The sequence below is a fragment of the Cupressus sempervirens genome, chromosome 10 (genome assembly GCF_028749045.1).
Source record: "Cupressus sempervirens isolate cs-2001-9-10 chromosome 10, ASM2874904v1, whole genome shotgun sequence".
In the NCBI taxonomy this organism is placed as follows: domain Eukaryota; kingdom Viridiplantae; phylum Streptophyta; class Pinopsida; order Cupressales; family Cupressaceae; genus Cupressus; species Cupressus sempervirens.
This window is the reverse complement of record NC_143127.1, coordinates 540,177,854-540,322,032: the sequence shown is the minus strand read 5'-3', so window position 1 is coordinate 540,322,032 and position 144,179 is coordinate 540,177,854. Positions and strand designations below refer to the sequence as shown.

General features: G+C 36.2%; 1 protein-coding gene across 4 annotated transcripts; it reads left to right on the top strand.

Moving 5' to 3' along the window:
• The first annotated feature begins 43,133 nt into the window (after nucleotides 1-43,133).
• On the top strand, nucleotides 43,134-89,648 carry LOC149535032 (ATP-dependent Clp protease ATP-binding subunit CLPT2, chloroplastic-like). 4 transcript variants are annotated; one of them, XM_089803616.1, is made up of 6 exons: nucleotides 43,134-43,372; nucleotides 43,473-43,508; nucleotides 60,293-60,402; nucleotides 85,408-85,590; nucleotides 89,002-89,123; nucleotides 89,271-89,648. In XM_089803616.1, the coding sequence occupies exons 1-6, from the start codon at nucleotides 43,167-43,169 to the stop codon at nucleotides 89,295-89,297; spliced, it is 684 nt and encodes a 227-aa protein (XP_089659742.1). In that variant the 5' UTR covers nucleotides 43,134-43,166; the 3' UTR covers nucleotides 89,298-89,648. The 4 variants fall into 4 exon arrangements, with proteins under 4 accessions (XP_089659742.1, XP_089659741.1, XP_089659740.1 ...); XM_089803615.1 differs by having other exon boundaries at nucleotides 89,268-89,648; XM_089803614.1 differs by having other exon boundaries at nucleotides 89,002-89,135.
• The last annotated feature ends 54,531 nt before the right edge of the window (nucleotides 89,649-144,179 follow it).

Sequence of the window (144,179 nt, the reverse complement as noted above, 5' to 3'; positions counted from 1 at the left end):
AAAACCATTTGGGTGTAGAGTAGGTTAGAGGGTTAAAACTGCTAAAGGAATTTTAAAAACTTTGTCGAAATTGGACAATGTTCTTCATCCAAAAAGAAAAAGGAAGCTAAGGTTAGAAGCCCTAATTTCTCTGACTTCCCTAATTCTACTAATTCCTCTACTTTAAGAAAAATTCATGAGGAGGAATTGGAAACTCCTATAAAGAAGGTTGAAGTTGCCCCTACAGTAGAAATAGTTTCCCCAAAGTGTAAGAAGTGAAAAATCAACCCTAGTACTAGCCAACAGGCTAAGGCATCTCCTACAGCCAAGAGCACTTCCAAAAAAAGGAAAGCCCCAGAAAAGGAAGAAACTCAATTAAAGAGAAGTGTTAGATGAAGAACAAAACCAATTGAGGAGATTCTAGATAACCCAAGATTCTGAGCCAAATGAAGAAGAAAATGAAAATATTTAGCAAGAGGCTTATTTACGGCCTAAAATTTCTTAGCAAGATGAGCAATGGACTAAAGTTATGGAACAAGGCACATTTGAGGAATTCCATGATGAAAAAAAGAAGAAGGTTCCTAATAGGCCCGAGAATGCTAAAGGCATTACAATTGGAGATGACTCCAACTCGAAGGAGCATGCTTATGTATTTCAAGGACTAGCCTTTGGAAATTTTCAGGGAGATGATTCAGGAAGTGATGATTCTGATATATCAAGGAAAAAGATGAACCAACATTTTCTCCTACAGCAAAATCTCCTATGGCAGAGAATGATCCCTATGAAGAAAATCTAGCTGTTGATATGAACCTTATTAAAAAGGTGGTTGAGTAAATTGCAAATGATGGATGAGAAACATTAGCTTCATCGGCTCAATAATGCTCTAATCCTGAGAAATCTATGATTATTTGGATAGATCCTTTAAAAAGGACAAGTGCTAACAAGAGTAAGTCATATGTTCCTCAAGCAGTAGATAATTCTCACCATAGTTCAATATTAGCTCAATCTAGTCCAACATCTTTGTTAGATGTTATTTTCTTGTTGACCAAGTAATTAGATTCTGAGAGGGAAAAGTGGAAATAGCAAAGGAAAGAACTAAATAAAATTATAGACAGTCATTATCAGGAAACACTTGTTCAGGAGGGAAAGGTAGAGCAGTTAAGTGTAAAGCTTGACAAAATTACATCCTTGACTTAATGGGTTGTAGATCCCCGTCACCTATCTATGCTCTATTTCTTAAAGAAATTTTGTTGAACTATCAAATGACCTGCATTATGCAAGATAGGATTCCCTCATTACAAGTTCCTACCCATTTTTTCCAAGCTTTCCATAACTCTCCTACAGTCATCAAAAAATAATTATGTGAACTTTATCTTCACAATCTTGTAGTTCCAGATGACCAAGTATGGAATCCCTTACTTTATGTTGGGGATATTCAACTTAGACCCTTCATGTCTTGGATATAGAATGAAATTAGTTAGAACACTCAAGTTGAAGTATATAGAAATTTTGAGTCAGACATTCCCTATTTCTAAGGCCTGAAGCCAAGGATTCTCGAACTCTCTATTATAATTGGTAAAAAATAGCCCCCTTTTAATCAGGTAGTGAGATCATCTATCCAATGAGGAAGGAAGAATTTAATGCATATGAATAGATGGTGAATACTGAACTAACTGAGGCTAGAAATGTCATACATTGGCGCTAGAACACTTTATCTAAGGAAATGAGAAAGAGAGAACCACATTCACCTCTCAATTTTGCTATGGCAACCCAACGTGCTCCTTGGTACATTTCTTTGGGAAGAGAGAGAGAGAGAGAGAGAGAGAGAGAGAGAGAGAGAGAGAAGAGAGAGAGAGAGAGAGAGAGAGAGAGAGAGAGAGAGAGAGAGAGAGAGAGAGAGAGAGAGAGAGAGAGAGAGAGAGAGAGAGAGAGAGAGAGAGAGAGAGAGCAAGAGTTTGGATTCCATTGACCTTTTAGCCTCCATTGTTACTATCTCCATTACTTGAAAATTCAGAAAGATTGGATGGTTTTACCATGTAGGAGGAAGAGGATAGGTGGAAGAAACACAAGAAAACAAAAGGGTTCTACTGGAGTTTTGCATAGGGAGGATCTGGGCAGAGCATAGTTGTTGACTATAGGATGACAACTAGGTTAAAGAATTTATTTGCTTTGGGACCAGCAAATGGCTAGGCTAGGAGGAATGATGAGTCAAGTTTTTGGGATGTTTTATTTATGATTTTCAAAGTACAGACTTGAATATCTTATAGTTTTTCATAAGCATGATATAGACATTTATGTTTATAAGTGTTAATTATATGTTTGTTTGATGCCTATGGAACTTAAAGACATTATTGTATATATATATATATATATATATATATATATATATATATATATATATATATGTATATATATATATATATATGTATATATATATATATGTATATATATATATATACATATATATATATATGTATATATATATATATACATATATATATATATGTATATATATATATATACATATATATATATATATATACATATATATATATATACATATATATATATATATATATACATATATATCTATATATGTATATGTATATGCATATATATCTATATATCTATATGTATATACATATATATCTATATATCTATATGTATATACATATATATCTATATATCTATATGTATATACATATATATATATGTATATACATATACATATCTATGTTTGATAGCAAAAATTCATCCTTGGGGCATTCTTTGTTAAGGTCTCTAAAATCAGTACAAACTCAGATAGATTTATCATGTTTAGACACAAGTACGATGTTGGAAATCCATTTTGCATAGTCAATAGCTCTGATAAAGTTTGCACTCAAAAGCTTTTCTAACTCCGCTTTGACCAATAAGACTACATGTGGATGCATCTTTCTCAGTTTTTGTTTAACAGGTTTTATAGTAGGAGAGATAGATAAGTGATGCATGTTAAGATCTGTATCAAGCCCTAGCATATCTGAGTACATCCATGTGAAATTGATCTTCTTGTCTTGAAAGAATTTGGCAAAATGCTCCTTTTCATTAGTTGACAATGATTGAGCCACATGGATAATTTTAGGAGATTCCTCTATCCCCAAATTGATAGGTTGTGTTGGTTCAATGAGAACTGAAGATCTTCTCTGAAAATAACTTGGCAGACTACCAAGTACCTCATCCGCAAGTGCCTCAGGGAGGTTTTCACCATTAGATATGTCTTTGGTTTTACTATTTTTAGATTCAAATACCGCCACAATGTGGTTTTCACCATCTAACCATTTTTTTTTCTTTTAATTTTATGACTAAGGTACTTGATATCTGGTTCTGTCATGTTAACTGCAAGTTCACTGGTGGAAGAATAGATGGGTTCAATGACATTTAGGTAACAAGCGATCTCATAGTCATTTTTAAAAGATTATATTTCAAGTCTATGATTTTGAATTGGCCAATCTATGAGATCAGGGTGAATCAATGAGAGTGAGGTGGAAGCTTCAAGGTTATTAATACAAAAAGAGTCATCTCTAGTGACATGCGAAGTTGAGCCTACAATGAATGTTGCAAAGGAGTCTAGATCAAGAATAGACCTAGAGGGACCAACATGATCCACTATATCATGTTGTGAGCCAAACTCATCTAACCCTATACTAGACTCCTCAACTACATTTAGTTGGGTTTCATAGGCATGAATAACATCCATTCCTAGCTCACAAGATGCATCTAACAGGTTTTCCCATTCATACTTGTGAGATTTTGTACTTTGATCTCTAGCAATTAGACAAGCAATATTTTGTCTAATTCGTCCTCTATTCATGTCTACATGGGCGGATTCTTCTTGTTCCGGCTCTTGAGAAGTGGAAGCTTCAGCATCATTATTGGTAATTAGTGTTTATTCTCCCCAAAGGAGAGAAGTTATAGGCGTAAAGTCCTCATCTTGTGAAGTGGTAGCAACAAAGGGAGGATCATCATCCTCTGATTCACTAGACATGGGTGCACTTTGATCAAATTTTGGTATGTCATCTTCTAACCCAAAACCTATGCCAACAATATCTTGAGTATCACGAGCTTGAGTGTGACTTAAAGGTTCAACTAGAGCTATTTTATTGCCAATTAAGGACCCGTGGCCATGATAGCCCATGTTTGCAAGCATTTTATATCCTTTTCCATAACATTTAGGAGAAATGGGAGTAATGACTGTGACTTCCTCTTTATCTTCCACTTCCCTATAGATCTAATCTTTAATTGCTCATTCTTCTTTCTCTACTTCTAGGGGAATTAAGGACTGTACAAAGGTGCCAAAAAGAGTCACTGTGGAAGCAGAAGGCATCTTTTTGGTAGAAGGTTTCCCATAAGACCGAGGGGAAATAGGTAAAGTAGCAATGGATTCTAGAGTGTATTTTCCCATGTTGAGTCTCATCATTTTCAATTTCTATTCACACTCTGTAAAGGACTTTGTCAGCTCATGAGAAGAGAAATTATCTGGAAGTAATTTTTTGGCAATAGATAATATATTGATAGACATGGAGTTGTCACCGGAGACAATTATCTCAAAACCATTAAAAGGGAACTTGATGCACTGATGGTACGTATAAGGTATTGCTTGCGTATCATGAATCCATGGGCATCCCAATAACAAATTGTATGCAAGTGGTAAGTCTAGGACTTGGAAAATGACATCCTTCACAACTAGACCAACTCTGATTGGAAGCACAATTAGACCTTTGGAAGGTCTTTCAACTTAATCATAAGCTTTTATAGTGATCTTGCACCTAGGGTCGATGGGAAATTCAAACATGCCCAACTATTGTATCACATTGAATGAAATGATGTTTAACCCTACACCATTGTCTATCAAGATTTGGTGAACATGAGTACAAAAGATTTGGACTTCGACATGAAGAGCAAGATTATGGGGATGGCTGAGAGCTTGGTCATCTTCTTTAGAAAAGGTGAGGTAGTGAGGTGAAGAGATATGGTTCACCATAGCTTGGAATCATTATGCATCAATATCTATGGGAACGTTGGCAAAATGTAAAGCTTTTTTAAAGATATCCTTATGCAAAGGAGACAATTCTAACAACTCAAAAATAGAAATTTGAGCCAGGGTACACTGCAGTTGGCTAACAAGGTCATAGTTGGAGATCTTGGAAGTAGTTGATTGTTTAGAAGATGAAGCATTCTTAGGATCATGAGTAACTTTTAGGACAACCTTAGATTTCCCCCTAGTGACAACATTAAGCAATTCAGTCTATGAAGAGGAAGATTTGACCATTTGGAGTACCACCTTAGGTCTGGTATCATTATGGTGGTGAGGAGCATTTTGTGTGTAGACGCTTAAAATCATCCCAAAACACTATATTAATTTATTTAATATTTATCTTGACATTATAATTAATTATATATTAATTAATTATATTTTCATATTCTTCTACTTATTTAATTAAATTTATTTAATTAAATAGATTCACTTGCCTAATGTATTTAAATTTAAATACTTCCATCCCTAATGTGTTAAATTTATTTAATGCATGATTCTCCATAAATCCCCTTTTTAAATAAATCTTATTTATTTAATTCCCTCCATTCCTTTAAATTCTCTAAACCTATGATTAAATTAAATCCTATTTAATTTAATCTTAAACCTAGCCTAAAACCTAATCTACAACCATCACTTTCATCCTTCTAAGCCTACCCACTTCTTAATCCCACTTATTTATCCTAAACACCCTGCTAAACCTCTTTTATTCTTAAGTGTGTGCTCACACATGTGTGAGGAACCCTCACACTTCTCACACCCCTCATGCCTTCCACACCTCTTACACCTTTGTCCCCCACTCCTTCCTTCAAGTTTGCTCACACATGTGTGAGAAAACTTTGAATGTTGACCATTTCCATGACTTGTCTACATGTCTCCCTTGTGGCACCTATGTGGATGCCACATAGATGATGTTAGAATTCTTTAGAATAACTAAGAGGGGCGGGGGGGGTGAATCAGTTATCCAAGGTCCAAATGCCCTAATAATACTTTTTCACAAATTATAGTGAATCCATAAAATTTTCATCAATCATCCTAGCAAATTACAGTAAATCAATATGCAAAGATAAAACATGCAAGATCAACACATGACACAATGATTTACGTGGAAACCCAATTTGGGAAAAACCACCAGTAACATGCTACTTGATTTTCACTCTTCTAAAGTGATGCCCTATTAAAGGCTTACAACACACTGTTAAATGTGACCTTGTTAGAGGATTTCACCATACTGTTAGGAATGGGTCTGATCAAATGACTTTAGAACATTCACTTGGAATGTCACCTTGTTAAAGGATTTACAACATGGCTATTAAACCAACCTAAGTCCATAGGATTTAAACTAACTGTTGCAATTGCTAGAAAGTAACAATAATGGCTTTTTGATCTGATACAACTTGCAACATATCTTGCAGATTTCATATCACACTTCAGCTTAATCCTTTGCTTGGCTTTAATCACTTCAACTTTGACAGTTTTTCATCTCAAGCTTCATCTCCATGAGTCTTCTTACTCATCATACCAATGCAATCATATCCGTGGTCATCTGTTGAAGCAGAGTAACTGTGCTTTCTTACTCCTAAGAACCTCCTTCAGCACTTTATGCTTTCATGCTTGACCTCCTCTCTCTTTGCTTCGTGACCTTGTTATTCCTTAAATAGAAATCTGGATTGCCTTTGCCGCTCAATTCTCCCTCTCCAACTTTAGGGTTTCAAATGGATTAGGTAGGATACAATGTATCTACCCCATATCTTGTTCTTATCTAAAAACTTCATCTAGAGTCCAGTTGTATTCTGCAAAAATGTTCTATATGGTGTTCTGTGTCACCAGCTCATCACTCTTATCTTCTATTTAATTCACAAAATTCAAGATAACAACCTTGTCGCCTCAGATCTGACGAATCTTCGATCTATGAAATAATGCAGCCACTTGGCACTATTGGTTTACTGATGCTTGGCATCTCTGTATTACTCAGCACTTGTATTTTCTCGGCACTTATTTCTGCTCGGCACTTGTTTTTGCTCGGCACTTGTTTCTACTCAACACTTGTTTCTGCTTGGCACTTGTATTTGTTTGGCACTTGTATTTGCTCGACACTTGTTTCTGCTCGACACTTGTTTTTGCTCGGCACTTGTTTCTCTAATGAACTGAGTTAGGCTTTACCAATGACTTAGCTAAAACCTTGCATCTTTGATATGTTTCAGTGTGCCCATTTTCTGTGTCTTAGAGTATGTCATCAATACATTTTTTCATCAATGGTTTAGCTAATCCTTGTACTTCATTACAACATCATAACTTCAACCTTTCTCTAGGTGTTTTGGTTACATCTTATTGATTTCCTCCTCCTTGTCAATCAACCATTTGATAGTGTTTGGATCACAAAAGCAATTGTCATTCTTGCAAGTAGCAAGTTTGACATCAATGACAAAACAATGATTGAGAACATTCTTTACCAGTTCCATTACTTCCATTACTTTTTATATATGATCATTTCCAACAATCTCCCTCATGATTTTTTCAATCATTTCCAACAGATGCCACCTCACCAAGGTCTCTCTCAAGCCTATAAATAAAGCCCTTCTCTCAAGTATTTGACATCTCCCTCATTTTGCATTGTTATCATGTTAGTATGATTCTAGGGCTTTTTAGAGATTTTATGCTTAGAACTAACCCTTGGTAGTTGTTTGCATTAATTAGATTTCTAGTTTGCATTAGCTTTCAATGTAGTATGATGTTCTAGGTTTCTTTCTTGCATTGCATCTCCATCTCATCCCTAGAATCCTTTGAGGATTGGCTCACTCATAACCATTTCTTAAAGGTTTCTCCACTCATTTAGTCTTAGATTTATTCATTTCATATTGCATTTTTTATCAAGGGATTCAATAGTTGTGTTTTGGGAGAGCACACCCACATCCCTCCAATCTAAAACACACCAACTGGGCCTCTCATGGGTGCCTTTTTTGAGCTTCTTTGAGGTTGCATGGGGATGTTTCTTTTCGGTTGCATTGAGTTGCAAAACTCAAGCATAGTGTTAGTTGTATTTGGTTTTGTTTTGAATATTTGATATATGTGTGCAACTAACATTTGTAACTAACATTTCCTTAGCATCATAATTGGGTTACTTTTCATCATTAGGGCTAGCCATGCAAAGATACTCAATGGGCTCAAGCATGCCTATAAGGTTGTTTGTGTCATCATAGACATAGTTGATCTTGGCATCATGATTCTTTTTAGCAGCTTTGGAGCTCTCACCTTTCTCATATTCTGGCAAGGGTTGTTTAAAAGCTCTATGGTTATGATTTTTGACGAGGCCATCTGTGAAAACTTTACCAACCTCAATGAGATCTTGAATTATGTCTTTGAGCTTGAAACAATTTTCAATGTTGTGACCCTTGCTTCAGTGATAACTACAAATGTGATCCTCACTCCACCAAGGAGGTCTAACAGGTGGATCATAGGGACATGAATTATCTGGTAAAGTAACCAGCTTGTTTGCAATTAAGGTTTTTAAGACCACTTCATAAGGCTCAACCATTGGTGTGTAAACACGTCATTCTTTGGTAAACTTAGAGCTCTTGTCAGATGTTTGTGGTTTCAAACCTTCTTATTGTTTTGTAGCATAGATAGCATTAGAAAGGTTAAGTGTAGGTTCCTTGGTCTTGGGAGTGTCCACTACTCCGTCATAGACAACATATATGTTTTTATTCCAAGGTTTGCCTTTGTCTTTACCATTTCCATTGTTATTTTTGTCTTTGTTTATAACAATATCACCCTTTTTGATAGCAACATCTTCAATGTGATATTCACTCTCAACCATGGTGTTCAAGGATATGAATAACTATTTTCTTCAGCCAAAGTATATTCAGGTACAAGCATGTTGACAAAAATGTCAATTTTTCAGCCTCAGGAACTTGTTGAGGGTACCGAGAGTATAAGGATCTTCATCATTGAAGGTATGTTTCAAAAAGTTCTCTTAGTTTTTGTTTGATATTGCATAAGTCCAGCATAGTTATGGGATGTTGAATATTGTAGGAGTATTGTTGGATAAAGTGTTGCGCAAGCTCGTCAAATGTTTTAAGAGGGGGACTCAATTTTGTGAACCATTCCATGGCTTGCCCCTTAAACTCCTAGGAAATAGACACACAAGAAAGGTGTCTTCATGCATAAAATCCACGCTAATAGCATAAAAATGCCTCACATGATCATGAGGGTCTCCAATTTCATTGTATTTGTCATACTTAGGAACCTCTATATCCTTAGAAAATGGTAGCATGTATAAATTCCTATCAAACAAAAGAGTGCATATTGATTCAACAAATGAAGTTTTAGGTGGCTCTTTTAAAGTTTGCAATTGTGCAAATTGTTTCCTCAATCCTTATATTTCTTCCCTTAGGATTTTAGCTTTAATGGGCTCTCAGTTTTGGATTATGCATTCAACATCAAAACCTTGAGGGATTTTTCATCCCCTTGCTACCATGTATCGGAAGTATTGGTCTTTGTTTTCCTCTAAAGCTCTAAGCATTAATTTTTGAGCAAAACCATCTTGTTGGAATTTTACAACATCTTCATTAGTTACTTCTTCATCACTTTCATGGTGTGATTGTCTAGGTGGTAAAGGGCATGCACCCACAATGACTCTAGGAGTTGTTGGCATCATTGCCATCAAAAGGATTTCAAGAATAGGTTCCTCTGTTCCCTTCATGGTGCACATGATTGTCAGTTCTAGCTTGTTGATGTTATTTTTCCATAGCGTATATTGCTTCCAGGGTCTTTTGATTTTCACATACTTGTTCTTCTAAGTGATGTTGGACTTCATCGAGGTGCACCATAGTAATCAAACTATTTTCACCCTTAGGTGTCTGAAAGCATATACCAAATGGATTTTCAAAGCTGTAAAGTGGATTATGCTAAATGTTGGTTGTTTGTATTTGAGTAGATTTGAGATCTTCCACACAAGGTTGTCCGCGAGGGTGCTTAGGTGGTGTCTCCAATTGCTTGAAAATAAAAGGGGTATGACTACTGTTACCAACTTGAAATCTAGTTGTAATTGGCATGTAAGGATTCATCTTTGTTTAATAGGACAAGAAAATTTTGTTTGATTTAAAGCTTTTACAATCAAGATTAGTCACTTGTCAAAGTATAATAGATGCCTTGTCAAATAGTAAAGAACTTACAACATTGGTGACTCAAGCGGAGCGAGCAAGCAAGAAACTCAATAGTGTAAAGAATGGTAACCAGATTTTGACAAGTGATTCATCAATGAAGTTTTGAGACTTACATCTGAAGGACTAAACTCATCTTTTCAACATAGGACAACTCTTAATATATGAATGTGCAACTAGAACCAGGAAGGACTAAAGTGACAAGACCCTAGATTAGATAAAGGGGAACACAAACTTAGTTTTGACAGCAAAAAAGCTTGGGTAGTATTCTTTCAAAATACAGACAATAGTAGGATAGCATAATATGTCATGTGACACAGTTTACAATACTTGGGCAACACTTTTCTTCTGGGTGACAATTCACACAAAGTGAGATGAATGATTTCAATATAGTAGGGTGATAGACTTTAAAGTAGTACGGCAACACAATTTTTGAAAAATACTGTCGCGCAATATTTCTCTAGAGTATGGGTGATAGAGTGCCAGTTTTGTGTGAAAAAAGGACAAGTTTTGACTCCAAAAGTTTATGTTTCAGTTCAAAAATCAAGTAATTTTTAGATTAGGTAGTGTGAGATTTTAGTTTCTGTTGATTAACAACAAGGTTTGCAAATAGTAGAGGTCTTTAACATGTCTCAAACAATTGAGCAAGGCTAAAAACAACCTTGCCAACATGCATTTGTGATATTAGAACAACTTCCTACCAATTTCACCGAGATGTTTGATTTGTAAGAATGTTAACACTGGTCAACATATTCGAAAACAATATTCAATCAATCTACCTTAGAGTCATGATTCATACAACTTGGCCCACGCTTGATGCTCCTTCACCTCACACCAAGTGGTTGCCCACAAGCTATATTGGCTTTGTCATGGAAGTTCCATAAGCACAACCAAGGGAACACATATGGTGAGTGTAAAATCTTGGGGTGATCTAGGTAGTCCACCAAGATCGATCCTTACACCAAGAAGTTGAGTGGCAAAATAGGGTAGCTACTAACTTGAAGTGTTTAGAAAGGACCTACATTCATAATGTTCCTCTTGAACCTAATTAAGGGACACCTCACCTTACAGTGGGTAACAAACCTTGCAACCACAAGATTACCTTAAGCATTCTTGCCTAGTGATCTCCTTATGGTCAAAATCCCATAAGCGATCATACTAAGCAAAGACAAACAATATGTCGACCAAGGTTTTGTGTCCTTGATAGCCTTGAGTTTATAGTGGGATGAAAGAGTTGAGTTATTAGCTTGTCCCCACTTGGGTTGTTCCTCTTAGGTTGTCCAAGAGCAGGCCCTTTAAAGGATTCTAACTACCATAGATTGAATCCACTATCAAGGGTCAAGATTTCTTATTCACCACTGTAATACCCCAAAATTGGCTCATTGCCATTATACCAATTCAAGTCTATTCTGACCAATCCTAAGACCTATTTAAATAGGCAATTCTTATTCTACTATTTGCCACTTGGCTTAGTTGTCAAATGCAGAAAACCCTAAATTTGCACTCATCATGCTCTTTATTTAATTCCCAAAGTATGGACTTGTATTAGTCACATTAAACCTACTGATTAATATTTAATTTAATTTAAAGTACTTACACTTTAATTAAATTAAATTATATCCTGAGACTAATGTACTAAGGAATTAAATTTATTTAATTTAATAAATATGCCTATTCTAATTAATTGAATGAAATTATTTAATTAAATAGAAAATGTATTTATGAGGTCATATCTCATTTTATTAAATTAAATATCTTTCTTAATTCTACTCTTCAGTTCTAAATGGAAACTCTAAGTGAACTATCTCTCGAATTGGAATCAAACTAGTTAACTTGATCTCACACACATGGCAAGTTCAGTTAACTGCTCATCACACTAAGATTAGAAACAATTCACTTCACCTACACAAGGAAGTTTCCATTTTAATTGAATCTTTCTGTCAATCCTAACCGTTGATCCGAGTTGATCTCACCTATTGATAGATTCCAGGAATTCTATTTAAGGGACTCATAATTCCTTATTACAGAGGTTGAATTGAATCACTATCGAATTGCTGCTACATTTTGCACTCACATAGCTCATTGCCATCTTTCATATATTTCTTAGCTTAATTTCATATAGTTTTAGAAATGCATACATTTAGCGTAAATTTCTTTACATGTTCTTAGATTAAAATGCATATCTCATTCTAGAATACTTTGCACATTCATTTAGATTAATTGCATTTCTTTAAATCCTTCATTCTTAGAGGGTCTGGTTGCTTACACCTCGAATCTGAGGATATCTAATAAGCAAAATCCCTTTAGATAGAAGGAAACAGATCACCTTGTCAGAATATTCTTGGGTGAACAATCTCATGTTCATTCCAGGATGAATCTGCAAATAAGGATCGTGTTGAAGTGTGTGTGTTAACAGAGGCCCACATTTTCACACATACAACCACAAGGGTGAAGAGCATACTCTCCTACCTTAATTACTTCCCCCAAACATGCCAAGAAGTTTCAATTAATCCCTTTGTTCTCAAAATCCAAAGGTGAGTCAAGATTTATGATTCACCGCAAGGGTGAAGAGCATACTTTCCTATCACCCAAGGATCTCAATTACAAGTTTTACGTGCCTAGAAAATGGAACAACTAGTAAGATGTCCCACGTAAATGAAAGAAATACAAGCAAGTGTTTGATTTTTTATGCATTGGGTAGCCCTATGAATAATCGTTAGTAGCCCTTGTGCATTTGAAGCTTTGACATGCATTCTTTTTTATAAGGCGATTAGGCAAACGTTTCAAGATAACACCCTACAATCACAACTATTAGCCCCACAAGTTAGCTTCAAAATAATATGTAATATGTAAATAAACCTCTGTAAAATAGCTACAAACCTGTAAAAACCAATAAGCAGCAAGCAACAACTGAAAAACTAACAAAATCATCTAAACAGCAAACAAATTCAAGTCAAGCGACAATTTTTGCTGGAAGTTTGTCATGCGATACTTCTTAGTATATTTGTGCAACAAAATATTCCTATGTAATATTTCTACCTAAGTCGACTGACAAAACTTACTATACCGAGGTGATAGAGTTCAATACTAGCGTGCAACACTATTTTCAAAAAAAGGTATTGCCCTACAATTATAAGAATTGTCATACGAAACTAGAAAAATGTCGCATGAATGTTGCGGCTATAAAAAAAGAAAATCTACATACATTGACTGAAAAAGGAAACAAAAACAACAAAATAGAGGACAAAACCAAGCGTTCTACCCCACGGTGGGTGCCAAAAATGTAAACTAGAAATGTATCCCACTCTAAACCATTCTATCCAAGGGATTTCATGAATTTGGAATACTTGGATGCTAGCTTAGAGCTCCCTATCCAAGGAGTGCAAGAGAGTATTATTCAAATATGAGGGCTCTCAATTAAGCCTTAGGAATGCTCTTCTTGCTAGTAAACCATACAATGGGAGGTTTTCTTAGAGATGAGATGCAAGAGTGCAAATGTCTACCAAGGATGCCTCAAAGATGCAATGCAAATGGAGACTAAGCTAGAATGAGAATGCAAAATGCACCTATGATGAGCAAGATGAAAGTGTTACAAATTCCAAGCTAATTACTAAGTGATTTAAGCTATTGCAAAGAAACTACATTAACACGCAACTATGCTAAAAATGCCATATGATCTTATGCTAGTATGTGGGGGAATGAGAGAATGAAGACAAGAAATGGAAGTTCTCCTCAAAGCTCCAAAGAAACCTATTAGAAAACCTGCAACATAACAATATTCAAAAGGTGGATGGATCCTTTGACAAGGGGAGAGCTCTCTCTTTTAAAGTCGTACAGATGGTAAAGATCAAGGTCAAGATGATGGATGATCAACGATGGAGTTAGAAAAGATGAGTGATCCAATTGCATACACAAGTCAACCAATATAATATAAGTTGACTTCCCATATAAGACAAAAGTCACAAACCCTTTTCTTTTAATTTGAAAATAGAAAAAGGATTTTATGTGTGCACTTTAAGTGGGTTAGAAGAATGGGGGCTCTTTTTTTAAAAAAGGGGACATGTTCTTTTAATCAAATAATGAACTTAGGATAGAATATTCAAACTATAGATTATTGTTAGGAATAAACCATTACCAAGCCATTACAGCTTTCAAACAAAGAACACAAAATTAAGAAAGCCCTAATTTCTTCATCAAAATTGATACCCACAGAAGATAACTAACTAGCAATAGTATTAAACTCATTTAAATGATTTGCAGTAGATCCACCTTCTGCCATTTTCATATTAAATAAATGCTTCATGAGAAATACCTTGTTTGAAGCAGAGGGCTTTTTATACAATATCACTAGGGTTTTCATCAACTCTTCTATTGTCTTTGCTTTTGTAATATTAAATGCCACCGATTGTGCCAGGCATAATCAAATGCTTCCAAGTGCCTTTCTGTCCAAAAGATCCTATTTGTCATTTGACATAGATCCCAGATTCTTTCTTTTGCCTTCCAACGACTTCCATAAATCTTTTTGATAAAGATAGTCTTCCATTTGCATCATCCATAACTAGAAGTTTTTCCCATTAAACCTATCAAAATTTAGCTTACCCTCATCTACTATCGTTCCCACTCAACCATGAGACTCTCACTCAATCATGAGACTTTCCTACAGAGGATAACTGCAAAACAACTTGGCTCTAATACCACTTGTTAGGAATAAACCATAGATAGAAATAACAATTACATGCAAATACAAACAATATCAAAAAATAATAGATCATACAAAAAAGAACACAAGACATCGAGATTTAATGTGGTTCACCCAATCCCTAGGCTACATCCACCAAATAGCAAGTTCGATATTATTATGATCCAGTGATTACAACCTGATTACAATCTATAATCCCTTACAGCTCAACACCACTGCAAGAACCAATTTCGCATCACCACTATGAAACAATCCCTAACCCTAAGCTCTTTTTATGCAAGTATTTTGACCACTTTAGGGTTATAATTAATAATTACATGTTGGCCCAAAATCTTGATAAAGTAGGGCCCAAAATTTGTTTTGGGGGTGATGCCCCAAGCCCTAAAGAATTTATGAAGTATGTACAGTACTTTCCTTATCAGTCACCACAAACTAACAATTATAATCAAATTAATTGATTAAAAGAAATTTGGTCTAGGTAAATGATTGATTAAATTAGCCAAAATGCTGAGAAGGGGGCTAATAGTCTAGATGACCATTTTTAGGTGATTATAGAAGGCACTAAAAGCAATGAATGGAAAAGCCTTGGAAGGCATGCATTTATTCAGTGGAAAGATGGATCTAAACCTCATCATGGAATGGATTGAAGGAATGGAGAACCATTTTGAATGTGATGGCATCTATGATGCTCAAAAAGTTAAGGTGAAAAAGTCAAGGCTAAGAGGTACTGCTCTAACCTAGTGGAAGTTTGTTCAAATAGAGAGGGAAAAAGAAGGGAAAAGCCCCATTGTCACTTGGAAATGAATGATGGCTAAAATTAGGAAAGCCTACATTCCTGAAGATTATGAAATATAGTTGTATAAGAAAAGACAAAATCTTAGGCAAAAAGATATGGATGTGCAGTCTTACACTGAATATTTCCAAAAATTATGCTTAAGATCCAAGGTGGTAGAAGATGAAAGCATCAGATTGGAAAGATATTTGAATGGACTCAAGTGATCCATCCAAGAAGTCATGAGTCTTTTCACTCCTAAAATAGTCCATCAGTGCTACCAAATGGCTCTAAAGGTGGAAAAGACAGGAAAAAGGAAGCAAGACAATACTTCAAAGAATAGAGGAAGAGGTAAAGATGGCAGAGGACATAGGGGAAGCTATGGAGGTAGAAGTAGAGATAGTAGGTCCCAAGGTGAGTCCAAGCTGACTGAACAAAGTGGAGAAACTAGTCAAAGAGGTGGTTCAAGCAGAGGTAAAGGCAGAGGTAGATCACTAGGAGGAAGGGGACCATCCTACTTTGCTACAATAAAATGTTACCACTGTTAGCAACTAGGGCAACCTACCTATAGGTGTCCTGAAAAGGAATTAGAGTCACAAGGAGAAAAGAAGATAGCATACATCCATGAAGATGGTTCAAGTGTGAAGTCACCAAATATCCAGTTGGATTCAGAAAGCAGTGAGAATTTAATGATAAAGAGGATCCTAATTAAAGAACCAGTCAAAGGAGAGCCCAAGCAAAGAAGATCACTCTTTAGGGTGAGATGTAAGATTATGGGGAACATTTGCAAAGTTATCATAGACTCAGGGTCTATTGATAACATAATTTTAGAGAAGGCCATATCTAAACTCAAGATTCCTAAAATACCTCATAGCACTCCCTACAAGGTGGCTAAATAGGGAGCAACATGTTTTGGTGAATGAGCAATCATGGATTGAGTTCACCATAGGAGAATATAAAGACAAGATTCTATGTGATGTTTTACCCATGGATGCATGTCACCTATTCTTAGGTAGGCAATGGTAGTTTGATAGAAAATCCATACACAATGGTGAGCTCAACTCAAACACCTTTAAGAAGGATGGGGCGAGTTATAAAATGTAGTCCTTACTTGAATTAGATAACCAAGGGAGTGGACTTAATGTGTTGGTTTTGAAGGGGAAAGAGTTTATGAAAACCCTTGACAAAGAAGAAGGAGTGGGTTATGCTATTGTGGTGAAACTCAAGGAGGAAAGAAAGACTAAGAAGGAGGACATACCTCATGAGGTGCAATAGATCTTGGATGAATTCAAGAGCATTATATTAGATGGAACACCTACAGTCCTACCACCTCAAAGAGCAATCAGCCATCAAATAGACTTGGTTCTAGGGGCATCTCTTCCAAACAAAGCACCTTACAAGCTAACTCCTAAATAGAATAGGGAAGTTACAAAGCAAGTACAAGAGTTGATGGATTAAGGGTTGATAAGGAAGAGCATCATCCCATGTGTTGTGCCTACTATTTTGGCACCTAAAAAAGGAGGAACGTGGAGGTTATGCACAGACTCTAGAGCCATAAACAAGATCACAATCCGGTATAGGTTTTCCATACCAAGGATTGAGGACTTAATGGATTGCCTAGGACCTTAAAAGTGGCTATCATCAAATAAGAATAAAAGAGGGAGATGAATGGAAAACAACTTTTAAAACCACTAAAGGACTCTATGAATGGATAGTCATGCCATTTGGCCTCTCTAATGCTCCAAGTACATTCATGAGGCTCATGAATGAAGTGTTGAAAGACTTCACAAGTAAGATTGTGGTAGTCTACTTAGATGGTATATTAATTTTCAGCATGAGTAAAGAGGAACACATTATATTATAATTGTATTGTCTAAGTTGAAAGAACGCCTAATCATCAATCTAAACAAGTGTGATTTCATGAAGCAAGAACTAGTCTATTTAGGCTTTGTTCTATCTCAAGGAGATCTTAAAATGGATAAAGAAAAAGTTGCAGCAATATTGAGTTGGACAACCCCTGAAATGCCAGTGAAGTGAGGAGTTTCCATGGCCTAGCTCAATACTATAGAAAGTTCATTAGGAACTTCAGTGGGATATGTGCTCCCATGATGGATACTATCAAGGGTGGAATAAAAACCAAGTTTATGTGGACACTAGCAACAAACAAGGGATTTGAGACCTTGAAGAAAGAGGTAGCTACTAAGCCTATCTTAAGGTTACCTACTTTCAATGAACCTTTTGTTGTAGAATGTAATGCTAGCAATATAGCAGTGGGAGGAGTCTTAAGTCAAAGCAATAGACCAATGGCTTTCTTTAGTGAAAAGATAAATGCAGCAAAACAAAAGTACTCTTCCTATGATTTGGAACTTTACGCACTTACTCAATCCCTTAGAAAATGGAGGCATTATCATTTTCCTAAGGAGTTTGTAGTGTTCACTAATAATCAAGCTTTGAGTTTCCTCAACTCCCAAGACAAACTAAGCCATAGACATATCAAGTGGATGGAGTATTAATAGTATTATTCCTTCACCATAAAGCACAAGAAGGGGCAACTTAATAAGGTAGCTGATGCTTTGAGTAGAAGGATGTTTATTGTCCAAGAAATCTAAGTAAGGAGCATAGGGTTGGAAAACTTCAAAGAAATCTACCAAATTGATGGAGATTTTGTAGCAATATACAAGGTGTGTCAAGAGCACCTAAATCATTTTCATGGTGAGTTTGCAAACTATACCTTGCAAAATGGGCTACTCTTCAAAGGAGGGAAGTTATTTGTACCAAAAGGATCCATGAGGGAGAACCTCATTCAAGAAAAAAATAATGGGAGCTTGAGTGGCCATTTTGGCTTGAATAAGACCTTGGAATTGGTTCAAAGGTACTACTATTGGCCTAAAATGCAAAGAGATTTCAGAGCTTATGTTGAGCAATGCATCATATGTCAAAGAGAAAAGGGGACTTCTATAAATGTGGGACTTTATCAACCTCTCCCAATACCAAGCAGACCATGGGAATGTGTAAGTATGGATTTTGTGGTTGGTTTACCTAGAACAAAGAGTGGTTTTGATAGCATATATGTATTAGTGGACAGATTTAGGAAAATGAGTCATTTTATTCCATGCAAGGTCACCCATGATGCAAGTCATATTGCTTACTCGTTTTTCAAAGAAGTTGTAAGGATTCATAGTTTGCCAAATAGAATTGTATATGATAGGGATAGAAAATTTATGGGACATTTTTGGAGGTCCTTATGGAAACGACTAGGTACCAATCTATCATCTAGTTCAGCCTACCATCCTCGAACTGATGGTTAGACTAAAGTGGTCAACAGGACACTTGGAAACTTGTTAAGATGCTTAACCAAAGAGTATGGTTTGACATTGGATCTAGTCCTTCACCAAGAAGAGTTTGCTTATAATGACAACATTAATAGAACTATGGACAAGGGTCCCTTTGAAATTATATACGAGATATATCCTAGGAGTGTATGTGAATTGAGAAACCTAGATTATCAAGTGCCCAATAGTGGTTATGCTAAAGATTTTAGTCAATCCATGAAGGAAGTCAATGATCAACTAAAATAATCCCTCATTGACAACACCGAGAAGATCAAGGACAAAGCTGGTCTCAAGAAGAGAGAAGTATAGTTTGGTGTAGGGGACTAGGTCATGGTTCACCTAAATAAAGCAAGAATGGAAAAGGGAAACTCAACAAAGTTGCAGATGAGAAGACTTGGACCATGTCCTATACTGGCCAAGTATGGGCAGGATGCTTACAAGGTTGGGCTGCTAGATGATCTAGCCATTTCCCCCATCTTCAATGTAGCAAACTTAGTCAGATATAAAGGACCTCTTACTGAGCTGGATCAACATGTAGAGGAATCTTAGAAGGATGCTCAAACAATAGCTTTACCCTCTAAGCCCAAGCTCCAAGTAGAGAGGATATCGAATTCTCGGGTGCATACCAAGACCAGACATGGCACATACAAGGAACACCTTGTCAAGTGGCAAGGTAAACTAGACTCAAAGGCTACATGGATCCCTGAGAATCAATTTAAGCTTCAAGGTATAGATCTCCACCTTTTGTCTCCAGAGGGGACTTAGCTTCTTTGGTGGGGAGTATGGTGCAGGGCACCTTGAAACATAGGGCCCTCACCATTTTCAATTTTCTTGTGATGTGCTCCAAGAGAGCTTTTGTAAGTAGAATAAAGGTCCGAGGACCTAGGTGTGTTTTGGCAACATTAACTAGGGGATGTGAAGTCATTAAATATCCTTAGAATCAAGGCATTCCTTACCATAAAGTAATAAGTGACCTAGAGAATAGGCCTCTAGCCTAGGGAAGGTTCCCTAGCATGGAAAAGCTAAGGGATGGCCAAATTAGAAGGTAGGAGATGTTAAAAAATTACAAACAAGGAAAATTGGAAAAGTTGCCATGCAAGAAAAGTTGCAATTTTGCAAAAGTTGTTGATCACCTTGAAAGAACCCTTTCAAACATGATGGAAGATGACGGAAGCCCTAAATGGGAAGGAGAAAGACCTAAGGGGACATATTTAAACTCCTAAAATCCTAAAGTTTCCAGTTGGTTGTGTTAGTGTACGAACTGTATACTGGAATGTTGGTTTTTTACTCTAAGAAGGAAAATTTGAGGGTAATGAAAGCTTTTGAGAGTTAATTTTTTTTGTTGTATCACTTTGGAATTGTATATATACTTGTTTAGGATATTTTTGGTTCAATAGAGTAGGTGTGTTTGTTTCATTTTTCATTGTTTGCAAATTCTTTTCTTTATGGTTAGTTTGTTGTCTTGGGGATAGTGAGTGTACTCTATGTACTTACTCTTGGTAGAAGGAAGGGCCCTCAAAATCATGGGAAGATATTTTGAGCTCTCGCCCTAGGCAAGCCAAAGCATGCTTGGCTAGAGAATATTAACATTGTAGAGCTCCAAGACAACATGGTTGTGGAGATTGCTAGAAGAGTGAACATGAAGGTTAAAGGGGAGTAAGAGAAGGTCCTTTGGGTAGAAGGAAAAGGTGCTACCAATCTAGAAAGGCACCTAGCAAACCCAAATAGCAGGTTGACCTTAAAAACCCTTAAAACCCTCAAATTTAGCAAAGATGTTGTATGACAATTTTTTGAGGTATAAAACCTTGAAAATATGAGAGTACTCATCATATGAATGGGGGTTAGTGAAGACAATTTGGATTTCTTAGTGGAGAAATTTTAATAAATCCCTAATTACTAGGACCAAGAGGGCTGATTGGGGCTCTTTCTTGTAGCCCTATTTTGAAGGGAAAGTGTGAAATCTGTAAGAAGTACGACCATAGAGATTTACTTTAGAATACAAAAGAAGCGTATTGTAAGGTCTTACATCTCCTCTATGACCCTAAAAATTAAGTGTCAAGAATGGTTAAAAAAAGACCTAGCTCAATTGGAAGACCTTGGGTACCCTCCATCTAGTGTGGGAATCTAGCAGATGGAAAGAAGTGAAGATTGATCAAGATAGTGGAGTGGGGTTAGGATTGGGGGATCTTTGCTTAATAGGTATCCTATAGGTCCATTTGGTGATCTAGTAAGACACCTTAGGTCTCAAAAGTAGACTGGAAGCATGAGCTTATGATTGGTTCATCCCTACTCTCCCTATCAAAAGACTAACCCTGAAGAGTTGATCAATCGAACATGGAAGGTATCTTCATGGCCTCCAAAAATAGGAATAAAAGAATGTCTATATGGTAAATGGTCCATCTCACTGAAATGCATAGGTATCTAGCCACTACAATCACCTAGTACATAGGATCAAGTGTTGAATACATAGCTCACTCCATTAAACCAAGAAAGCAATAGAATCAACATAACCCCCTATAATGCTGAGAGGTAAGACATGAACATTGAAACTGAATGCAATATCTCCTGCAGAAAGAAAAACTAAGAACATCGAGAGTACAAAAGAAGTACAAACACCTATAATGGCACATGTCATCGACACATCATGAGGCTAATGTCATGGAAAGAACACACACTTAAAAAAGGAAGATGGAGAATATGGCCAACATGAAACCCCCTAGGGCACTTTATAGTGTAGTGCAAGTACAATAAAATACAGAGATGTCCAAGATCCTAAAATGCAATAGAGTGGCACTTTATCTTAGTGTGTTTGCAAAAATACTACAAAAGGATGTCAAAAAGATCAAAAGAGACACAATGCTAGTACAAGAGATAATACAACCCATGAAAATCATCTGAAGAAACATAATCGATCCCCAGAACTAAAACAACCAAGATATCCACCATAATGCAAAAAAGAAAAAAACTGAATGGGATATGCTTGGAGCAAAATTTGGAAAAATAGAATGTCTCAAAATATGTCTCCTGGAGTGCAAAATAGAACCTCTAACATTGAATGCATAAATTGGAAACCAAATAACATCAAAAGTCCAAATAAACTACACCGTCACGATAGGCTCAGAACCAACTTTTTGACAATATTTTGTTTGCAAAAAATAAAGTCCAGATGAGCAAGATATAGCCAAAAAAACACGTGTAGGTCAAAAAGTGTTGGAAGGGAAAATTATTTTTACCTCGGGATCCATGCCAAAATGCCTCAAAAAGTGTGCCCACTACCACCAAAAATTACCTTAGAAAGTGTGTTAGTTTCATAATGATCTCAATTTTTGTGTACACAAATATCAATTTTCATGCCAAAAAATCTCAAATTTTGAGCCAAAAATTTTGATTTTTGAAAAAAATCTTGATTTTCGTACCAAAAATCTTGATTTTCGTACCAAAAATCACAAAATCACCACCTTAGGAAATGTGCCCAATCTGGGAGTAATAATTTTTTTGCCTCAAATTTCAACTGTGTCCAAATTAGAAATTTTTTAAATGAAATTGGGGTTTTTGGGTGCTCCGAGCTCAACAGTGAGGTTTGTTTGGGCTTAAAGTACACTGAAACTGGTGACCCCCCAAATTCAATACAAAAAAACTCTGAAAAATGGGTCCTCCCCAAATCCAATACAAAATCCTCTGAAAGCTTAGATTTGAAAACTTATGTTAAATCTCTCACAAATAGAACAGAGGCATGAAGATCTGAAGCTTTGGTACCATGTTGAAGTATGAAAGATCAACCCTACAGACCTTGAGAATCACCTGTATGCAAACACCTGTCAGAAAAAGAGAGAAGCAAAAGCTATGGAGGCTAGAATTCCTAGATCCATAGATGAGACATTCTTGATGAGCAAAAAAAGAATTTGCTATTATCAAAAGTGAATGAATAAATTACAAAGAGATCAATCCTTATAAAAGGAGATCAAAACCCTAATAGGTAAAACCTAGGTTGCATGATAATAATTAATTTTAGCTTAACTAAACTAGAAATAATAAGTGACTTAATAATTAAATCAATATGATTTAATTAATAAGAAAATACTTTATTACTCTAATAGAACCTTTGTGGTCTCTTCAATATTTTTTCTTTCTATCCATTTATGTATCAACTAGATGAGACATATTGATCTTTATTTGTAAATGGAGTCTTGTTTTAATACTTAAGTTTATCATCCAAATTGATTTCAAAAGACTTGGGACTTATGGATGAATAAGGCCGATATGACTGGTTTAGATGAAAAGGTGAATATGAAGGGTTCAAGGGTGAATATCTTTCTTGATATTGAGGTATAATAGGAGAGCTAGGTGATAAGCTAGGAGTGGAAGTAGGAGATGGAGGGTCATAAGGTCTCAATATAGAAGGAAGGTTTGAAGGCTTTAGCTTAGATGGATAAGGACCAAGAATAGACTTAGGAGATGCATATGGATAGTGGATAGGGATATCAACATTTTTAGAGTGAGAAACATGGAAAAGAACATCAATAGATTCATAAGTAGCTTTGATAGGAGCAACACATTTGATAGGAGCATTTGGATCTTAAGTATAGTTTTGAAGTGTATATGGAGAAGTAGAACAAGAGGGGATACTTTGATCTTGTCAAGTAGCTTTGGATAGCATAGGCGTAGTGATTTTCTCACAATTTTCAATAAGCTCAATGGAGCTAGTTGAAGATAAGCTCAATGGAGATAGTTGAAGTGGTATCTTCATCATACTTAGGAGGTAAGTAAGATATAGGATATGGAAGAGTGACATCTTAAGGAGATGAAAGGGTTCTTGATATTGATCTTTCTTGGCATTTATAGCTTTAGATTTTTTAGAGTCCTCTTGACATGGAGCCATTTATAAGGAAAAAGGGTCATTAAGAGGGAATGGAGGATTTCTTAGAGTAGGAATAGTTGGCATAGCATCATAAGATGACATAGTAGGCATAGCATCGCATGAAGGTTGAGAATCTTTAGTCTTAGTAGCATTGAAAAGGTATGCAACCAAGTGATGATTAGCTTGATATTCTTTTAGAGGTAGCCCTTGAGGTTATTTGATGGAGGCATGCTAGAAAGATTTGAAGTTTAAATAGGTTCATGAGTGTTGGAAGAAGTAGGGGTGTCAAGGAGACCATCACTAGACATAGGTTAATCAACATGGTCTTTCTCAAGAGAAGTATCCTCATCACATGAGTCATTAGACATATCAATAATCCCATCATCAATAAGATCTTGGTCTTTATGTTTTAGCTCAATGCAATCTAAAGTACTATACTCATTATGTTGATGATAAGCATAATAGATATCCAAGAATGGGTTTCCCTATGAGCTAGACTTAGGAAATGTGATGAGCTTAGTGCCAAGAAGTGTTTGTAAAATGTCATCATAATAATCTTCAATGGGAGTATAATTTCTCTCAAAAGTATGTATGGGATCTTCTTGTTGTTCATCAAGTACATAGGATGCATCAATATCTTCATCAAAGGTAGGTTTATCATGAAAGTTGGGCATAGGCTCAAAGGAGGTATCACTTGCTTTCTCTTAGAGTAGATCTTTAGATCCAATAAATGAAGTCAATTGATATCTTGGAGAAATAGAGTGTGTAGACTTAGTAGAAGAGGAAGAATATGATCTTGAAGAAGATGACTTGTGTGCATATTGAGAGCTTAAGGGAAGCTCATGCAATGATTCATTTATTTCTGTAACCTTTTTCTCAATTTTAGACTTCATTTCTATCACACGCCTAGTGAGATGAAGATAAGAAAGACTGTTTATTTCTTCTATTTCTTTATATCAAGCGTATAATCTTGAAACTCTTTAGTAGCATAGAAGAACTCATGATCATCTAGAATTGATTGAGGTTTGGTAGTAGAAGGTTTGAATACCATAGTGGTAGATATAAAGCTAAGCATGAAGGAGACTAGATGAAGCTAATAAGGTGACACAAGATAACTCGATGTCCAAACTAGAGAGTTAGAGTGTTCACTTATGAAAGAGAGGTAGCAATGAATGAGTGACTTGTCAAGAAAAGTGTCCAAGTAGCTTACAAAACTACTAAGTCAAGTCAAGAGCTGGGAAAGAAGCCAAATAACCAAGTAGATAAAGCAAGAGAGATGACAACTGAACAACTTTCCCAATCAAAGAGTATAGTAAAGAGATCAAGGTAACCATTCGGCAAAAAGAAGGTTCTGGTATGCTATCATAAAGCATGAAGATGGAGAAGACCAAGTGTGTTAAGACCAAGATCCATTTTAAGAAAGTTTAAACACTAGAGACATAGCAAGCAAAGTCAAATGATGGAACTCCTAATAAGCAACACAAGCAGAATGTTTAGACTTGGTTGACAAAGTTTGACAATAGTTGATAGCATAGAAAGTTTGATGTTAAAAAGAAAGTTTTTCAAGAAAGATAGTGACACATGGAGTAGTCTTCAAACAATCAAGCAATAGAAAAAGAAACCTTTCATGATACAAGCATAAGTGAGGTCTCAAAAGTAAATCCCTATAACTACTGTATGTGTATGTTCAAATGATTTCCAAAGGTCTAGCACAAACAAAGACACATCAAGCACATTCTACCTAAAGGACACAACTCATTACTCAATACCTTGGCCCACAACTTGATGTTCCCTTTCCTCACACAAAGTGTTTGCCCACAATAGATAATGGCTTTGTTGTAGATGGGTTACCTACATTTAAAGGAACACATATGGTGAGTCAAATCTTGGGGTGATATGGGTAGTCCACTAGGATCGATCCTTGCACCAAGATATTGAGTAGAAAAATAGGGTTGCCTCTAATCCTAAGGTGTCTAGTAAGGATTTCGTTTGCAACACCCCCTTTCTCTTGATATGGGACACCTTATCATATGATAAGTAACATACCTCATGACCACAAGAGTACCTCAAACATTCTCACCTAGTAATTTTTTCATGGTCATAATCCCACAAGTACTTGAACACTAGATGAAGAAAAGTGTTACGCCCCCCAACACTTTGGCATTTGTCAAGGGTTTTGTGATTATAGTGGTTCAGAGTGGCTGATTTTTGCTTGTTCCCACTTTGGGTCATTCCTATTGGTACCTTTCCACCAATAGCAGGCCCTTTAAAGGAAAAATCTCAGTAATGAGATTGACAAAATGGATCCACACCAAAGAGGTCAACATTTATGATTCACCTTACAAGGTGAAGAAAATACTCTCATATTCCTTGTTGATTCCCCCAAACATGCCAAGAATATTAATTAAACCACTAAAAAGTGGAGTATCCCACTCACTTTCGAGATCAAATGAAGGGACAAGATTTTTGATCACCTATGAGGTAAAGAGCATACTCTCCTACCAACAATGAACCCTACTCGCAAGTTTTATGTTACTATGAAATGAAATGAATAATCTAATGTCACACTTGAAAATAAAATTAAATACAAGAAATACTTGGTTTGTTTATTTTCTTTGGGCAACCTTGCAAACATGTTAATAGCCCTTTTGTCTTTGACAAATGTTCTTTTGTTTTGTTTTGGAAAGCAAGTGTGCATCCCCTCAAAAAAAATAAGGTTGGGACATCAAAACTAAGTAATACCTAAAATAGAAAAGTGGTTAGTTTCCTCAAAAATCCAAGGTGCCTTCCAATCAAGCATATGGAAAAAAAAAAGTGCAAACTAATCACAAATGCTTTCTTTTTTACTTTATGCTTTTGACCTAGTGAACAAGATCTGATTTGTTTGTTATTATTTCAGCTCCAAAAGCATAAATGTAATGAAGAGACCCTTGCTAAAAACTAGTGATATTTCCAGAAATGAAATAAAGTTAGCAATATCTCTTAATTTGTGCCATAGGGACCCATTTTGTCAAAATAGACCATTTTTTTTTCAAATGATGTTACTGAGCCCTAGTATGACTTCCAAATTCAAAACATAAAGAATCAACCCCCTATAGAATTGAAAGACCTATCTGAAAATGTAAAATTTTCCTAAAAAATTACTAATTTGTGACCAATAACATTTTTTTATGGAAAAAAAAGAAAGAAATCATAACTAATGCACATCAACTCAAAACAATCTAAAAATTAAACTGAAACATCTCGGATGCATCCCCAACCTATAAAAAATAATTTAGATTGGAACTCAAAGTGGTTGGAAATATATGAACAAATCTTTCAAAAACTAGGGTTTTAGCCTTCAAACAAATTTGCACAAGGGTTGGCCTTAAAACCAAAGTGAAAACCTTGCAAAACCACTTGATTAGATTCAATAAGCTGCTGTGAAAAACTAGAAATAAGAATGCAACTAAAATTCAAGAAAGAAAATGGAGCTAGAGACTTGGTTCTAGCCCCACGATGGGCACCAAAAATGTGTGCATAAAATGTTTCACACTTCTATAAACCATTATAATCAAGAATACCCATGAAAGAGTACATCTCAAGAGGTGACTTATAGCTCTATATCTATGGCATGCAAAGGATGTGAGATAATGGCTCTCAAATGAACCAAGCTATGCACCCCTTGCAAGATACACCATAGAATGAGAGATTCAAGGAGTAGAGGCAATGAGTGCCAATATCCAAGAATCCTCAAATGGATATGCAATGCAAGATGAAAACTAAACTAAATGAGATGCAAGATGCAAGCTAAGATAACAAGAATGAGGATTACAAGTCTTCCTATTTAAACTATGTGAGCTATTCTAAAGCATAAAAGAAAGCTAAACTATATGCAAATAAGTTATGATGCAAGTGTGAGGATGCAAAATACAAGAATGAGAATGCTCCAAGTCTTTGAAAGATCCAAACACATGAAGAAAACCTACAACATAACGTTAGCATGAGAGTCTAAGATTGGTGAATGAGGAGAGAGCTATCCTTTTTAAAGAAAAATGGACAATTGAGATTAAAAGGAAAAAGAGCCATAATCAAGGGAGGAGAATGCATCTTAAGTGATCCATGTGCACAAGCATCTCCACCAATCACAAATCAAAAGTTGACTTTTGAGAGGGAAAGAAATATGTCATGGAGAATTAAAGTTATTTTAAAAATAGGAATAATGCTTTATGTGTGCACACTTAAGATAAATGGGAAGTGGGGTTTTTTATTTAATTAAAAGGGAGCATGTTCTTTTAATTAAATAATAGGTTTAGAATAAAGTGGTCAAACCATAGGTTATAATCAGATAAATAGATTTTTGAAGATTTGATCAAAGATAACCAATGGATAAATTAAGCGAAATTGCTAGAAAGGGGCCTAATAGTCTAGATGACCATTATTTGGTGATTAGTATCAAGGAGTGTGAACATAATTTTCTGATTTAGGATATTGTGTTTCCAAAAATGGTCGAGTATGCTTCCTGCATATGTTATAGGTTTATTAGAAATGAGTGAAAGGTTGTGTTGTTTCATAAATTGAAGTAGCATTATTATTTTTATTGTTGATTTTAGCACATCAATGTTGAAGTTCCCTGCAACAATTAATTTTGAATTTGATGATAACAAGCTAGAGATATTTTATATCATATTGAATATGTCATAGATCAGTGCATTTGACTTTAGATATAGATTTATGACTTGAAGAGAAGTTTGCAAGTGCAAGATATCAACTCTCATTGATTCTAGAAGTTTTGTAGAAAAAAGCATCTATTTTTTGTATTGTGTTGTTTTTTGTGTAGCATGTGAGAAGCTTGTGGATGGAGAATGATAAATAGAAGTTGAATTTTTTATTCACTAAGGGAACATGTTCAATTTTTGTGGCTCTTATTTCTTGAAGATAAAGTACGGTTATTGTAGATAATTCATGATCATAAGCTATTTCCTTTTCACGGAGAAGAAAGCTATGTGTATGCAAAGAACATATAATTGCAGTGTTTGATGATATGGAAGCAAGGTTGTAATGCAATATCCATTAGGCTGATGTTTATAGGTGTTGCATCTTAGTTTTCACTTTTTTTGGATATTTTGAAATCCTTGTGCTACAATTTATTTATTAAGTACAATAATTGAATCTCTCTTATGCATGACAAAGTAGTGTAGACAAGGCCATGTTTGTAGAATTTGTATGAGTCAAAGGAAACTATGTCCATGGTAAGACCCTATGCTCTTTGGATAGTTCTTGTACATGAAAGTTGGAAAGGGAATTATGATTGTTTGATTACTCTAGTTAGTATTTTTACTTTTTTGGTGATTCTCATTATTGATGTCCAAGTAGGTGAAATAGAACATGTCTATAAAATTTGCATTCATTATCGGTGTGACTTTTCTAACTTCAAGTTCATTGAATTCTATCCAAACAACGTCTTGGTGATATGCTATGTGCAACAAGAAAATATCATCAACACCATTCACTAGACCATCTTGTGTGTCAAGATTTCCTGTTATGAGCTCAACTAAGATTATTGGTTTGACTAAGACGATGCTATGCAATGATGTTTTCTCTAATTGGTAATGTATGTCATTAATTATTATGTATTTTTGGTCCATGACCTGTAGTACATAGAGTCTAGTGGGAAAGTAGTCCAACATTTTCTTGTTGTGTTTGTTGACAACAATATATGTCTTTTGAACAAATATGGAAATCTTGGATCATTAAATGTTGGCTTGTAGAATATAATATTCATGTACTAGATATCTTCATCTATTTGTTGACAAATTCTAGCTCAATAATTATAATGAAATGTGCATTTGTCTATTTGACAACAATGTGTAATTCAAAGTATTTAACCATATCATTCCAAAATGTGTATGGGATATTTTTGTTGTTTATTGTTAGTTCTACACATATCCAACTATCACGCATAGGTTGTGCTTGATAGAGTTCACCACATAATATGATGTATGTATTTCCAAATGGATTTGTTGGTATGTGCTTGATTTCACACAAGCTTCTGTCTATGTTGTTTAACATTGTAAAGCCAATTAGTGATGTTTTATAAATTAGTGAAATTCGTAGTTGGTCAAGTTATTTTGCTCAAGCTATCTAGCGTCTCTCAATCCAAAGGCAACATTTTGGAAGAGTTACATGGTAGATGAAATATGGAATGAGTAGTGAGGCCATTGACATTAAATACATTTTTTCTTGATTGATGCAATGATGATACCTTTGGGCTTGAGTATGTCATTGTCTATTTTTTTGTCGTATAGTCAAATTAAAGCCTCAAAGAGCACTTTCGTTGCATACATTTTTCTAGTTCTTGCATTTCTTGTGAAGAGAATGTACAATGACTTTTGTGGAGTGACTCTCTTTGTCATTAACACATCCTTGATTATTATTTATTTGTTCTTTATTTAACCATTTTTGCAAATTGAAGTATGCATGGCTATTGAGCAAAAATGGGTGTGCAGTCTCTAAAAATAGAGAGTTTTTGACACCATGCATTGGTTATATGTTCTTTGTATGCATTAGGTCTTTTATAATGTCGTATTCCTCTAGCATGGATGTCTTTTTTTTTTGTCTTATGGTCAAATATAATTTCTAGATATTTATCAATGTCAAGTTGCATTGCAACTTTTTCGATGTTTCCCTGTTTGCGATCAATTTGTGCATTGAACATTTTTCTACTGTTTGTTATTTGTGTCTTTTTTGGCATTGAATGCTTTTCTCCATGTGTTTTGGTTACCCAACAATGTTTTGTCACTAACTCTAAAGAGTACATAGAGCATGAGCTTCTTCCTATAGTAATTCTCAAAGTCAACATGGAGATTAAATTTTACAAAGCATATTATATGCGATATTCATCTCTTTTATATGTTTGCTATATTGTTGTAATAAAATGTAGTATACTCAGTGAGTGAAATCTTGTCAAAAGCATTTGGTCATTTTATGAATTTTTCAATTCTATATGCATGCATTATGTTTTATGAGTTATCAACTTCTTTTGCCAAAAACTTAGGGATTTTAAGCATGAATACTCTACTCTTAGTTGGTGCTGCATTGATCAAAACTATTTTCCTTGAATGTTTACATAATGGCAGTGAGAGCACAATATGAACAAACAAAAGATTGGACATTTTTTTATAGTTTAGCAATGCATTTTCTAATTTACATATGAATATGCATGAGCATATTGTTTTTAGAATTCGCAAAATGCTACTGAAGTTTTTGTATCTTTGTTTGTCATGTATGGGTAGCAATAGAATGTAATAGGATATGTGTCTAGTATGAATTATTTATATGTATTTGCATACATAAATATGGGACTTTCCTTGCAAATGCATTTGTCTAAATGTCACTTGGATGTGATTTGAGCAATAATAATCTTCTTGTCAATATCATTTGTAATAGTGTAATGTATTAAAAGACATTGATATTGAATTCATAGGAAGTTGTCAATGTAAAGTCATTATTGTATTGTTTATGTTGTAGTTATTTAAAAAGATCCCTTTCTTTGTCTTTAATTGTAATGTCAGTTGTTATGTTGGCTCTAGAACCTGTGTTCTCCTCATTAGAGGTAAAGGGAAGCTAAATAGGTAGCTTGATATTCTGTACTTTTTGCAAGTTCTTGTATGATAATGTATTTGCATTTTCACAAGGTTTGTGTCAAGTAGTGTAAAATCAGTTGAAATATATTCATCTACAAAATTTTCTATCTCATCATTCTTGCATTTTCTATATATCAATGCATCTTATATCCACAACATAAAGTGTACATACTCATTTCCCTAGTTTTGAAATTTTATAACAAAAAAATAGTCTAACACTTTACCAAATAGCTATATGTTTTCATCAGCATTTTGCAAAATGCATTTAGTCTATGGTTGAAATAACATATGCAAAGAACTAGATTCTGTCTAATTTTGAAGTCAAAATTTCTATTTTGTTTAGTTTCATTTGGCTTTGGCTCTTTCTTGGCAGACATGTGGTCTACGATTTTTGACAATGGGTCTCAAAAGTGTTCAACACTTGTCAATTATACAAAAAAAGTTAGTGGCCTTAATTTTCTTATCATTGCAAATATGTTTTTCCTTGTATTTTCTAAGAAGTTTAGAGATGGTTGAACACTTTTAAATGGTATGAACCCTAATAAATATTATGTATTCTTTCAAGGTTCATAGGACTGTACATCTTTTACTACATGATATTTACCTTTTAGTTTGGATTTTCTTATGTAAATCCATGCCAATGATGACATTTGTAGCATAATTATCTTAATGGATTTAAAGAAAATGTATGTTAAATGTGTTGCAAAGTCACTATCTTTATGCATTAGCTCTCATCTTACAACTGTTTGGAAGGAAAAGTTGTTTGTGATATCACTCATATGTGGGAATCCATACACTAGAGTTGGAAAGATATTTTCCTTTGAGTAGGCATCTTAGAAAATGCCTAAAGGCTTAATTCCTTTTGAAAGTGCAATTTCTATTATAGTTATGTTGAGGTCTTTAATTGAATGCGTGTCATTAAACCAATGGATGAGTGGTTCAGATATTAGCTAATCTTCAACCTCAAACATGTAATCATTGTTTTCTGGATTTGCTTCAACAATTGTTTGCATTTAGTGTATTTTAATTTTTAGAAAAGTTTCCCAATCTTGCTTTATGCATATGTTTTGTTTCTATACAATGATCTCATTGCTTTGACATTACCTTGAGCATATGCATTTTCATATTCTAGTTTTTGTCTCGATTTGACTACAATAATTTTTGTTTTCATATTTATCTCTAGGTAGTGCAAGTTGCACTTTGTCAATGTCTATAGGCACATAAATGATTGTTTCATTTAATATGTATTGTGATCTTTTATACCCTAATTGTTTGATTTGTGCAAAAACAATGTGCAAAGAAATAACTCTTTCTTCTAGTGAAGTTAAAATATTAAAAACATCTATAAATGGGTTGCATCGTATATTCCAAGGTGCAATATAACTAGGTACTTTTGCAGATAAATCAACTTTTAGACATTGATTACAAATCAGGCCTCCTATTTTGATTCTCTTTTTGTTAGTTGCAATTAGCAATGAAAAGAAAGCATCAACAAATGTTTTACCAATGTTGCTTTTGGAAATGTAGTGTTTCAAAAATGGTGCATGGGTTAGTTGGTGTGTCAATTACATTGTGTAGTTATGTGTTGATTGATTTTTGGGGGTTGGATTCTTTCTTGGAGATTCTTGCCTATGCTTCATTTGTTGATAGCTAGTGGTTCTCATCTGAATTGCAACATGACTTGGCCCAATGCTATTTTTTTGGTGTTTTGGCTTCACACATAACTTGTCTTCAGTGGTTGTTTGATGTATCATGATGTTAAGAGATCACAATGAGCGTGGGCTTGTTATAGGAGCTCACATGCATGATGCGATGTTTGGATTTTGTTTACGACTAGTACATGCCTTAGATGCCACTACAGTTGTATCTATTTTTACAAGATGACATATTTTTATGCATGCGTCAATGCTATTCATTAGTACCATTTCATGTTCATTTACCAAGTTTTCCACATCTATTATAGTCCTTTTTTGTGCCATAGTTGACTTGTTTTGACTACTGCTCAATTACAATTTTAGAAGCAAGAGTTGTAATCTGATAGATGGAAAATATGAAGTACAAGAAAACTTAATACAAACTAGCTTTAAATTATGACTATGAGGTTTTGCTTTGTAGTAAATTCTTGGATGAGGTCATTGACTCATGCAAATGTAATTAGCAGAAACATGCAATTCTATATTTGACTTTGTGTTTAAAGTAGTGGGTATTGGACAACTGACCTTTTCTATCACATAGCTATGAGTTCAAAACTTGGTTGGTTGTACTTTGGGAATAATAGCTTACAAAGCACAAGTAATGAGACATTATCTTATTCAATATGAGGTGTACAACAACTTTATGTATCACTATTATTTTTCTTAAAAAATATTTCTACTTTATAATTAAATTTAATAATAGATGCTCAAAACATTTGGCTTCTAACATTTTATTTCTTTCGTACAATACACAATTATAAACATGCTTGTTATGATATTGCTAACATGCATGTAACTTTATATTTTTTAGATAAATTGACATTGCTATGATATTTATATAAGGGTGCAAATTCTATTTCGATGTGAAATTGACCTTGCATTAGCTTTTACTTCATTACATGATATTAACTATAGTTGTAATGTTTTTGTAACTAAAGCTTATCACTAAGCTTAGTATTCCTTACTAGTGTGATTAAGTCATAACATACCTCTATACTTTTTCTTAATGTTTGTTTGTTTGTTCTTTTAAAAATTATGCATTTTAATAAGGTCATGAGACTGCCATATTATATTTGTAAGTATAAATTATAGTCAATTTTTAAATGTAACATAACTTTGTATGTGAATATTATTTGATGTGTAAATATGATGCATTATCTTTCAAGCAATTAATAATTTGTGTTAAAAAAATTAGATGGAGCTGATGGTAAAACAAATCAATGAGGCAAATGTAATCAACAAAAATAACAAACTTTACATTGAACTAGTACATATGTTATTTCAGACCTCTTATTTCAGAGATATATGACTTGAAAAGCTGATTGATTTTACTTTGCAAATGATAGCCTGCAAAACAAAGGAAAACAACCATTTCCAAATTATTCAAAATCATAAGTATACTAGCTTTGTGCAATCACTCTTTGAGAAAATCAACACAAAAGAATATGATAAGTTATCATGTATGTCAATGTTGCCATTGCCAAACACCTACACATGCTAATCACTTCCATCTTTGCAACACTGAAACGTTGTCTTCCAAATACATATGTTGTTGCCTAGAGAATTATACTCAAATATTAGTAACAATGATTTTTTTTTTTCTTTTACAATATAAAAGTGACCCTTATTCTAGTTTGCATTAACAATGATCATTACTTTTTAAAGTTAAAAGACCTATATTTAGATTTTTTTTAAGATAGGTATTTAAATACATAAATATAGCTATAAAAATGTAATATGCAAATTACTTTAATATACGAATAAGCACATATGTAATTATGCGAATAAACATGTGAAAATAAATAAATAGAAGTACAAGTACATTGTAAATCTAGTCATAAAATTGTATATAGAGAAATAAATGAACTCATAAGGGTGCAACTTTAAAGCTATTTTTCATGGTAAGAGTGAAAAATTATTATATAGAAAGAAAGAAACAAGAAAATGGTATATTTTCTATAACATATTAGAAATGAAATATGGCTATTAAGAATTTTTTTTTCAATGGTGAGTGAAGTGCAGGCCTACATTAGGGCTTGGATTCCCTAACTGACTTGCAATGGGGGGTTTTTGTGGGTGTTTGGGAGGGTGTTGTTGTTTCGGGGGCCAGGGTTCTATTGCCATGGGTGTCCATTGGTTGGGCGGCTAGCTTGGCCAACTTCAAGCTTGTGGGTGGGTTTTTTGCTACAATCATTGCCTTGGGTGCATCTGTGGAGGGAGACCTATGGTTTTCTGCAAGTGTGGGGCTTTTGCCTCATCTTCCTTCCCTTCCTGTTGCATCCAGGTTCACTGTTCAATGGGGGACCAAGGGATAGCCTCATCTCAGATTTCTATCAGAGATATGGAGATGGGTGAGTCATCTTCCTTGTTGCATGTCGATAATAAGGCATTGAATGGTAAACCCCAATCGGGGTAAGGTGATTCCTCTCCAAAAGGGATGAGTCGATTAAGAAAATTTAACGAATGCTTGCAGAGATCAAAGGACCAACTAGTTTTGGTAAATTCAACTAGAACAGGTCTTAGAGGATATTGAATGCTAGAGCAACCATGCCCTTATTTGTAAATTTCTAGGCCTTTGCCTTTCTTTTCCTGCGCTGGAATCCTAGGCTTGCCAGGTGTGGAACCCAGAAGGAGATATGGAGATTTTTTTTAGCAGCTAATAACTATTTTATCGTTATCTTTTCAATTTTGAAGGTGGCCCCTATTTCTTTAACCAGGTGGGGCTCTTCATCAAGCCTTGGCACATGGGATTCAATTCTGTTGAGGAGATCCCTTCATGAGTTTCGATGTGGGTTTGCTTGCTGAGACTTCCTTTGGAATTCTGGAGGGAAGATATTCTCCACTCAATCTCTTTGCTTCTTGGAAAACCTGTGGGTTCGGCTACTCAGATGCAAGATTGTAAGGTAATTTCTTATACCCATATTTGTGTAGAAGTTGATTTAAATAATCCATTGCCAGATTCTATGGAGATTTTCCTAGGATCATCTTCCTGGATCCAACAATTGGATTGCAATACCCTTCCATTTAGATGCAAAATTTGCCATGAATACAGTCATCTACATCGAAGATGTCCCAAGAACAGGTCCCCCTCCTTGGCTGACTCAAGCCCCCTACAGAGGACAAGGGGAAAGCCCCTTTATCTAATGGACCTGTTGATAGTAAGGGATTTATTCAGGTTAAGGACCGTAACAAAGGCAAGGGTAAGAAGAGAACTTAGATGGACAAGCAGATTAATGACACTTGTAACAGGTTTGATGCTCTTGGGGACTTGGTCCAAGAGGAAGGTAACCCAATTGAGCTCTCTTCTAGGGCCAAAGGTTAGCATGAAATTCCAGTTGAAGATATGCAGAAAGAGTATCTAATTCTAGATGCAGGTGATCAACAGGCTGGATAGTTGGATATCGATTTATCTCCTCTTATTCAAGATGTTGGAGACCTTTGAGGGTCACAAGGTTCGAAGGGCTCAATCTTGGTGATTCCTAATCCTCTTATGCCTAAGGGGACCTCAGATTCTGTAAAGTGTAACGAGGTGCCTCCTATCTTAGGCATACAAAAAAAGCCCTTCAAAAAGGGGCCTTTAGACAAACTATCAAAGAGTGGTAGGAAGACTGATCAAGAGAAGGTGAAGATAATGGGTGAAAATTTGGTTGAGTTTGGGTCTGTGAAATCCATTGATTCTCATTTCTCCCAAGCCCATTGTTTTGTCATGGAATGTAAGGGGGTTGACCAACATCCCTAGACAAAAGGCTATTTGTAGTTTAATTGAGTCATAGTCTCTAGATGTGGTCTTTATTTAGGAAACTAAGCTTATAATGGATGGTTTGGCTAACTATGCTTTGTGGATCTGACCCCAAGGCTCTTGGCAGGGGGTGGGTGCTTTGAATAGTTCAGAGGGAGTGACTTGTTTCAGGAACCCAAAGAAAGTTTCCCCCTTATGGTGGATTTCCAACCGGTCCTCCATTTCTTTGGTTGCCTCTAGTTTTGAGATTGGAGAAAGGTGTCTTTTATCCAATATTTATGCTCCTACTAATTTCTTTGGTAAGTCCCATTTATGAGCTCATTTAGATTCATTTGATCCCTAGACCCTTATCTCCTATGGATTATGGTTGGAGATTTTAATGCTATTACTAGTTTGGATGAAAAATGAGGAGGGCTAGCTAGGCTAGACTCATCTTCAAATTTGCTCAAGCATATGATTGGCTCCTTGAATCTCATTGATGTGAAGCCAACCAATGGTGTCTTTACTTGGAATAATTAGAGATGCGATGGTGAGTCTATATCAGAAAGGCTGAACAGATTTTTGGTTTCCTGCTATTGGATGAACAATAGGTGGACCACTAGTTCTGAAATTCTTGACTTAAGGGGCTCTGACCACTACCCTATTAAGCTCTCCATCACATATTATAGAGTCACCAAAAACCCCTCTTTCAAATTTCAGTTGATGTGGTTAAGAGACTTGTCTCTACTAGACCTTATGTTGGACTGGTGGTATGAGGGGAAGGCTGCCAATAGAACAACCATGTTTACCTTCAGCAAGAGGCTTCAACATGTGAAGTACAGGCTTAAGAGATGGAATAAACAATATTTTGGGAATCTACATGCTCAGAAGATTGCTACTAAGACCAAGCTGGATAATTTTACCCATTAGATTCGTGACCTAGGATTGACCTCTGATCTAAGTAAAGCCAAGCCCTCAGCACTTAAGGGACTAGAAGAATGGGAGCTTCGAGGGAGGAGATTTTTTGGAAGCATAAATCTTGTGTTGATTGGCTTCAGGAGGGGGATAGGAAAACTACTTTATTTCATAACTCAGTTAAGGCCTAGAGGCAGGGGAATTCTCTCTCCTCTCTTGTCTCAACTGATGGAGCTCGGATCTTCTCTAGTGAAGAAATCTCTAGGGAAGCTATCAGCTACTTTTCTAATCTTTTTACTAGGGAGGATCTTTCTATTGGGTTTAAGGAGTGGGCCATCTTGGATTGTATCCCCCACCCTATCTCTACTAAGATGAATGGGGCCCTCTTAAACCCTATCTTATTACCTGAATTGAGAAAGTTGTGTTTAATATGAAGAAAGGTATGCCCCCTAGCCTAGATGGATTTTCGATTGAGTTTTTTAAAGAATTCTGAGAGATAATAAAGTTTGATCTCCTAGATGTGGTCCAGGAATCACATAGGAATAAATAGATGCTAAGGTCTTTGAATTCTACCTTCTTGGCTCTCATACCTAAGAAGGAAGGGGCTAATTCGTTGGATCAATTCAGGCCTATAACGTTATGTAATGTTGTCTACAAGATCATCACCAAATTGATTGCTGAGAGACTCAATCCTTTCCTTGGTTCTTTGATCTCTGCTGAACAAGGAGGCTTTGTTGAAGGAAGACAAATTTTGGATGGGGTCGTGATAGCAATGGAGGTAGTCCACTCTATGGCTACTTCTAAGGAGAAAGCTATGTTCATTAAATTGGACATCACTAAAGCTTATGATTAGGTGAGTTGGGAGTTCTTACAGAAAATTCTTTTGACTTTTGGGTTTGACAAGGAGTGGGTGGATTGGGTTCTTAATTGTGTGACCTCGTCCTCCTTCTTAGTTCTTATTAATGGAGAACCTTTAGATTTGTTTGGTGCCTCCCGAGGACTTTGACAAGGGGACCCTCTGTCTCCCTACTCATTCATTATCATGGTGGAGGGTCTTGGTAGATTCCTTAGATCTTAGGTGTGGAAGGGTCTTATCCAAGGTTGGAGCTGGAAAAATGATCATCCTTCCTACTCTCATCTTCAGTTTGTGGATGACATCGGGTTGATGGGCATGGCTAGAATCAGTAAGGCAATGAATATAAGGAAAGCTTTGGATACCTACTTGAAAGCCTCTGGTTAGAGAATTAATGATGATAAGTCTTCTATTTATTTCTTTAATACTCCTCGGCTTATTCAGAGTAGGATTGCTAGAATTCTTAGATTTCAAATTAGTTCCCTTCCTTTAATGTACCTTGGGGTCCTGTTATCCTCGGGTGCTCAGTGGAGGGGCTACTGGTCGGGGATTTTGGATAAATTCCAGGTAAGGTTACTCACTAGACTTACAGATGGTTATCTTCTGTTGGGAGAATGGTTTTGCTAAAGACTATGGTGCAGTCTCTCCCCATCTATAGGTGTTGTGTGTAGTTCCCCCTCTCTAATTTTGTGAGGGACTTTGACGCTTTATCTTAGCAATTCCTTTGGTCTGTTAGCTTTCTTTCCTCGAAGTGGAGCCTGGTCAAGTGGGAGTCTGTGTGTAGGCCCAAGCATATAGGTGGCCTTCGTCTTTGATCGATGGCTCTAGTTGTCATGGCTTTGGTTGCCAAGTTGTACTCGCATTGGTGCAACAATTAGGATTGAGATTGGGCCAAGATTCTTACCCATAAGTACTTTCTGGTGTTGATTGCTCAAATGTGCCAAGGCTTCCTTTGGTGGGTAAAGGCTCTTGTATTTGGGACACTCTTAAGAAGGGAGCCCAACTTGTTAAGGGGGGTCTCTTCTAGATTTGTAACAAAGGCTCAGATGCTCTATTTTGGCTGGACTCTTGGGATGGCTACCCTCCAATTCTCTCTAGCTTTCCCCAACTTCAGCCTCTTTGTCATATTTTTCCTAATGCTGGATGGTTTAAGGTGGAGCATTTTAAGACTGTTAAGCGGTTGGGTCAGGTTGAGGTGACTTGCTGGAAGGATCCTCAAGAGTGGCCGGTTGGTGGCTCTGATGAGGATTGGGCCCTTCTTTCTAAAGCTTTGGAGAATAAGTTTTATAGCTCTGTTAATGGGAGGGACATTTTGGCTTGGAGTCCTAGCCCAAAAGGTAAATTTACTATGGCTCACGACTATGCTATACTTGACAGGAACTTACATGGTTTAGCTGAAGTGCACTAGTGGAAGAAGGTTTTGAGCAACTTTTCTTGGCCCAAATGTAATTCTTTCTTATGTTTGTTGGCTCAGAAGAAATGCCTTACTTGAGAATCCTCACAAGTGAGGTTTTCAGGGACCTTCTGTTTGCTTCCTTTGTTTGCACAATGAGGAGTGTGCCTCCCACTTGTTTTTTCTTTGCCCTTTTTCGAGAGAGATATGGCATAGATGGTGGGAGGCCTGGTGTCATGGCTATATTCATGCCACCTCCCTAATTGATTTTTGGGAAACTTGAGTAAACCTCTAGCGAAGACTTCTTTCTTGCAGGTTGCTTGGACAGTTGGGCTGATTTTTATTCTTTTGAACCTTTGGCTGGAAATGAATCACATAATCTTTTGTGGCTCCAAATCAGGAAGCTTTCAATTGTAGAAGATGATTCTTAATAGGTTTCAAGAGACTATTTTTGCAAAGTGTGATATGTCTGTAACTATTGATCCTGGTAATCAAGTCATTGTGAGAAATCTAAACCTAGGGGATAATAGTCGAGGATGCACTCTTGGAAAATGACCTCATCTTGTTAAGCAACAGGTTTGTCGGGATGGGAGGTGGTCTCCTCCCCCGGCTAGGTTCTTGAAGATTAATACATATGGTTCTTCTCGGGGGAACCTTGGCCATGTTGGTATTGGGGCTATAGGTAGAGGTAAGGATGGTGATGCAGTTTTTCTCTTCTCTATTTATAAGGGCCAACATTCTAATAATCTAATGGAGGCCCTTGCTATCAAGACTGTCGTTGAGCATGGATGCTCTTTAGGGTGAAAGAAGATCATCTGTGAGTCTAATTCCCAGATTGTTGTGGATATGCTGAATAACTAGACTTTCGAGGATGTTAGTTGGCAGCTTGCCTCTTTGGCTAGACATAATTTTATGTCTTTGTAGTTCCTTGGACTTTGTCTCCTTTTGTCATATCCCTCGTGAATGGAACATAGTGGCAAATTGTTTGGCAAAGTGGGCTTCAGAGAATGTGGGTAGATGGGATATTAGAGGTAGGGATGAGTTACCTTCTGATTATTGTGAGATCATTGAGCAGTTGTTACTGGAAGACAAGAGTATGTAGTGTTGTTTTGGGCCTTTGGCCTCTACTCTATAACTTGGTTTTGATTGAATAAATATTTACCTCTCTTTTTTCAATTTTTTTTCTACAAGTAAATAAATATAATGATGACTGCAAAATATAAATTTAACTCATTTCTCTCCAATGGATAAGGTTCAGTCTCTCTCACCTATCGAATATGTTGTTATGTTCTAGATTCATAGAGAATTGGAAGATCAAACTCTTATACTATGGGAACCTTAGGACTATGCTGCCTCCCAAGTTACTCAGGAAAAAAAAATTGTCAAATATCCTTTGTTTTTGCAAACCCTAAATGGCAATATGGTTAGCAGTAATTGTAGTTATGGATTGTGGTAATCCAACAAACTATATGCCTAAATTATTAGTATACAAACACAAGTTTCAAATTTTTTTTATCGTTAGATGATATACCAAGTTGGTAGTCTTATCGACATCCAACCATGTTGTGTTATAGGGATTTATAAATTAGAGGAGAAAATATACAAATTGTATGATTTTTTTTAACAACAAAAAAGGATTGCACTCAACATTGAGTTGTGATGTTAATCTATAAGACAAGATGATGAAGCCCTTGCGTTATTAAGGAGATTGAGACTTAGCTAACTTGTACAAATAAAGGCCTGCAAACAAATACCTAATATTGTTGAGAATATACCTAGACAAAGCCAATACAACCTACAATCTTTTTGCAAAATTAGGCGCTAGTGCTCAAATGGAGTCTTCAAAAAAGATTGAAATTGATGTAAGTGATCAAAAGAAGGACACATTTGAAAATACCAAGTAAATTTTTGCGAGATAGAAATGTTATAATTTGGCTTCAAGGGGGTGATGCTATAAACAACCCACGTTTGTCCTCCAACATAAGTTCCTTAGGCTACACAAGACAAGACACAATGAAGATTTTCTATTAGTCAAAGAGCCATTCATGATGAAGGCAATTGCATCAGAAAAAAGATTCCTTACCCAACTCTAGCTGAAGAAAAAAGATAAGGGAATGCACAATTTTCTGTGCTAAGATCAATACGGTTAAATTTAAGCAGTAAGAATGTAGAACACATAGTTCTTGCTCCTCCAAATGTAGAAAAAACCCTTCACAATGGTTAGAACTAATACAAAATGCATGGATAACTAGTTCTTGAAAACAAGCTCAAGAGAGAAAACTACCCCTCCAGGTAAAATACTAGATTTCCTTGTTTACCTTGCTACGTTGGATACACTACAAATGTTTCCAAAAGCAATAAACTGCAATAATTGGTAGCGACAACTGTTGGTCACAAATTTGTTTCCTCTAAAATGCTATCTTTCATTTGCTTCCAACTTCTCTCACGACCTCACAAGAACAAAGGCCTCTGATACAAAATTAATTCATCGACATCTACTTTCTATTTTCTAATTTTTTCGTTTTTGAAACTTTGACACGTTGCTAAAGAATGTCAAAAATATAAAATTCATTCTTATCTCCTACTTTTTCTTTGTTATTTTCAATTCGGAAAAATATGATTTATGTCTAGCAATCTGTATTTGACCAATCAAAAATAATAAATTTATTTATTACAAATGAATTTAAAAATACACACTTTAGAACTTTAACTTCTTAAAAATTTATTCTTACCATAGAAACTAATATTAAAGAACTAATGTAATGAGAACATTAGTACTTTACCTTATATAAGACAAGGACTAATAATGCCCAATCCCAATGTAAGTGCTATTCACTATTAACCCTGCACCAAAATATAATATAATTTTGTTCCCTACCTTCTATGTAGGTATAAATTTTCTCGGTCCATAAAAATTTTAAGTACTCAAAATTTGTGAATAATCGAAAATTACCTAAATAGCATGGGCGCTCGAATAAAGACCATGGTCATATCATGTTTAACAGCAAAGCCGACAAGTTGCAGTACCCTGTTAACTGGGATAAGAGGGCAATTTTTATTTCGCCGGCAAAAGGAGAGTAAGGAGAGAAGAAGCCATGGCCGCTGCCCAAATGCGTTTAGTACTTTCCTCACTCTCCTTTCCCTTGCAACAACATCGTGCCTTCCCCACATTTATCAGAAGAAAACTATCATTAAAATCGAGTAGTTCAGTTGGGAACCTAACTAGCTCAACAAATAGAGCGAGAAAGGTACGATATGTTTTGCAGCGACCCCTGACCATTCTGATGAATCTTCCTACAGCGTAAGCATCAGTGCTGTTTCTGTCTTTTACCATACTACGTGAATGATGATACATATATCATGTACAAGACTAAGGATCCTGCATCATCGTGTCTCTGCAGAAACCCAGAATGGACCGCCAATGAGAAATCTCCAAAGTAAGTTATTCGATTTTTTCTACTCTTTCCCTTCTCACACTATCTCGCTACTTAAAGGCACTATTTGACCTCTTTTTAAAACAAAAGCAAACAATGCTAGTAAGCAACCTAGTGCGCTACCCGTGTCTCCAGTAAAATCATACACTGTAGTATTAACAGGCAGCTGCCAATGTATCCATCGTATTTAATTTGAAAAAAAATGACATGACAATAATTCTTCTCACATCTATGAAGTTTATGGGCTCTCTCCTTAGCCTCGCATCTATGAGAGATCCTCGTATGTTTAGTAGCACACTACATAGCATTACTCCATCTTTTCAAATATTAATTATAGTATTACTACGAGAAGGATCTCTGAGACGAGACATAGTTAGCTTAGACAAGCCACTGAAAGAGCAAGGGGGAATTTTAGGTGAGGAAAGATGGAAGAATTGCAACATTATCGGATGATGACTTGAAACTTTCTGGAATCACCTTAACCAGATTCCCATTATGCATTGAGGGGAAAAAAGGAAAAAAACCAAGGTTGCTAGGAGAAGAGGGCTGGTACCGGCAGTGGTATGGCTAATTTTCAAAATAGGAAACGTTTAATAAATTTAAGAATATCTGAAAATATCACGACATTGAACTTTCAAAACAAGAACAGTGATAAAGTATATTGTTTAACATCAACTTTGAAGTTTATGTACACAAATGACAATGTCATTTTGTCAAAGTATCAATCTAATTACATTTAGAAAAATGAGTTTGATAAATTGATAATAAGAATTGAGTTTCAAATCTTAGATTTATCATATACTCTTCTACGGCATGATCATCCATGTCAAGGTCCTTAGCTAAGATGCTCTTTAAATAGTCATCACTTATAAATTTAGGTTCCTTTATTGGTAGAATAAGAGGGAGCAAATCAATAAGGCTCTGCTTCAACCTCTTCATCCACAATGGCTGCAACTCGTCCATCGTCTGAAATTTGATCCCATTTTGCTTGCATCTAAGATCTCGAAGAGAGAAGTGAGCTATGAATGCACACTAGGTTCTTTTCTTTCTATGACTATAATAATTTTCTCTTTAGTGAATGAATGAAACCATAACTATTCCAGTTTCTCTCACAAGATGAAGTGTTGGATACTTGTGAGAGCAATTTTATTGAAAATGACTGCGATTCACGATTTTCACCTCCACGGTTTTACCACCACTCTATAGGGTTTTAGTTTGCTTTAATATTCTATAAAGCTTTCATGGAAAATCATCTTGCCCATGTGAAAACATGTTCAACTCACTCCCCAAAGTTGAAGCATCCTCACCTTGACATAAATCTTTTTGATTGCAGCCCGATATCCCTCCATTGCATCTCTAACCTGATGTAGAACCCTCTTATCGGTCTCTTGTACATCATACCATTTAGGACTAAGGGCATAGACAATACAGCGAAGAGGTGTGTAAAGTTTTTCCCATCTTCCATGTAACTTTTCCTCTATCAAAGGATATAGATAAAGGCCTCTTACATCTGTTATCTTCTTCACTCTTACACACATGGAATCTTTTGCTTTATAAACTTCTCCCAAACATGCCTTGCCTGAATCTGTAAATATGATCACCTCACATATGGGCTTGATAAGGTCCAAAACAAATTTAACATCAACAAAAATGGTCGTCAAGGACTATATCTCCAACGTGGATTGTAGTATCTGTTGTAGATTTGTCTCCAAGCTAACCACGCATCGCTAACAATTGTGTAACACATAGCGCCTTTGACTTCACAAAGATGGTCAACAGGAATAAAGTAAGAGGTAAATTGTGTATAAATAGGTTTGAGAAGTTCCATTTTGACAAAGTTATGATAAATGGCTTGTGTTGGGTGATGGTTGCAAATGATCATTTGTATGTTTCTGTCCTTTTTTTATCAGATCTGAAATCTGTTGGAACTTGCAAAATATATTTGAGTACTATTTAAGGAATGCACACGTCATGGTTTCCGGAATATATGTTTGTACCTTTTTCTCACCAACATTCCTGTTGCTTTAGCATTAGGATCAACTTGGATGTCATGTGATGCTTCCACCTCCTCAATGCCCTCACACAACTAGTTATGAAGGAACTCTGTGTTTTTTTCCCTGGAACAATATATTACGCTAAAAAAATTAGGCCCTTTACTGTATGTTACCATGATATTTAGTGGACAGTGTCTACCATTAGTCAACCCATCCATCACAATATTGTATTCTTCTATAGCCCACACTTTTTTCATTGGTGTAGTTTGTTCCTTTAGTTAAGTATTTCTTTATTAATCAATTAGAGTAGTGTGAAGCTTGTCATACCTAGGTGGTTTATACCTTGTTGCATTACTGAGCTATTTTAAATGTGTTGGGTGGAAATTTTGTAAGTCATTGTGATCACAACTCACAAAATTGTGTATGTTTTGCAACCAACAGTTTTTGGGATCAATTGCAGAATAATGGTTTCAACCATAGCAAGTGAGATACAGTCTCTCCTCCTTTTCAGGGAAGGAATCGCCAAAACACTTACTACTATTTACACTAAACTAAATTAGGGTGGGTCATTCATCCTATTCACTTATTTCAAAATAGATGTTACAATTACAATGCAATCTTAAAGCAATATTGCAGTTCATTTACAAAGTATCTGTTGGAGCAATAATCCCGATAAATAGAAGATTAGATGTAAGAATAAAATTGAGTTTACCAACATTTTATGTAACCAAGAATCTCATGAAAGGTCAAAATCTTTCCATGACTCATTATGAGATTCACACAAACAAAGAAAACAAAGCAACACAAAGTCTGAACTATTCCCTTGTGTGAATGCCTTATGCTAATCTCAGATTTGATAAGCAACTCAAAGTTTGCAAGTCCAAATATGAAAGCAAATTCTAACTCTAAACACAATATTCAGCTCAATTTTTGCAGGGTTGAGCACAAGTCCCTCTTAAACAAAGCATAAAAGCCATAATCAACTCAAGAAGATGTCATCAAATCATAGTTTGGATTGGCACAAAGTCTCAAAAGACCTGTCTCTTTTATTGAAACCAATTTATTCGATATCCAAGCTCAAAGTCTTAGAGTGCATATACAAACTGGTAGACTTTTCTTGCATTTGCCAAAAGATGCCAATTACGATGAGCACCCACCCTCCTTTATTTATAGGTGAGGGGCTGAAAGCGAAATTTGGGAGAAACCCAACTAATCAAGACTTATTCAACAACTGACTACCTGCAGTTGACTTATTCAACATTCCAAGTCTTGATGCCCTGCAATGTGATTACATATTTTAACTTTGCAAGTGATACTATCACATTCAATTACACTACATGTAATCTATCGAAATGAAATTACAAATACATAATGAAAATTATTTTAAGTGTCTGACAAGACACAACACCTATCTACATCATCCTTTTGTCATTTTTGCACTGCTACAGAATGCTTTGTGATATATGTACTTAGATTTGGTGAAAGTATGTAGAACTGGGATAAGAACTTGCATCCTTGATTATAATGCATCATAATGACCATTAGTGGGAAGGTACCTTTTCATGATCATTTCAGACTTGAAAGCATTCTATGCTCTCCATCATTTTATTATCTTGTATGGCTCTGTTATGTTATTGTTCCAGCTTTGTGTCCTTCTGCACAATAGGGCCAATGAAGAATCTCAGGCTTTTTTACGAGCTTTGCAGGTAGATGGAATATAAGCATTTGGTGTCAAAATGATGTGCGAATGCATATATATTCAAGGGAAGGTCTTTTTTAGTTGTAGTTGGGGTTTATAAAACCAATTAGCTTGCAATTGAAAGCCCGATTGCAAGTAGGGGAAGAACTTAGCTCTTCTTGACAAAATGGACTTACAACTGGAGATTTGAAATCTGATTGCAAATAGGGAATAATATGCATTTTGAAGCTCTTTTTTTGGGGAAAAACTCATATCTTTCTTGTGGTAAGAACTTGTATTGTAATGAGAACAATAATTCAATTTCTTAAAGCCAAAAATCCTCCTTTGAATTCTCCAAAAATGTAGAAAAATTACTAAAAAACGTGATAGCAAGGGTCTGGAACAAAAACAACTTTGCACAAACTTGGAAACAATCCCCAAATTTACCGCTGTAAATATTAATGAAGATCTTCAAATGATAGCTCTATATAGACAATTAGGGTAAGCAAAAATGGATCAAATCTCTACTCCCATCAATGCACTTCCGGTCCTTGATAGTCTTTTGACTAATGGCCTTGAATGCAAACTGAAATGAATGTAATGAGCAGCTTAAAGACTTGTTCAAACTTCAGAATTGGTGTTTTTGGCCATGATTACTAGTGAACTTATCTCCCTTGCAAAATTGGCAACTCTAAACAAAACCACACTTTGTTTCGAACGAAACAAGTAATGAAATGCAAAATACTTGCCCTAGGCTGGGCTCTGTATCTCTTGTCACAAGCTTGAGATGCAGTGAATGTTTGAAATGGAAACAATGCCTGAAAGTGCAATCAAATACATGTTAGAAACGTTTGCAATTAAAAATTAATGAATGCAAGAAAAATCGCCTTTTTAAATAAGCATTACAATCTTCATTTTATAAAAGATGTTTTCCGTAGCCAAGCTTTAAAAGCTCGACTATAAATAATAATCTTTTATAAAGGCTTTCTTCTTATAATCAGAATGGTGACTAAGTAGCCCATTATTGGGCTTTTACCTCAATGTAACAAGAGAAAGATGTCTATTTCATTAAAAGCGACGACTACAAAGATGAATAGTGTTTTTAATGACACATTACAGGTAACTTAATGTTTTGGAATGTTGAAACATATGTAATCGGGCTTTAGAAGCTCGACAATATATGCAACTCTTATTAAAATCGATCACTTCACCTTGGAAGGTCAACCTTGAGCTTCTGGGATGTCATTGCAAGTAGTACAATGTTTTAAAGTTGCAATGGATGTACAACATAGCATTCTCTAAAAATACCTTCAAAAACACCAACTTAGAGTATGATCGGGGTTCCAATGCACTTTTACAAGCAGTGGCTATTTTAAAGAAGACATTTAATTGAGCTTTAAAATCCCAATTACATGCATAAAATTTCATTAAAATGATAGCTTTTCTCTAAAAAATGTTAGTACAAATGCAATGGTGGATTTTAATTTCTCCATTACAAGTGAATGCTTTTCAAAACAATTTGCAATGACTTATAAACAGCCCAACTTCTTGACTAAAGAGGCTTTTTGGACTTTTGATTTCATGTCACAAGCTTTTAAACAAAGGATGATGACTTGCAGTCGGATTTCAAACCCCGCTTGCAAGTAACTTAATTCTTTATCTTCTCTTATAATATAGCATGGAATCAAGCCTACAATAGCTCAAAACGACTATAACTCAAAAAGAAAGAGACCTAGGTCAAAAAGGAAAACAAAAACCAACAGTCTAAACACCAAAAAGAAAACAAAGACCCGAAGGTTTTCAAAAATCGAGTACTTGCAGTTAGAGAACATAAACCTGATTTCACAAGAAAAACAAAGAAAAATCTGACGGAAGTCTCCGAAAATGGCATTTGTAGGATGAGAAACTTAGACCAATTCAAGGTATAATTGACTGCCTTTGAAAAACATCTTTAGGAATGCCTAACTTAGATCATTTAAATAATGAGTTTACAAAAAATTTCGTAGTGCTGCCTAAATTTTGTGGATACAAAATGATATTCCATTTGCACGATAACATTGCACAATCGCTACATCAGCCATTTCTTCACCTTGCACATCAAACAATCTTCCAGTGAGATTTAAGTTGATATGATGTGGTCTCTTCCGAACATATTTTTTCTGAATACATCTCTAGAAGACACATCCACCTCAGACTCCCTAATTTGACTTTCAGCTGCAGTTGTTGCCCCTTTTGTTGAAACATGGGAGCTTAGATTAACAACTTCCCATTAGCCCTTTCTTGATCCTCACAACATGAGATCCTTCTCTCATTTGAACAAGGATCAACACCTTTCCTAGGTATGTGAAGGAAATGAACCTTCACCCTTGTGAAAGTACCTTGCCATGCCATTGGACAAAACTTACATTTGATTGTGGTTGTTCCATTTGTACTCTTCAGCCCTAGGACACAATTGTAGTACTTCCACAATTGGGTACAAGTCTTGTTTTGCCCCACCAAACTTTCTACATAGAAAAAAATGAAAAAAAAAAACAAATATTAGATTTTGATTTGAAGTCATGCCATTTTTTTTTCAAAAACAATTGGAATACAGGTTTTTATCTGACAGTCTGTAAAATTTAATGTGAGATTATGCCAATTTTCTTTCAAAACACTTCGAATGCAGGTTTTTTATGTGACAATCTGTATTTAATTTGCCAAAATTATTTGTCATAGATATGAGTTGCCGGTTCGGGTTCGGTTCCAAGTTCGAAGTTCGAGAGCCGGTTCGCAAGTTCAACAAAATTTTGGAAAGGGGTTTGGACTTGTTTGGGTTCGTTAGTACAAAAACATGTAATATATATATATATATATATATATATATATATATATATATATATATATATATATATATATATACACACACATTTTTATGAAGCATGAGTTAAAATTAGAATGTAGCATAGTAGCATAAACACATTTAAACAACAAAAACTTTAAAACACCATAAATAGTAACATATCATTATGATCATACCATCATATAGTAACATAGTTCAATCAACTTCAACATCAAAGATTCAAAACATTTAAAATATCAAGTTCAGGTATCATTGTTTCACATTCATGGTTTAACTAATAGAATGAAAATCTATTAAAATTTGGAATTTTTAGTTGTATGTTCTTCAATCTTCATCTTCATCTTCTTCATATTCATCATCTTCTTCATCTCCTTCTCCGCCTCCAGTATTACTTGCACTAAGGCCAATGGGATCAGCAGCAGTCGCAACAATGGTATTGACATCAAAGTCATCAAAATCATCAATTGTAAGCCTAGCAGTGGAAGCATCCAAGTCCGCAATCTCTGCACCTACATCCCACTTCTTTGTCTCCCCTTCTTTGTATTCTTGACTCTTGTGCGAAAGAAGGCGCAAGTTGTTATGCACAAATACCAGGTTCTTTGCTTTTTTTGATTGCAACCTATTTCGCTTCACTGAGTGGATGAAAGAATAGGTGCTCCAATTTCTTCTGATGCAGAAGAACTAGCAACCTATAAAGACAACATAGGGTAAGCAATTAAAAAAGAATTAATTCAATCTTATAAAAAATTTAAAATCACTCTCTAGTCATGATTCTTTTGAAGATAAAGTGAGCTAATTTTAAAAAAATAAAACTTACTTGTGATATAACTTTGATTGCAAGGGGTTGCAGTGTTTGGAATTTTTGGCCATGGAGGTAGCACCAAACATGAGCATCCTTCTTGAACCGATGACGAAGAGCATCATTACTTAGACCTCTAGCATTGACAAACTCTATGAACTCATCCATGATTACATCTCTCATATCATCATCAGGAAATATTCTTCTAAATGCTGCTTGGTACCCCTCAGACACTTCCATATCTTTATATGGTGGCAACCTTCTTGGTAGATCACCATATTGTGAGCTATAGTATTTGGGGGTCAAGGCATAGGCAAGCAAATGTAATGGAGTGGTCATTTTGTTCCATCTTTCATTAATAATTTTTTGCACTTGTTTGAAAAAGGTCTCTTGTGGATCTTGCTCCTCCTCATTTATAACTTGCCCGATCTTCTCAATCATTGAGTCTATGCCATCATAGATCTCTCCAAGGCAAGGCCTATCCATGTTAGTGTACCTAAGCATGCTCATAATGAGCTCCGTGATCTTAAGGAGATATTCCACATGTTCCCACCATGACTCAACCAATAGCCTATCCTTTATTTTGTTTGCCCTTTCAGTGTTCTTTTGCTTCCATACACCCCAATTGTGGTTGATTACCATACCTTGAAGTGCATCTTTCACTTGCACAAGTCGTCTTAAGATGATTATATGTGATGCAAAATGGGTCTCAGCAACCTTTTACATAAATTAGAGCAAAAAACAACAACTATTAGATACATATTTTAGAAAACTAAGAAAAGTCTATATATTGGCAATTACACAAGTATAATATGAAAAATCATAAATTATCAAATATTAAAAATTAAATTACTAACTTGAGTTCAAGTTCATTTACCTTCAATAGCTCCAATTTTGAGTAGTTCCTGAAAAGAAATTGAGTCATGTGGTGGTTTGTGACAAACATTTGTATGTCCTCAACCTCTTCATACACTGTTTTGATCCACTCAATTTGGTTCCCAATCTTTTGTAGCATAAGATTGAGTGAATGGATTGCACAAAGTGTCCAAAAGATATGTTGATATTGTGATTCAACCAACAAACCTGCTGCTCTACAATTCTCTGTGTTGTCCATTATGACTTGGACAACGTTTCTTGCACCCACTTGTTCAATGGCCTCAATTAGGATATCAGCAATAAATGGCCCATCTTTTACTTTGCCTTCACAATCCACCGCTTTTAGAAACATTGCCCTTTTAGGGGACACCGCAAGGACATTGATCAAGGGACGGTTCCTGGAATCCTTCTAGCCATTTGAAACATTTTAGAAACAGTTTCCTCTTGTATGAGAACTTTATAAGTACAAAGCATTGTTGTAAAGAATAAGAGAGAGATGAGAAGTTATTTGCACAAGGTTGTGCTGTCGGATTTTCTCTAGAATGGAGCAAAATGTAAATTTCCATGTGAAGGCTAAAAATATATTGTAACTTGTTACTGAATAATACATTAGCTTGATGGTTTAGAGGGTGGGATTTTTACCTGGAAAGGTTTTCCCCACGTATATCTGTGTTCTCTATTCTGTCTCATTCTTCTAGTTTCATGATTGTATAATAATAATCTATATGTCGTAATGCTGCTGAAATTTATTTAGATTGGTAAATTGCAATCACTTTCCTTTCAGGTTTTAATTGTGGGAAATCAACTATGTCTGCTTCCGCTTTTATGGCATAGTAGTATGCACTTGTATTTGCTTATTAGAAGTTGTTCAAGGAATTATTGAACACAGGATGTGCATACTGATCTCAGATGACTTTTTGGACTGCTCTCATTTCCCTTCAATTGATATTAGAGCTCAATTTTGTGAATTGTATGTTGCTTGCATGTGAAGCTTCACAGTGTTTTTAGTTCTGGGTATTTCTTCTATTAAAATTTCTTAGTAGGTAGAGTTTGAAGAAATTTGTTTTGAAGGAATTGGCTAATAATTAATCCTTTGATGAGTGAAAGTCTTGTAGTAGATTTAGTGTTTTAGGAGACAACAAACATTTCTTGAAGGATGGTTAAGACAAAGAAAATAGAGTTGGACATGTTGAAATAACATTGATCTGGAGCTCTTGGTTGACAACAGAATAATTTTTGATGCATGGGTATTGGAAGGTGTCTCTTTTTTGTTACCTGTAATGTATAGAGGTTATGGAGTTGATCATTGGATGATTTTGAAGCTTCTAGATAGCCTATCTCTTTCAGATGCATGTACTAGTAATGGTTGTGGAATTGGTCTACAAGTGGATCTGGAGTTCCTTTACTATATTTTCCTCTTGGATATGCTTATACTTGCATGGCTTGGATTTTTTGTTTGTTGGATCCGAGGGGTTTATAAATTTTCCTTAAAATCTACAATGATGCTCATCTGTGAAAATCCATTATTTTGGATTCAATCGTTTGGTGTTTTTATAGACTTTTGAGTCTTTCAGATGACAAGTGGATGTAGATGTGCATGGGTGTTCTTAAACAAAATGGTTTTGCATGCTAAAACAAAAACTTGTGGTTTTTTGTGGATCTATTGAAGAGCTATTTTCTAGACTCTAGTTCCTTAAGGTGTTGTTGGATGAGATAGTTTTAGTTCTACATGCATGCATGCCTTGTGCATGGTGAGAGGAATTCTGTTTCTTTCTCTTCTTGGAGAAGTTGGTACATGATCAGTCACCTAACATTTCTATGGTGATGTTTTGTTGGATTCCTGAACTATGGTGCTCGATGTGGACATAATTGGCAAATTAGATTTATGCTTTATTTGGTGTTTGAGTCATGTTGTCTACATGATTATTCTCGTTGATCTTATTTGTACATGTCACTAATGTGATAGTGGGTTTTCATGTTGCAATGATTGGATCTACAAGTTATACAGTCAGGTGGGTAGGCCACCCATTTAATTGCAGTGGGATAACTTAGATGTGGACTATCTATATCCACCATATTTGATTCTGTGTTGGTGCAGACTTGTTAACTAGCCTTGTTTGTGGTCACTTGTGCATTTGTGTGGTTGCTTTGGGATGAGAGGATGGATGATATTTGAGTACTTGGATAGTTAGTTATGGAGTCCTATAGCACGGTGAATTTCTTTAGTGTGAAGATCTTGGTTTCACTAAGTATGATGTGTGGACCTGGATGATTTTCAGATTTGGGGGATGGTGTCTCATATGCTTACATAGCTTGGTATCACGTTTCAGTGGGAGCTTTAGTAGTGGCTGCATTTTTCCATCACATGGTGAAGGATGATCTTCTTTAGTGTTGCAGATGTTGGAGGATGCCTTATATCCTGTTGCTGCAGAAGGGTCTTTCACATTTGTTGGTTCACTAGTTGGAGATGGCATCTTTGTGTCATGGGAGATGTTGACAGCTTTAGGATTCAAGGGGTCCTTGGTAAATATGTTGTTTATGCTTTAATTTGATATGTTACCATGGTGGCTTTCATGTCATGATTTTCCCTTTATTACCGATTTAGAGTTGTGACATTATACAGTTATTTGATATGATCACATGGAGCATGTTATCTCTTTGGAGGAGATGGTTTAGATCATGATGTCATGTTTATATTCCTAATTCCATGGTTGGAGCTTTGAGATTGATCTTGGTTTAGTTTCTTGGTATTGAGTACTTTGATCATTTGCTTGATACTTCATGATAGTGCTATGTTGCAATGGAGTTTTGCATGGAGTGATTGATTACAGGTCTTGTGGATACTTGGAGACTTAGGTGAGGCTAGAGTTCTCTTGATATGAGAGACATGTTGTTGAGATGTATACTCTTGATGAGATTTCAATAGAAAGTCCGAGGAGCCTACACCTTTGTTGGATGTGAGTTCAATAGAGACCTATGAGGAGATTTTTCTTGGATAAGTCACAGGGTGACTTACATATTTTGGTGGAGCATTCTCCTTCCTCGATCTTGGTCTACTCGGCAGTTTATTACTTGAGAGGTATTGCCCAATGTTACTTTCAGGTGCTTAATGTTTTCTTTCATATTCATGGATCTTGAGCTGCAGTTAGATGGTTTCAGAGGATTCATTGTGAGAGATGGGTAACATGATTATCTCCTTAAGGTGTATTTTCATTTATGATGACAATAAGAGATAATAACGGGCTGATTTTCTGAAATGGGAAATGGGGTTGTTTGATCTTCTTTGAGAGGCTTACATCCATATAGATTCATGATATCATGTTACATTTGATATCTTGAGGTTGAACAGTTTTAGATGTTGTGGCTTTTCTCTTGGGGTTGTGAAGGAGATCATGCTTTGCACAACTGACATTTAGAAGTGTTTGTAGGAGGACATGCTACATGCTTATGTTTTGTAGGTTCTCTCTTTGGTCTTCGTTATCTTCTTGGATGTTTGGGTTCACATAACATTGTTTTTTGAGATTTATTGGAGCTAAGGTGGTCACTTTTTTGTGGTCATTTGTTATCACTCGTACTTCATTGTTTTTTGGTGATAACATGGTGGTTCCTTTATCTCTTTTCTTTGTTGGATGTAGAGAACATGGGAGAGTTGTGGAGATTGGATGAGAGAGATGTTTCTTGCAGCATTTTGGCCACAGTATTTGCATATCTTTGTGGATGGTCTTTGGTACTACATGATTACACTTTCTTTGTGTTATTATCAGTAGACCCAGTTCGCCTTTGATTTTTCAGATTAGACATTACCCATGCAATGAGAGTTCTTGTATGTGTTTGGTCTTCATCGATTGGTTTGCACATAAAGCTTGAGGTTGCAATTTATTAGTTGGTTATATTGCTGGCATGAGTTTGTTGATGTTGGATACCTTTGAGGTATGGGTGGTTGGATGGGTTAGTGTTTGTTGTGGATGCTATTATCAATCTCATGGGTTTATTAGTTGAATTTGAGCAATCAGTTGGTTGTTGTTTTGGTTGATGTTTTATCTTGTTTTCTGAAGGATGACTTCACAGTTGTGTTGGGCTAAGAATTTGATGTTTTTGATGCTTTGGTATAGCTCATGAGCACAGTGAAGTGGTGGCAGTATTTTGTAGCCTTTGTTATCACAATGATCTTATGCTTGTTGGACAGGTGTCTAGTTGGAGCACGAGAGCATGTGTTAAAATTTATGTGGTTTCATGGATGGTTGTGATGATATGGTTTCATCAGTTTGACCTCTGTAAGGTCTTCATTAAGTGGGAGATTGTTGGGATAAGGTGACTTAGCCTTACCACAATTTATTGTTTTATTTGTGCTTTCTTGGAAAGTTGCTAAATGAAGTTGGATTCTTTCACAAGGAAAAATTTGGAGTAGAAAAACATAAAGGTTATGTTTTTTGGTGATTTATTTTCATGCGCTTTGTTTTTTATGCAAGGGTTGTGCATAAGAAAGTTTCTAAAATAATTTGTAGATGCATTGAATGCAGACGCTTTAGAAACAAATTCCTCTTGTATGAAGCCTCTATAAGTACGAAGCATTGTTGTAGAGAATTAAGAGAGGGATGAGAAGTTACTTGCACAGGACGCTTTAGAAACAAATTCCTCTTGTATGAAGACTCTATAAGTACGAAGCATTGTTGTAGAGAATTAAGAGAGGGATGAGAAGTTACTTGCACAGGGTTATGCTATCGGATTTTCTCTAGAATGGAGCAAGATGTAAATCTCCATGTGAAGGTTGAAAATGTATTGTAACTTGTTGCTGAATAATACATTAGCTTGATGGTTTGAAGGGTGGGGTTTTTACCTAGAAATGTTTTCTCCACATATATCTGTGTTCTCTATTCTGTCTCATTCTTCTAGTTTCATGATTGTAGAATAATAATCTGTATGTCGTAATGTTGCTGATTCTTATTTAGATCGGTAAATCGCAATCACTTTTTTTAAATTGTGGGAAATCAACTATGTCTGTTTCCGCTTTTATGGCATAGTAGTATGCACTTGTATTTGCTTATTAGAAGTTGTTCAAGGAACTATTGGATACAAGATGTGCATACTGATCTCAGATGACTCTTTGGGGTGCTCTCTCATTTCCCTTCACTTAGTAGGGACAACTTGATTACTACAAACAATAATTGATTCCAATTGTTACTTTGACACATAAGCTTGCAAAGATTTAGATATCTGTCACGTTACCTCCTTGAGAAGCTGAATAGTCTCCCTTTGATCTTCCTCTTTTAATAAAAACTCATAAAAATATTTATCCCATGACTGCAAGCAGCGTCTCATGTTCATTTTTTTAATCCCATGGCTTCCCATCCTGCAACCAAGAGGGATTAATAATAACTCATCAGATCAAATATTGAGATAAATGCTATACACTATACCTTGTAGTATTAACAAGATTCAAAATCTATACACAAGGTTTAATCATAAAATATTTATTTCTTGTAGTGTGATCTTAGTGCACAAAAGGATTTATACACACATAGCATATGAAACTTATCTGATCAAATATTAGAACAGCTCAAGATTCCGCAAATGATGACAAGCATCCCAGCCAGTCATTTCAACACCCAATCTGACCACCATTCACTTGCTGCCACTTGAGCAGCGCTCCACCTTTTCTTTTGAATCCTTTGTAGTCTAGCTCAAATATAGATGATAAGTTCATGTAGTCCAATTTGACTTTATTCCGGGCTGCTTGAGAGAGGAAAAGTGAGCTTCTCGCAGAGTTGAGACTTTGTAACAATGTCCTTGGCAATGAGGTGCCAACTTCGACAAACCCACGTGCAAGCGATGACACGCTTTTTGTCAGGCCAGGCGCCCTCATTCTCCTTCCTTAGCAACATATCTCTTAAAGGCTTGGCCAACATATTCGTCCACGGGCTCTACAACAAAACAATAATGTTCTTATAATTGCTATCATACACGACACTTTGTGATGAGGATTTGAGACCGTGGGACAACCTCTTGTCCAAACGCCTATGCCAAAGGATTCCAATTCCAGTCCTGAGAAATACCTCTGAATGACATCTTTCTTCCAATCAATTAGCTCCTAAATTCCTCCATTCAAAACACTCGTTATTTCCTGAGTGAGATGAATACAATCATCGATTCTGATTTTAGAAAGGCTTTACTTTTCACTTACCACACGAAACTCACTGCAGAAAAAAATAAAAGATGAATATAATAGGGGAAATGAGCCAGTTGCCGCCCATGTACGCAATGCCGCCACGTTAACTTTTTCCTTCCCCCCAATTACCGCTCAAAAAACCCCGGTACCTACACACAAACGTGCCAAAATAAATCACCATGAACACCAATAGCCGTCACTTTTTTCCATTTTCTTGTTTTCTTGATTGCTGATTGGTCCATTTGTGCAAAAGTGAGGAAAAGTGATGGAAAAGTGAGCTTCCCGCTGCTTGAGAGAGGAAAAGTGAACTTCCCGCAAAGTTGAGACTTTGTAACAATGTCCTTGGCAATGAGGTGCCAACTTTGACAAACCCACGTGTAGGCGATGACATGCTTTTTGTTAGGCCAGGCACTCTCACTCTCCTTCCTCAGCAACATATCTCTTAAAGGCTTGGCCGACATATTCGTCCATGGGCTCTACAACAAAACAATAATGTTCTTATAATTGCTATCATACACGGCACTTTGTGATGAGGATTTGAGACCGTGGGACAACCTCTTGTCCAAACTCCTATGCCAAAGGATTCCAATTCCAGTCCTGCGAAATACTTCTGAATGACATCTTTCTTCCAATCAATTAGCTCCTAAATTCCTCCATTCAAAACACTCGTTATTTCTTGAGTGAGATGAATACAATCATCGATTCTGATTTTAGAAAGGCTTGACTTTTCACTTACCACACGAAACTCACTGCAGAAAAAAATAAAAGATGAATATAATAGGGGAAACGAGCTAGTTGCCGTCCATGTATGCAATGCCGCCACGTTAACCGTTGCCTTACCCCAATTACCGCTCAAAAAAGCCCGGTACCTGCACACAAACGCGCCAAAATAAATCACCATGAACACCAATAGCCATCACTTTTTTTCATTTTCTAGTTTTCTTGATTGCTGATTGGTCCATTTGTGCAAAAAATACTATAACGGCTATTGGGGGGTCTTAGTGGCAGGTATTGGGTGAACGTTTTAAAATGGAACTTTTAGACCACCTCACACTCTATGAGTTCTATAAAGGGCTTTGTAAATGTGGGAAAGCCGAAAGGTTAGCTTTAAGCTCTTCACTCACCTACAGAGGTTCACCAAAAAAATTGGCAAATTTCAATATGCAGATTAGGAATTGTAGGTGCACGAAGTTAGCTTGGGCGACTATTGGGTCGTTTCCCCTAACATCGAACACATGAGAAATCCGATGGTAAAAAAATGAGATGTCTGATGGACTCACCAATATTGAAGCTAAAATACCTAAGAGCTAAAAAACTGATGAAAGAAGGAACTAGACAGCACATAACCGAAATCATTAACCTTATTAAAGTCTCTTCAAGTGCAAGACATTCACAAAACCCCGCAAATAAAGAATAGTCAGAGATTAAAAAAAAATCAGAAATTATAGTCTCTTCAAGTGCAAGACATACAAACAAATGCAAACTTGAGCACAAGTCATCTTAAATGAGAAGTTGAACATCAGCAAGGACTTGACGGGAAAAGCAAGATGCATAGACAGATATCATAAGAAAGATTAAGCATGCCACAAAAACCAGGCAATGAAAACTCAATTGCTATTACAAAACTCAACTTTCCTTCTTATTGCTGTTATCAAACTTGGCTCTGATCATGTTAATGTTTAGCCAGTAATATAGATAAACTGCAATATGAAAAGTAGAATAAGGCACAAAAAGACACATCGACTTTATCCTGGGAAAACCCTTCCACTCAAAGGGAAAACCCCAGCCACACCAGAAAGTTTTTCTTTTATTGATAATAAAAAATGTTCGAGTACAATGTTTTCACTTGATACAATATATGTAAAGGATTGAGAGATTCTTCATCTCACAACTGAAGGTCTCTTCAATTTCCAAACAAGTCTTTTCTTATTTCCAAACATCTCTTCATATAATAAAATGGTCAAATATTGAGAATGTGACAATTAGCACACATTGAATGCCACATTGTGTTCACTTAAGATATCAGAAATATCTTCTCTAGCTGTTGACGCAATTTCAACATAAATCAAACATAAAGATCTCTATCGCAGCTTCAATCTTCAACATCTCGGTGGTTTAGCACAAAAGAGGAGTAAGCAACATTTCACTCATTTGATTCCAAAAGTACTTTTGCACTAACAATTAACAGGTTTGCTGACCATTTCATTTCTATGGGCAGCCAAAAAAGGATTATTTTTGGCGATAAGGTGGCAAGAACACTATTACAATGTTCTTGGTCATGGCTTTATTATAAAAGAACAATTCTTCAGTTGATACTTTAATTATTTCATATTTTTGGATGCACAGATTGTCTCAGATAGCTATAATATCCTTGTGTAGCAGACATACTAGCTTGCAAGGTACATTCTGAATCTTCATGGTTTAATGATGCACAGATGGTCGCAGAGCGCTATAAAATCTTTTTGTATAGCAGAGACAATACCTCGTAAGTTGCGTTGGTCAAGTTTTGGTACTGAAGCTCTTCTCATGGGCATCTTGATGGAAGGTTTGTTAGTATTTACTCAATCCAGGTTGAAATTACCCATTGCTTGAAGAATAGTAATAGGCACTTTGAGGCTTATCTCTAGTTTGTTGATTACACTTGCATCATCTAATAAACTTGTATCATACAACACTTTACATGTTGAAATATCTACGTTTTGATGAATAATTAGAACAGGATTTGAACAGTTTATCATTATGTACTTTGTCAATATGACAAATGAGAGTTGACTAACATAAATATATCCCGACAATGGTGTAACAACTTGTTTATCTATCAGAAATTATAATTCACAACTGAAAATGGTTTTTTTTTTTGGAAGAAAAAATTTCACACCATTAACCAGACTCTATGTAGGTGTCATATTTAATGTGATGGGATGCTGGTTTCAACAAACTTGATCAGTTTTATGTAATAATAACTCAAACTCTGTGCTAGTTGATGTTTTGGACTATTTTCAGAGAAAGGGATTGTTCTATATAAAATGTTTGTATAGGCACATAACCATGTAATGATTAATACAATATACTACTTATGGGCAACATATGCATTAAGTTGGCACAAAGTGAATCTCATTGTTGCACTCACTATAAGGCCGTTTAGAAATCAGTCTATCAACTGAGATATAAATTTTCTTATGGTAATCTAATTTGTCAATGTCCCATAGAATCTGAATATTCATATTGTATCTTATTCTGTTATGATTTATCAGTTAATAATTTAATAAATAAGTTAATAAAAGCAGTACAGACGATAGACTTGAGCACAACTACGGACAGATCAATGACTTGTTTAGGGAAAACAATCTTAATGGTAATATCAGATCTGAGCACAGGTAAGAATTTCTGTGCACATTCTACTTGAGCTGTAATGTCCCTTGTAAACTTTCCAATAAATTTTGCCTGTTATTAGTAAGATGTGCTATCACTTGTTGATGTAAAGGGGTTAATTGTGATTATTGTGTCAAAGCCTTGTTGGAAACAAGATAGATAATAATAATATATCTCAAATGTAGCAATTACTTTCTAATGTTTAGCAGAGTACCAACTGATATCTGCCGAAGTATATAAAGGTTTTTGAATTGCTGTATCATTGCGAGTGCTACGAACATTCTTGAAATCAATATGATTGAGTTTCTCAATTAAAAAAAAAAGTATCTGCATACAGTTTAGGAGGCTTCATATCTGCTCTTGATTACTTGTACAGATCTGAGTTCTTGATTACTTGCACAGATCTGATTGCTTTCCCTGACTACTATCTTATAATCATGTGTTTTGAGCAATCACAGACCTGATTTATCATTATTACGTCTTGAGGCTTCAGTGCCATATTTCATGAGTCTACAGCAATCTTTGAATGATATATTTGACAAATTCGGGACCAGAAATAAAGAGACCAATGGTAGATGAGTATTTATCAGACTGCAAAACTTCTGTATTCTCCCTTATTGATCTTAAACACTGATATACTTTAGAGCTTGGGCCCACCATAAACTATTGCTCAGAATACTATTTTTGCCAAATATGGATAGTTATTTTATAAATATTTCCAATGACTCACAGAGATATCAGCCTTTCCTATCAATGCCTCTTTCCAGTATTGTCGTGTATATGTCAAATGCTCTCTTTGCTAATATCAGTTTCAGGCCAATCAGAGTTGTTTTTGCAAGGTTTCCAGATACTTTCTATCCATAGTAAGTCGGCATGGTTCAGTATTTCTAATATTTCAGTTTTGGACTTGGAGTGTCTCATTGATATCTTTCCAACGCACTATTATATAGGGTTTTCTGAGACCGATTGGTTATTTATTTTAATGCCTCAAGATTGCATAATTTAATTAATAAATTGACTATTAAATTAAAGTACATATTAATTAGTCAATTTATTATTAAAAGGCCATTTCATTCTCTCAAATGGAGGTGGTCATTTTAAAAAGGGAATTAAAGATGAAGAGAGAGGCAGGGGAAAAGAAGAGTCACATGGCTATTCTTTAAAAGAACAAAGAGAAGCTCATTTGCATATGCTTGGTTTATGTATTGATTATGGATTCCTTTTGGAGAAATTTGGGAAGCTTCTAGCTTTTGTTTCAACAGATTTGGGGACAAAAACCCTCAAGCTTGAAGACAAAGGACGAAAACCCATTGTCAGTGGGAGACATCGCACAGGTGTATCACACAGCCTTTCGAGGTTATATTATTGGTATTCAATCTTGCTATCATTTTTTGGTAACTACGATTGGATTTTGTTATTGTTCTGCTGAAGAATTAAGTGCAATATTATTTTTGAAACTTCTTTTCAACTGGGTTTTTGTATTTTGCTAAATGAATTGGAAAATATTTGCATGCACAATTTTCGGTTAAATTTCTATGTTGAATTTTGGGGACAATTTCCATTGGGGATATTACATTGGTATCAGAGCTGGTTTTCTTGCCAGGCTGTGAGGTTCAAGATAATAAAGTTTGGTATAATATTGTGGAAATCTGTGTTATATGGTCGTGATTATATTTGTTAGATTTTTATGATCATTGCAAATGTGTATGTAATGACATTTCAATATTGATAAATACAGAATATTAATTTCTAATTCAGAATCTGATATTTGTATTCACTGAACTCCAAAGGACAGAACATATATTGATTCCTATGTCTTTCCTTGGGATCAGATCTGCATTATAAATGATCTGAATAGACCTATCATTGAGTGGACATGACATGCCTGTTCATGGGTATGTCTCATGAAAAGGTGCCGCTTCAGGCCCGATCTCTAATTGGGTTCCAACTCTTAACAACTACAATGATTTCCTTATTAGTGTGTTATATATATATATATATAGAGAGAGAGAGAGAGAGAGAGAGAGAGAGAGAGAGAGAGAGAGAGAGAGAGAGAGATTATCCGACTGAAGCTACAAAACATCAACAATATTGAATATTCTCAAGTTCAAGGATAAACATTTAAAAGTTTTCATGTGGGCTTGATACATATATTTCAGGAGTGCAAATAAAAAATATTTTTTGGGTAATTTGTTCTGGCTGAGAAGTGAAAAATTAATGGATTTTATATTGGGGGAACATTAGTGATTTCAACAATACTCATCAAGCTTCCTTATTAATTCTGGCAACATTAATAATATTACTGGAGCACGATATTAAAATATTAAAGGGTGATTTATTATATGTTGCGAGAATATTGGGAAGGTTGATTAAATTGTGGATGGAGTAACATGTAAGTCGAAATATTTGTTAAGTCTATAGATGGATAAGAGAAATATTTGGATGCTCTCCTATAGTTTTGTGCATAAAAGAGGTTACAAACCTGATAGCGGCAATTGGAAGTCCTTACATCCTGCAGACATTATCATATGCCTGAACATGTTGATATTGTGGCTGCCCACGCAATACAGACCCAGAAGTCAGCGAACTTGGGTATTATTTTTGCTGAAGCTGTTTTGAAGTTATTAGGAGCACTGCACATCAGATTAAATCAGGAATTTTTGATCTGTAGCTCTGTTCCAGGTCTGTAACAATATTACCTTGCCTTGTAATAAATTAAGTTTTGAAAATAAAATCTGAGTTTGTTATTACTTATTAGTAATCATCATTCTTCTTTGCCAAATGTATTCAATAACAATACCATGTATAATTCGTATTATGTAACAAATCTGTGAGCCATCACAAACAATCTTTATCATTTGCATTAAAAATCACAACACACTCGGAGATCAGAATACATGCCAACTGTTTGACCAAGTTCCTTGAGTTAAAAACCAAAAAAATTTAAGGACAAGGGAGGGGCTCTTGCAATGGCAGTTTGCAAAATAAAGACAATGGAAAATATGAAAAGTAGTCTCTTCTCAAAAGAATTCAAATGATACATTCAATGGTGATCAGTTTTGAGACTTGCAGAAAGAAAGGGAAGTGGGCAATTGTCTGTATATGATTGAGTTACAATTGGAGTCCAATAGATCCCTAGATGGCGTTCTCTCCAAGTAGAATAATTGGAATCATTTTGGTCCAAAGAAGACCAGGTGGATTGAAGGCTTCTTAATTGGGCTTTGCAGCCCTCAATGCTCGTTTTAGTCTGGCAGAAGTTTATGGAACATTCACATAAAGATGTTAGGCTTACAGTTGTTTCATGTCTTAGTGAGATCATATGGATACCGACTCGTATAGCAACCTTTAATGATGATGTTTTGAGGAAGGTTTTGCAGATGATTGTGAAAAGCTTTCAGGTGTTGCATGATAACAAGGGCCTTGCCTTTGCTAAGACAATTAAGATCTTAGAAATTATGACAAAGATGAGATCATTTGCCATTATGATGAACCTTGAATGTAATGATTTGATCCATCAAATATTTCAGTTCTTTTCAACTGAAATTAGGAAGCATCATCTAGACAATGTGAGAGCATATATATAAATGGTCATATCTTTTATCTTAGACGAGGATGATGAAATATGCAAATAAATGCCATCAGACTTGTTATCCATATGGAGGAAGGAACAAGCTGTACCAGCTATTGCTTACAAGTTCTCAAAAAGTTAGGTTGAACATAAAATTGGAAGGTTGAAGGAGTATTTGACTGAAAATGAACTAATATCAATGGTCTTATACGTTACAGGATCTTCAAAAATGAGCAACAACCAAATGAAAAGAGAGCAGATTTGTTTTAGATGTTAGCAAACTTGGACACTTAATCATGTTTTTGTGGGGATAGTAATAAAAATAAGATGGCCAAATAAACTCAATTCAGCAATGAAGATTAGAATCTCATAGATCTGCCCCTACGAAATAACACAAATATTGGTGGTGAGATGAATTTAGCTATTGTCAAAGGTATAAGATATACAAATTTCTACATTGGTGACTTGGAGGTTGTAATTGACATACATTCTGTTGAAGATAGTCTTACTCAATGCGAGAGCATGGTAGTATCTCAAGATGTTTCCAAAGAAGTGTATGAAGCTTCACATTATGAGAAATTATTTGAAAATAATGACATAGCAGTAGCCTTGACTTTGTATGCAGATCAATCAAATAGGGATGTGGAGGCCTATGATGACATTAATAACATCCATGAAGGGTATGATAAATTACATGTTCTTTATAGCAGCAACTCACTTATGCATGATTGTGATTTGGATGACCAATCAGGGAATGCATTTCAAAATGACAATGATGAGAAGCATACTTTGAAGAATCAGCTGAGTTGCTGAAGATAAGGTTGTTGCAGCTTTAGTATGTTATGATGACACTCATAGGATCATTGAGGATCTCTACAAAAATACTCAAATGGACAAGAGTTAAAAGGGAATGAAAGGTGAATATTTTGTTGCTGATTTTACAGGTGGTCAAAGCTGACCTTGAATCTATGAAATCAGATTATTTATGTTTGCTTTCAGTTAGGGATCATATTTTGAAGAATGTTCAATTATATATTGATAAATTTAAAGAAAAGGAGGGCGAGGTTAAGAAACTTATTAATGAGCTTAATGATCCACGAGAAATATTAGAGAATACACATATTGCTTTTAAAGAAGGAAAATATCAGATTATTGTCACCAATCAATACAGGGAACAAGGCAGAAAAGGATTGAGTTTTTCAGGGAAGTGATTGAGGAACTTGACAACATGCAACAAACCTATAATTTGCATAGCTGCTTGAAAAGATCAAGCAATAATTTTTTTGAGCTTTCCAAATTTTAGTTTGAGTTTTGGATTTTATTCATTTGATCGACAATTCTTTGTTTGAGGTGGATGCTGATTGGACATTTGATAATCCACTCTTTGAGTTGGATGAGAGAGTTGTTGTGAGGTTTTCACAGCATTGCCCCAAAATTTTTGGGGACCCCCTTTTTTGGGCAAGCCTTGGCAATTTTCATGGGTGTTAGGAATTTCTTGGTTGCCTTAGCAAAATTTGGAGCCAACGGTTTTTGAATTGACAATTTTACACCTTGGACGCCTTCGGGCTAGGAAGGGATTTGGTTTGTTTTCACCTAGTGCGAAACTAGATTTTTTGGAACATGTAATTTTGTCCTTAGGCCTACCAGGTTTCAACAACAACATTTTTTTTTATGGCTAAAACGATATCTGGCAAGATAAAATTGCAAATTTTGGACTTAGATTTTGAAAATTTGATTTAATTGAACAAGTTTGAACATTTTCAAAATGAATTTTAGATTTAGTCGTTTTGGAAAATCTTGAAATTTTTTGGTGAAAAGAAATTTTGATAGTGAAATTGAATTTAGAGTTTGAATTTCGATTGTTAGGAAAATGATTTATTTTGTTAAAAAAATGAAATTGTACTGCAAAATTGAAATTGGATTAAATTGCAAAATCTCATTAATTTGGTTGAAATTTTGCCTAGGGGATTTTAGAAATGTTAAAGGAAATTGGTAATTTGGAATTGAAAATTGATTTTTGGCTTGCTAGATTCGATTTTAATGATATTTTAATTGCCAAAATGTTGTTAAATGAAAATTTTGACATCTCTAGACTTACCTTATTTCTATTTTGCAATTTTGGGTCAAACTGGCAATTAAAGGGGGTCCATTTCGCTATGGGGTTTAGTTATTTTCATATTTTATTTAAAATTGGGCTGTTTTGGGGGGTTTAACTTAAGTTTTTGTTTCCCTCCAGGCAGGTCAGCCCACTCTGGAGGTCAACAGGAGGGTATAAGAAGGGGCTTTCCCCCTCTTATTTCCTCATTCCATTTCCACTCCTCTTGCTTGGTGTTGAGCGATTTCTTCTAGTTGGGCAAATTTCTCCTTTAGTAGCGATTTTGGCTTGAGGATTTCTAGTTTTGGGCAACAAATTTCTTCCTTAGGCAATTTCTTCCCTAAGGCAAATTTTTTGGTGAAGTTCTGATTTTAGGCAAGATTGGACGATTTTTGAGGTCTGATTTTCCTCCTAGGGCAGTGATTTTTTTCCTTAAGCTAGGGCCATTTTGTTTGGTGGAGAGATAGGGTGTTTTGAGGTCTGATTTTTGCAAGTGTGGGTGAATTTAGAAGGACAAAATTTGGATTTCAAGCAGACTTTTCTGCCCTAGGGCTGCGATTTTCCTTCTAGTTGGGCAATTTTGGCAATGAGGTCAAAATCTGGTGAAAGGAGTAGATTTTTGCAAGTAATCCATTTGCTAAGGCATCACATTTTGGATGACTGAAATTTCTGAGATCAGATTTGAATTTGAAGAGGACCGATTGTTGGTAGAAGGCAGATTTAAGGTAAGATTTTCGTTCATCTTTAGAGGTGAAGATTGGTTTTAAAGGCGGATTTTATTCTTTGTTTTTGCTTGGTTCGTTTCCCTTATCTTCTTCTTGCACTATTCATCCACCACTTCATCATCTCCATTGATAGGCTGAAGTTGGGAGATATAATTGTAGATTTCATGATAGGACATTTGGAGAGGCAAAAATAAGCTAGACCACCCTAGGATTGAAGTAGAGAGATATAAGTGTAGTCCATCCTAAGGTAATGAAGAGGCAGAAATAAGTGGTAGGCCCACCCCTAGGCTGGAGAGGTGATTATAAGTGTAGAGATAGGATTTGGAGAGGCAGAAATAAGTTAGATTCCATCGATAGAAAGAAGTTGGGAGATTTATATGTGTAGTCCATATCATTTAGAACGAAGAGGCAGAAATAAGTGTTTAGGATGGTGGATGTTAGTACAAGCAGGAACCCAAAGGGAATGAATACCAAAAATGATAAGGAAGACATGATGCCTAAGACCACCTTCTTCTCGAAAGTGAGGCGAATAAGTGACACAAATATCGGCACAGTGAACATGGTATAGTTGAAGGATAGATTGAAGAAAGGACAATCCCCCATGGCGAAGAAGATCTACAAGAGCGGAATTGTACACGCGGTGGCTTTCCCTCCTACCTTGCCTTGTCCGAAATAGTAATGGAGTGTGCATCTCGGTTCGATATTGTGACCAAGTCCATCGTTTTTGATGAAGGGAAGAGGGTGTTGGCTAACATTAGTGGACAAGTGGTCGAAGAAGTATTCAATATTCCCCAGCATAAAGGCATGACAGTGGTAATGATGGATCAAATAACCAAGTTCTTTCAGGATAATCAGGATCCTACCTCATTCATCTAAAGCAAAATTGGTTACGTGAAGACAAGAAGGGAGTTACAAAGTTGTCAAAGCTCACTGGGTCAGATTTCAAATCAGAGTATGGTGACCTTATTGTGCTTCTTGGCCGAATCATGGGCGTGGCTCAAGGTACGCAATTCAAGAACTGGATGTACTATTTTATTGATGAAATTGAAAATAGAAAGAGAAAATTTGATTGGGCTAGAATTATAAGTGAAAATTTAGAGTTGCAACTAAGGGCAATACAAATTCAAAAGCAATTCTACATGGGGTCCTATATTTTCTATTTGATTGCGAGACTATATGAACATCTTGGACTTAAGGCCTTAGGAGTGATTGGCAATGGGTCGGGGCAATGTTTGGTGCATGAGTGCTATCCACAGCTTCATTTGCACAACACCAAAGATTATAAGATGTTTTATGATGCCTTTGCCATGAAGACGGTAAGGATCTTACAAGGCACACCTGCTAGGAGGCTCTCATTAGAAGCGGAAGCAAAAGGTAAGAAGTATGGGAGTTGGTTCATCCAATTTACACAATTCACATATATTAGAGTGGTAGGAAGTACAGTTTGTCCCAAGAGACTTCCAAGGTACCCACCCGATAGAATAGTTTTGATGGAGTTGACCAGGGAACTTGAGCATTATGACAAGATGACGAAACTTAAAGGTGAGACAGGGATTATTTTCTCATTTGGAATAGGCAATGATACATGCCCCAATCCTATCGCCTTTGCAATTGTGGAGGAGTTAGAATGGTATCATCTAGGGTGGTATAGAGCAAGACAGGGATTTGATCCTAGTGGTCTTATCAAGGCATCTTAGGAGAACACATTCAAACATATTCCTACTATAGAAGATTTTTGGGCCAATGCACAGAATGACTTTCATGCGAGGAAGCTAGCTTTCTCAAGATTGATAGTGGGCATGATGAGGGCAATCAGATGGAGAGGCCTTGATATTCTCAATCAGCTAGAAGACAATGAAAATGTGCTAAGGGAAGATTATGATATAGTGGATGGAATAGAATTGGGTCTAGTGGATTGGGATGATCATCAGGATCCTTCCTTAGAGGTAGTTACTAGGACAGTTGATCTACACACTGAGTCATGGTACAATGAAAAGTTAAGGCAATTACAAAGTTGAAAGGTATGCCTTATGAGAAGATGAAACCAGAGAAAAAGGTCAAGTGGAGTAAGTCAGATAGAAAGGTGGGGGCAATAGCCAACAACAAAGAGCAGTTAAGAGCAAGAAGAGAAATTTGGAGGTTGAGAAAAGTAAAGAACATCGGAGCCTCTAGCAAAGAGACAAAATGCAGCACCGTTAAGGGAAAGCATAATTGAGGCTAGGAGCCAAGAGGTTAATACAAGTGGACAAAGGGTCGCAGTAGAGGTGAGCTCTGATTTGGAATCAAGTGGTTGTAGCGACAGTACCAAATAGTCTTCTCTCTCGGAGAACCAACATGGAGATGATATGCCAGTCACTAGTGAAGAAGAGGATAGGCCAATTGATATTGAGGAAGTAAGCTAGGCGCCCAAGGCTGTTGGTGATGCTTTGCTAGTCGAATCGAATCTAGATTTGGGGAGATGCATTGCACCACTATGGTTAAGGAAAATGCTTATGCTAAGAGGCGAGGTGGTGATTGTTTGAATAGTTGAGGATATTCAAGGGTTAGTGGAAAAGGAAGATAGTGAGAAACAGAAACAAATTGTAGAAACCGTGGCAAAGGTAATCAAGAGTGATGCTGAGGGTCACCGAAAAGTTTAGATTGCTATACCAATGGTTAGCAAGGCAGTGGATGAGATTGTAGCCTAGGAGTATGAGATAGTAGAGCGTGACTTGGGAAGAATCACGGATGACATGGAGTGTGAGGAGATCCAGGAAGGCATGGTTTAAATTAGAGAAAGGTTGAGGAAGGCAAACGAGAGGATTGTAAAGTTGGAGGCCAAAAATAAGTATTGGAGAGATTGCCAACCTATCCAACAGTTGCATTAGGCAACCCTTTCGCAAGACAACGAGAGCAACATAGAAGAGATATCGGCTTAGCTGCACGAAATCAAAGATTGGATCAGTGATATAATTCAAGATGGGCGAAATTTATTGCCTTCCTTTATCTTGACATTCAGGTCATTGGTGGTTATTAGAGACAAATTTAGAACATTTGAAGGGGAGTGGAAGGATTTCCTTCTAGTCAAGGACTTAGCCATTCCCAGGCTACGGGCAGTTATTGGGCTACTAGAGAGATATTTGGAGAGAACCAAGTTGGTGGATGAAGGAGGAATGAGTACAGTGGAGTCTTGGTATGTTGCTTTGACCATCAGATTGAGGATACTTGAAGAGATACGAAATGAGATTGCACGACATAGCCCAGGTGTTGACACTTCCATTTCAACTATGATAAGCGATGTTAGGGTTGCACTTGATTTTGAAGATATCAAAGAGGAGAACATCAATGAGATAGAGTTTGGATCTAGATTGGATGAGTTGGGGAAGGTTTCCATTAGGAAGAAGCATTTGGGCACCCTTGCCTCCCTCAGTGCCTTTATCAGATATGTGAAAGAATATGAGAAGGATCATGAGAAGACATTGCAAGCAGCGAGCAACATGATGAATTCAGCTGAGCTTAAGATGAAGCACACACCTTGTCCTCTCATGAAGGAAGTCAACGACAGGCTAGCCAAGTTCATTGCCTTGGCTAAGAAGATGAAAGAAAAGGGTAGAATTATATTAGAGGATCATTTGATGTAAGCTCAAGTGGAAAATTCTCCTTTCTTCTTGGATAGAAATAATGTCTGATTCTGATTGGCTACCATTTTGGTGCCTTCTCATTGATTGCCACTTTTCCTTTTTTTCATTGGTCCATTGATGAGGTGGCGTCTTCTCATTGGCCGATGGGGTGGCAACCCTAGTTAGGGTTTTTGGGATTTGATCTGGATCGTTGATTTTGCCTCATAATCTCTACCGTTGGTTGTATTTTTGGCCCCTATATAAGGCCATTTATGCTCATTTGTAAAGGGTTGCAGAAAATTGTTGCTTAGATAATACCAAAATTGCTTCTCTTATCATTGTTGTGTCTTGCATGGTGATTAAGAACACTTGGTGTTATTGCATGGTTTCTACTTCGAAGGGTTGAAGAAAATTGTTGCTTAGATAATACCAAAATTGCTTCTCTTATCATTGTTGTGTCTTGCATGGTGATTAAGAACACTTGGTGTTATTGCATGGTTTCTATTTACAATAGTTAAAGTTAAATTCCATTGAAGTTGTTAAAGTAGATTTTATTTAAAGAAAGTTGTTAAGCAAGAGTAAGAATAGATGAATAGTTGTATGGTGATATTAGTGAATGTTTGATAGGGATCCATAAACTAGGGCACTAGCATCCTAGCAGCTTGTTAGGAAGCCTTGCGTGGTAATCTAGTCTTTTTTCCCTTGAATCATTGCATCTATGGAGGTAGCGCCACTAGCAAGCTTTCATCAGATTTGATCCTCGTCCATTTGCTAATCTTTCCATTCATAGGAATAGAAGTAAAGCAACAAGTAGTTTAGTAGTTGGAGTTTTGAAGAGCAAAGTTGGAAGTGATATAAATTGGAAAAGTAAATTGAGAAAGTCAAAGTCAGTATACGTTGCAAAGCTAGATTTCATCACCACCACAACAAAAGTTCAACATCCTTGAAAGAACAACGTAAGTCCGCCTACTTGATTAACCAACAAATCACATTAATATACCTTAGTTAGTATCCACAAGTGTAAGGAACCTTGGAGTTTTCTCATGTTCTTCATGAGTATTTACTTTTCAAGAGGTTGAGTGTTTGGTATTCTATATCAAGTATTCGATTGCTATATGTTATGTAGTGGTATAAAACTGACATCAATAGGAGTCTTTTTTAATGAGAATGGGATGGATTGCAAGATGTGGGATCCAAATGTAGTTTTTAGTGACGAGTTTGGGTTACATGATGCAGAACAATCTTTGTACTTAGTACTACTGCCCACTTACTGATGAAGTAGCTGCACTAAAGTATACAAATACTCTGAAATCAAGACCCACACTAAAAAGGATCTAGGACAACGGTAAACAATCTAAAATGTCACTAAATACATAGAAATAACGGAAGGAAGTATTTGAAAAATCATTTTTTTTAATCAAAACATATCTACCATCCATCCTCAACTTGGGACCACTCATTCCAGAGAGGAAAGCGAAGTGTCATATGGCTATTCTTTAAAAGAACAAATAAAAGCTCGTTTGCATGAGCATGGTTTATGTTTTGATTATGGATTCCTCTTGGAGAAATTTGGGAATCTTCTAGCTTTTGTTTCAATAGGTTTGAGGATGAAAATTCTCGAACTTGGAGACAGTGGACGGAAACCCATTTATTAAGGCATATATAGGGTTCTTCAATGACAATGTTGTGACGTCATTTCTCATTTTTCGTATGTTGTAGTTGCTATTTACACACACACATAGACACACACACATATATAGACAAATTCCTAATTGGATGATTCCATTATTCTTGTACACTAGTTTCGCTGATGGTATATTTATGTGCTGATTGGTTTGATGATCATCGAGTGTTTTTTTTTGGTACTTGACGCCCTTCTCATTGCCATTTTCCAACCATGCTTGCATTTGTGTGGGGAGGAAAAGACAACCTTTACCAAAGATTTGGGTTCCAGGATTTCAAAGGTCGCAAATATGCCTTGATTAAAGTATTCAAGACGTTTGATATAATATTTATATTTAGTATATTTAGTATACATTATATTAAATATTTTTATTGGTGTATATTTAATATGTTGTAGTTTCTATTATATTATAAATGATATTTGATATATGGCTTTAAGATATTGTAATATTTAATATTGATAGGTATATATATATTTATATTATTTATTATTTATTTATATATTTACATTTTATTATTAAATAATTTTTTTAGTGACAAATCAATTTTGTTTATATGTCGCTTTTGTAAATTTGTCTCTTAGAGACTTTACAAATTTGGTGTGAAAAAGATGAGGATATCGCCAATAGGGTTGCAACCATGGGACATGACATGAGCTCTCTCAGCCATGCACACATTGATTGGTGTTTTGCATGCAATCATTAACAATGCACATGCGTGCAGTCATTATCAGTTTGTCTGTTAAGAAATAATGGTACATACACTTGGAAGCCAAACAGTCATTTTATGTACTTGCACATTGGGAAGGTCTGTTGCCAGTCAAGACTGTTGCAAAAGAAGATTTATTCATAAAGCTGAATTTTGATGTGTTGCTTTGTAATGTTCCCAATTGTAATTAATTTGGGGCCGAAGTTATTAATGTTTGTATTTAGGGGTTTCGATTGATTTAGTATATCTCGAACCCATTTTTATTTGTGTTCGAAGGTTGTGTCGTCGTCGGCCATCTTTGTACACCCTCGGAATGGTTTCCTGACAGGTATTTAAGCACGGCTTGTAGGAAGTCTTAGGTATGCTTTGGATTTTATTGCTTTGTACTATGGATTCCTGTTGGAGTTCGGAATTATTCAACACTTTGAAAGTGAAAGATCTTCCTTATTTGGCTTGCACGGTTTCAGTGGGATTCAACCCTCACCCTATTTCGTTAGTGTTCAACTGGTTTGTATCTGGCAAATTGGAGTGCTCTCATTATTTGCAATTCTTATCAATCTGATGAATGTTCTTTCATAATTGTTCGGGCGTTGATTTATGTTTGAAATCTTCAGTGTTGTGCCATTAATGTTCTGTGTTTTGGATGCATCATTGTGTTTCCACACTGTACGACTCATTCCCCACTATACACTGTATGACTTCCATCTCCTCATCTCCGTGTGCGGCATCCTATTCTTACATAATTGCATCGTACAACCAATATAACCATATAACTTCACCCTCCGTACTCTCTTGCCCACGCAGTACATCTTTCCTAATCCGTACGGCCTTGAAAGTGACACTGTACGGCTTCGTATCTCTCCCATACGGCATCTCAGACTCCCCATTGTTTTCATATGGCCCTTGCTGCTACTGTACAGACTATAGTATTCCCGCACGACCAGTTTGCTTACTCGTACGACCATTTGGTAACACCATCGTACGGTCATATCAGGCCCTTCTCACCGTACGGCTAGCCCATTCTGTCCATTGATTCCATATGGCCTCCACTGTTAGCTCCTAGGCACACCGCACGGTCATTTGAACTTGTTCCCAAACGCCAATTCCAGTCACCATACGTCGTCCCCCTGTTCACTGCCGTATGGCTTGCATTGTTCAGGCAATTTCTTGATCTTGGAGGGTCGTGGGAACATTACAATGGTATCAGAGCTAGTGATCTTGCTAGCCTGTTGGGATGATTGAGAAATTTTGGTATTGGGATCACACTATGGCACCAAACAGCGATGGAGAGTGGTGGTTGAAAGCACTACAAAAGATTGGCAAAGAACTCAGCGAGGGTATTACTCCTCCATTAGAGATATTGGAAGTATGTTTGTGTCAGGTGGACCAATTACCTTCAAGATTTATACAAAGAATCCTCTTGCCAATTAAGGATGCCTTAAGTCAACCTAGGCTTTTGAGACACCATGACAAGGATAAAAGATTGACAGTTGCAACATGTCTCAGCGAGGTCTTGAGAATTTCGGCTCCTAAAGCACCGTATGATGATAACACCATGATAGAGATATTGCAATTGATAGTTGACAGCTTTCAGAGTATTGATGACTTCAGTAGTGACCCTTTTGGTAGGAGATCTACAATATTGGGAATTGTGCAAATGTCAAAGTAAGTAATCTTCTCTTAGATCTCGAATTGCAAAATTTGGTCCATGATATGTTTCATCACTTCTTGGTCAGCATCAAGGAAGATCATGATACTAAGGTCTCAGTTGCTATGGAGAGCCTTATGATTTCGTGCATTGAGGAGATGGATGAAATATCCCAACCCATCACATCTATGTTATGGGCTGTTCGTAATCTTGAATGTGTCCCCTCTATAGCTGCATGTAAATTGGTCAGTCATATTTTCGAGCATTGTGAAGAAAAACTAATATCTCATTTGCACAAGTGGGAGAAAATAGATGGTAGCAATAAGGACGATGCACTACACCGGAAGGAAGACATTATTACAGGGCCGCTCCAAGAGGAATTGCTAAAACTTCCTTCACCAATCGGGGGAGAACAACAAAAAAATTGAAGAAGTTGCTTGCATGGATCTTGTGAAGACATGGACGGATCATGCTGCGCTTGAGGTTGTGCCTGTCACCAACGCACTATCCGTTGAGGAAGCTCTATCAGTTGCCGAAGTTGTGTCCATCATAGAAGTGGTGTTTGTTGCTAAGGTCCATGTCTGTGTCCGTTGCCAAGTTGATGTCTATCACCGTCATTGTGTTTGTCATCGTTGTTGCCATCACCTTCATGCCCATCACCGATGCCAAGTTCGTATCCGTTGAGTTCGTGCCCGATACCATGATGTCCATCATCGACATTGTCGAATTCATGTTCGTCAATGTCGTCATCATCGATGTGTTCGTCATCGACGTCGAGTCCATGTCCATCACCGACGTCGTCAAATTCATTTTTGTTACCATCGTCGTCATCGACGTCGAGTCCATGTCCGTCATCGAGTTTGTGCCCCACACCATCGTATCCATCACCAATGCCGAGTCCGTTGTCAAGTTGGTGTCCGTTATCGTCGTGTCCACTGATGTCGAGTCTATGCCTGTGGTCGAGTTACATTTGTCATCGTCATTGTCACCGTCGTGTCCGTCACCGATGTCGAGTCTATGTCCATCGTCGAGTTTGTGTCCGACACTATCATGTCCATCACCGACGCCGAGTTTGTGTCTATGTCTGTGTTTGTTGTCAAGTTAGTTGTGTCTGTCACCGTCGTGTCCATCACCATCATGTCCGATGCCAAGTTCGTGTTCGTCGTCGCTGACGTCGAGTCCGTCATCGAGTTCGTGATGAACATGATTGCAACAATATATGTTATGATTGGCATCCTTGGGATCCTGGTGACTTAGGATATGAAAATGTTTATATCAGAGTGGTGCATCAGAATCCTGATGGTGGTCTACTAATCTCAGTTGAATTCAATCATGCTCATGTGGTCCTGAAGAAGCATAGACTTTCCAACAGATATGGCTATCTGCATCAGCACATGGTATGAGATCCTGGAGTTGCGAATTGCTTGAGGACAAGCAATTTTTGGGCGGCGAGGATTTGTAATGTTCCCAATTGTAATTAATTTGGGGCCCAAGTTATTAATGTTTGTATTTATGGGTTTCGATTGATTTAGTATATCTTGGACCCATTTTTATTTTTGTGTTTGAAGGTTGTGTCGTCGTTGGCTATCTTTGTGCACCCTCAGAATGGTTTCTCGACGGGTATTTAAGCACGACTTGTAGGAAGTCTTAGGTATGCTTTGGATTTTATTACTCTGTATTGCGGATTCCTGTTGGAGTTCAGAATTATTCGCCACTTCGGAAGTGAAAGATCTTCCCTATTTGGCTTGCACGGTTTCGGTGGGATTCAACCCTCACCCTATTCCGTCAGTGTTCAACTGGTCTGTATCCGGCAAATTGGAGTGCTTTCATTATTTGCAATTCTTATCAATCTGATGAATGTTCTTTCATAATTGTTTGGGCGTTGATTTATGTTTGAAATCTTCAGTGTTGTGCCATTAATGTTCTGTGTTTTGGATGCATCATTGTGTTTCCACATTGTATAGCTCATTCCCCACTATACACTGTACGGCTTCCATCTCATCTCCGTGTGCGGCATCATATTCTCACATAATTGCACTGTACGGCCAATATAACCATATAACTTCACCCTCCGTACTCTCTTGCCCACTCAGTTTATCTTTCCTGAAGTGTATGGCCTTGAAAGTGACACTATACGGCTTCCTATCTCTCTCTTACGGCATCTCAGACTCCCCATTGCTTCCGTACGGCCTTGCTGCTACTGTACAGACTATAGTATTCCTGTACGACCAGTTTGCTTCCCTGTACGACCATTTGGTAACACCACTGTACGGTCATATCAGGCCCTTCTCACTGTACGGCTAGCCCATACTGTCCATTGATTCCATACAGCCTCCACTGTCAGCTCCCAGGCACACCGTACGACCATCTGAACTTGTTCCCGAATGCCAATTCTAGTCACCATACGTCGTCCCCCTGTTCACTGCCGTACGGCCTGCATTGTTCAGGCAATTTCTTGATCTTGGAGGGTTGTGGGAACATTACATGCTTCATCATAATTTATTTCTCACTGCTACATTTAACCAGTTTTCTAACATTCTTGATCAGCCATATGGGTCTTTATAAAGGTGTGAAATATATCACAATCTCACACACTTGCTGGTTGTAATTTATGTATTATTTCCATGTAAGAATGATGGAAGACCTCATTATGGTATCTTTCTATTGTTTGTACATGTATGTGCAAATATTTTTTGTTAGACAGTGTCTTCATATAAAAATACCAATATTATGCTCTAAATTCTCTTGGGTTTGAAGCTGCCCTTCATGCTGTTTGAAGCTTTGCTCAATAATAAGAGGATCGTCGAATTCAAACCTAGGAAAGAACACTGTTTATAGAGAAAGAATTTCAGCCTAGTTTTATTCTATAAGACATGTTTACTAGACTCACGATGATAGAGTCAAGTCTACCAAGGAGACACTTAGGAAGCTTTATAGAAGCCAGACAGCATGTGGAGGATGTGTTGGAGAAATATAGGATCTCCCATTTTCTTTAGCCAACTTCAGAAACTAATGAAACCCACACAAAACTATATGGAATACAATGTTTTTGTGATTTTCTTCTGATCCCACTCTTTTTGGGAACCGCTGATGTTTTACTCCCTGATTATGTCTTTCCCTTCCCTTGGGCATCATCCGTTATGCATTCTAAACATTTTTTATTTGTCGTCGTTTTTTTTTTTTTTTTTAATAACCTATGGTTCTGCTTTTCTCTTCTCCTCTCTTCTAGTCATGCTTAACAATTAGAAGGCCCTTTAGGGTTATAACAAAGAGGAAAGGTAAAAAAGAAAGCAAAAAACATAAGTGATTTTTTTATTATTTCCAACTAAACATGCATGCTGTTGCCAGCCGATTTTTGGCGATTTCTAATGGCGATTCAGGCGATTTTTTGAGTGAATCGCCGATACATGCGATTCAGGCGATTCCCCTGATGAAATCGCTGATCACGATTTCCGACTCCAAAAAAATCGAGGTGCATGAATCTGATCGCTGAATCGGCGATTCACGCGATTTCAGCGCGATTCTCGTTACTCTGATGTAAATATACTCATTAGAAAGGAAGATATTATGGTTGTAATGCTCAAGAGGTTATCTTCAATATTTTCTTGTGGGTGTTTATCAATGAATATTGTGCATTAGTATACATTCCCATGGACACATGGCAAAGTTTATGATGATTATGTGAGGATGAATTTATCCGCTCCAATAATTTTGATAGTATTTGAATCAGGGTAACGTGACTCGCGGCGAGTCACGTGAGTCACACGAGTCAGTGAGTCGTGCTGACCTTGCCGAGTCATAATGACTTGTGACCCGCGAGCGGCGAGTCACGAAGAGTGACTCGCGTGACCCGGCCTCCTTGACTCGGCCATGACAGGCTTGAAACCGGGCCTTTAAAATATAACTTTTTACATGTTTTTTTTATGTTTTTTTTTTACATTTCAGAGAAAGGGTATCAGGAAAGGAAGAGGAATTGCTGTAGTCGATTCACAAAGCAAGTCTACAGGAAAGAGGAAGTGGAAGAGCAAAAAAAAAAAAAAAAACGATGACAAATTGAAACAGTTCGGAATGAGTAATGCATGATGCCAAAGGGAAGGGTAGACATAAGCAGTTGCCAAAAAGAGTGTAGAATCGGAAGAAAATGACAGAAATAGTGTGTTCCATGCAGTTTCTTGTGAGTTTCGGAGTGCTAATTTGGTCTTGGCGGCGAGGGGCGTTGCCCCCTGGACCCCCAATTGTTGCAGATATCAGTCGTGGGAATCTGACCAGTTGAGAAGAATTAGAGCTGCTGTAGGCATGGAGTGTCTGTGTACCAGAGGCACTGAGAGTAGGTGTTGCTCATGAGGCTGTCTTGGTGGATGCGTAGAGAGCTTGGGAGGAGCTGATCATCCAGTTGGAGGCAGTGCAACGACACTTGGCTCAGGGTACTGAGGAGTTGGAAATAGAGAAAGCAGCACGGGTGGCTATCAAGGTCAGCTAAGGAGATAGTATTGTGTTAGCAGAGGCTACAGATGCAATGTGATTTGGAGACCAGTTTGGTGCAGGCATGGGATGAATGTGGAAGTGATGCGATAGAAACAGATCTATCTTGTTGTAGTTAGTCAATTAATATATTTTGTTGTTAATTTGTCTCAGATATTGTGTAATTGTCGTTCGGAGATGACCTTTCTTTTGTGGGGGGATGATGTTGTCGGTAAAATGTATAGTGTAGCCGACGGGTAGATTAGTATCCGAACGGGCACGTGACGCTTGAGTCACCCCTTCGGAAAGGTATATGTACATGTCCGAGATGGACTTTGGAATCATCAGTTAGAATCGATAGATCATTGTAGTCATTGGAATCGGATTGTAATTTGCAAGTGCATACATGAATAAAGTACCTGTTCTGAATTGAATCGTGTTATACATGTGTTAACTTCTTACCCTATGCGGTAAACAACTCATATAATCCTAAAAGGGCTCCCATAACAGTCTATAGTGATGTGTTGGATTTCATAATGCATAAATGATAATACATATACATTTTGATGGTTTGCATGGATTTATCTTAGTTTGACTTTAATTACTAGTAATATAGTATTTACTTTTAGCAATTTACCTTTGTAAGTTTGTAACTTTGTAGTATTGTACATATGTAATCGATGTTTGACTTTTAAGTTTTAAGTTTTTAACTTTAAGTATGTGGCATGTGCATTATGATCAAATTATCTTCTATTTAATGATGTTATTGTGTCTTTACGCTTTATTCAATAATGGGTGCATGGAATGTTCTTTAAATCCTAAAAAATCTCAAAATTTTGAGATTTTTTCGCTTTGCCGAGTCACCGCCGAGCCGGGTCACAAGTCAGAGCCGGGTCACGAGTCAAGTTACCCTTGTTGAGTCCGAGCCGAGTCCGAGTCTCGTTACACTGATTTGAATAGTGGATTACCATTTATTAAATCAAAGCTTTAATTTGAATATTTGTCAAAGTGTTTTGCTAGCATTTTAAATCACTTTTTCATTTTTGAGACTTGGTAGTTTAGATAACTTCATTAGCATTGTAGAGGTCTTTCAGTAAATAAGTTGAGGTAGGCTATTGGTTCTAATGACTGATCCTTTTTGTATATATTTCTTCAAATCTTGATATAAAAGGAGAGTGTCCAATCCCTCTTATCATGTATTAGGAAAAAATACAATAAAATTTAGATTAGTGAAACATGAAAAAGATAGAAAACAAGGTTTTTCGATGATAAGTGAAAATAAAATACCAGCTTATTCCCTTTTCAATTTTCATAGTTTGAAGACTCCCTAGTTCTCTGCAGGATTCTGCGAACTTGAGTCCCTTTGCTGATTGAGCTAAGTCGACCAGACTCTTGTGTCATGTCTGACTTAGTTATGGAGAATACTCAACCTGAGGTGAATCCTGTGCCAAGACATTTTTAAGTCTCAGGTTCAAACTCCCAAGTCTTGATGTCAGACTTCTATTTGGCTCTAAAACATAACAGCTGCACTTTTAAAGTGAGAATTCAATTTTTTTGGTAATTATTTGCTTTTATGTGGTCATTTCACCCAATGAAGCTTCAATATAGTAAGAAGACGGTTTGAGAAGAGATGTTTTATGTTTTTAAAGTTGATCTAATCATCAGAGAGAAGCAGTATTATTGGATGAAATGGAGAAGAATGAAGACACTTTTGAAGAACCAATCTATTATCATTGTGATACTAACTTGTAGTTCAAGATTTGAAAAATTTGGTTACACTAGGAGGGGGAAGACAAAGATGTAGATTGTATTGGGTTATTTTTTTCATTTTGAGCTATCATCATACATAAACAATTATAATGCTTTTATATATATTTTTATCTATAATTTACATTGCAGTGTATTGTTTGATTTTTAAACTATTAAATTTCAAATTTTGAGGGTTTAAGGATATATGACGTGTAATTTCTGAATTACGATAAATTGATTGTCAATTTAGACTTCTAGGTTCTCTAGTTCTCAAATTAATTGTTAATTAGGTCTGTGTTCTAGACTTCCTTGACTTTCGGGAATCCCTTGTTCTAGAATCATTTTCCAAAGTTTAGGCCAGTCTTGACGTGCATGCAAATATATTTCATTAGAGAGGAAAATAGTACATCTATAATGCTCAAGATATCACCTTCAATATTTTCTAGGGGTTGTTGATCAATGAATATTGTGCAATAGGATACAATCTAATGGACACATGGCAAAGTTTATTTGATTATGTGAGAAGAAATCTACACTTTAAAAAGTTAGGAAGAAGGATCAGTCCGTTACTGGGCTCCAATAATTGTGACGATATTTGAAAAGTGGAGTACCATTTATGAATTTAAAGCATTAATTTAAATATTTGTCATAGTTTTTTGCTAGTGTTTTAAGTCTCTTTTTCATTTTTCAGAATTGGAAGTTTTGATAACCCCATTAGTGCAGTAGAGCTTTTCAGTAAATAAGTTCTTGTAGGCTACTGGTTATACTGATTGATCCTTTTTGTATGTATTCTTCGAAAACAGGAGAGTATCTGATCCCTCATTTTTCAATTTTCATAGTTTGAAGACAAATTGAGTACTCTGTAGGACTCCATGAACTCCCTACGCTGGTCTAGCTGAGTCAACCAGACTTGGACTTTTCCAACTCTTGAGTCCCTTTGCTGATCGAGCTGAGTTGACTCTGGACTCTTTTGCCAAGTCTGGCAAGTCTTGTAGAGTACTTGGGCAGATTCTGCTCCAAGACTCTCCAAGTCTCGGGCTCTTGGACATAAGAGCTGCACTTTTTAAAGTGAAAATTCACAGTTTTTTGGTCATTTTTGTTCTGATTTGCTCATTTCACCCAATGAAGCTTCAATAAAGGAAGAAGGCAATTTGAGAAAAGTTTTTTGCATTTATAGTTGGTCAAATCATTAAAGAGAAGCACCATAGATGAAGCACCATAGTTGGATGCAATGGAGGAAAATGAAGACACTTTTGAAGAAAGAGTCCATCATCATTGTGATACTAACTTGTAGTTCAAAGTTTGAAAAATTTAGTTACTCTAGGAGGGTAAAGACAAAGATGTAGATTGTATTTGGTTGTTTTCTTCATTTGGACATATCATCATCTAGTGCTTTTATATAAATTTAATCTGTAATTTCTTTTATTACAATGCATTGTTTGACATTGACACTATGAAATTTTAAAATCTGAGAGTTTGAGGACCATAGGATGTGTAACGTATGAATTACAACAAATTGATTGCCAAATCGGACTTTTATGTTTTCTAATTCACAAATTGGTTATCAAATTACATTTGTATGTTTTCTAATTCACAATTTGATTGTCAATTGGGTCCACGTCTTTGACTTTCTTGGCTTTTAGGAATCCCTCTGTTCTAGAAGCTTCTTGCAGAGTTTATTTCAGTCATGACATGCATGTAAATATGTTCATAAGAGAGGAAAATATTATGTTTATAATGCTCAAGATGACCCCTTCAATATCTTCTTGTTGGTTTTGATCAATTAATATTGTGCAATAGCATACAATCCCACGGACACATGACAAAGTTTATGATGATTATGTGAGAAGAAATCCATCCTTTACAATGTTAGGGAGGAGGATCAGTCCATGACTAGGCTCCAATAATTGTGACAGTATCTGAAAAGCGGAGTACTATTTATTAATTCAAAGCATTAATTTGAATATTTGTCAATGTTTTTTAATGTAGTGATTCAAGTCTCTTTTTCATTTAGTTTGATGATTCCATTAGTTTCGTAGAGGTCTTTCATTAAATAAGTTGTGGTAGGCTACTGGTTCTACCAACTGATCCTTTTGTATATATTATTCAAATTCTAATAGAAAAGGAGAGTTGTGATATTGCTATCAGGATTTAACTGTGTGATTTTTGAGTCAAACTCATTGACCCATGTTTCATGAGTAGTGATTCAACATGAAGTGTTCAATCCCTCATTTTATGTATAAAAAAAACAAAAGATTTGTGAAACACAAAAAATTTAGAAAACAATTTTTTTGATGTTATGTAATATGAAGTGAAAATTTTTAGCAGCTTAATTTTTTATTAATCTAATTTTTATTCCCTGATACATAAAATGAGGGATTGGAACTCCTTTTATGTTAAAATTTGAAGAATATATACAAAAAGCATCAGTCGGTAGAACCACTAGCCTACCACAACTTATTTACTGAAAGCCCTCTACCACACTAGTGGGGCCATCAAAACTACCAGGTCTCAAAAACGAAAAAAAGACTTCCATCAAGTCACTAGCAAAAAAATCTTTGTCAAATATTCAAAGTAACAATATGAATAAATAAATGGCACTCCACTTTTCCAATACCATCACAATTATTGGAGCCCAATTATGGACTGATCCTTCTTGCTTACATCGTAGAGTAGATTTCTTCTCACATAATCATCTTAGACTTTGCCATGTGTCCATGGGATTGTATACTATTGCACAATATTCATTGATCAACACCCACTAAAAAATATTGAAGGTGACATCTTGAGCATTAAAACAGAATATTTTCCTCTCTAATGAATATATTTATATGCATGTCCAGACTGACGTAAACATTGGAAGAGTTCTAAAACAAGGGATTCCTAAAAGTCAAGGGATTTCTAAAAGTCAAGGAAGCCAAGGACATGTACCTAATTGACAATAATTTTTGTGAATTAGAGAACATAAAAGTCTAACTTAACAATCAATTTGTCATAATTCAAGCATCACATGTCATATGATCAAATCAAAATTTGAAATTTCACAGTTTCAAAGTCAAACACTGTAATACAAGAAATTATAGATAAAAAATATATAACAGCATTATAACTGTTTACATACGGTTATATGTCAAAATGAAAAAATCAACCAAACACAAACTACATCTTTGTCTTTCCCCTCCCAGTGTAAATAATTTTTTCAAGCCTTGAATGACAAGTTGAGTTTGTATCACAATGATGATAGATTGTTTCTTCAAAAGTATCTAATTTTCCTCCATTGCACCAATTATGCCACTTCTCTTTGATGACTAGATCAACTTTAAATGCATAAAACTTGTTAAATCAGCTACTTGCTCTACTGAAGCTTCATTAGGTGAGATGGCCAGATAAGAGCAAAATATGACAAATATTTTTTTGAATTTTCACTTAAAAGTGCAGCTTTTATATCCAAGAGCTATATAGAAGAGTTTGAGCACATGACTTTGGAGTTCGAGCCTTAGACTTAGAGAATCTTGGAACAGGATTCAGTGAGTACTTCCAAGACTCGGCCAAACTTGGTATCAGAGTCTGGTCGACTTGGCTCTATCAGTGTAGAGACTCGAGAGTTCAAGAGCCCTGCAGAATATTAAGAGAGTCTTCTAACTATGGTTGCCAGAAATCATCTCTGTTATGCTTGATAGCTAGTATCCTCTATAATTTGTTCTTCAATTGTGGAAATGCTAGCAAATTTGTTGTCAAGAACTATGTCCGATATTAATTTCAAGGATGATGGTCAATTGGATTATCTTTTACAAGATGTGTTGCAGTATATCTATTATTTATTGTGATTTTGTACTAGGTTTTTAAGCAGTTACTGTGATCTATGCAATTCTCATTGTGAGTTGGCTGAGATCCAGCTCTTTAAAAATTAACTTCGCTGACAGTTGTGCTGTCTTTCTGCAGGTACAAGTCCTACTGCAAGATTTCTATGGGCTAATGGAATTACCTTTTCTAAAGTTAAGGAGGAATCAATAAAATTGATTGGACTGCCTAAACGGTGGGAGTCTCATTTTTTAACGCAAGTCCCGCTATCTGAACATGCACAGAAAGCTTTAGATTCGGCTGTTGAGGAGAAGATAAAACTGGGTAATTTGATTGGCAGAGAATTCTGATTTGACAAGAACTTTATAACGACTATTATTCTTTTCTTAAATACTTATCACTAAAATCTCCAAAGCATCCATTCATTAGTCTGGCATTTCTTGTTTGATATTTGGGCAGATTCAACACTTTTAGCCTCACATGTTTCTCATTAATTTGAACTTGCCACAGAAATTAGTGTTTTAGCACTTGTAACTTCAATGAGTACTATGTTGAAATTCTATTTCTTCAGCTGGGAGATTTTTTCTTTGGGTATGTAGATGTGGCCATGGGGGTTGCTCCCAATTAATACATGATCAGAACAAAATTTCCTTTGTTATCAAGCTAGGCTACAAAGTGTGGTACAACCATAGAGATACACAATCCAGCCTCATGGAGATGCAACTGAAAGAAGTCAGGGCCAACCGCATGTCTGTGGCTACTTGAGACTTCAATGAGCTGCCAGCAGACCTATCTTCTTCACTTCCATCTTTGGCATCTTCCCATCCATGGATTGCTTCACTCTTGATTAGGAAAGAATTTGTATAGTCCCCTTCACCTTATCCTGCTGTTTCTCTTCCAAGCCACTGCCGCTGTTAAGAACTGTCTTATATTCAACTAGAGACTCCAATTTCAGCCCCTCCCTAATGGCATGGAGAATGTTATTTGCCTTCACTGAAGTGGCAATATCCTTCATTGTAAACAAATCACTCACATCTGTGTGCTGATAAATCATATACCTCTTAGGTGCCACTGACTTCAGATAAATAATTTTTTTGTATGTAGGCTTTCATTTTACCAGCATCCCTGATAATATCTGTCAAGTTAGACGAAAAGACTAGAGCAAAAATACTACAGAGACAAATAAGCAGCTGATTGCCAACTACCTTGCTTATTGGCAGTCTCCACTAGTGGATTACCGATCACAAAGTTTATTTGAGTTTTTTCAAGCCATATTTTGTGGTGTTATGTGTTTCCTCTCTTCCAAATTCGAGATAACTTATCAGATTTCTTTCAATTTCTGCTCTTACAACAACGACATGATATGGTTCCCCATGGTGATCTGGTATGGGGGTTTAAACCACAGTGATTCCTCGCTGACCAATAAGATTGCTGTGTAGTTGTACATTTCATCAAACCTGGAAATGATCAAGGTGGAAGAGAAAAATCCATAGGCCAATATCCATTACAGTTCCTAGGCAGCCAACTCTTGATTAACATGACTCCAGTGCAGTGCGTACTGAACTCAGGCCAGTCTGCTATAGCCATTGGAATGTTTTCATCCAAGAGTCCATCTCTCACCTCCTTGATTGCAAACTTTTGATTCCAAATGATGCCATGTTCATTACAAGAATTGTGGCCGTCAGAGATGGTGTTTTGTGCCATATTGTCAATGGTACAATTAGCTAAGAAGTTCACTATGTCATTTGTGGCACCATAGCAATGGCTACATTCAAATGCCTGCAAAGAATGCAGAATATCCCATTCGCCTGGTTGGTTTTCCAACTTCCAGTTGTGAATTCCTCTCTTTCCAACAGTGTGAATAATCTTCATGAAATCACCCTGAGTAGATGCTTTGATATTGATCCACCCTCACGAAAAATAGTGGAGAAAAATAGATTTTCCAAACACAAGACTCACCATTTTTCAGAAGTTTGATGTCTGTTTAGATTCTCTTGAAGATAACTGGTGGAAATGGTATTCCAGACTTCTTTGATCAAGCTACCAGAAATGGTTGATTTGAAAACAAAGTTATCTTTTTAACAATTATCAAAGTCTGCAATATTTCAAACATTGTGATTTTTTGTTTTAGAATCATTCTGTCGCAATTTTTACACCCAGGACTGCTGAATATATTTGAGTAGATATTAAACTTTTGGCTTGTCAAGCTTTGGACTTTAGGTAGAACAGGGTTTTGTGTATTGGCCGTGACTATGCAATCTAGGGTTTACAGGAAACTTCCCTACCCAAAAGATTGAGACTGATAATAATACAAAATTTGAATGTGCATGGAAAACAAGTCCAAAGTGTATTAAAAAATTTCAGTATGTGTGCACTTTTTAGAATCACCTCTTGACAGCTGTCTCTTTCTTTAATTGATCATTGACAGCATTGGTCAGCTTTTAACAAAAAAATACAGTTGTTTTCAACTAGAGAGATACAGCAAACAAACTTTAATATTCAATTTTTTCGAAATGTATTCAGCCATATACTTGTAAAACGCATCAGTACAAGTACTGCTTATCCACACATGTGCTGCTGTTCATTTGTACAACAGCGATCATCTGTACTCAATTTGTCTCCTTGGACAGCTTGTTCAGCAGCATCTCTCTCTCTTTCCTATGATCATAATTGCCACTCAAGGTGGCAATTTGATGGTGATTGGTCAGAATTCCTTTTTAAGAAATTTCCTTTCCTTTGAATCTCCTCCTCAATTGGCATGTTCCTTCCAAAGCCTTCCTCATTCTGGATCAGTGTACCCTTCCTACTTCTTCCTATTGATACTAAAATGTTGGAAGAATGAACGCATAGAATTTGGGATAATTGGAATGCACACAGTTAGTGTGACTTGTACTCATCATCGACTAGGGAAGTTTTTGATTCAGGGAAAACAGGTTTTCAATGAACCCTGAAACTAACACAAGGAAGGTTTTAAACATAGGGACTGAAACCCAGAGTGAAAGATAAACAATGAGCTCCTCAAAGAGAAACAGATGACAGACAGAACAGGACAGAGAAGGAGCCAAACAACGCCAAACCCCGACAGACACCAACTGGCAGTCAAAAAAGATAAGCAATCATACAACAGACTGCCCCAGAAAGAAAGAGGAACAACAGAATTAAGATCCTTGCTCGTGGGATCCAAGGGCTATGTCAAAAGGAGATGGATTCTTCGAATGTTTCCCTTTAACTATAATCCATCCCCCTTCAACCTTGGCCGGAACAGCATGCCAAGCTGACGGATCCATAGAACTATTAGCCTCAACTGTGATAGAACTATTGAGTAGGGAAGTTAAATGTGTAGTAGTAATAAATGATGTGTGGAAAGTAAACATTCTATTATATGATTTATCTGCGACCATAACTCTTTTTTTGATTTTTTCTTTTTCTGTGCAATGGAACTCAATGGATTTGGCTGGGAACTAACATTAAAATGTCCAGAGGCCGTTATGGCTGTATTGGGATGCATCCTGATTGGCTCTAGCTTTGTTTTTGGTTCACTTAGTTTTTAGCACTTGTTCTTTGCCTAGGAGCAATCCGTATGTTTACATCATTCTTGAATTCAATTTTCCTGCTAAAACTAATTTGCAAATTAGGTGTTGGATTTTGGCTTTTAAGCATTATATTAACGTTTTTGCAGAATGAGAACTTAATCAATTACGGTGTTGATCTTGGTAAAAATTCACCAATATACAGGGGAAAGCGATGAGGTGACAACTAGTCACATGCTGCTTGGAATATGGGCTCAAAAGGGCAGTACTGGTCAAAAAGTACTGGCTACTCTTGGCTTTGACGATGAGAAGGCTAAGGAAGTTTCTGTGAGTTTTAAGGTCATTTCCTTGTTTTTTATGGCATTCCATTTAATTTTATACCAGGTTAACCAAATATATTTTAGGAGCGGCTTATGACAATTTTGACATTTGTGGAGCACTAATACTCGTATGATCATGATTATTTTACAGCAGATAAAGGAAGCTGCGATGTCAATTTGAAAAGATTTTTTCCTCATACAGCATCCATTTTGGCTTGGAAGAAATAGGAAGATTTATGCATGCACATTTTGGTTTGTAGCCTTGATTCTGATCTGAATTGAATATTCTTTTAATATTCACAGTTGGTCGTCCAAGTTGATAGTATTGTTAAAGTGTGTTATTGTGTTCGTTTTGCATATACTTAACATTAAGGTAAATTACCACACGAAGCTAAATTGTAGTAATCATATGTTTGTGCAGTTTGTCACAATAAATATAGTTTGAACAATACGAAGTAAAAATGGCAGATAATATTATTGTTGTTGCAGTTTTCTCATAAAACTAGAATAAAAGAAGATAATATTATTGTTATTGCAGTCTTATCTTGAAAGTAGAATACAAGAACCGAGGAAATGGTTTTATATATCAAATACAGTGGGCAATGGCATTTATATGTTTTTTTGGTAGTTAATCTCAGGCTGCTAGGTATTCTTTTCAAGGGCTATCATGGAGCCCTTAAAATGCTTTTAAGGAGCATTTTGTGGAGTGGGTGGACCCCACGTTTACTAGTTTTTTTGCTTATACTTAAGCAGCTTAAAATTAATTATGATACATTTTAATCTATATATTATTAATTCTTCTCAATCATATTAATTTTTTTTCAATATTTCAATTAATTTTTATTAATTCTTTTCAATTGCATTTAAATTGTTTTTAACATTAAGTTTTAATTTTTTGTGGAATTATTCAAGTAATTTTGATGAAGAAGTATACCTATAACAACTAGAAGCTTTGATATCCATGACAAGAAATTACATGTATGTAAACTAATGAAAGCTCTTTATGGTTTGAAACAAGCTCCTAGGGCATGGTATGAGAGAATTGATAATTACCTTATTGAATTGGGGTACTCTAGAAATGAAGTTGATCCTAATAAATACTTCAAAGAATCAGAGGGTGATATGATAATACTTGTTCTCTATGATGATGATCATCTAATACAGGGGAAGATCACCTTATTGCAAAGTGTAAACAAGATCTTACACCTAAATTTGAAATGAAAGATTTAGGTCTCTTGCACTATTTTTTGGGATTAGAAGTAAGACTATATCTTCCTAAACCAAGGTAAGTATATTATTGACATATTAATTTTTTTTGGAATGATGGATTGTAAACCATTATCCACACCAATGGAGACAAATCTTCATAAGCTCAAAGTGAAGCATCTAAATATGAAGCTATAGATCTTATATACTACAAATAAATAATTAGATCTCTAATGTACTTGGTAAATACTTGTTCTAATATTTCCTATGCTACAAAAATATTGATTCAATTTATGTGTGAACATAAGAAGATCCATCTTATGGAAGCCAAACAAATTTTGTGATACTTAAGAGGCACTATTGGACTTGGTCTAAAATATGACCATGTTGGGTTACAACTTCAAGGATATTCAGATTCTGACCAGGCTTATAATTCTACTGATCATAAGAGGAACTACACAATGTTTTTTAGTCTTGGGTCTCTTACGGTATCTTGGTTTAGCAAGAAGAAATATGTAGTCTCTTAGAGTTCTACTAAGAATATATAATGACATCTATGGGAGCCTGAGAAGCATTATGGTTACGATAGTTATTGGTTGGACTATTTGGGAAACCCCTAAATCCCACAATTATACATTCTGATAATTAAAGCTACATTTAAGTCTTTATAAATCTAGTCTTCCATAATAGGTCCAAGCACATAGAAATTACCTATCACTACATTAGAGATATGGTGGACATAAATGTTATTGAGTCTGCATATATCAACACTGAAGAGAAGATTGCCAACAGTCTTACCAAACCTCTTGTGAAACTAAAAGTGAAATATTTTCGAGGTAAACTAGGCATGGCTAAAATATAACTGTAACTCTTGAGATTAAATCTCATTTTTGTTTATACACACACACACACACACATGTACATACATATACATACATATACATACATAGACATACATACATATTATACACACATATATAGATATACATATACATATATAAATACACACACACACACACACACACACACACACACACACACACACACACATGTATGTATGTATACACATACATACATACATGCATGCGCACACACACACACACACACACACACACACACACATAGATACACACATTTTTTGTTGTTATTCTAGAAATCATGATACCAAGATTGTTGCTCCTAAGTTCTTGACCCATCATCATGATAGAGTACATCAAATTTTGTCCCAAGATTTGTTAATGGTGATGATAGCTAACGTATCAAGATGTACAATAATTGATTAATGCTCTATGATATATTGAAGAACATAATACTTGTGGTACTGACAACTTTATAGTTGCTCCCAAGGTCAAGGTTGTTATCTGGTAGACTTCACTTGGATGTTGTCCTAGAGTGCCACAAATTAGGTAACTCATATCTATATGATATTCTTTTGATAAGAATTACAAAGTTAATGTAAATGCATGTAGCAAAAGAATATCTCTATGATATTGGTCTTAAACATTGTTATAGGATTCAATCCTCTTTTGTTAAGAGGGAGTGTTAAGAATATAGCTTCATTCGGATTGAAGTGGATAATATATTATAACTAATTTGATATATGTGCATATGATTGAATGAGAATTACACACACACACACACACACGTTAGAGATTCATGATACCGGATTATCATAAAAGTGTAAATATAGTCATCATTCTGACAGTAATATATTATTATTAATTTGTTCATCCAATATTATATGTATGTGATTATAATTGTGTGTGTGTGTGTGTGTGTGTGTGTGTGTGTGTGTGTAAATACAATCATCATTTGGACAACAATATATTATTATTAATGTCTTCATCCAATATTATATGTATGTGATTATAATTGTGTGTATATATATAAATACAATCATCATTTGGTCACTAATATACTATTATTTATTTTTTCATCCAATATTATATACATGTGATTATAATTGTGTGTGTGTGTGTGTGTGTAAACAATTATAATCACATACATATAACATTAGAACAAATTAATAATAATATATTATTGTTAGAATGATACTGTATTTATACTTGCCCAATAATCTGGCATCACTGCTCTCTAACATACCGAGACATGAAACTAAGTCATGCTCGATAGTCTAGTCACCCAATATTATATTCACCCAAGCACAATAAGTGCTAATATGAATTAGTGTGCTTTGGTATCGATGAAAGATAACTCTCAATTTTATATATATATATATATATATATATATATATATATAGAGTACTATTGATGCTTGCTGGGTAATATATCAATCCTAGTGGCAATATAATTACTACAACAAGCATTCAATAGTTCATATATTTATTGTTCACCAATGAACAATATTAATATATTAGTGATTAAGGAATTGCAAGAGTTTGTTCTAAACTTAGAATCTTGTTCTTATTGAACTCTCAAATCAAAATTGAGATCATTGTTCAATAATAGTAAAACTATATTCTTAAGGAAGAATAATGGAGACTGTGGTAAAGTTCTTATTTAATATACACTAAAATTAAAGGCTATTATTTTTCTCTATTAGTGATCCATATTCCTTAACAAGGACATTCAGATCCCATTTTCTTGTCCCACTGAACAATTAGATTTTTTGAAGTTTCCCATAGCAATATACCTACTTTGGGAAAACATGCCTTATCCTGACAAAGTTTCAGAGGACGATCATTTTCTTTCCATTTTTGTTTGTTCATAAGTGCAATATAACCATCTTTAACCTTATAAGAGCAATAATTGAAGCTAGTCCATCAACTCATTTATATTTATTATAATCTGTCTAAAACTAAGGATTTGTCTAAATTTGTCTTTTTCTATGCTAGATAAAGGGATGTCCTTAATGGATTTATAGTTCCATCCTAAACTAGGGTCCCTAGAGGGGATTTCAATATAATCTTTAACATAAGTCTGTTAGCATGTATATAACACTTTATTCTTGGTGACGTAGTATGGTATACCATTCCCATGAGTCTTCCAAGAAAAGGGCAAAGTTGCTTGTACCAAATCCAAGGATAACTTGTCTCTAGTTATGTTTCTACATTCTAAAATGAAGCTCCAAACTCTAGAGCCTTTAGGAGGGTTGCTAGTTTTGAAGAAGATGGTAGAATTGCTAGATTGAAGGTATTTTTTCATAATGATTCTTATCTATCTTCTGTTGGGTTCTTCATATGTGTCCCTTACTAGTTTTTTCCTAAGTGAAATATTTTGCAACTTCAAATTATTGAACCCTAGTCCTCCCTTCTAGATGGGTTTACACAATTTTTCCATATGATTAAAACCATCCATTTTTTTCAAATATACCTTGCTAGAAGAAATTTCTTAAATTATTTTCTAGTTTCCAATTTTTACCCTAGGTGAGGGGTAGACATGTCACATGGTAAGTTGGAATTGCATACAAAACTAATTTGACCATAGTATTTCTTTCACATTTAACTGCGTTGAGTCTCCTTCCCAAGGCTTAACTTCCTCTCTAGCACTTTTACCACGTAATATTGTATCATCAAGAAATTATTGGTGTGTGACATCAGAAACACCTTTTGTAATTTTAATACCAGTTATTAACCCTTGCTGATGTGCTTTTGTGATAGATCTTCTAAAATCCTTAACCATTATTATAAAGAGAAAAGGGGAGACAAGGTCTCCTTGCCTTAGTTCCTTGAGGTTAAACAAACCTCCAAGTGTTCCATTAAGGAGTAGTGGAAATTTAGGAGTTGACATATAGTTAAAAGTTAGGTTAGTTCATTATTTCCAGAAGACAAATGCTTCTATACATTTACGTAAACAATCTCATAGCAACCTTGCTATATGTTTTTTGGATGTCTAATTTTACTAGCTTGCTTGGTTCTTTATTATGTTGAATGGAATGAATGATTTCTTTTACAATAGTGATACCATAGAATATTGATCTCCTTGGAACAAAACCTGTTTGTTCCTCGAAGATGATCTCTAGTAGAAATATTTTAAGTCTATTTGCAAGAGCTATGGATAATATTTTGTTTATTGTATTACATAATGCTATTGATCCAAAGTCACATACTTCTTCCACATTTATTTTCTTATGTATTTAAATTAAGAATGTATTATTAATTTCATGGAGAATTTTTTGTAATTTTTTGATGTTCTCTATAGCCTCATAAAGCCCCTCACCTAAAATATGCACATATTTTTGAAAACAACTAGCCTTGAAGTCGTCCGATCCAAGGCCATCATTTGAATGTAGTTGCAAGAGAAAATCCTTGACTTCTTTAGAAAACAATCTATTAAGGTATTTACTATCTTCCACATAAATTAGTTTTGGGATCTTAATAATGCTTTTTTTGGGACCAAGATCATAATATTCTTTGTTGTTGAAAATATTTTCATAAAAAGTAAAAAATCTATAGTTAGGTTTTGAGCATTTTCTACGATTTTTTCTCTCTCATTCTTAATTCTTAGAATTATATTAATATCCTTCTAACCTTTGTGTTGTTGTAGAAGAATTTGGTGTTATGATTGCCTTTGGACTACCAGGTCTCCTTGGATATTAGCTTTTGATATATTTCCTCACTTTTTAACAATTATTTAAATTGTTTAAGCTTTTTTTCTTTTACGTATTTATCATTATTCATACCAACTTTAAGGATTTAATCATCAAGTTTAGATACACTATTCCCTATTTTGATTTTTTAGTGAATATATTTTGAAGTGATGTTTATTCCAATTAAAGGTTTTGGTTTTTAGTGCCTTTAATTTGGATACAAAGATTTTTTTTAGATCCATCAAACTTTTCTTCATTCTACCATACTTCAACTAAGCTGATGACTTTTTTAATCGTGAAACTACATATACTTAAATTAGATGGGTTTCCTAGTAGGCTTACATTCTTTACCTATCTTCAAACTAACATGAAAGTGGTCTAAACAAAAAATGCAAAGGATGGAGGATTATGTGGTGTTAAAAGAAATCAGATCTCCATAAACACAAATCTATCCAATCTTTCCACAATGTATTAGAAGTCCATTCTTCTATTATTCCATGTAAATTTTCCAGTATAGTGTTTAATGCCAAAAATACTATTGGAGACAATCTAATCTCTAAAGTCTTTCAACATTTGTGCCTCTATTTGGATTCCTCTATTTTTTTCATTAATATCCATGATGAAATTAAAATTACATCCAACTAAATAGTTTCTTTCTTTATCCGTATTACATAAGGTTTCAATATCCTTCCATGCCTCTGTTAGAAATGTAAATGAGTAGCTAAGAGGGGAGGGTTGAATTAGTCACGAAAAAAAAAAATCCAAGTCCCTTAAGATGTCAATATAACTTTAAAACAAATCTTTGTTGAAGCTCGGTTAACTCTGAAAATATTACTGTCACTTAGTTAACATTGAAAATATTCCTATCACTCGGTTAACACTGAAAATATTACTGTCACTCAGTTAACACAGAACATGAAGATCTTAAGATATTAAATATGATTACCCTTAATTAACTTAGTTGCAAAAATATAAAGCAAGTAACATGAACACGAGCATCAAGATTTAACATGAAAACCCAATTTGGGAAAACCACCAATTGCAACTAGTTACTGCTTTTCACTATTCTAAAGTGAGCCCTATTAGGAGCCAACCCTATTAAAGGTTACAAACACACTGTTAAGTGTTACCTTGTTAGAGAATTTAATTCACCTTGTTAGGAGTGGCGTTGTTAGAGGTTTTTAGACATTTGAATCTAGAAATGCCACCTTGTTAGAGGATTTAACAAATAACTGTTAAGATAACTCTATTAAGAGATTTGAGTCACTGTTACAATTATTAGAGAGTAACAATGACTTGACTTGATTGCTGATACAACTATCTTTGTTGATTTCAGTTATCTGTTATGGCTTGATTACTTGATCCTCTTTGATCAGAATGTTATTTGCAACTCGGTCAACTCAGATACTCTGTCTTCTTGCAAATATCCTTCTAATTCGCTTCTTTAATTCGTCTTCTTCAATCCCATGCTTCATGTCTTCAATCCTCAAATACCTTATATGGATAATCTTGTCAAGTCGGCTTGAATATACTTTTAATAAAATTTTTTCATCCCTTAAGTTGGCTAGCATTAACAAATAAATATATCATACTCAATATGTTGATAGTTAGCTAATACTGAATTGAGTACTTGACCAACACAGGAAAACCCTTTGTTAACCGACCCAACTCGGTCAATACTAACTTTGTGCTATCTTTCCTTTGGTAACTGAGTAAACTCGGTCAAGACAAGATCCATGTTAACTTTCCTTTGGTTAACCAAGTGAACTCAGTCAACACATGATTTTCCTTCAATGCTCGAGTGAGCTCAATCAATATTGTCTCTAAACTTGGTTATAACTGGAATGCTCAACATACATAGGAAACTGTCTTCAATGCCCGAGTGAGTTTGACAATCACTGACTTTCTCGATAAGGCTTGACATTTTGTGTAACATAAAAGACAATATATAATTGAAAAATTATTTTCAACAATATCCCTCTTTGGCATTGATGGCAACACAACATGTCATAGTACAATGAAATTTTAGAGCAAAATAGAAGCAGGGATAATATCCTTAGTTTGATTCTGATTCTCATCCATGAGAACTACCTATATTAGTGAGAGCTCCCTCTGACATCAATCTCTTCCTTAGAAATGATTCTCTAATTTTTGTGACTACAATTTCTCCCTATGACAACAAACTCTTATTCTGATAAATTCCTCAAAATATCTTTGTTATCATAGAAAACTCTCCCTCTTTAACATCTCATGCTAAAGACAACAATCAATGGATATCCCATGCACTTGATGTACTGATTCATATGTAATCTGTTCTAAAATATTGGAATAGCTTGACTGATTTTTAGAATTCTCGACTGATGCATCACTAAACTTCTATTTAGTGAGCTTCAGATAGGGGAATGATCCCTAGCTTACCTTTTAGATACAAAAATTCATCCTTAGGTAATGGATTGGTGAATATGTCTTCAATTTCTTCTTTTATATTCACATATTCCGATCTTACCTCTTTTTCTTGCACTAATTCTCTCAAAAAGTGATATTTTATTGCAATGTGTTTTGTCTTAGTATGCATCACAAGATTCTTGGAAATGTTAATTGCACTGGTGTTATCATAGAAGATAGTTTACTGTATCCTTGATTTCTTACTTCATACTTGACAACAATTGTTTGAATCAAACAATGTTGAACAATTGACTGCTATTGCAACATATTATGCTTCTGCTGTAGATAGAGAGATACAATTTTTCTTCTTGTTTGTCCAAGAAACTAGCCTTTTTCTAATAAAGAATGCTTCACCACTAGTGCTCTTCCTGTCATCAATAGTTTCTGCCCAATCAACGTTAGTAAAGGCTTTCAATTCAAAGTTGCCTCCTTTCTTATATCACAAACCATAATCTTTAGTACCTTTTAGATACCTCATAATTTTTTTTATTGACATCATATGATTTTCTTTTGGATTAGCAAAGAATCTTGCCACTATATCAACTGCTAGTGCAATATCAGGTCTTGTGTGCACTACATATTGATTTTTTCCAATCAGTGATCTATATGTAGTCTGATCTACCTCTTTGGAATCATCATTTTTGGAAAGTTTATGTCCAATAGACATAGGTGTTCTGACTGGTCTGGAATCCTCCATTCCAAACTTCTTCAATATCTCCTTGATATACTTTGATTGAGTAATGTAGATGCCATCCTTCTTCTGTTGAATTTGTAGGCCAACAAAGAATTTGATCTCTCCAAACATTGATATTTCAAATTCCTTCCTCGTTTCCTCAAAAAACAAGATTTGCATAAGTCATTATAACTAGTGAATAATATATCATCTACAAAGATTTCTGCCAACAATATCTTCTTTTTTGGTCCTTCCTTGATGTATAGGCTACTGTTGTCATTTTTTTCTTTGAAAACTAATTTTTACCAAATAACTATGCAATCTTTCATACCAAGCTCTGGGGACTTGTTTGAGACCATATAAAGCTTTGTTTAATCTACAAACCATATTCCTTTTGTTAGGATCTATGAAACCTTCAGATTGCTCAATGTAGACTTCTTTTTTTAGTATTCTATTCAAGAAAGATGACTTTACATCCATTTGATATACTTTGAGTCCTTTATGTGTAACATAAGCAAGTAGTGTTCTAACATCTTCAAGTCTTGCAACATGAGCAAATATTTCTCCATAGTCAATACCTTCTTTTTGAGCATAAGCTTTGCATAGTAGCCTTGCTTTGTTCCTTGATACTTCTCCATTTTCATTCGACTTATTTTTGAATACTTGTTTTGTACCAATTACATTTTTGTCGTTGGGTCTAAAACAATAGTTCAAGTTTTATTTCTTTCAATTTGTTCAACCTCTTCATTCATTTCCTTAATCCAACTTTCATTGTCTAATGCATCTTTAATAGTTCTAGGTTCAAACTTAGTAAGCAAACATGTACCTTTTAGTTTTTTCCTTATCATTTTGACTAATCTCCAATGATTTTCTCGGGTGCATGATGCCTTCTGACATATCTAGAAAGTATGGGTTCCTTCTTTTTGAATTCACTCTATTCATCATGCTCAAAATTGTCTTCTGAATCATGCTCGAGTCCCACTTTCTATGACTCACGTCCTTTAGACAGTGATTCGATTTCCACTGGCTAAAACTTGGGTCCTTTTGACAGATACTCGGGTCCCTTAGACCATGACTCGGGTTGCACTGGCTGCAACTTGGGTTGAACTGGAGATTTAGGGAACTTGGCTGGTGAAGACTGTTAATTTTTGGTTGGATTTGCTCGAACTTCAAGTAAAGTATCAGGTTCATATTAGACAAAGTTTTTATATTTTTTAGGTTCTTTGTTGCTTTGTTCTTCACTCTTTTCTGCAAACTCATCAATTTTTACATGTGCACTTTTTGTAACCTTGTGAGTAGTAAGATTCATACATTTATATGCTTTTATTGAAGTTCCTAGGAATATGCCTTCATCAATTTTCACATCAAATTTTCCTTTCCTTGTCTCTTTTAAGATATAAAATTTTCTTCCAAATACTTTGAAATAATAGACATTAGGTTTGTAGCCATACCATAATTCATAAAGAGTTTGATCTAAATCTTTCTTCAATTGAACTCGGTTCAAGGTATGAATTGTTGTGTTGATCGTTTCCTTTTAGTATTTAATTGCAACATTTTCCCCTATCACCAGTGTCCTTGCACAATCCATAATGAATCTATTTCTTCTTTCTGCTATGCCATTCTGCTAAGGTGTACCAGATGCAGATACTTGTCTTTTGATTCCTCTTTCATTATATAATTTATTGAATTCATTTGAGATGAATTCACCTCCTCTATCTGACCTTAGACATTTTAGTTTCTTTCGTATTTCTTTTTCCACTCTAGCCAGATACCACTTGAATTTTTGAAAGGCTTCAAATCTATCTTTTTAGTGTATTATTGTCATCATCCTAGAATAATCATCAAAAAATAAAATAAAGTACTTATCTCCATAGTAGCTTTCTAAAGTTATATCATTTTTGGGATTACATCTCATCTTTTGAATTGCCGAAACCCTAATTGCATAAACAGGAAGAAGAGTTCTAAGTACCTTGCTGACCACTATCACATCATCTATTTTCCCTCCCAAGGCTCTAATTTTACTTACACTTGCTTTGATTCTTTTATTGTATTGTGCAGTGTTTTTATCTTCTCTCATCTTCATTTGATCAAATTGGCTTCTTAGACTTTTTGCCTTAGCTCTCCTCACATTGTCATCTTCTCCATAGATACCTTTTAGCTTGATCCACATTTCATGAGCAGTAGAAAAATATTTGACTTCACCAAATTGAGCATAATTGAGAGTAGAGGCAATGTCAATCATCATTATGTTGTGATTCTTCTTTTTTGCAATTTGTTCCACAGTCAAAGGTCCATCAAGTGCCACATACTTGTTCTCTAGGTACTTTAGGCCTATGTCTCCAATGGTTTCCAAATGCATATTCATGAGTTCCTACCATGCTTGGAAGTTATCTCTGTTCAACTTACGAATTTCGTTTTGTAAGACATCTTGATCTTTAACTTAGTTCCTTGAAACCTTATCTGCAAGTACCAAACACTTTGATACCAATTGTTGGAAATGTAAAGGAGTAAATGAGAGGGGAGGGATGAATAAGTTACAAAAGAAAAAATCCAACTCCCTTAAGATGTCAATATAACTTTAAAACAAATCTTTATTGAAGCTTGGTTAACTTTGAAAAGATTACTATCACTCAGTTAACACTAAAAGTATTCCTGTCACTCGGTTAACACTAAAAATATTTCTGTCACTCGGTTAACACTGAACATGTAGATCTTAAGATATTAAATATGATTACCCTTAATTAACATAGTTGTAGAAAATGACCCTGGTGAGAGCTCTTGTGTGTGGGAATCTAGTAGGCATGAATCTAGCAGTATGAACCAACCCTAGCATTGCAAAGAATCTAAATGCGGGGAACTCAACTGGTGATGTAGGGAATCTGAATGCGAGGAAATCAGTAGGGATTGACGGTTCCTTGGGGTCGAGTGTTAATGGTCTGAAGAAAGAAAAAGAAAAATTGTTGCTTGGTTTCTGTTCTAGAAGATATGGGGTTGTAGATATCTATTATTCTAACCCTTTGACTAAGTGCCCTGTCCAGACTAGGAACTTGCTACAGGAGGGGAATATTTTGGTGGATGTGGGCAAGAATGCAAATCCATCACATGTTGAGGACTAGAAGAAGGATGAGTTGGAAACAAGTCAACACACATGGTCTTCAATATTTGGAAGAAAGCTAGGAGGAAAGTCATCTTTTCCTCTTGTTACTTCAAAGTCCTGCTAGGAAAAAGGTGAGTTTCAAATTTTCATCTTGGATTTGATTGTTGATTATTCTATTTCAACTATGGAGTTTACCCTAGTTGGAAAATTTCTAAGGCATCGTCGAGAAGTTGATGGTCTTAGAAACATGGTTAAAAGGAAATGACCTCTTTGTGGGAAAGTGGATATTGCGCTAATGATGAATGGGTTCTTTTCCTTTGTCTTTACGTATAAGGAAGATTTAAATATGGTTCTATGTGTTGGTCCTTGGTTGTTTGGTAATAATACTCTTATGATCAAGAAATGGGAACCCAATATGGATATGTTTGATGTCTTTTTCCTTACCATTCCAATTTTGGTTAGATTACTGGGACTCCCGTTTGAATTTTGGCATGAAGACATTTTTAAGGGAATAGTTGGTTCATTTGGTGAGCTAATAGCTATTGATAATGGGATGACTACAAGGTTAAAACTTCATTGTGCCTAGATCTATGTGAAAGTTGCTCATTTGAAAAATCTATTGAAGTTGATGAAAGATCAACCCCACAACTCCCAAGAATCACCTACATGCAAACACCTGTTACAGAAGAGAGAAGAAAATAATATGGAGCCTGGAATTTCCAGATCGATAGATGAGATATTCTTGAGCAAAAAGATAGATTGCTATTATCAAAAGTGAATGAATAAATTACAAAGAGATCAATCTTTATAAAAATAGATCCAAAACCTAATAGATAAAACCTAGGTTGCATGATAATAGTTAATAAAATAAATAATTATTATATGCCTAAAGTTTAGCTTAAGTAAACTAGATATAGTAAATGACTTAATAATTAAATCAAAATGATTTAATTAATAAGGAAATATCTTATTACTCTAACAAAATCTACCCTAGAAAGTGGAATTAAATTCAAAACTTGGAAAAAGGATGCAAGAAATAGTCTTTGAGGACCTCCCTAATGCCTGTTTTGTCTATAAAAAATAGGGCCACTAGGCTAAAGATTGTCTGATAAAAATAAAACAAACAAACCAAAGATGTTGAACGAGGAAAAAAAAGAGGGAACCAAAACAAAAAAGAATATGGAAACCTAATTCCATTCCAGGAAAGGCGACTGCTTTTAAAGTTGTTCAAGATTTTCAAAATAAGGAGAAGCTGCTAGAAGAAGAGGAGAAATCCCAGAATAATGAAGTCTCTAGGACCAAGGAAAAAGAGGAGCTTGAAGATACTATGAACCAGATGGTAATCTATCAAAACAAAGATCCCGAAATGGAAGGTTTTGTAGATTTAGAGGAGACAGAGGAAGGATAAATCCTTGAGGAAAGAAGTGGTCAACTTGACAAGTTGTAAGTTTTGGGAGAGCCTCAACAAGAAGACCCCAAGATCCTTTCAAGATCCTCAGGACACGAGGTTTTGAATCTTGAAGATGTTCAGGAGCCAAAATGCTTGGATTTGATTTCTGTCAAGATAGAATCTAAACAAAAATTGGGCCAAAGGAAGAAAATAGAGAAGAAATCTAACCCTAACCCGACATCTTGAGGAGTGGAAACTTGAAGAAGTAAACTAGAAATTGGATCTCTCAAATTGAAACCAAATGTTGGAACTCTAGATAAACCTAGTAGGAAAACTACTAGGAAGACAAGAGAAAGTGAAAGCTTCCAAAATATTGCTAATGGAAAATAGGCAACTATTATGGATTTTACTCGCAAAAAGTTACTATGAAAGTGATCACCTAGAATATTAGAGGGATGAACAATATTCACAAACTTGATATTGTTTGAAATTTTTTTAGAGAGCATAAACCTAATATTTTAGTGCTTTAGGAAACTAAAATGGAAAAATATAAAGTTGAAAAGCTTAAATCTTTTAATAATTATTGTATTATGGCAAGTAGTTTTGAAGGTGCTTTTGGAGGAACGATAATCTTGTGGAAGCAATCTTTATTCTCTGGTAATTTTATTGATGCTAATAAACATTTATTGGTGGTCAAGTTAGAGTAATGCCCAAATAACTATTGGTATATAGCTAATGTGTATGCACCCAATAACAAGAACTTTAGAATTTTTTTTTTGGAGTCTTTATCTAAGATAAAGAGTGCCGACTATAATGGTAGATGGCTTTTCTTGGGGGATTTTAATATTCCACTTTATGAGCATGAAAAAAAAGGTGGAAATGCTAGTCAACTGGAAGGAAGAATAGATCTAATGGATTTTATAAACAAGGAGGGATTAATGGACTTAGATCTTCAAGGGATTGAGTTTACTTGGAGTAACAAAGGAGTGGGAAATGAAAGCATCCAAGCTCGATTGGATAGAGTCTTAATATCTCCAGACTGGACTAAAGATTTTTTGTGTAAGCTGAAGGCTATCTAGAAGATAACTTCTGACCATTTTCCTCTTTTATTTATGGAGGCTACTCAAATTCGGAAAAATTCCCTATTCAAATTCACGAAAATGAGGATGCAACATCCACAGTTTAAGGATTGGCTTGTGGAATGACGGAACATAAACATTGAAGGAATGACCTTATACTGTGTGGCTTCAAAACTTAGACATGTTAAAAAGAAAATTAGAGAATAAAATAAAATAAATTTTGAGAATATCTTTGAGAGTAAATCTTCTATTAAGGAAGACCTCAAAATTATCTAAGATAGAATCTAGCAAGAGGGATACTTGATGGAGTTGGCGAAGGCAGAAAATGAGAAACTAGTGGAGTACCATGGCATAATTTCTAAAGAAGAGACCTATTGGAGACAATGTTCTAGATCTATTCGGCTCAAAGAAGGAGATAGGATTACAAAATTTTTCCATCTATCCACTCTTAAAAAAAAAGCCAAAAACTGTATTCCCAGTCTCACTAAGGGAAGACATCAAATTACTAATGAACAAGAAATCTATGATAAAATGGTTTCCTTTTTTTTTGACTTTGCTGTCTTCAGACCTTGATATTGGCCAATCTAAATGTTAGAGTAATATTTTGTTTTCTTACTACTAAAATCATATTGATTTAATTAGTTAAGTTATTACTCTTTGGTGCTTAAGCTTTCTCTTAGGTGCATTAATAATTAATTCTTTTATTAATTATTAATGTGCAACCTATCTTTTTTAGGCTTTAGGGTTTCATTCACCTTGAAGGTTGAACTCCTATAATTATTGTTTGTTACATCTTGGAATACTTTTTTTCTCACTCTGTTGAGATTTCCAAGCTTTTCTTTTTCCTCTTTAGTTTCCTTCTAGCAACAGGTTATTTTGCATACATGTGTTCTTGGCGAACTGTGAAGTTGGTTTTCTCAACTTCTACATGGTATCAGAGCAACCCTGCTACTGTCATGATTCAAAGATGAAAAACCTAGCTTTTCGTAGTTGTTTTTCTTCAATCTAGAAGAGGGACATTTTTTTGGTGTACTTTGAGCAAAAATGGATGCCACCATTGTGCTCAGAAGGCCTGATCTAGTCAAAATCCATATAAAACTTGCATTATTTGGCCACAGTGACCCCTGGGATAATTTTTTTCTCTACCCTAGGCCTTACGACACATAAATCCAAAAAAACCTCAAAAAAGTGCCATTTTTAGGTTTTTAGGCACTGACAATGACCAGCCAACAAGCTGCCAGCATGCTGCCACCACACAGCTAGTGCACCACCGTGGCCTGGCCCACGCTTTGCCCCCATTGGCTTGCCACCGCTCAGCCATGCCCACCACCGTTGCTATTGTAGCGCCACTGATGTAACACCCCAACCTTGCTTTCAAACCCCAAGCTCTCTCAGGGCTACCTTAGGTCATTCACTAGACCCACTAGGGCTTCTTCACACCCTATGCTTACTAGGACCTTGCTCAAGAGATCCTAATCCTTCAGTTGGGGCACACCAACAAAGTAACATCAAATTTCTTACTAACTGGCTTCAGTCCGCTACTAACCCTCAAGTCCATCTATAGCTCCAAGGGTACTAGTTCTTCATCCAGGGTTTGTTTAGACTCCTTCTAACATCCATGACCCTAAACAATGCTGATTTCATAGGTGCATTCAATCTACTAGGGAAAACACACCAAATTGCTCCAAAAAGGCTACTAGGAATTAGCCCTCCTAAATAGCCAGAAATAAGATTTCTTGAAAAAATTCTTAACAACCCTACAAAAAATTACATTTTTGGATACCCTTTTCAGAGTGCTTCAAGATTCTGTGATTGTTCAACCCCCAAACTACCCGTACAACCAAAGTACAATTTTAGGCCAAAAATGAGGATTTCAAGTGCTTTATCGCTGTTGTGATGGAAAACCACCTTGGAAAATGTTCCAAGACCTCTCCCTTGGATTGAAGCAAGGTTATACCTTCTCCTTACTCACTGTGTGGCCGGATTGAGGTGTTTGCACGCTCAATCCCCTCCATAGCTCATTTTTCGAACTGTGATTCCTAGCCAAGTTGCATTTGGCTTGCCTAGGGCATCACTTTAAAAATGCTTTCCATGCTTCCCATGGGCTCTCCTTTGCTGTACATAATGTATAATGAGTCTAGTTCCAAATCCCAAGAGGCCGTACATTTTATACAGTGGGAAAAGGCCCTAAGACTCCATTTTTTATTCGCTGCGCAGTTTAGAACAACAACCTGCTAACTTACAAAATAATTTATTCAACCACACACAACTCTCTATAAAAACACAAAATCTAAAAACAGAATTGAAGGAAAACTAATACTAACACTTCAAACTTAGAAAAATCTAAGTCTGATTCGTACAAAGCATGAAAAACACCCCAAAGCAAGAAACTGCTGTAACGTAGTAAAAATGCTGATTACAATTCTTAAACTCTCATTTCTCCTTCCTCCAACCTCTTGAAAAGGTTGAGTTCGACCTAATATAGGCTTGGCATGGACGTTTGTAACTACTTTAAGTGGTTAAAGGTCTCCCACAAAGAAGTTTCTCTTTTTGCATAAAAGTTACAAAAGTTGTCAATGACAACTTTGCAAAAAAAGAGAGCAATTTTTGCAATTTTGCAAATTATTTATCCAAACTTTCTCTACTTGCTACCAAACTTTCCAAAAGGCTTAAGATGGATCCAAAACACCTAATAAGGACCCTAAAACACTTGCTTTCCCTATTTGGCCCTCAAAAACCAAAAATTCTCTATTGAGCCAAATGAGCAATTTTTAGCAATTAGGAACAATATTGCATTGTGGGGCTCTTCTAACATATCTGACCTCACCTTAGGACCTAGTTGATCCTATTATTAGACTAGTGATGTGGCTAGCATCACTACAAGCCAAAAATAAGGAAATACCTAGGTTTCGCGCTTAGCCAACTTAGGTGCTCCTGCACCATACTCCCCCCTCCAAGGAGCTAAGAACTTGATGGTATCAGGTCCAAGCGTATGCCAATCTTCTTGAAATCTGCCTCAACAACCCAAGTAGCCTCTAAAGTTGGTTTTCCCTTCCACTTGATGAGGTGCTCCATATACACCTTATGCCTTGTAGACTTCTTCACCCTTGAGTCTAACACCTTTTCTATCTCCAACTTGTTGTTTGTAGGTGCTGAAGTAGGTTCAAGATCTTCATGAACATCTGGACTGATCTAAGGTAAGTCACCTTTGTATGCTACCAAGTCTTGCACATTAAAAATAGGGGATATGCCCAAATCGGAAGGTAAATCTACCTTATAGGCATTTGCTCCATATTTAGCCAATATTTTGCAAGGCCCTACCCTCTTCATCTGTAGCTTAGTAGGAATACCTTTTTGAAGCCTTGCTTTGTTCAAATGGACCATCACATAGTCCCGAATAGCAAACTGAACATCCTTTTTCTTTTCATCCACGTTGGCTTTGAGTTTTAGAGTGTTGTCTTGAATAGTCTTCTTGACTTGCTCCTGAATCTCCTTCATGGTTTGTACAAAGTCTTCAGCTTGACCACTAATCTGATCCATGTTTCCAAGACACCTTAGTTCACACACACCTCTTGGATGCATGCCATAAACAATTTCAAAAGGACTCTTTCCAGTAGTCCTATTCTTGCTATCATTGTAGGCATATTTCGTTTGTGAGATGATAACATCCCAAGTCTGACCATACTCCTTAGTTAGGCACCTAACAAGGTTACCTAAAGTCCTATTAACCACCTCAGTTTCACCATCAGTTTGAGGATGGTAAGCTGAACCAAAAGACATGTTAGTGCCAAGCTTCTTCCATAAAGTCTTCCAAAAGTGACTTATGAATTTCACATCTCGATCTGACACAATGCTTAATGGAAGTCCATGAATCTTTACAACCTCTTTGAAAAACTTGCATCATTAGTTGTCTTACATGGAATAAAATGCCCCATTTTACTAAATCTATCAACAACAACATAGATGCTATCATATCCTTGCTTAGTTTTAGGCAAACCTATAACAAAATCCATACTTACACAATCCCATGGCTGGTTGGGAATTGGTAGAGGCTGATAAAGACCTGCATTACTCATTCCTCCTTTTGCCTTCATACACACCATGCATTGCTCCCCATACTTGGTTACATCTTTGACCAATTTAGGCCAATAATAGAACCTTTGCACTAGTTCTATTGTCTTGCTGATACCAAAATGCCCACTCAAGCTGCCATTATGCTTCTCTTGTATTAGGTTCTCTCTCTTGGAACCTCTTGGTACACACAACTGGTTACCCTTAAATAGCAACCCATTTTGCAAAGTGTATCCTAAAAATCTACTATGAAAGTGGTTTTCAAAGTCCATGCATACCTTATAGGCTTCAGCAAAGTCCTCATCATTCTTGTAAAGATTCTGAAAACTCTCCACTCCAATGCTATGGAGCTGAATCTCTTGGACTGTTAAAACCCTTCTACTTAATGCATCATCAACCTTGTTCATTTGTCCTTTCTTATGCTTGATTGTAAAGGTGAAGGCTTGCAAATATTCCATCCATTTTAAGTTCCTGTTGCTCAACTTCTCCTGTGTGTTGATGTAGCTAAGAGCTTGATTATCTGTAAACACAAAAAATTCTTTTGGCAACAAATAATGTCTCCATTTCCTAAGACATTGGACTAAGGCATAAAGCTCTAGATCATAGGATGAGTACTTTTTCTTGGCCTCATTTAGCTTCTCACTATAAAAGGCTATTGGTCTACCTTCTTGACTCAAAACCCCACCCACTGCTAAGCCACTTGCATCACATTCTAGGGTGAATAGCTTGTCAAAACTAGGCAATTGTAGGATGGGTTGAGTGGCTACTTTCTTCTTCAACATATCAAAGGACTTTTTAGTTTCTAAGGTCCACCTAAACTTAAGACTTAACTCCCCCCTTTATGGTATCAAGTAAGGGTGCACAAATACCACTAAAATTTCTAATGAATTTCCTATAAAATTCGGACAATCCATGGAAGCTTCTTACCTCAGTGGCAGTGGTAGATATAGGCCAACTAGGATAGCATCAAATTTCTCCTTCTCCATCTTCAAGGTTCCTTTAGACACCACAAAGCCTAGATACACCAACTATTGCTTGAAGAAGTCACACTTCTCAAGGTTGATAGCTAGCTTCTCCTCATGAAGCCTCTTCAAAACTGCTTCTACATGCTTGACATGTTCGTCTTTGGTCTTGCTGTAGATGAGGATATCATCCAAGTACACCACCACAAATTTTCCTGTGAAGTCTTTGAGCACTTCATTCATGAGCCTCATGAATGTGCTAGGGGCATTGGAAAGACCAAATGGCATCACAAGCCATTCATAAAGACCATCAGTAGTCTTAAATGCTGTCTTCCATTCATCTCCCTCCTTTATTCTGATTTGGTGATACCCACTTTTCAAGTCCAACTTAGTGAAATACATAGCACCTCCTAGACAATCCATAAGATCTTCAATTCTTGGAATAGGAAACCTATACCTGATTGTAATGCGGTTAATGACCCTTGAGTTACTACAATACCTCCATTTTCCTTCCTTCTTGGATGCCAAAACCACCGGGACTACACAAGGACTTATGCTCTTTTGGATCAAACCTTGGTCCATCAACTCTTGGACTTGTCTTGCCACTTCAAGGTTCTGATCTGGATCGAGCTTATAGGCTGCCTTATTAGGCAAAGAGGCACCTGGTACAAAGTCAATTTGATGACTTATAACTCTCCTAGGAGGTAGGGTAGTTGGGGTACCATCACTCACTATATCCTTGTACTTTTCAAGCAAAGTTTGGACTTCAATCGGTAAGGGTTCCTTGACTGATTTTTCTTCATTAGTGGACTTCAGTATCACTACAAATCCTTGGCTCTCCTTATGCTTAAGGTCTTTTACAAACTCTTTCTCTCCACATAGCAACACACTAGGTAATTGGGACTGTGGTTCTTCGCCTTCCAACAAAGACTGAATTTTGAAAGTCTTGGCTCCTGTTTTGAATGTTATGGCATTAGCGCTGCCATCATACACCACCTCCCTATCAAATTGCCATGGCCTCCCTAGAAAAATATGACAAGCATCCATTGGTAAAATATTACACAACAATCAGTCTTTATATCCTGCAATTGAGAAGTCCATCCATGCTTGCTCATTCACTAGGATGCTTTGCCCTTTGTTAAGCCATGTGACCTTGTAAGGGTTTTCATGAGGTATCTTCTTCAGTTTGAGCTTTGTAATAGCCTCCTTTGATATTACATTATCAGTTGATCCGGAATCAACCACCACCTCGCATACTTTTCCTAGGATCTTGCACTTGATCCTAAACAATGCCCTCCTATGTCTAGGCTCATCAGGAGCTGGTTGCTTGATCACCACCCTCCTAAACATGAGGTTCTCACCTTTTTCAGACTCAATATGGTCTATATCAGCATCCTTGCAACTTGTATTATCTTCTTGTGCATATGCTAGCCTTTTATCTTGGCTTGAGGAAGAGGGTTTGTCCGGGCACCTATAGGTAGGATGGCCTAGTTGACCACAATTGTAACACTTCATTGTAGTAAAGTAAGAGCTACTCCTACCTCCTATACCCCTGCTTGATCCTCCTTGATTGCCTCTCCCTCTATTATAACCACCTCTTGAAGAGTGGTCACTAGTTTGCTCCATGGGTTTGCTTTCTCCTTGGTTCTTTTGATCACTACCTTTGCCTTGGTAGTCTCCTCTTTGATTTTTCTGATTTCTGCCTTTGCCTCTATCTTTGAAGTTAGAATCTCCTTTCCTCATGTTCTTTTCTTCTGCCTTCAAAGCTAGCTGATGACATCTTTGGATAGTGGTAGGGGCCCATAAGCTAATCTCCTCTTGAATGTTCCACTTCAAGCCATCGAGATACCTTACCACCTTGAGTGACTCCTCTTCTTGCTTCTTGGATCTCAAACACAACCTCTAAAATTCTTCAGTATAGGATATCACATCAAGATCTTTTTGCTTCAGTCCTTGCCTTTTTTTATGGAGTTGGATCTCAAAGTCTTCAAGTATGAAGTTCTCCTTGATTTTGCTTGCCATAGCAATCCAATTTGCAATTGGATTCTTGCCCATGCTGAATCTTTCATCTTGTAAATACTTCTACCATGTTAAGGCTGAGCCTCCAAGCTTTGACTTAGTCACCTTAACCTTCTGTGCCTTTGAGATACCCTCACACTCAAAGTGGTTCTCCATACCCTTTAACCAATCCACAACTGCATCAATATCCATCTTACCACTAAAAAGTGGAACTCCTTCCAAGGCTTTACCTCCCAAGGCTTTGATTGCCTTCAAGAAAGGTTCTTCTTGCAAGATAGGATTAGGTTCAGGTATGATGTCTTCCTCTTCTACCTTCTTACCCTTCCCATCTTCTTCTTCTTCCTTTTTTCTGGCTTCCTCTGCAACTGCATCTAGTTTTTGCTTCACCTCTTCTAGTGCTTTTTCAAGAAGCCGATTTCTTTCCTTTTGTTCATTAACCTCTTTGGCTAACTCCACGTTAGTCACCATCATGGATTCTTTTACTAATTCTTCAGTAGCTTCAAACATCTACTACCTTTTCCCAAATCTTTAACTTGCTTTGATACCACTCTGATGTAACACCCCAACCTTGCTTCCAAACCCCAAGCTCTCTCAGGGCTACCTTAGGTCATTCACTAGACCCACTAGAGCTTCTTCACACCCTATGCTTACTAGGACCTTGCTCAAGAGATCCTAATCCTTCAGTTGGGGCACACCAACAAAGTAACATCAAATTTCTTACTAGCTGGCTCCAGTCCGCTACTAACCCTCAAGTCCATCTATAGCTCCAAGGGTACTAGTGTTGGAAAATGAAGATGGTGTAACTAAGAGGGGAGGGGTGAATCAGTTACCACAAAAACATTTTCAAACGTCCCAAAGATGCCTTAAACTTAGTTGCTGCTGCTACAAAAATCACTGCTTAAAATTTGATAGGTGTTTAGTTAATTTATGAAGCATTTACTGAAATAAGCGACTATGCAAAAGAAAGTAATCATTAACACTGTAGACACCAGATTTACGTGGAAACCCAATATGGGAAAAACCACCAGCAACTAGTCACCAATTTTCACTCTTCTGAAGTGAGCCCTATTAGGAGCCAACCCTGTTAAAGGTTACAAAACACACTGTTAGGTCTGACCCTGTTAGAGGATTTAATCACCCTGTTAGGAGTGGCCTTGTAAGAGGTCTTTTGAACAATTCAACTGAATTCCCACCCTGTTAAAGGATTTATGAAATGGCTGTTAAACCAACTCTGTTAGGAGATTTTGGAATCACTGTTACAATGGTTAGAAAGCAACAATGAATGATCTGAAAATACATGCAACTTATCTTGCTGAATACAGATCTCAGTTTTGCTCCACAAGATCCTTACTGATCAAATATATCTCTGTAGCTCCAAGATTTCCCTCTGCTCAATTCTACTTAGCCACACGCAAGTCTCTTCCTTGCACTTCCTTGCACTTTTCGTACATTCATTCTCTCCTCTTCTATTTTTTTTCATCTTGAGCACCTCTTTATATATTATTCATAATACCAGGTCGGCCCAACCAACTTGTTAAAACAATTCCAAAGTCGGCTTGCCCAACCAACTTGACTAAACATATTCTAAAGTCGGCTTGAACTAAAAAAAAACTTTCACTGGCCGACGCTGCTCGGTCAATACAGAACAAAAACTTCCTTCCTGTGTTAACCGGCAGAACTCGGTAAGAACTACAATTACCGGGGAATTCGGTAAACCTGCCACTTCCTTTGGAAACCGACTGGACTCGGTAAAAGCTGTCTTCGACTACCGAGTGAGCTCGGTGAAAACTCGGCTTTCCTTAGCTTACCGTGCGAACTCGGTTAACACTAACCGTTCGCTACAAAATCCTTTGATACCGAGTGATCTCGGTAAGAACTAAACTTTCCTTAGCTTACTGAGTGAACTCGGTTAACACTAACTCACCGTGTGACATACAGGAACGCTCGGTATACACTGCAAAAGGCTTTTACTGACCGACTGAGCTCGGTAGACTCTGTAAACTGTTTTCCTGGTTGATAGAACTCGGTAGACTCTGTCTGATAACTGATATGACATTTGTGTAACATCAAAGACAATACACAATTACTTAATTGTATCCAACAATCTCCCTCTTTGGCATTGATGGCAACACAACATGTCATAGCAGAAATGAAATTTGAAAGCAAGTCTATTTCTATACAACACAATTAACAATTCTCCCTCTAAGATAGAGAACTCTCCCTCTTACAGTAATCTCCCTCTGTGAAGAAATTACTTAATCAAATTTCGGATTTCGGAAAAGATATGACAGTAAAACTCTCCCTCTTTGACAACACATGCCAAAGACCATCTAATTTCAAATGAATTTCATTGTACCTTTAGTACTGATTCATATGCAATATTTCCTTGATTTGCTGCATCAACTGATGATTGTTCAATTTTGTAAGAGCTGATGCATCACTAAGACTTATTTTAGTGAACTTCAGATAGGGGAATAACCCCTAACTTACCTCTGAGATAAAAAAATGCATCCTTAGGTAAAGGCTTTGTGAATATGTCAGCAATCTGTTCCTTTGTATGTACATATTCCAATCTGATTTCCTTGTCCTGCACCAATTCTCTGACAAAGTGATACTTGATTGCAATGTGCTTAGTCTTAGAATGCATTACTGAATTTTTAGATATATTGATTGCACTTGTGTTATCACAAAACATGACGATTGGTTCCTTGATTTCCATCTTCATGCCTTGTAGCAATTGCTTGAACCAAACAATATTAGAACAGTTTACTGCTGCAGCAACATACTCTGCCTCTGCTGTTGATTGAGCTGTACAGTTTTTCTTTTTGCTTATCCAAGAAACCAACCTCTTTCCAAGAAAGAATGCACCTCCACTTGTGCTTTTTCTGTCGTCAAGGTTTCCTGCCCAATCAGCATCAGTAAACACTTTTAAGTCTAGGTTTCCTCCAAGTTTATACCATAATCCATAATCTTCAGTTCCTTTCAGATATCTCATTATTCTCTTGATTGCCATCATGTGATTTTCTCTTGGTTTGGCTGAAAATCTTGCCACAATTCCAACTGCAAGAGCAATATCTAGCCTAGTATGAACTACATATTGCAACTTTTCAATCATAGATCTGTACAATGTCTGATCTATTTCCTTTGAATCATCTTCTTTGGTAAGTTTTAGTCCAGTACACATGGGAGTTCCAACTGGTTTACAGTCTTCCATACCAAACTTTTTCAATATCTCTTTGATATATTTTGCTTGAGTGATGTAGATGCCATTCTTGTTCTGCTGAATTTGAAGTCCCACAAAGAATTTGATTTCACTGAACATTGACATTTCAAATTCCTTGCTCATTTGTTCTGAAAATTCTTTGCAAAGATCATCATTCCCTGTAAAAATAGTATCATGTACAAATATTTCTGCCAGGACAATCTTATTTTCTGGTCCTTCCTTGATATACAAACTACTGTTATCATTATTTCTTTGAAATCCAATTTGAATAAGATAGCTATGCAATCTTTCATACCATGCTCTAGGGGCTTGTTTCAGACCATACAATGCCTTGTGCAATTTGCAAACCATGTTCTTTTTATCTGGATCAATAAAACCTTCAGGTTGTTCAATGTAGACCTCTTCATCCAGTATACCATTTAGAAATGCTGACTTGACATCCATCTGATAAACTTTAAATCCTTTGTAGGCAGCATATGCTAATAAGGTTCTAACACCTTCCAATCTAGCAACAGAAGCAAAAGTTTCTCCATAATCTATGCCTTCTTCTTGAGAATATCCTTTGCACACTAATCTAGCTTTGTTTCTTGATACTTTACCATTTTCATCCAACTTATTTCTGAAAACCCACTTTGTACCGATTACATTTTTGTCTTTAGGCCTGGGTATAAGAGTCCATGTTTTGTTTTTCTCTATCTGCTCTATTTCTTCATTCATTGCTTCAATCCAATTATCATTTTCTAATGCATCTTTGACAGTTCTAGGTTCAAAATCAGCAAGTAAACAAGTACCTTTCAACTTACTTCTTGTGATGGTTCCATTAGATTTATTTCCAATGATCTGATCTGCTGAATGATGTCTCCTGACATATTTGGCTGGAACAGGTTCTTTTTCTTTTGGATGAATTTTGTCGTTATCTTCTTGCATTTCTCCTCCTTGCTCGGTTTGGTCTGGCTCGGTATCAACTGGCACGGTATGTACCTGCTCGGTTACCTCAGGCTCGGTAATCTCTAACTCGATATTTTCTGACTCGGTAGACGTTGGCTCGGTAGATGCTTCCTGCAACTCGGTTAGTGATGACTCGGTAGAAGAAGATTTCTGATTCTCAGATGCAGTTGATATTATATCCAAATCACTGAAGACAAATCTTTTGTAATCTTCTGGTTCTTTTCTGCTTTCTTCTTCAGTCTTTTCTGCAAATTCATCAACTTTCACATGTATACTTTCTATGACTTTGTGAGTAGATAAGTTTAAGCATCTATATGCTTTACTCTTACATGAGTATCCAAGAAATATACCTTCATCACCTTTTACATCAAATTTTCCTTTTCTAGATTCTTTCAAGATATAACATTTGCTTCCAAATACTTTCAGATAACTTACATTGGGTTTATAGCCATACCATATTTCGTAGGGAGTTTTGAATGAGTCCTTTTTTAACTGTACTCGGTTTAAGGTATGAACTGCTGTACTGATAGCCTCCTTCCAGTATTTGATAGCAACATTCTTTTCTATCATCAAGGTTCTTGCACAATCCATGATGGATCTGTTCCTTCTTTCAGCTATGCCATTTTGTTCAGGTGTACCTGGTGCTGAAACCTGTCTTTTGATTCCTCTTTCAATACAAAAGTTATTAAATTCATGTGAAATAAATTCACCACCTCTATCTGACCTTAGGCATTTCAATCTTTTCCCTGTTTCTTTTTCTACTCTTGCTAAATACCATTTGAACTTTTCAAATGCTTCTGATTTGTTCCTTAGGTACATGATGGTCATCATTCTTGAATAATCATCAACAAAAAGAATGAAATATTTTTCACCAGTATAGCTTTCAGTTTCAATAGGTCCACATAAGTCAGTATGCACAATTTCTAATAAATCTTCAGACTGATAATTTTTGCTTTTGAAACTAGACTTACCCATCTTTCCAATTTGACAATTCTTGCATAAACCGACCTCTGGTTTCTTTAAATCAGGAATGCCTCTCACTTTCTTGAATTTGCTTACCTTTACCAGATTGTCAAAATTCACATGACATAATCTTTTATGCCATAACCAACTCTCTTCTATTTGAACAATAAAACATGAATGTTCATCAAGTTCAAGATAGAACAAGTTACCTTTAGTTTGAATACCAGATCCAATCAGCTTTCCTTTACCGTTCAGCAGTCTTGCCTTGCCTTGGATGAATTCTACTTTGAGTCCATTGTTGAGTAACTGTGCCACACTCAATAAATTGTGCTTTAGTCCTTTTACCCAATAAGCATTATCACATACAAGTTCCTGGGTTAGAGTGATTCTTCCTTTTCCTTTGATGCAACAAGGTTCATTGTTTCCAAATCTTACACTGCCACCATCATACTCTTCAAATTGATCAAATTTTGTTTTATCTCCAGTCATATGATGTGAGCAGCCACTATCAATGATCCATGTATCATTCTTACTTATGTGAGAGATGAGTGCCATTTCTTCATTGTCAGATTCATCTTTTACAGCAATGTAAACAATCTCATCCTCTTCTTCATCATTAGAATCATTAGAATTTTTAGCCATAAAACATGATTTCTTACTTTTATCCTTAAATGATTTGAAATCTTTCTTACTGTTCCATTTATTATCTTTCTTTTCATCTTTATCTTTCTTGTTTGGACACCTTGCAGCAATGTGACCGACTTCTTCACATGAAAAGCAGATTAGGGGTACTTTACCTCTGTATTTACCTCTTCCTCTTGAATATTTCTTTGCAAGTAGGGCTTCAATTACTTCAAGGTCGCTGTCAGAGCTCTGATCTGATTGATCTTCACTTTCTGACTGAGATTCCTTCTTCTTTTTGCCTTTGTCCTTGAGTGAAAGCTTGGCTTCAAATGCAGACTCAATGTTCTTTGCAGCTGGAACATAATTATCAAAATTATCTAATTCAAATGCTGTCAATCTTCCAACTATGGCCTCTAGGTTTATCTTGTGATTGGCCTCACACCTTCTTTCTTGAATGGCTAATACCCTGATGGCATAAACCGGAAGTAGAGTTCTAAGAACTTTACTTATGACTGTCTCTTCACTGATACTTCCTCCAGAAGCTTTGATAGCACTGACACATGCTTTAATTCTTTCAACATATTTGGCAATATTTTCATCTTCTTTCATTTTCATCTGATCGAACTGTCCTCTCAGACTTTCAGCTTTGGCTCTTCTGACATTGTCATCTCCACCATAGATCTCTTTCAGTATTTCCCACATTTCATAGGCAGTAGTGCAGTCCTTGACATCATCAAACTCTTCATAACTCAAGGCAGATGCAATATCAATCATCATAATGTTATGAGTCTTCTTTATAGCAATGCCATTGACTGATAATGTACCTGATGGTTCTACATATTTCTCATCAAGATATTTCAGACCAGTGTCACCAATGGAAGCTAGATGAAGTCTCATTAATCCCTGCCATGCTGAGAAGTTGTTTCGGTTAAGCCTTGGGATTTCCCTCTTATAAGACATCTTGATCTTTGGCTTAGATCTTTGAAATCTTCTCCTGCAAGCACCAAAAGCTCTGATACCAATTGTTGAAAAATGAAGATGGTGTAACTGAGAGGGGAGGGGTGAATCCGTTACCACAAAACATTTTCAAATGTCCCAAAGATGCCTTAAACTTAGTTGCTGCTGCTACAAAAATCACTGCTTAAAACTTGATAGGTGTTTAGTTAATTTATGAAGCATTTACTGAAATAAGCGACTATGCAAAAGAAAGTAATCATTAACACAGTAGACACCAGATTTACGTGGAAACCCAATATGGGAAAAACCACCAGCAACTAGTCACCAATTTTCACTCTTCTGAAGTGAGCCCTGTTAGGAGCCAACCCTGTTAAAAGTTACAAAACACACTGTTAGGTGTGACCCTGTTAGAGGATTTAATCACCCTGTTAGGAGTGGCCTTGTAAGAGGTCTTTTGAACAATTCTACTGAATTGCCACCCAGTTAAAGGATTTATGAAATGGCTGTTAAACCAACTCTATTAGGAGATTTTGGAATCACTGTTACAATGGTTAGAAAGCAACAATGAATGATCTGAAAATACATGCAACTTATCTTGCTGAATACAGATCTCAGTTTTGCTCCACAAGATCCTTACTGATCAAATATATCTCTGCAGCTCCAAGATTTCCCTCTGCTCAATTCTACTTAGCCACACGCAAGTCTCTTCCTTGCGCTTCCTTGCACTTTTCGTATATTCATTCTCTCCTCTTCTATTTTTTTTCATCTTGAGCACCTCTTTATATATTATTCATAATACCAGGTCGGCCCAACCAACTTGTTAAAACAATTCCAAAGTCGGCTTGCCCAACCAACTTGACTAAACATATTCTAAAGTCGGCTTGAACTAAAAAAAAACTTTCACTGGCCGACGCTGCTCGGTCAATACAGAACAAAAACTTCCTTCCTGTGTTAACCGGCAGAACTCGGTAAGAACTACAATTACCGGGGAATTCGGTAAACCTACCACTTCCTTTGGAAACCGATTGGACTCGGTAAAAGCTGTCTTCGACTACCGAGTGAGCTCAGTGAAAACTCGGCTTTCCTTAGCTTACCGTGCGAACTCGGTTAACACTAACCGTTCGCTACAAAATCCTTTGATACCCGAGTGATCTCGGGAAGAACTAAACTTTCCTTAGCTTACCGAGTGAACTCGGTTAACACTAACTCACCGTGTGACATACAGGAACGTTCGGTATACACTGCAAAAGGCTTTTACTGACCGACTGAGCTCGGTAGACTCTGTCTGATAACTGATATGACATTTGTGTAACATCAAAGACAATACACAATTACTTAATTGTATCCAACAACTAGTTCTTCATCTAGGGTTTTTTTAAACTCCTTCTAACATCCATGACCCTAAACAATGCTGATTTCATAGGTGCATTCAATCTACTAGGAAAAATACACTAAATTGCTCCAAAAAGGCTACTAGGAATTAGCCCTCCTAAATAGCTGGAAACAAGATTTCTTGAAAAACTTCTTAACAACCCTACAAACAAATTACATTTTTGGATACCCTTTTTGGAGTACTTCAAGATTCTGTGATTGTTCAACCCCCAAACTATCTATACAACCAAGGTACAATTTTAGGCCAAAAATGAGGATTTCAAGTGCTTTATCGCTGTTGTGATGGAAAACCACCTTGAAAAATGTTCCAAGACCTCTCTCTTGGACTAAAGCAAGGTTATACCTTCTCCTTACTCACTGTGTGGTCGGATTGAGGTGTTTACACTCTCAATCCCCTCCATTGCTCATTTTTCCAACTATGATTCCTAGCCAAGTTGCATTTGGCTTGCCTCGGGCATCACTTTAAAAATGCTTTCCGTGCTTCCCATGGGCTATCCTTTGCTGTAAATAATGTACAAGGAGTCTAGTTCCAAATTCCAAGAGGCCGTACATTTTATACAGTGGGAAAAGGCCCTAAGACTCTATTTTTTTTTCGCTGCCCAGTTCAGAACATCAACCTGCTAGCTTACAAAATAATTTATTCAACCACACACAACTCTCTGTAACAACACAAAAACTAAAAAAAGAATTGAAGGACAACTAATACTAACACTTCAAACTTAGAAAAACCTAAGCTTGATTTGTACAAAGCATGAAAAACACTTCAAAGCAAGAAACTGCTGTAACGTTGTAAAAATGCTGAGTACAATTCTTAAACTCTCATTTTTCCTTCCTCCAACGTCTTGAAAAGGTTGAGTTCGACCTAATATAGGCTTGGCATGGACATTTCTAACTACTTTAAGTGGTTAAAGGTCTCCCACAAGGAAGTTGCTCTTTTTGCATAAAAGTTACAAAAGTTGTCAATGACAACTTTGCAAATTATCTATCCAAACTTTCCAAAAGGCTTAAGATGGATCCAAAAATCCTAATAAGGACCCTAAAACACTTGCTTTGCCTATTTGGCCCTGAAAAAAAAAAAATTCTCTATTGAGCCAAATGAGCAATTTTTAGCAATTAGGAGCAATATTGCATTGTGGGGCTCTTCTAACCTATCTAAGCTCACCTTAGGACCTAGTTGATCCTATTATTAGACTAGTGATGTGGCTAGCATCACTAGAAGCCAAAAATAAAGAAATACCTAGGTTTCACGCTTAGCCTACCTAGGTGCTCCTGCACCAGCCACCTAACCACCACCTGCACCTACCAACACTACCCAGTCACCGCCTACCAACTAATGATAGGTGATGTTAGCAATCTGGGAGCTGACATCATTTTTTCGGTGAGAATTCAAATTTTCTAATGACTGATTTTTTTTTCAGCAATCTAATATTTTTCTGCCAGACAATCATTTGATGGTCATACTGCCATCAAATTTTTTTCTGTCTCTGTGTTTTTCCAAAGAGCTTATTGCTTGGAGGTGTAGTTGGTTCTTTGGCCATATCTTTTGCATATGGTTTCCATTTTTGAAAAATAAAATATCTTCGAAAAGCTATTTCTAAGCTAGAGATGATGATGCCAGTTCTATTTTATGATTCAACCTTTTGAGCTCCTATTTTTGGTGTTGAAGTAGAGGCTTCAGTTTCTTACATCTCTGCATCTGGCGTCCAAGTTTTTCTTGTGCTTTCCTTAGTTATTTCTTTGGTCTGTGAGAGATAGTATAATATTTTGTGGTGGGGGGGGGGGGGGGGGGTACATCTCTTTTTTTTTTTTCATTTATTTCAAAGAGATCCTTTTACTTTTGTCTACTTTCTCTCAATGGTGGACTCTTCTGTCACCTACCTTACACCTCACAACTACCACACTTGGAAAGGATAGATGGCCAGATTGCTTATGGCAAAGGGGTTATGGTCATGCCTCAATGCGGCTTTGTTAGTTCTATAGAGGCCTTACGAGGTTCTTATGTAGAGAAATAAGATGAATGAGGCAATGAGCCTTATTGTACTAAATATTTCAGATGGGTTGCTTTTTCACCTAGATGGTTTGACCACACCCAGGGATATGTGGAATGATTTTTCCACCTTGTTTGGTATAATGAATCAGTTTAGGGTTCTACAAATAGATGCAGAGTTCACCTCCTTGGTACCTAAATCATTCACCAGCATTGAGGACTTCTTGATGAAGTTAAAGTGTCTTCAATCTATTTTACAGGTTGTTGGAAAGACTAAGTTAGATGATGAGTGTATCTTTTTGATACTCTTAAAGCTTCGAGGTCCTTAGCAAATTTTCACTTCTACCTTCTACTCCATTATGGATGCACTAGGTGCACTGCATGTTATGCCCTCTTTTGAGACATTTTGTGATAGGTTGACTTGTGAGTAATCCAAGCTCACTCATTAGATGGATTCATTTATAAGTTCATAGTCACAAGCATTGCTTGCCAAGACACCTCAGGGTACATAGAAGCAGAAGCCAAAGCAAATTTTAGATTCCTCTTCTCAGCACTCTAATGGCCCATCATCTTCTTCTAAGAAGGAGAAATAGAAGATTGAGATTCCTACATGTTCCTATTGTCAGAAGGGACCTCATGATGAGTTACATTATTTTCAGAAGAGATTTGATAGCTATGAGAAATAGATTGTAGATTTGCAAGCTCTTATTCAGAAGAACACTATTTCCTCTCCATACTCTTCTACCTCATAGAGGCCAGCTTTTCAGTCTTCTTGCATATCTTTGATATCTAGACAGGATTTTGGACAGGGTCATGCATTATGGACATCCATTGCATCCCCTTCCCAGGTCCCTTAGATACTGGATTCAAATGCTTCTCACCATATGGCATCTTCTCAAGGGGTCTTCTTTACTGTTGAGGCTTCTCCCATTCCTCATATTCTCATGGAGAATAACACTATCCTAACAGTCTGTGGGAAAGGCTCATTAGGTATTTAGGATGACACATTTAATGATGTATTGTATGTTCCATCTCTATCTGTAAACCTTCTCTTGATTTATTAGATTACACATAGTGGATCAGGGAAGACAATTGAGTTTACTACAAATTCAATCTTCATTCAGGATAGTGCAACAGGAGGTCTTATTGCTAAAGGGATAGTTGATCATACCACCCTTCTCTACACCTTCTCACACTTTGGTCCACCATCTCTATTGTTGGAGCACAACTCTTCTCTTTCGCGAGAGCATCATGTGGTGCAGTCAAGACACTTGAACCTTTGTGTTTTTCCTCAGATCAGTGTTTTGACTACCACACCACATCCTATTGAGGTCTTTTCTCTTTAGTAGGATTCTTCTTTAGCTTTGCCTGACCCTCTAGCTCCATTCATCGAGCCACTAGGTACACTTGTTGAGGATTGTACATAGGACATTCATCTCCTCTTTCATGACAATGTAAGCACACTTGTCACCCCACCTACATTGGGGATTCCCTTTTAGGATCCTCATGTTTTTTCCTTTGAGCATCAGTTAGGCCTTCCAATTTCACCTCTCATTTAGGGGTTTCCTTGTTCTATGCCTTTGTTTCTTTCGCATTGGAGTTCCATTGGTTTGATTATTTCGACAAGGCTCCATCATTCTAGGGGGGCTTTGGTATCTCTTCTCTTTCTCATGGGGGGCTCGTTGTACTTATGGTTTTGAGAGAGTTTCTTGAGCCATTTCCTTTTTTTTCTTTTTTCTATTTCTTTTTGGAGAGGAGTTTTTCCCATTGGGTTTTCTCCTTTGTCTCCAGTTTATAGAGATTTTCTTGTATTGGGTACTTGACCAGGCCTTGTTGTCAGGACCCATTTCCTACTTTCATAGCTATGCTAGATTAGCTTAACCCCTACACTTAGCTTAAGGGGGGGTGTTAGAGTAATATTCTTACTACTTAAATCATATTGATTTAATTAGTTAAGCTATTAATCTTTAGTGCTTAAGCTTTCTCTTAGGTGCTTTAATAATTAATTCTTTTATTAATTATTAATGTGCAACCTTACTTTTTTAGGCTTTAGGGTTTTGTTCACCTTTAAGGTTGAACTCTTGTAATTATTGTTTGTTACATCTCAGCTAAGATTTCCAAGCTTTACTTTTTCCTCTTTGGTTTCCTTCCAGCAATAGGTTATTTTTCATGCAGGTGTTCTTGACAAACTGTGAAGTTGGTTTTCTCAACTTCTACACTAATCAGATTGAGTTACTAGATGCTATTCCTTCTTTGGTCTTTGAGGAGAAGAATAAAATGTTGTGTGCTATCCCTAAGGGAGAGAAAATCTATAAAGTTGTTTTTGTTCACTTGAAGGAGACAAATCCCTAGGGCCAGATGGTTTCCCTATGCTTTTTTTTTCAGAAAAAGTGGAAACTAGTTGGAAAAGATTTCTGTGATGCTGTTAAAGAATTCTTTGGATCCAAAAGAATGTTGAAGGAAATTAACTCTACCTTTCTTTGTATAATTCCGAAGAAGATTGGAGTTGATTCTCTAGAGCAATTCAAACCTATTAGTCTCTGCAACTTGATTTATAAAATCATCTCAAAAGTCCTCACTTTGAGATTGCTGAACATTCTTCCAGTCTTGGTATTTGAGCAACAAAATGATTTTATTCCTGGTAGAAAAATCCTTAAATCTATTATTTCTATGCATGAAAATACCCATTCCTTATCTCTTTCTAACAATTATGGTTTTATTATGAAAGTTGATATAGCCAAAGCATATGATAGAGTTGAATGGTCCTTTCTCCAAAAGATCCTTATGTCTTTTGGATTTAGTTTTAATGTGTTTAAGCTTATTATGCAAATGGTTTCTACTCTTTTAGTTGTTGTGCTGGTCAATGGGAACTCTATTGAATTTTTTAAGCCCTCTAGGGGCTGAGGCAAGGTGACCCCTTATCTCCAATTATTTTTACTATGATGGCTGACTCTCTAGGGAGATATATTGGGAAGATGGTTTCAAAAGGGGAAATTCAAGGTTTGAGTGTAGTGACTGCCCCTAGTTTGCATTTTGTTGTCATTACCAAACTCTTTTAGGCCAATTTTATGCTTGATGTTTAGTAGCATTACTTTTAGATTATCAGATATTGTTTCAGATTTAGATGATTTATGATGAGATTACTTGGTACTAGATCTATATTTCATGTATGCATGATGATTATTCAGTGATTTCAGTAATTGATGATGATTAGTTAGATAGATTATTATGTGTCTTCTTATGCATACTTACCCCATACTGCATGTGTATGGTGTGCGTGTATGTTTTCTTTATGTATGACATTTCTGATGTGGTTAAGGAAGGGAGTCGTAGTCACCTGCTAGTCGGGATCTACAAGATACACTACTTCCTGCCATTGTCTGTTTAGCTTAGTATATATTGTGTTTGTACATGTATGGATTTTATGCAGGTTGCAGGTACCGGATATCGACTTTCCTGAATTACCAGGATGAGTATACCCTATTGCATTATCTCAATGGTAAGAGAGGGGAGATAAATTCTCAAGTCCAAATCCTAAACCTTTAAGCCATTTGTCCTAGAAAATTAGGACAAGTATTTGAGTCGTGTACCCTCCGAATGCGTCGGATGACATTAATTCGTGATTATAACCCTTTAGTTTGATTTTGTATGTGTTTTTCTATGATGGGTTTTTGTATTTTATTTTATGAGTCTTTGGTGGCGAATTTTCTATTAATTGAGTCTAATTAAAAAGATTAAATTAATGATTTAACTTAATAGAAAATTATTATGATATTTTAATATTTGATTATATTTAATTACTTGAGAATTAATTAAATAAAAATAATTAAATTTGAAGATAAAAATTATAAGTATAAACTTAGAATGTGATAATATTTATTTAATTTAATAATATATATATTTAGAGTTCATTTTTAAATAAATGCTAAATAATATTATTATTTAAGTTAATAAATAGTTATCAAACTTAATGTTCGAAAATAAATTTAGAAGTGGGAAAAGAAATTAATTTATTAAAAGTTTCATGATTGCATGATACATGTATGAGATTAAATTTAATAAATTAATCTAAAAAGAAGTCAAGTGGAAATTAAATAAAGTAATTTAATTAATTAATAAATGTGCATGGGAAAGATAAATAAAAGTTAATTTAGAGTTGGAGTCTGGTGAGCAAGGAGTTCTCTTGGGTGAATGCAAATTAGTTCCCTAATTTTTGGCAGAGAACTCCAGATCACAACTTGGGGGTTCATTTTCGAATGACCGCGAATTTTGGAGAAAGAAGTAATTTTTGGAAAAAGAGAATGATTGAGAGAAGGAATTTTTCTCTACAGTTTTCTGAGGTGTAGCGAATTAGCACCAGTGTCCAGGTAGATGCTCATGATTTTTGTATATTTTAATATGCTCTTTTTTCCCCTATCTTCATCGTATCTAATGAGTGTTTTTTGTTGAAGAATTCTTGTGACAAATGTTTTCAGTAATATGCATATTAAATCTTCTGTTTATTGGAAAATCATAAGATCTATATAACCCTCTTTCAGTAGATTAAGGAATGAGAAATTTATTGGGAAGGGTTGAAATTAAATGGAAAAATCTTCTTAAAAAAAATAAAAATAAAATAAAATTATATATATAAAATTGGTGGTTAGGTTGTATTTCTCCATTAGATCAATTCTAGGTTTTGAATAAAAAATAAAATAAAAAAATGCTTAAACTAAATTTGTTTTATTAAATTTTGTTAGTTACAAACTTATAATAAAATAAATTAAAAATTTTTAAAAGGGGAAATGTCAAAACCAAATAGGTTTATATTAAAAAAGGAATTTGAAAAAAAAAAGGGTACTGCGGTGCAGAGGCCGCGACCTTTATGCAAGTCGGCGGGCTTAAAACATAATTAAATTTTATTTTTAAATTTTTTATAAAAAAATGTTATTAAAATGAATTTTATTAAAAGTTTTTAAATATTAATTATTATAAATTATTTAATATTATTTTTTATTAAATAAAATTAATTAAAAGTTTTTAAATTTATAATAATTAGTTAATGTTGTTTAAGAGTTATTAAATTATTTAAAATAAATTTATAATAAATGTTATATAAATAGATATTAGTTTATTTTAAAGTAAATTTTAATTTAATTTATTATGAGTATTAGATAAATAGGAGACCTTTTTAAATTTGTTGGAGATTATTCAATTTTTGACTTTAGTAGAATCACAATTATTTTATTGGAATGCAATATTAATTTATCTTAGCAAGTTTAAACGAACATATAATAGACCCTTAGTAAATTTTAGAAAATTGATTTCAAAATATGGGGGTAAATCTTTATTTATTTATTTAAACAAATTCATGGTTTAAGTATAGGGTAAATGGGGAATCCTTTTAACTTGAAACATACACTGGAATAAAAAATGGAAACCTTGTATTTAACCCAACCATGTGATTCAAAATGAATCAAAACATGTACTTGCATCTTGTTTCTATATGCTGTCTGTATTTTGGGTTTGGGGTTGACTAGATTGTTGACCAGTTATAGGACGTCTACCAGAGGCTCGGGAGTTTTGTGAGTGTGGTATCATGCTGACTCGATCTTGATTACTTTTACTTAACCATGGTATGTGATGGTATGCTCTATGTTGAGTGTGTTTATATTGTTGATTACTGTTTTCAGTGCCTTTGTGTGATGGCGAGATTTATGTTATGAGATATCTGACTTATTTATTTTTGAGTCAATCAATATTATTGGAATATTTTCTGGTTTCTCGTTGAGAACCTATGGATATTTTGATTTATCTATGATGTTTTCCAGTCACTTGTATAAGACTGAGGCGAATTTTACTATGATTCTGTGATTTGTGCTTTCATGAGCTTAGGGTAGGAAATCTATATGTAATGGCGAAAAGTGGCTTGCAATGAGGGCCGGGGCCCTAAGTGGCTGCCAGGGTAACTCATTGTAAGTTGTTTAATAAGTAAAAATATTACACTAAATGAGAGTAAAATGAACATAATAAGAGTCTTTGTATGTTCTCGCCCATGCCTCGAGTGCTAGTACAGACTAGGATGAGAGTAGAGAGAATGCTTGGTTGCGACCTTGCATCCATAGTAGGCCTTGTCAGTACAAGAGGATACTAGCGGCCGCATAGGGATTGCTAGGGGGCCGCGTCCTGAGAGACTACTAGGGTAACTCTAGTGTGATTCGTGCGATGACACTTGACCACTTACATAGTAGGTTTACTTTTAGGATCTCCTAGACTTAGAGAGTATTTTGATATTTGGTTTGATATCCTATTTGGGACTTGAGACTATCTCCTCAGCATGGTGGGAGTGGGCCATTTAAGTTCCATGCGGTTGGGTGGTAGTGCTTTTTCACTCTTACCATTGAGACCTGTTCGTTGATACCATGGCTGAAGTTTCCTTGTCTGGATTTCCTTTCTTTCTATCTCTATATCATAATGATGGATGGTTATATTTCATGATGGATGTTATATCTTGTATGGTGGATGGATGTATCATGTATGGTGGATGGTGTCATTTATTTATTTTATGCTTAAGGTACTCTTGTGATCACGAGGTCTGTTACCTACCGTAAGATGGGGTGTCCCTTAATTGGGTGCAAGAGGAACATTACAAATGGAAGCCCTTTCTAAACACCCTAAGGTAGTAGCTACCCTATTTTTTCGCTCAACTTCTTAGTGCAAGGATCAATCCTAGTGGACTACTCGGATCACCCCAAGATTCTACACTCACCATATGTGTTCCCTTGGTTGTGCTTATGACACTTCCATGAAAAAGCAAATATCTCTTATGGGCAACCACTTAGTGTGAGGTGAAGGAGCATCAAGCATGGGACAAGTTGTTAAGTAATGAACCGTGACTCTAAGGTAGATTGCTTGGTTAATATTTTCAAATGTGTCAACTTGTGTAAATGTTCTTTCAAATCAAACATCTCATTAGTATGGTAGAAAGTTGTTTTGATATCACATGATATGCATGTTGGCAAGGTTGCTTTGCCCCTTGTTTAACTGATTGAGACATGCAAATTACCTTTACTGTCTAAAAACCATGTTTTTTATTGACACAAACTGAAAACTTATAAAGTCTTATTTGAAAACTACTTGGTTGTCAAACTGAAACATAAACTTTTGGATCGACACTATCTTTTTTTCACAATTCACTGGCAAACTGTCACATCCTTTCTGGAGAAATATCGTATGAAAATTTTTGTCCAAAAAAAGTATCACCTAGTTACTTTGACTAATATCTCATGCTTATACTAAGTTATGTCACATTACTAAAGAAAAAGTGTCATATCAAGAAAAACTGTCATCTTGTTATTGTGAACAATATTGTATGACATTTTACGCTTTCAAACTATCACTTGAGTTACTGTATTGTCTTGCCTAGTTGCTAAACTAGATTTCTCTTGCTCCAAACTTGTTCTTAGGTTGTCTAAAGTATCTATAATTGGTTTACCATGGCTCCTTAGGTCTAGGAAGCTACATGTTAGAGTATATTTTGCTAAAATGACTACCTTGACCTCTTGACTGTCTTGCTTGATTGGGAGAGTTGTTCACTTGTCTTTACCTATCTATCTACTTGGCTATTTGGATATTTGGCTTCTTGCCTTACTCTTGAATTGAGTCATTCATGTTGTACGTTTCTTAGTACACATTTTTTGACAAGTTAACCTCTCATTGCTACCCTCTATTTGACAAGGGAAAACTCTGCCTCCTATAATTTGAACATCAAGTTATCTTCTAGGCTCTTTTATGCTTGGCTTTGCATCTACAACTATGGGATCTAAATATTGTGCTATCAGATCTCAACCAAGTCTAGATGATCTTGAGTTGTTTGAGATCTTTAGGAAATTACAAAGCTCTCACACTCAATACAATAAAATTGAAGAGAACCTGGACCCTTCTTACACTAGTCTCACTAAGGGCATGATAAAAACATATGCTAGATTTGAGAAAATGGTCAAAGAACAAACAACATCATTAGCTGATTCTCTTTCTAGTTCATGCTCTACTTCAAGACATCAATTGTCTTTGCCTACTAGATCTAAAGGTTTTTTTAGAGATGTAGAAATGATACATCCTTGGAGCATACACCAAAATTTCACAACAAGCCTATCTTTGACCAATATGATGAAGAATTACAGCTTGCTATTTTCTTGAGAACAACAAAATGATCCTAGACATGTTCTTGAGAGAACTTTTACTCCCATAGAAAATTCTTATGATGACATGTTGAGAACACTTCTTGGCACCAAGTTCATCATGTTACCTAAGTCTAGCTCCTGTAGAAATCCTTTCTTGGATGTTATTGTGCTTATCACCAATCCAATGACGACACTACTTTTGATTGTATAGAGCTGAAACATAAAGTGCAAGATCTCATTGATGATGAGATTGTTGATATTGGAACCTCTAGTAACTCATTTGGTGAAGATAATTCTCTTGAGCAAGATTATGTTGATGACCTTATGTCTAGTAGTGGCTCTATTTCATCTTCCACTTCTTCTAATACTCATGCATGTCCAACACTTCAAAGCTTTCCACCATGCCTCTATCAAAAAAAGAACCTAATGCTTTCCACATTGACTATGCATATCCTAAAGGGCTACCTCTAAAAGAAACTTAAGCTAACCTTCACTTGGCTGCAAACCTTTTCCATGCTACTATAACTAAAAATCCTCAACCTTCATACGATTCTATGCCTACTACTCCATTCCCTCTTCATTCTCCCTTGTCCTTAGAAGTGGCTCCATGTCAAGAGGAATCTCAAAAAGAAAAATCTATAAATTTCATGAAAGATCAAGATCAAGAACCCTTTCATCTCTTTCAAGATTTCCCCCCTCCATATCCTATATCTTATCCACCTCCTATGTATGATGAATACACCATTTCCACTATCTTCCTTGAGCTTATTGAAAATTATGAGAAAAGTTCTCTTCCTATGCTATCTAGAGCTACTTGTCAAGATCAAAGTAGCCCCTCGTGTTATACTTCTCCATATCCACTTCAAAATTATGCTCAAGCTTCAAGTTCTCCTATTAAAAATGTTGTTCTTGTCATAGCTACTCATGAGTCTATTGATGGCTTTGACCATGTTGCTCACATTAAAGATGTTTATATCCCTTTCCACTATCCATTTGCATCTCCTAAGTATATCCTTGTTCCTCATCCATCAAAGCTAATGCCTTCAAACCTTCCATCTATATTGGGACCTTATGTTCCTTCATCTCCTACATTTTCCACTCCTAGCTCTCTCATCATACCTCAAGATCAAGAAACACACTCATCCTTGATGACTTTTCACTCGTCTATCCATATAAACTAGTCATATCAGCCTTATTCATCCACAAATCCCAAGTCCTTTAGAAGTGAGAATAATCATAAGAATCCATTGAAAAATGAATATCACTATGTCCCATCTAAATGACATGTGAATGCTAAGAGGGAAAATGTGGAAAAGAGACTGCAAAGGTCCACTATTAAGAGAGCTAAATCAAAGAAAATATGGGTTCCTAAATCCATCATTGAAGAAATGCACTCTCAAGAATCCAAAGAACAAAAAAATTCTAAAGCTATATGGATTCCCAAGTCTCTTTTGAAAAACTTGAATATTGAAAATACTTCAAAATTGACATTCAAGCTTCCAAAGCCTTCCACTCCATTTTATTTTAAACATCTTCCTCAAAAGATTCCAAAGTCTTCCATTCCATCTTCTTCTCAAATTCTTCTACTACCTCATACATCTAAACCTCAAGCTATTTCCTCCATGATTCCTCCATCATTCCAACACCGTTCAAAAGGTGTGTGTTAATGTTGATCTTCTCCAATATTTCAGCTACACTCATGAAATTCTCTAAAGCTTACACTTACTTTCTATACATGAACTCTTATCCTCCATATACTCTTCCTACTACCATTTCTCTTTCATCACCCTATCAACATCTTTGAGCATACCTTTCTATGGTCTTGGCTTATCATGATTTATCTTTCCTATAGGAGCACTATCTACATTCAAACAACTTGAGCTCTTTCTAAAAATTCAAAAAGCAAAAAGATAAAAATAAAATAAAAAATGATAATGTATCTTGGTGAAAACCACTTCTTGTGGCACCTTGGTAGCACAGGTAAACATAAATAAAATTCATCCTATGGTGAAAACTACTTCTTGTGGCACCTTGGTTAAGTACTGTGATGAAAACTTGGTAAACAGGCATCATGCATAATTTTTCCATTATCCATATTTCCCCTCTTCTCTCTTTGATCTTGACAATGTTGATCTATCTTTGCATATTGGCTATCTTATCCATGAGATTCTCTATTGTGCTTTCTCATTCACTTATAGCCTCCATCATGAGCTTTATTCTTATTTTTCTATCCCATTACTATCCTATCTAGTTGACCCCTTGGTGTAATGCCCCGCCCGAAGATCCTTGAAAACAAGGATTCAAATAAAGCCAAGATATTTCTTTTTTTACAAGTATGAATGCACAAGACAACATCATACAGGGATCACAAAGATCGCAACGGAAGACTTCAACACAATCTCGGCAACCAACGAATCTCCGAACGCCACTACCAAATTGACACAAAAAAACAAAGCCAACAAAGACAACGCACATGATGACGGCACAAGAAACAACCACTCATCAACAAAACACCAAACTGGGGTAAAATGCAAAATCTCAAAATTTGGCTAAGCCTGAAATCCTGAAGCCCTGAAAATTGGCTAAGTATGGATTTTTGAAGCCTTGAAATTTCCTAGAATCCATAACTTATCTCCGAGAGGTCTGAAACCTATCTCAAATGATTTGTCACATATATTAAAATATATCTTAAGTATATACTTAAACGATATATTTTAAACCCCTAGGAAATCTATTTTGAACCAGGAAGGTGTAAAAACCAAAAGGGTGTCCAAAACCAACTTTCGAACTTTCATCCAACAAGCCTAGATAGCCCCTGTTTCTCGCGTGAGAAAGAAAATTGGTCTCGAGTTTTGCACGAGATCTTTCACCGCTTCGCGTGAGAAAGTGTGCAGTTCACGCGAGGACTACTGAGCTTTTCGCAAGGATTCACATTCTCGCACGAGGATTCCTATGTGCCACGCGAAGATTTGCATTCTCATGCGAGAAGTGTATTCTTTCGCGTGAGGAAGAAACAGTCTCGCGCGAGGAAGAAATAGTCTCGCGCGAGGAAGAAACAATCTCGCACGAGGAAAATACAATCTCACGCGAGGAAACAAATCAACACGACGCAAAACACAAACAAAAAGCTAAACAAACATGGAAACCTCCACACCGGGGAGTACCGGATCCACATAAATCGAGGAATGAACACTCGAGAGCACTAACAGCAAGGAAAGAGGAACATCTAACCATCTAAAACATAAAAGCAAAGCACATACTGAAATAAACATCGCAATGAACAAAAATACATTTCAGAACTAAACAACCAAATAAGTGCGCTGTTCCTCCCAACCGTCAATAGCATCATAAGACCATCATGGGTCTTGGCCATTCCCCGTGCGTAACATCCCAAGACACCGACCAAATCATCAGTACTATCATAATAGGGACGTCACTACTAAAACATGCAACAATATAAGAACAAGGAAATCTAACATGCTAGTGATAATGCATAAGATAATCCTACAGTAGATAACATCACCTATCACATGCTAACCAACAGTAGGCAACATATATACTACTAAAGAAAATCACATCATCTAATCGTATACTAAACATCATAATAAGGGAATGCGCCAAATAAAATAACATCATCTAAACATGATATACAAGCATCCCAATGAAAGCATAAATTACAAGAAAGCATACTCCGGAACCCGAAGTACCAAGTGAAGACATCCAGCAATGGTCGCACTAGGACAAAGATCATCTCTGTACACCGATCCCTAGCAGTGGTGAAGGTAGCTATGCCTCCCAACCACGTGGAACCCGTAGGTCCACACCCACCGTGCTAATGGAGATAATGATCGAAACCACAAACACACAAAAATCACAACATCCATGGCTAACACTCACGCAAGACAGTATGATGGCTGCAACCAAGAACCTAAGACAATGCAAGGAGTACAGGTCCTGGTCAAACACTCAATAGGCTACTATGTAGGGACTAACATCATGGAGAGTCACTTGGCATAAAAAATCCCAAGCTAGGACTTGCGCAGATTCAACATCCCTCAACAGAAAGGCTCTTGCACCCCAAACCTTTTTATTATCTTAAAGTTTATTACCAGTCACACATTTTATTTAATTTTCACTTAATTAAAGCTTCCTTCGCCAACCCTTTGGGCACAATGATCACCAGGCTGCGAGGTAGAAGCCCCCTCCATATGCTACCCTACCCTACCCATGCTCATCCTATGACAAGTGCCCGTGGGCATGCATACTCCCATCCCAACCCCAATGATCATAACTTCCGGCAAATCCACGGAAGATCGACCTCGCAAGTCACCCAACAAATGTAGGCGCACGTACTCGTGTGTGGTGCACCACCATCATGAAGATCATAACACAAGGACAAGAATAAGAACACAATGCAAAACAAACACCCAACCAAAAGCAACTCAAGAGGACGGATTCTACACGAATCCCAAAGCCAATAAAATCATACATCATGAAATCACTCAACTGGCCTCAATCCGAGAGTATGGATTCTACACGAATCCCAATGATGTAACAAGACCAAACATCATGAACTCACTCAACCAGCCTCAATCCGAGAGTATGGATTCTACACGAATCCTAGCATTCACGAAACAAAAGCAAAGGTCCAACAAAAACCATAACAAGTGGAAAATCACTCAACCGAACACAACGTCGGGAGTACGGATGCAACACGCATCCCAATGCAACATAAAAGTGCAAAAGTGGTTTGATTGATATACAAACAGATCATCAAGGTCCACGACCCACATTGTGCCAAGAAAACTCGAGAAAATAGGGCAACACGCAAAACGAGGTAAAAACCCCAAAAATTTGAAAAACTACAAAATTAAAACCCATTTGGCCTTTGGGTTCAAAAACCTCAAAAATCCAAAAATAAATGAAATCGGACACCGTATGCAAAAACGGTCAGCATAATGGCGTAAAATCCTAAACCCTCATCCCAAAAAATAGGGAAATGTTCATACCTGCCCAACTGGGTAGAACTAACATACAGAAATGGAGGGGAACACTAGTTCTCAGCCTCCAAACAAAAGGCTACCAAAAACAGAAGCAGAAACGGAGTAGAAACAATAAAACAGGAAAGCCCTACCTCACAGCCAAAAGGGCAAAATGAGAATCTGAACCATAAAATAAATATCTCGCAGAAGTAGCTAAAAATTGCAGCAATCCAAGGTTTCCACGAGCTGGATCCAATGAGCCCAACCTCGCGACGATCCCACGCCCATAGCTCCCACAACGAATAAAATAGTAAATCCTCATGAAGAGGATTTTGGGTTTTACTCTCCAACTTTCCAATTCAAAAGTGAGAAGTGAGGAATTAAATTCCTTTTTGGATACTTATTCACTTTTTGGGTGAATAATCGATTAGGGCATTTAACCAACCAATCTAGTTGAACCCCGAATCGACCCAAATAAAAACAGGCTATTCCTATAAATAGGAATTCATCTATGGCAAAGCTGCTAGAAAATAAAATAAATCAATTAAAAAGCCCGAAAATCCAAAAACAAATAAATCTCTTTAATAACTTTTGCGACAATGCGAACCTCTAAATGCACAGACACGCTTACTGGTCTAATCACATAATACAAATGAGTTCGGATCTAATAATCACCGAAAGGTTTAAATTAAACATTTTAATAAAGGATACGTCGACCATATAAGGACGACATTGGTAAAATATGAATGACTGAATCACTAACTCCATGTGCTACTACCAGGGATATAAATCTTGCACACTAAACAACACAATCAAGTGCAATTGCATATAATAACATAGCCGAAGCAATAAATGCATTAAATCACCTAATTTAGCCATTTAATTAATTATACTAAAATAATCTATTTACATCACTCACGTTCGCAAAAGGCATAGCAACGCAGGAATGAAGTAAATAACCATAGCATTAAATCCATCATATAGCAAAATCAGAGGTATGACCAAAAACCAGATAACCAGATATCACCATAAAACACACTGTCATCTCAAAATAGCATCATCATGCAATATGATTAACTGAACAGTATAGTAGTCTAATATCTATGATACTGGAATCATTGAGTAACATTTGACCCTCAGATCATCTCAAATGTAAAACATCACATAAGAACAGATATCTCTTAGATCAAAATAAAACAAGGTAAATGTCCGCAACACATAACCAAATAATCCAACAAGAACAATTCATTCTAGTTACTTAAGCATTTAATAATGATTGATTACTTTGCATTAAAAAGGCATTTAAAACACATAAGCAAACACAGTCATAAACATGACTAACCACTGCTACAGGTACCCAGTCCAGTGTAGCATGCTAATAGAACATAGTGCAATTTCTACACACATCTCAAGGTAATCATGGAACAACCTCATGATACCACATCGATCCTGGTAAACACTGGTACAAACCTCAGTGAACCAAAAATCACATCATAATCTCAAAGATCAGTCAAAAGCATAATCAAAGCAACTGATACAGAAACATAAATTCAAACACCTCGACGATGTAGACCACTCAGGGTCACAATCATGATCCATCACAAAAAAAGATCAGCAAGGGTGCATCCATCAAGACAACTTAAAAAATTCAAATGGGAGAGGCACTACATCATCCCCCCCAAAGACTAGGCTTACTCCTAGAAGCCTGCAATCCAAGAATAGAAACCAAAACACAAAATAACCAAAATCAAAAGCGAGCAATAGGAATGACTCAAGAAACTCTCTACAAGTCAAACTTAAATCACTCCAACATTCTCAAACCATCACGTTAACCCCTAAATAGGTTAACCATGAGAGAATGGGTGTCACACAGACACAAGGTCCTCCAACAAGGAACCTTCTATGCGCTAGGAAGAACCCATCTAGCCATAGAGTCAACAATACAAGGTAAGGAACAAGCCACTCTACCTTGTCAACAGGTGCCCAACCACGACATGCACCAACCACATGACCAAAAAACCAATTCAAAACACTAAGCACTTCCAACAAAAGTTGGAATCATGGGGAATAACCATCCCAAACTCCCAAGAATACTATCATGTCACACATGATCATTCTGGAATCCATGTAAACTCACCCTTAGAACAAAGAGGATGAAAGTTTACCAACAAAAGGACACACTCCAAAGGACTACTCACCACCAAGCGTAGGAGCACGACACCTCACCAAGGCACAAAAACTCAACTACCACTGGAAACTAGGGTAACACAACCCAACTAGACAAGATATCACCTTCCCACAAGGTTCAAAGACTTTCGTCAGTGGACACAATCATGAAATGTCTACATACCAACTCACGAGGTGGTAACATGTGTCCAACGATACCATGTCCCTCTAGCACCATGCTAGGAAAACTACACCCAATCTACTGCTAAACTCAATCTCTAGCCTCAAGTCAATAGTTAAAGAGAAGACTTGACTGAGACAATCCACATGAAGATATAAGCTTAGGGAGAAGGATACTATAGAGTATAGGACTGAGAGGGAGTTGCTCTCAACCTTTGCACAAAATTAGCCCACGATGCATTAGGGAACTCACAATTCCCCCAACCATCAACATACTCACAAGAGAACACTAACTGAGCTAGTGGCATAACCACACTAGCCTACTCTCTCAAGATTGAAAGAATACGGAGATGTGCCAAGGTCAACATCTAGAAGGAAGAATGCAGACACATCAAAGAACTGAGTCACTCCCAAATGATAAGGCAACATCATCCACAACAAGGAACGCTTACAAACCACACTACACCTCACAAGGGTGGGTCAGTGCAATAGGAAACACAAAAACCCAAGCACAAACTCCAACAAGTACCTAGTAGATTATGAAGACAAGATAACTCTTCCGTTATGAATAAAATGAGGAGTTAAACTTCTCCAATAGCCATAAATACGATATGTCATGATTGAATTGGCCTCTACTTGAAAAGGTACTCAGAACATCGATCAACAACTCCAAAAGCCATAGCCTCACAACCGGACTCGAATGGAATCCATTTGAAAAGCATCGAAAAGACATTGAAAAGGACTACAACATGAAGAAGCTAAGAGAGACCTAAGACCTACGATTGAGTCACCACTCAAAACAAAACCACAAAGGCAAAAACAACAGTCTTGGCCACCAAGACAAGCGACAGACAAAACGTCCAAAACCACTCAAGAACACACATGCCCAAACAACATATGACATGGAAAGAAAGGTAATTCACATATTGAAACCATCATTACTCCTCTTTCATAATTTCATTAATTAAGCATAACATAAGCACTAATGCATAATGAACTGAAAGATTCTCAAGCAAGGGTCCAAGAGTCACTATAGAACAAGTACATACCTTTCAATTTCTTTCAAAAATAACATTAAGTTTAATCACCATTTAAACCATTCAGTTACAATAACAACTTTAGATCTAACAAAGACACACTAGCATGTTCTCCATGATATTATCCCTTGAACATACTACCAGAGGTTCGAGATGAACATGATAGAGTCACAACACACAACTGGGCAGCAGTAAAACACATCCAGAATAGTCATCATGAAACAAAATAAAAAGCCCAAATGGGAGAATTACCGATTCCAACAGTAAGTACCAAAAAGAGCTCATTTCAACAATAAGTCAAATGTGACAACTGCCACAAAGAGAGCGATAGATAAAATTTGATGACTACTCCAAGAGAGGAAAATACTGAAAACCAATGCTAGCCCAACAACATGAGAAAGTACCTCTAGCCAAATAAAATAAGGCATCAAAAAAATCACATTACAGGGGATGACTGAGTACAGTCACACAAGAGGGATAAATCACCACACAATGCTAAGGAATACATCATCCTAGCAATGTTAGAGAACACACTCACACACATCAAACAGTATACCATCAGTAATCTCATGCATATGCAAAAAACAAAAATTTCCATGCAATGCAACATTTAGATATCCATCAAATTAATACAGTTTTACATAAGCTTAAGAAACAATCAGATTGGGGACTTATGTCATTAACCCAAATATATAATGCAAAACTACAACTTTGCAATGATTCACAATAAACACTCATTTTCAATGAAAGGAACCATTTCATCATTATAACAACAAAATAAAGAATCACAAATAAGATTCATTCATCAACTTACAATCAGGAGAAAACAGGGAAACAATGCACCTACTCCCCAAGGAGGAACAAAAAGAGGCACACAAGCCAACACATGGACACCAATAAGTGGTTCCATCCAAAAAGGGTCACACAAGCAACCAACCAACCAAGGCACATCGATCCCACCTACAAAGCCAAGAAGACTCACTTCCTTCTCCACACACTGCTCTAGTTGAATCCATTGGACAAGCAAGTCCATCACGAGTAGATACCAAAGCAACAAAGATCACGAGTTCTCACCAAGACACTCACACTCAACCAACGCAACAACAACTACATGGGAAACATAAACACATAGATCCCAATGTTTGAACATGGGCTCTGATACCAAATGTAATGCCCCGCCCGGAGATCCTTGGAAACAAGGATTCAAATCAAGCCAAGATATATATATTTTTTACAAGTATGAATGCACAAGACAACATCATACAAGGATCACAAAGATCGCAACAGAAGACTTCAACACAATCCCAACAACCAACGAATCTCTGAATGCCACTACCAAACTGACACACACAAATAAAGCCAAAAAAGAGAACGCACATGATGAGGGCATAAGAAACAACCACTCATCAACAAAACACCAAGCTGGGGTAAAATGCAGAATCCCGAAATTTGGCTAAGCCTGAAATCCTGAATCCCTGAAAATTGGCTAAGTCTGGATTTTTGAAGTCCTGAAATTTCCTAGAATCCATAACCAGGAAGGTGTAAAAACCAAAAGGGTGTCCAAAACCAACTTCTGAACTTTCATCCGACAAGCCTAGATAGCCCCTTTTTCTCGCACAAGAAAGAAAACTCGTCTCGAGTTTTGCGCGAGATCTTTTACCACTTCGCGCGAGAAAGTGCGCACTTTGCACGAGGACTACTGAGCTTCGTACGAGGATTCACATTCTCGCGCGAGGATTCCTATGCGCCATGCAAAGATTTACATTCTCGCGCGGGAAGTGTATTCTTTCGCGCGACGAAGAAATAGTCTCGTGCGAGGAAGAAACAGTCTCGCGCGAGGAAAATACAATCTCGCGCGAGGAAACAAATCAGCGCGACACAAAACACAAACAAAAAGCTAAACAAACATGGAAACCTCCACACCGGGGAGTACCTGATCCACGTAAATCGAGGAATGAACACTCGAGAGCACTAACAGCAAGGAAAGAGGAACATCTAACCATCGAAAACATAAAAGAAAAGCACATACTGAAATAAACATCGCAATGAACAAAAATACATTTCAGAACTAAACAACCAAATAAGTGCGCGGTTCCTCCCAACCGTCAATAGCATCATAAGACCATCGTGGGTCCTGGCCATTCCTCACGCGTAACATCCCAAGCCACCGACCAAATCGTTGGTACTGTCGTAATAGGGATGTCACTACTAAAACATGCAACAATATAAGCACAAGGAAATCTAACATGCTAGTGATAACGCATAAGATAATCCTACAGTAGATAACATCACCTATCACATGCTAAACAGTAGTAAGCAACAGATATACTACTAAAGAAAATCACATCATCTAATCATATGCTAAACATCATAATAAGGGAATGCGCCAAATAAAATAACATCATCTAAACATGATATACAAGCATCCCAATGAAAGCATAAATCACAAGAAAGTATACTCCGAAACCCGAAGGACCAAGTGAAGACATCCAGCAACGGTCGCAGTAGGACAAAGATCATCTCTGTACACCAATTCCTAGCAGTGGTGAAGGTAGCTACGCCTCCCAACCACATGGAACCTGTAGGTCCACATCCACCATGTTGATAGAGATAATGATCCAACCACAAACACACAAAAATCACAACATCCATGGCTAACACTCACGCTAGACAGTATGATGGCTATAACCAAGAACCTAAGATAATGCAAGGAGTACAGGTCCTGGTCAGACACTCAATAGGCTACTATGTAGGGACTAACATCATGGAGAGTCACTTGGCATCAAAAAGCCCAAGCTAGGACTTGCGCAGATTCAACATCCCTCAACGGAAAGGCTCTTGCACCCCAAACCTTTTTATTATCTTAAGTTTTATTACCAGTCACACATTTTATTTAATTTTCACTTAATTAAAGCTTCCTTCGCCAACCCTCTTGGCACAATGATCACCAGGCTGCGAGGTAGAAGCCCCCTCCATATGCTACCCTACCCTACCCATGCTCATCCTACGACAAGTGCCCGTGGGCATGCATACTCCCATCCCAACCCCAATGATCATAACTTCCAGCAAATCCACGGAAGATCGGGCCTCGCAAGTCACCCAAAAAATGTACGTGCACGTACTCGTGTGTGGCGCACCACCATCATGAAGATCATAACACACGGACAGGAATGAGAACACAATGCAAAACAAAAACCCAACTGAAAACAACTCAAGAGGATGGATTCTACATGAATCCCAAAGCCAATAAAATCATACATCATGAAATCACTCAACCGGCCTCAATTCGAGAGTATGGATTCTACACAAATCCCAATGATGTAACAAGACCAAACATCATGAACTCACTCAACCGGCCTCAATCTGAGAGTATGGATTCTACACGAATTCTAGCGTTCACGAAACAAAAGCAAAGGTCCAACAAAAACCATAACAACTGGAAAATCACTCAACCGAACACAACGTTGGGAGTACGGATGCAACACACATCCCAATGCAACATAAAATTACAAAAGTGGTCTGACTGATATTCAAACAGGTCATCAAGGTCCACGACCCACATTATGCAAAGAAAACTCGAGAAAACAGGGTGGCACGCAAAACGAGGTAAAAACACCAAAAATTTAGAAAACTACAAAATTAAAACCCATTTGGCCTTTGGGTTCAAAAACCCCAAAAATCCAAAAATAAATGAAATCGGACACCGTATGCAAAAATGGCCAGCATAACGGCGTAAAATCCCAAACCCTCATCCCAAAAAATAGGAAAATGTTCATACCTGCCCAACCGGGTAGAACTAACATACAGAAATGGAGGGGAACACTAGTTCTCAGCCTCCAAACAAACGGCTACCAAAAACAGAAGCAGAAACAGAGCAGAAACAATAAAACAGGAAAGCCCTACCTCACAGACAAAAGGGCAAAACGGGAATCTGAACCATAAAATAAATATCCCGCAGAAGTAGCTGAAAATTGCGGCAATCCAAGGTTTCCACGAGCTAGATCCAACGATCCCAACCTCGTGACGATCCCACACCCGTAGCTCCTACAACGAATAAAACAGTAAATCCTCATGAAGAGGATTTTGGGTTTTACTCTCCAACTTTCCAATTCAAAAGTGAGAAGTGAGGAATTAAATTCCTTTTTGGATACTTATTCATTTTTTGGGTGAATAATCGATTAGGGCATTTAACCAACCAATCTAGTTGAACCCCGAATCGACCCAAACGAAAACAGGCTATTCCTATAAATAGGAATTCATCTATGGCAAAGCTGCCAAAAAATAAAATAAATCAATTAAAAAGCCCGAAAACCCAAAAACACATAAATCTCCTTAATAAATCACATGAATGCAATAGATAACTATGATATTCAAATAAGGGATTATTATATAATGAATCTATATCTGGCAGAAATGGCCTTGAAAATGAAGATCCTACTCAAGGATATCCAAAAATACATTGAAGATGTCTTGGATCCATTGTATAATTGTGACAAAATTTCAGATAGGTTGATCATGAATGTAGAGATTGGTATGGATGAGAATATGGCCATCAATAATAAAGCTTGCCACATAGTCCAATTGATGAGGGTATGGATCAAGAAGCCTTTCAAACTTCATCAAGTTCCACAATTTTTTTCTATAAGACACAAAATGGCCTACCAAAGGAAAAGGTGTAAAAGTTACATTACCAACTTTCCAGGCTGAATCACCAATGAGGCTAGAAGTGGTTCATTAATATGAGTAGTAAATTGAGTATTTTGAAGCAAATAGACAAGTGAAAAGGAAGAGAGGGGTGAAGGTTAGGAAAAGATTACTCAAGCCTAGCCACCTTAACAACCATAATAAAATCTTGAACAAGTTGAGCCTCAAGATGAGTCAGCAACTCAAGTCCAAGAGACTAAGCAAGTGCCTCCACCAGGATAGGAATAGGAATTGGATCAAGAAGAGGAAGAATAGAGGGTGTCACCACCAAGTCAAGAGGAGGAAGCCTCCCCCTCATCCCCTAAAAAGGCTAGGGTTGAGCCCACTATGAGAGGAACACGTAGGAGAAGATTGAAGAAAAAGAATACTACTCCCCCATAGGTGCCTGAAACCATTCCTAAAACTGAAGTAGAAGAAGAGGAAGGGGAGAAAATTGAATATGTTCCCTTGAGTCAGAGGACTTGCTTGATTAGGGCTATAGAAGAGGATAGAAGAGGATGCTCCACCATAATGCCACTATCTAATCCAAAAGAAACTATTTAGGTTACTACTTTAGAGAATGAGCAACAACAGTGGATCATAGGCATGGAGGGTCAAGATACAGATGTCTTTCACCTTTCAGATTTTAATTTCATGTCTGTGGGCACTGAGATGGTGGGGGAAAAGATACAGGATACTCCTACAAGTCAATCCCTAGGAGAACATTGGAATTAATTACCACCTCTTCCTCAAGGACCTCTTAGCCTACCACCACTACCATCTCAAGTTTTGTCATTCCTAGACAAAATCTCAGCAACACCACTTCCTCCCATTATAGACTTAGAAGAATAGGAAGTGGAGGAAGAAGAGCCCCAAAAATTTTAAGCTGATTAAGTATCAAAGGAGGGGAAAATACATGAGGAACATCAAGAAACTCCTCATTCTAATAAGGTTGGGACCTTAGCTCAAGTAGGTATAGAGACTCAAATTGGTGATCTCTCTCAATGAGAAAAGATTTTAGAGAGGACTGATAAGGGAAAGGGACTTGCAGTATAAACCCCCTCTTTAGTCAACTATGTCTCCAATGGGTACTACACCTCTTTGGTTGAAGAGGGAGATCATGGTTTGACAATAGAAGCAGTTGAATGTAACTACTAAGGATGAATGGATGAGCTAGTAAAAGCCATCAAGAAGCTTGAGCCACCTATGGCTGATGCATGATGACTAGCCTGCATTATGAAGAATCAAGATTAGGACTTGCTTGCACACATAGCCATCCCTCCTCCAGATGTTGACATTGAGGATTTAACTTCTAATGATTATCAAATCAGGGAGGTCCTATTAGGAAGGCCCACATTAGATACTACCAAAGTATTGATCACTATGGGTATAAAAGAGGTGTTTAGAAACATGCACCAAGATGAGTCCAAGTTGATACTACTACAGAAACAAATGAGCTTTTGAGAGGCTACTATCATGGAGTTGTGGGCCCAATAGAACTAGATAATCCAGATATCACTCTTGTTGGGGCACTAGAGAGAAAAGAGAAGGGCACTATATAGGTGGATTCATTTTTGGGACATTTTCAATAATGACATGAAAATTTTGAGGAAAAGGGTATACAAATAATATAGGGAAATTTGAACATGTTACACTATATTCAATTGAGCACAGATAAACTGGTGTCCATAGTGAAGTAGGATTTGGGTTGATAAATGAAGTACATTCCTAGGCAAAAGACCTATAGAATTTGACATCAATAAAAGGTCAAAGGTATTGTACACTCATGGAGCTATATATAGTGGAAGATCTTGATAAGCTTGAGGATTAGATAGAGAAGATAGCTATCAATTATAAAGTCATGGAGGGACTACATGAGGATATTTTGAGATTAAGAGACCAGACTCAAGAGCAGGTTTTGGAAGTAGAGAAGTATTACAATGTTGCCTGCCTTGACATTTTTGAAGATGAGTCCAAAACCAAGCTCAATTCAGTGGAATCATTAGTCCAACAATTTCAAAGAACTTTCAAGGATGCTATATTAGATGAAGATTTCATGGAAGCATTTAAGAATAAAGAGGTATTGTTGGAATTAGACACTAAACTTGAGGATTTTGCAAAAAATCGTATGGAAGTTAGCAATTACTGGAAAACAATTAAAGATAAATATGGAGCCTTGGATTTTCTAGAAACCTAACTAGTAGAGATCATAAATAAATTCAAGAGCAAACATCGAGAAATCACTTTAGGATAAGGAAGAAAAAAACA

Excerpts from the sequence above, each read along its gene's own strand:
- LOC149535032 (XM_089803613.1), top strand. The coding sequence starts at position 43,167 with ATGGCCGCTGCCCAAATGCGTTTAGTACTTTCCTCACTCTCCTTTCCC. Across the intron at positions 43,373-43,472 it reads CTGATGAATCTTCCTACAGC|AAACCCAGAATGGACCGCCA; the intron begins GTAAGCATCAGT and ends GTGTCTCTGCAG. Across the intron at positions 60,403-85,407 it reads CATGGGCATCTTGATGGAAG|GTACAAGTCCTACTGCAAGA; the intron begins GTTTGTTAGTAT and ends GTCTTTCTGCAG.